General features: G+C 40.5%; 1 protein-coding gene across 1 annotated transcript; it reads left to right on the top strand.

The window, feature by feature from the left end:
- The first annotated feature begins 24,422 nt into the window (after positions 1-24,422).
- On the top strand, positions 24,423-116,475 carry gask1a (golgi associated kinase 1A). Its single transcript, XM_063488384.1, has 6 exons — positions 24,423-24,711; positions 67,810-68,919; positions 72,465-72,902; positions 100,342-100,464; positions 110,431-110,534; positions 114,561-116,475. The coding sequence occupies exons 1-6, from the start codon at positions 24,709-24,711 to the stop codon at positions 114,763-114,765; spliced, it is 1,983 nt and encodes a 660-aa protein (XP_063344454.1). The 5' UTR covers positions 24,423-24,708; the 3' UTR covers positions 114,766-116,475.
- The last annotated feature ends 27,704 nt before the right edge of the window (positions 116,476-144,179 follow it).

The following is a 144,179-nucleotide window of genomic DNA, read 5'->3' as shown; positions in this document are numbered from 1 at the left end:
CCAGGATTTTCCCCTAAACAATAACAAGAGCTGCAGTGAGAGCCAACACTATTGTTGGGTAAGAACTGGCTCATTTCAAAGGTGTTTAATAGGAGGTTAAAACCAGTGTTCTTTGCAACTGGCTTTCATTACAATTAGAGGAGTTTCAGACCATGATTATATTGTGGATATGTGGACATGTACAGTGTTATGAAGAAATATTTGCCCCCTTCCTGATTTGTGATTTTTGTTTTGCATATTTGTCACACTACACCTACAGCTACAGGATGACTGTAGGTTAGCAAGTGACCGCTTAATCAGAAATGTGGTGATTTGATCCTTTGGCAAGGTGCTGAACCACATGAATATGAATGTTGTCAATGTTAGACAGAAAGCACTCTCACTACACTACCGGTGTAGAAAAAAAGTGCTTGGGTGAATGAAGCGCTTTGAAACCTCAAGTAGCATACAAAAGCGCTATATAAGAACCAGTGGCTTTTCATGACTTATATATTATGGCATCAAGCACATTTCAGTATTATACAAAGCTGACCCGATGCAAAATGCAAAATGCAGAGACATTAGAGGGTTTTCAAGCATGAGCAGCCTTTTTAAGGTCATGCCAACATATCTCAATCTGATCTAAGTCTGGATTTTGAATAGGCTGCTCCAAAACTTTTTCATGATTCAGAAGCTCTGGCAGTAATCAGGTCTGTTTGTGGATACTGAAATTGAACTCAGCTTTTACTTGCCAAGCAGGTTTGGATAACCATGTTACCATGTTATATTTTGTATTTAATCTGGTTATTTTGATTAATATGAACATTTGTTTGATGATGTGAAACATTGTAAGTGTGAGAAATATGCAAAAAAGGAGCAAATACGCTGTTTGTGGACAGCTGTGGACATCACAGACAAATAGTTGTTTCTTTTTGACTTGGTGGTATGGCTCTGTCTTGGACCTCCTCTTCTTTTTACTTGCCTACATAGAATTGAAAAGCCAGGCAGCATAGCAGCATGACCAATGTACAGAAGAAAGCAGGCATCAGTGAAAACAGGTATAACAGGGAGCAAGTCAAACAGAACATGAAAGGAAGCTCTGAGGTGGAGCTGGATATAAAACAGCTTGTAGATGTGCAACAGTTTGGGGCAGGCTAAAGGAGCTTGAATAATATAGTTTATGTGATATTTGTCAATTGGATTTGAAGAAGGATATTAACTGAGTCATTAGATGATTTGAGCCGGAAATGAGATCATCTCTTCCAGGATTGTTGCTAAGTATATCTTCCTGGCCTGCCTGAATTGGCTCATTGTTTTTCAACTCCACTGGGAGTCAACCTGGAGGATGGTCTAAGGAGCTTGGAAAGAAAAGCATCTGGACTTCTTTAAGTTGCTTGAAGACGTTTCACCTCTCATCCGAGAAGCTTCTTCAGTTCTAGGGTCAAAATGGTGGAGAGTCCCAGATTTAAACCCCGTGGGTGTATCCCCCCAAAGAGGGACAAAAGGACCCCCTGATGATCCTCTGCATATTTAAAGAGACAAGCAGCTGATCGGTCAGCCTATGATGACAAAATTTATCACACAGACTCAACTGGTCCACCGTGATTATGGAACTCTATAACAGTGGTGTCACATTAAAACAGAGCAGGACAAGCACAGGTCCAAAGAAGCATCCTGAGAATAAAATCTGAGCAGATCTTCAAGTAAGGAACACGTTCAGTATCATGATGATCCAACAATCATTGATGAGCCACAGTCATGTAAAACAGAATGTTTTCTGCATTTTATACTTAAGTTTTTCGACTGTGGGGAGTATAATTCAATATGTGATACAGAATCTTATCAAAAAGGTCCATAAGAGGGCCTAAAGAATCTAAAGCTTTTCCTGATATTAAATAATTGAATCTCCCATTTGAAGATGATCCTGTGATGATAATCTGTTCAGCCAATAATGTGAGCTAAGCAGCCGTAGTGCAGCAGTAATCCTACTGTATAGTGACCAGAGAAAATCAAGTACCACCATGCATATACATGTCTGTCTTTGTCTTGTTCTTCTGTATCTTTACCTAAATATGTCATACTGTGCATATGGATTAGGAACATTAGAGGTTTAGATTCATATTGGAGAACTCAACCTGCCAAGGAGTAACCAAGGAGGCCAGGTACAGTTTAAAGGCAAATATAGATTAATTTTTTGTCTTTACTGCACTCTATTATAGAATAGAATAGAATAGAATATTCTTTATTGTCATTGTCATAAGTACAATGAAATTGAAAGATGTCTCTGATCAATGCAACATTCACGAAATAAATACTTAAAAACTATGTTGTAAATACTAAAAACTATGTTGTAAATACTGTAGAAAATAAAATAAAATACAATCTTCTCATACAGTAAATGCACCCAAGCAATCCATGCCTAATGCCACATACAGTCATTCGACATACTTCCTAGTTGATATATCACTCAACAATCAAACACTCAGTCAATTATGTTAGCGTATCCAACAAGACATATTTAAAACATTCCAACAGCAAGGCATAAATAACAGCAGGGGCAGTGAACGTCATCTACTTTTAGTAGCATTGAGACAGGATATTGGAATTGGGTAGAAACTGTGTTTGAGTCTGTTAGTCCTTGTGTATATTGTTCTATACCGTTTACCTGAAGGCAACAGTTCGAACATGGAGTGTCCAGGGTGTGAAATGTCTTTTATAATGTTATGGGCTCTTTTGAGGCAGCGAGAACTGTGTAGGTCTTCCAGTTTGAGGAGAGGGCAGCCGATTGTCCTTTGGGCAGCGTTGATTACTCCCTGTAGTGCTTTCTTCTGAGCCACTGTGCAGCTAGCGTACCAAATGCTTATGCAGTACGTTAGTATGCTTTCGATGGAGGCTCTGTAAAAAGACACCAACAGTCTCTGTGTGATGTTGTTCTTTCTGAGTACTCTCAGAAAGTACAGTCTCTGTTGTGTCTTTTTCAGTAGCTCAGAGGTGTTCACACTCCATGATAAGTTTCCCTCTATGCTGACTCCCAAGAAGCGGAAGTCTGCCACCCTCTCCACACAGTCGTCGTTGATGATTAGTGGTTGGATTTCTGTCTTATGTCTTCTGTAATCGATTATGAGTTCTTTAGTCTTTTTCGTGTTTAAGAGAAGGTTATTATCCTTACACCATGAAGACAGCCGCTCCACCTCATCTCTGTAGGCAGACTCATCTCCTCCAGATATAAGCCCCACCACAGTAGTGTCGTCTGCGAACTTTACGATGGTGTTATTCTGGTGGGCGGGGATACAGTCATGTGTGTAAAGCGAGTAAAGCAGTGGACTAAGCACGCAGCCCTGTGGCGACCCAGTGCTTAAATTTAGGGCTGGAGATGTGTCACATCCCACTCTCACTCTCTGTCTGTGGTCGGTGAGGAAGCTATTAATCCACTTACAGGTGCTGTGGGGAAGCCCCAAGTCTTTTAGCTTAGCATCCAGTTTGTATGGGAGAATGGTGTTAAATGCAGAGCTAAAATCCACAAAGAGCATACGCACATAGTTTCCTTGCTTCTCCAGATGTGTTAATGCTGCATTGAGTGCTGTTGCTATGGCGTCCTCTGTCGATCGGTTTGCTCTGTAGGCAAACTGGTGTGTGTCAAGGTTGCAAGGTAGGGCTGCTATGATGTGATAGCGCACAAGTTTCTCAAAACACTTCATCACCACCGGGGTTAGTGCCACTGGTCTATAGTCATTTAGGCTAGAGATATGAGGTTTCTTAGGCAAAGGTATTATGGTGGAGGTCTTGAGGCAAGGTGGGACATTTGACTGTTCAAGGGATTGGTTGAAGATCCTGGTGAGAATATAGGCAAGCTGATCTGCTTATTTGTTAATGGATAGAATAAGAATACTTATATTATAGACGTATTATACTTAGTTAGTCTTTGTATAGTGCTACAGCCAACCTGCAGCTCTAAATATCTTCAGTCTTACACAAACACAAGCAGCACAGTTACTATTCTAAAAACAACCCCCCCAAAAACAACAATTAACACTATTTTAATTTTTCTCTCTATATATGTAAATTAATCATGCCTATAAGCTCAGCTTAGGCATCACCTCAGGCTCATCTGACCCAGAGCCTCTATCCTATTTGGCAGTGAGCTGTGACAGTGGTCAAAGGATTAATGGAGATCAAACACTCGCTTTAACATGAAAAGACAAACCAAAGCTCAATTAGCCGCGTGTACATAACCATCAGCTGATTCCAATCATGGCACAGGGCAATCTGAGCAGAGGAAGAGAGGTGAGACTAAGTCTTCTCTTCTTGTTGTTGTAAATTGGGGATACTGTGAAATAGATCTGATTGATTGCCTGAAAGATTTTTTGTGTTATAAAAAGTTGGCAAACAGATCAGTACAATTTGTTTTGCTAACAAAACAAAGCCACGTGCTCCTGTCACTGCCCAGCTGTTTTAGGTAGACAGAGGTTTTAATTAGTTATAAATATTAAACAGTTAATACAGAGATACTCTTGAGAACTCTTCATATCCAGTTTCATACACGATGCTTGTAAAAACCACAATGACTGAGGCTTCATGGAGCCCACAAATGCACATTTCTTGAGGTAAGCAAAGAGGGTTGAGATAATATTGTTCAATTTTTTTATTCTTAAGGGCGTTGATTATAGGAAAATACTTTCCTGTTTATTTTATGGATTTTTTGCCGCAACAAGACTCTAAATTTCTAGCAGCAGTCTCCTCCAACCAGTGCAACCAGCTGCTTCTTCTACAGACATGGAAGCTTTTGTTGTGGTTTAACTTTCAACTTTAGTTATCATCTGGAAACAGATTCCATTGTTTTACAATGTATTACGTATCATCCAATTCAATTCAATTTTATTCAATTTTATTTATACAGCGCCAAATCACAACATCAGTCGCCTCAAGGTGTTTTATATTGTAAGGTAGACCCTACAATAATATATACAGAGAAAAACCCAACAATCCATTTTAATAGCAGAAGTCTGTATGCCAACTTCAACAATATAAAGGAATATCTAAATGAGTTGACAAATCCATTTGGAATCATTGCCATTTCTGAAACATGGATCAATGCTGAGAAAGGACTGGACTTTGGACTGGAGGGATATGATGTGAATTTTGTAAATAGAAAGAACAAGAGTGGAGGGGGAGTAGCTGTGTATGTGGATAAAAACCTAAATTACAAGGTGGTAGAAAGTATGACAACTGTAATTGATAATTTATTAGAATGTATAACAATTGAAATTTATAAGGAAAAAGAGAAAAATGTAATAATTAGCTGTATATATAGAACACCTGGCTCTAGTATTCAAGTATTTAATGATTTCATAGTGGAAATATTCTCTAAAACAAATCAAAAAGTTATGTTTATCTGTGGTGATTTTAATATTGACCTGTTGAATCCGAAAAAGCATAAAATGACCGACGAATTCCTAAACACTATGTACAGTTTGAGTTTACATCCTAAAATAACCAGGCCTAGCAGAATTACACCACATTGTGCCACCTTACTTGACAATATTTTCACTAACAATATGGAAAACAACATTGTGAGCGGAATATTAATTAATGACATCAGTGATCACCTGCCAGTTTTTGCAGTTTATGACACTAATTATAAGAAAAATCAGCATGAAGAACAACTGAGATACAGACGTGTAAGGACAGAAGAAACTATGAATGCACTTAAGAACGATCTATTAAATCAGGACTGGGACAATGTGTACAAAGAAACTGATATTGATATTGCATATGGCATATTTTTAAGAATATTCATGGAGTTGTACGATAAAAACTGTCCAACAATAAAATACAACAGAAAGCACAAATATTCAGATAGACCATGGATCACTAAGGGTTTACAAAATGCATGTAAAAAGAAAAATACACTCTATAGGGAATTCCTAAAACAAAGAACAAAAGATGCTGAAAATAAATATAAAAAATACAAAAATAAGTTGACCAATATTATACGTGTATGTAGAAAGGAGTATTATAGTAAAATATTGAACAATAATAAACATAATATGAAGGGAATATGGGATGTTTTAAATGGTATCATTAAAAATAATTCTGGACAACAAAGTTATCCTCAATACTTTATCGACAATGGCAATATTATGGAAAACACTGCTGATGTGGTCAACAGCTTTAATCATTATTTTGTAAATATTGGACCAAAACTGGCAGAACAAATTCCTGAGTCACTGCCATCAGTGGACTGTAGTGAAAGCCTGATTGATAGGAACCCTAACTCAATGTTCCTCACATCAGTGGAGGAAAAAGAAATAATTGACATTGTACACATGTGTAAATATAAAACATCTACTGATTGTAATGATATTGACATGAAAATCGTCAAGAAGGTCATTGAAGGAATTGTAGGACCTCTAACATATATTTGCAACTTATCATTTCAGACGGGAAAAGTGCCAAACAAAATGAAAATAGCTAAAGTTGTGCCGCTGTATAAAACTGGGGATAGACACCACTTCACAAATTACAGGCCTGTTTCTTTACTACCACAATTCTCCAAAATACTAGAAAACCTGTTTAATAAACGATTAGACAAATTCTTAGATAAACATAAATTACTCTCTGACAGTCAATATGGATTCAGATCAAAAAGATCAACATCTCTGGCATTAATCGAATCAATTGAGGAGATTACGAATGCTATAGATCAGAAACAGTATGCAGCTGGAGTATTTCTGGATCTCAAGAAAGCATTCGACACAATCAATCATGACATATTAGTTAATAAACTGGAACGGTACGGGATCAGGGGGGTTGTACTGCAGTGGGTGAAAAATTATTTAAGTGACAGGAAACAATTTGTGAAGCTGGGTGTCCATTCCTCATCATGCTTGGACATTGCTTGTGGTGTTCCACAAGGCTCTGTACTGGGTCCAAAATTATTTATTATTTATATAAATGATATTTGTAAGGCATCTGATATATTAAAATTAGTATTATTTGCAGATGACACAAATATTTTTTGTTCTGGGGGGAATCTAAAGGAGCTGCAGGATACAATTACTTCAGAAATGTGCAAAATTAAAAAATGGCTTAACAGGAACAAACTATCGCTAAATCTAAGTAAAACTAAAATAATCTTATTTGGGAATTCCCTTAGAAATGCACAAGTGCAGATTCAGTTAGATGGTGTGGAAATTGAAAGAGTACTTGAACATAAGTTTCTTGGTGTGATTGTAGATGATAAATTAAACTGGAAGTCTCATATAAATCATATACATAACAAAATTTCAAGAAGTATCTCAATCTTGAGTAAAGTAAAACACATTCTGGACCACAAATCACTCCACATTCTCTATTGTTCCCTGATTGCACCGTATTTGAATTACTGTGCAGAGGTTTGGGGCAATACTTACAAATGTTCGCTATCATCAATCTTTATATTACAAAAAAGGGCCATAAGGATAATCCATAAAACTGGTTACAGAGATCATACAAATCCACTATTCTTAAAATCAAAAATTCTAAAATTCACAGATCTGGTTCATTTTCTCACTGCACAAATTATATATAAAGCAATAAACAACCTGCTTCCTGACAATATTCTAAAAATGTTTTCTAAAAGGAAACGGGGATACAATTTGAGGGGGGAATTAAATTTAAAACATCCTCGTATCCGTACAACATCAAAAAGTTTTTGCATCTCTGTGTGTGGAGTGAAGCTGTGGAACAGACTAAGTAAAGATATGAAGCAATGTCCGAGCATGGCGCAGTTTAAAAAGCGGTTTAAGGATATGGTTTTTACAGGGTACAGGGAAGAGGTAGAGATTTGACAGGGTGTTCTTGTCTAATATTTTCATGTATGTGCGGGTGTATCCTTCAGGTGTTAATGGGGTTAGTGAAAATGTGTATATGTGCGTATGTGTATATACGTATGTATGGATAGATAGAAACATATATGTATATATAAAAAAAAAAAGAAAAAAAAAAAAGAAAAAAAGAAAAAATACACATGACATAATGTAATTGCAAGGAGGTATTTCTGTAGTCTATTGATACTAGATAGTGGAAAAGGGGTGGGATTAAATAAGCTTATGCTTCTTCCTGCTCCTTTTTGAACATGAAAGTTATTTGGAGTTGTGGTTGCTCGTTTTCCTTTTGTTTTGCTTTGTTCATTTGTCTCTTTTAATTCTATTTTGTTGTACTTTTTCAACATGTTCAAAATAAAGATTCAATCAATCAATCAATCAATCATATGACCCCCTATGAGCAAGCACTTTGGCGACAGTGAGAAGGAAAAACTCCCTTTTAACAGGAAGAAACCTCCGACAGAACCAGGCTCAGGGAGGGGCGGGGCCATCTGCTGCGACCGGTTGGGGTGAGAGAAGGAAAACAGGATAAAGATATGCTGTGGAAGAGAGCCAGAGATTAATAACAAGTAGCATTCAGTGCAGAGAGGTCTACTGACACACAGTGAGTGAGAAAGGTGACTGAAAAAGAAAAACTCAATGCATCATGGGAATCTCCCAGCAGCCTACCCCTATTGCAGGATAACTAAGGGAGGATTCAGGGTTACCTGATCCAGCCCTAACTGTATGTTTTAGCAAAAAGGAAAGTTTTAAGCCTAATCTTAAAAGCAGAGACAGTGTTTGTCTCCTGAAGCCAAACTGGAAGCTGGTTCCATAGAAGAGGTGCCTGAAAACTGAAGGCTCTGCCTCCCATTCTACTTTTAAATACTCTGCAGTGCGAGAGCGACGTGCTCTAATGGGGTGATATTAGAGCACTTCGCTCTCGCACTGCATCATAAGCCCTCAACTGACCGATCAGCATGCAGTAGCAGCATTGTTTAGATAGTATAACAAAAAAGGAAAAAGAAGGACATTAGTGTTTTATTTTAAAATGGACATATTATCAATACTGTATTTGTGAAAACTGTGTGTGAAATGAAATGAAAATGAAATGGGAATTTATTTATCTTTTTGCTTTGTTTTATTTTGTTTCGCCTGAAAGCTATTGGAAATGATTCCGACACCACTGAATCCTGTAGATTGAGGACTTTTTAGCACCTTCTGCTGTGCCCCTGGCTAAATTGCTGACAATTTCTCTATAATGGGAGTAAAGGGAAGATGAATGGCTCTCCTAAATTGGTTCTGTTCTTTGTGCTGATGTGTCTTCCCCCAGGGCATGAGATCCAGCACACTACAGTACAAAAAGAGGGTGAGAGTAATACTTAAAGGCAACACAATACACCTGTGTCAATCACATTCGCTCCCTGGCTCCATTCCCTAAACCACTTGTGCTATCTCTTGCTCCTGCAGCTTCTCTAACCAGAACCACTACAACAACATTGTCAAGTTACCCTAATGTTTGACTTAAAGCCAGCTGTTCATGAACCAAGCCTCTGAGGTATTTAGTCTGTGTTTGTAATATCCATCCATCCATTCGCTTCCGCTTATCCTTTTCAGGGTCGCGGGGGGCGCTGGAGCCTATCCCAGCTATCATAGGGCGAGAGGCGGGGTACGCCCTGGACAGGTCGCCAGTCTGTCGCAGGGCTAACACACAGGGACAGACAACCATTCACACTCACATTCACACCTAGTGGCAATTTGGATTGACCAATTAACCTATCCCCACAAGCTGCATGTCTTTGGACGGTGGGAGGAAGCCGGAGTACCCAGAGGGAACCCACGCAAACACGGGGAGAACATGCAAACTCCACACAGAAAGACCCCGGCCTGATGTTGGAATTGAACTCAGGACCTTCTTGCTGTGCGGCAACAGTGCTAACCACCGTGCCACCGTGCTGCCTGTGTTTGTAATAGAAAACTATAAAAAAAATGTATTTTATATATTATTTTTATATAAAAATATAAAAAACATTATTAAGGGATGTAATTAAATGGCAATTTTCACCAAGTCAAATTAAGTTATTCTACTGTTTTAATTATATTTTGGAAATGTAAAACTTCTTGCTAATGCCTTGTTCACATTTGGACTAATAAGTTGGCTTTTTTTTTGGTCTATGGAGCAGCCACTATTTTGTTATTACAGTAGAGGCTGCAGAGATCAGTGGGATATGTGGGATTGCTGGGGCTAATCAACCTGATCCCCTTGTGTTGGAAATGTGGGAGCAATTTCAGCTCCCAGCATAGACCATTCAAACTGTATTGTCCACCAGCTGAGACACTTTCGCTCCCTCCTATGTCACAATTCTAGAAATTCAAACTTGATACTGACAGCAAGAAAACACTCGATACCATTTTGAATACTACAGGGAAGATTTTGACGCCATCCTGCACCAACAGAAGTAACGGTAAAGAAAAATTTATCAACTAACTTTACCAATTATAATTTGGATTTCAGAGTATTTAAAATGAAGTTATCATAAAATATTTTTATTATTTTAGTAAACTTATTTTAGAGCCTACTAAAAAAACAAAGGGTGCAAGAAATACCACAATATTTAACGTAACCAAATCATTTAATTAATGTTGAAGCATAGAACAGTAAAAACAATTAACTTATTCTAAGATAAAGAAGAACAGAGCACTAACTGTGAAGGACTGAGCCAATCACCGCCTGCATATTAAAACTGACCTCACAGCTGGCTACAACAAAAGATGAAACAGATTTTAATAAATTAATGTAAAAGTAGAAAAGTTAAAATTTGATCATTTTTTTCTGTATCAGCTGAAGAGGGCAAAAAAGGCAGGATAATTATTGTAATTTTATATTATTTTTGTCATCATTTTATGTTGAGTTGTTGGTTAGTTGTGTTTACTTCCACTTCCTCTTCTTGATCATTTTTTGCTAACGGTTTAAAATAACCCGGATTTTTCACTGACTGTGAATGTTGTTAAGAATGTTGTTGTTTTTTTATCTTTTATTTTTACTTCAGTCATGAGCATGATACCATTAACATGGAGATTCCCAGTATTCATTTCCACAAATTTGGCAGCAGTTCCTCTGAGGACTGCTGTTGTACTGTCCTGAGTTTCTGTTGGCACTCACACTGGATGCTTTTTTTTTAAGACAAGGGTTCCTCTCCCTTTGAGATACAGTGCACTCTTACTGTACCGTAACTCTTGTGTAATGTAAATATACATTTTTTTTTTCATTTACACAGGACACATAGATATTTTATATTGTCTAAATACTCATAATCTGTTCCATGTTTGAGCTTTGTTTGCCACACACTAATGGATTCCAGTGTTCTTTGGATGGTAAAACTTAGTCACTGCAACAGAGACTCTGTGTTATGTTGAAAACCTCCCCAAACCAATGCATTTTTTTCTCAACACAGAATGCTAGGGAAAAATAGCAGGAAACAAAACAAGATGAAAATGTGTTTCCTGCTGTGCAGAACACTGTGAAATTGGCCCTTCATGTCATGATCACACCATGATTTATTAATTAGTGGCTGGGTGGTCAGCCATGAGGACCGTGTGATGTAACTGAACAATAATAGGCGGGATACTTCATTTAAATTTAAATTTTAATTGAATGAATGTTCAGCGAATTCATCATCATCACTCTGGGACTGGGCAGAGGCATCTGGACGCAGACATGGAGACAGACATTGGACGTCTTTCCATGGATCCAGTTGGGTGGGGTGGGTGGTACTGTATGCCATGGTTAAGAACTGGCAAAAAGGACAATGCACCAACCTACCCTGAGGAATGATGCATATTATTTATGCATCATTTGACAAAAAATAGTTGTGACTCACGATAAGCATAACACACTTCATATGTTGCTATGTGTTTTTGGTTTGTTGTCTTTTGTTTAGTACATATTATACTGGATTACAATTTCAGCATAACTTTTTCCAACAAGCATTTCTCTCAACATCTGAAATAGATGAGAGAAAGAGCTCTGCGTGTGTTACTGGGCACATAAACTGGTAGGTGGGAGATGTTTACCTTCTGGTATGTGTTTAGAGTTGTAAAAGGGTATATTTGAAACCAAATAACCCAAATCCCAAAATTTCAGGACTCAGCTTTGTTGCTTAAAAAATAACCACATATTTCCTAAAGACCTAGGCCTAACCTAAATAGTAACAAAAAGAGTAAAGTCACTCACACAAGTAAAATAAAATTGGAAAAAGAAAGTCACCCAGTTAGACCTAAATGCTTGTCTCATATTTAGATTCATACCAGCCAACAAGAACTTTTTCCCCCCAATGTTTTTAAATTGCACTAAAATGATGGTAAGGGGGAGACCCCTTTCATTACAAGATGATGAGAAAAGGTTCCTCATAAGTGTACCAACAAACTATTGCAAAATATAACTGAACTCCTAGTTTAATTACAGGTAGTGAACTACTCAACAACACCGCTCATTTTATTGTAGGAGACCTCTAACAGCTGTAATGAGTACATATTTTCTGCAATTTTGTCTTGAAGGTACAAATCTTGAACATTCACAAAATTAGAGGAGAGTCAGAGGACATATATAACTTCAGAGGCCTGTATTAAATAGGTTAACACATATTTGACCAGTTTTACTCAAATTCATTAATCAACTGATTGATTGATTCATATAATAAGCGCCGTACCCATCTTTTAGAAAGAATATATAAAGTAAGCAAGAATCAAATAGTCCACCTTATCAACTCTGACCTGACTGAGTGAATTCCATGCTTTTGATTTAAAACCCTCATTTCAGAGCATGTTTTTTTTTAGCTGTCTGAAGTGTTGAACTATGCCTATAAACATATTGCAGTACTGTAATGATGAAAGAGAAGAGTTCTTCAGAATTGCTCTGTCAGAGTTTTACAAAGTGCAATATACATCCACTGTGAGTCATGATTCATTGGATGGTAGGGACAAGCCTTGTTGTCTTGGCAAATTCAGCTCGGGAATCCAAACTCCCAAGCATGGGTGGATACAAAGCATTCCTCTAATCTGCAACCCACACAGCAGACCTCCAGTTAATATTACTACTGTTCATCCACCCATCCATCAATCCTTGTGGCCAACATAGATCAACTCGTAAGCTGCCTCCACAGTCAGCGCTCTCCAATACGATGTCTGTGCCACTTCTGTCATTGAGGAATACAAAAACAGAGACTCTCAAAGAGAGCAAGTGTGCTTGTGCAGATTAAATTATTACCAAATGTGCCTACGATTAATGATTACAATGCAAAAAGAAAAGCACATTCACACACACTGATTCCAGGAAAAAGAATTCCTGGAGGACCAATGCTTTATTCCCAGAGGTGATTTAAATTCTGAGGTTTTCTCAGAATACAGAGTCCCTGAGTGGGTGAAAGAGATCAGAGGTATTTATATAAGTATAAAAGTATTTTAATCCGTATAATATTGATAGACTTGGTAGTAATGAGCACTAAAGATGGGTGTTCTAATTAATCAGACTCATACGTCACACTTGTTGTTTTAACTTTTACAGGCTTGAGTCTGTGGGCGTCCTAGTTCAGATTAGTAACTAATGACCACAGTCAGCAAACCCACATGACAACATACGCCCACATGGCTTGGCTGCATTAGTCCTACGTGCCTCATTCTTTAAGCCAACACAGCTGTTGTATAGACTGTAGAATAAACTGTGGCTTTACTCACTGCCTTTGTCATCACGCTGTGCTTCAAGTGTATCTCCGACCAGAACCCTTTCAGTGCACGCACAACTCACAATTCAAGGCTTTGTACCGATGCATTACTTATTTCCAGCTTTGCTCATCGTTCAGGGAGTGGCACTAATATGATACACTTGTGTTACACTCCATATGCTGTATATGAAGATGGGCAGCCTGACAGCTACTTGCAGGGATTCCAAAATAAAGGGATCATTCTCTGATGGCTCGCTGCAATATAGGCTCTCAGTGTTAGAGGTAATGTACCTAAACTAAATTTATTTGATGCTATAAAATCATAATCAGTGACAGCTGAGATTGACAGCTTCTTTGAATGAAATAGTTGGAGCGACACTGCAGACTTCTGTTCAGGGGCTGTACTGATGAATGTGGAGAAATCAGTGTTTTGTTGCATTGTTTATGGTTCGTTGAAGGCATCACTATAATACAAAACATTGTAAACATGCTAATTTTGTACCCTGCAGACCCTTTAGATTGCTATTTCTACAGATTCGTTTTTTTTTCCTTGTTAAGAATAGAAAAGGCAGTTCAACATCAGCCTTTTTCATGCAATTAAACACGCTTCCCTTTTTTATTGGTTCTGTCTCTAACGATGTCATTGTTCTGACAAGTAGCCCACTGGACTAATCTATGTAGCTCTTTCATTCTGGGGCAGTTGATTTCAGAACACCCTCCCCCGACCCCCCAACCCTGTTGCCCCTCAGGCCTAACCATATGCCCTTTCACCTCTGCTATCCTCCAGTCCCCCGTGTACTTCGTCATTACCCTCCTCACACGTCTGTTTACTTCTGTTGTTAGGGCTGTTCACATGGTGACCAATCTGGACCCTCAAACCAACGTCTGGGCTTGTGAACAAGTCTGGGGAGAAAGAGTGGAAAGGAAGAGGAGTGAGAGAATGAGAGAGGAAGCCAAAGAGAGAAAAAGAGACTCGATCTAAAACACTCTCCAGACATGGCAGAGGAAAGTACATCTATCTGGGAAAGCAAGTCCAGCATTCCAGCTTTAATTATCTTTTAAGATGCACATGGGGCAGGGCAAACGATTCCAGAATGTAGCGACGAGTACAGAGGCCGGGCAGATTCATGCTGCAGATTCCTCTTTTTCCTCACAGCAGACAAACAAATGTAAATAGAAACCAAAAGTCGACAAGGAAGAAAACATTCACGGGGATGTAATGAGGGAGATAACTTATTATTTCAGCATTATTCTCTACTGGTTAAAGCTTATAGAGGCCTTAAATGAACCTGCTGTGCAGAGCAGCATCTGTTTGCCAGAGAGCAAGCGAGGCCTCCACCCCGGACCAGACCAACACTGAGATCATTGTTGTTCCACAGCCCTCGCCGGGCTCTAGCAGTGGGGCTCTACTGTGGTAGGTCTTCCATAGACATTTAAAGTGTTTTCCAAACTCATTTCTGCTCTATTAGATAATGCACCTAAGAGAATGGCAGTTAGGCAGCAGGAAGATGTAACTGATGTATAAGGAACTAGGAAATCCAGAGGTCACGAGACAAAATGATGCCTATGATGCTGCTCAATCACCTCACCATTTGCTCAAGGAGGAAAACCCTAACTGCAAACATTTTGTCTTTTTGTGGTGTTTTTTTTCCTTCTGGTTTAGTTTTTGCTGACCTTTTGTGGCTTATATATGTCCCATTTTAGCTGTTTCTGTTTCTTTCATATTTTATAGGCATATAGAGGTTTTCTCAGAATATATATATATATATATATATATGTATATATATATATATGTGTGTGTGTGTGTGTGTGTGTGTGTGTGTGTGTGTGTGTGTGTGTGTATCCATGGAGGGAAAAAAAAGCTTGTTAATGCCATAAAGTTGGGATTCTATGGGGATTCACTTTAACCTTCACTAAGCCCCCTTCCCACCTCTTGCACTGAAAGCGGAGGTGGGGGAGCTGATGTGCTCTCAGTTCAGATACACGCGATGCATGGTTAATTCCATTTTTACCTTCACTAGGGAGTCTCACGTATGTTTGCTGTCTTTAACTTCAAATTATTTTCCTTTATTTATTTATATTTCTCCAAGCACCTTTTAGGTGATTTCCTTAGCTGCTTTGCTGCTATATATGATATAACAGGCACCGATCACTGATAAGTCACAATACATCAACGCTGTTGCCAATCTTATTAATTGATCAACTGAAAATCCTTGTTTTGTCAGGCCACAAATGTTAGGCTCTGTGCCTTTACTGTATGTGTGAAAGCACTGATGATCACACAGTTCCTGAGTTTTAGTGTCCCACCTACTCCCTTTGTTTGGATAATGCTAAAAACAACTGCGGTAAATCCAATCCAAATACTGAAATCTGGCTTTCATTGCAGTGGAGGGAATCTCTCTTTAGCTCTCTCACTCTCTGTCTCACAGACACACACACACACACACACACGCACGCGCACACACACACACACACACACACACACACACACACACACACACACACACACACACGGCTCATCCTGTTTTTTGTCCTCAGTGAAAGAGAGTTTGTAGCTGACAATTGTTAAAACTAATGACATCACTCCTAGTGGACCAGAGGCCATGCTGAGTGTTGTCATTATTTCTTTGTAGCTATGATGTGATGCTCCTGTTTACAGTGGACATATTTTGGGTGTGGGGTTCCTATAATTTAGTGGTGATGTTACTGAATATTCAGTAACAGTGAGACAGTCGCGTGTTTCACATCACAGACACAAAATTAGAACCCAAATACCTAAATAATTTCAACAAAGTGCTGTATGTATGCACAGTGTTAATCAACTACCCTTACCCTTAACAGCATCAACATATACTACAAGGGCTAGCCTGGGCCAGTTAAAAACATAACTGTTCCCTAACATTATAAAGATCCACCCAAAATACTTGCATTTCATGCCCCTGAATCACCTTTTAAAAAACATGCAGCGGAGGCATCAGATGTTTTCACTTCAACCACAGACTGCATTAGTCAGTCTGTGGTTGGGATGAGATGGCAGAAAGACAAAAAAGGCTGGTTAAAATCATTGGATTAGCTGGGAACATAATGATCATGGATGTAAACAGATGACTACTATTGTAGCTGTACTGAAAATTTAAAAAAAAATTCTTTCCGGGCGCAATTCAAGGATCATTTGTGCCCATGTAAGTAAAAGTTGCTATCCTTTAACTTCATTTATTTGAAGTTTTTAAAGTATGTTTTTCATTACTTGTATTAAATAATGCTACTCCCTTTAAGAGTCGGAACAGCAGATCATATTGCCTCTACATTTACTACAGGTCTGCACATCACCCTTGTTCCACGCATGTCTCACTCTCCAGGATTGTTTTAAACAATCTAGGTAAAAAGTCCACTGCTCTTTTTTACACTCTTCATCCTCTTTATAGGTGTCCTCACTTCCTCCTTACTAATCCTCTGCACTTCCTGATTCACTAACTGTCCTCCATCCATCCTTCTCTCTCCCTCATTTACTTCATTCATTCCATGTCTCTCCTTTATCACCCTAACTTGCTGCACATCCTTTTTAAATGCTTATTAACAGCTTCTGGCACTCATCTATCATGGATCTAGCTTTTACCAAGCAAACGACAAAACTGAAGGCAAAACCTGGAACAGCTGCTGCGGCACTGAGATGCGTAGAGGCACAGAGATGCTTCAGCTGTACTTCCCCAATCATCAGGTAACTCTTCCTTACCACCAAGAGTCTATCACAGCTCTTTCCTGAACTCTGTTGAACGTTTATCCTTCTTCAACTTCCAGCATTTAATCCTTGCATTTGCTTTCACTAGCTTGCTCTTCTTGGTTTCTAAAGTCATCCTACAGAATACTATCCAATCCTTAATATCCAGAGTCGTTCCTGACAACACCTTGTAGTCTCCTATCTTTTTCACATTTCACCTTCTGCATAAGATGTAGTCCACCTGCGTGCACCTTCCTATGTTCCTGCCTCTTCTTAAAGTGCATTGTCACTGCAGCCATTTTTGATCTTTTTTGCAAAATCCACTATGATCATTTCTCTCGTCGACACCATACCTAGCCAACAACTCCTCGTCACCTCTGTTCCCCTCACTTATACGTCCGTTGAAGTCTGTACCAATCGCCAGTCTCTAGAGAGTGGAGACACACTCTACTACTTCATCCAGTGTATCCAAGAATTCTTCGTTCTCTTTTAACAGACCTACTGCAGTAAAATCTCAGTTTTCACCTCTATAATACTATTCCCATACTCTTCCTTCAGGATTACTACTTCATTTCACTTCCATACAGCTTGAATCCACCTCCAATGCCTTGATTTCTACTCTAATCCTATCAGTCAGATCTCTCTTTTACCATAGTCCCTGCATTTCAAGGCCTCTCCTTCTCTCTCACTGCCTCCTCATGCCTTCCTCCTCTCCTCCTCGTTTGTCTTTGGCCAACAATAGCGCAGTTTCACGTAGCCCTGTTGGCCAACGGCACCGGAGGTGGTCATTTTTAACCTGGGCCTCAACCAAGGTAAGAAAATCCCAGGCTTTATGATCCACAAGTTTCTTTTGGCAAAGTTTTATGCCCTGAATGCCCTACCTGACACAATTGCATTTATCTGAGCTTGGGACCAGACTAGAAGTGCACTGGCTTGTGCCCCCGTTCACGGCTTAATTATAACTACATTATGTCATATATTTATCGTCCTTTCATTTATTTATTTTTTTTTAGCTGTTTTAAGTATAAATTCATACATTTAAAACCACTTACTTGTTAGATGTAATTTAAACATCTGGTTATAAAAAACACTTTGGGCTGCTCCCTTGTTAAAACGGGTCCCCACAGCAGTAAGCTCTGCATGCTTAATTTGGCGAATGCCATTCGTGACGCAACCACAACAGAGGATTTTGACTCCTACAGTCTGAACTGTTTATTGATTATTTTGACCATATTTAAATAATTTATCTATCGCAGACATTCATGCAGAATATGTAAAGTTGGCAGCGTAGTGAGAAAAAACTTAACTTAAAGAGTGTGAAACAAACTTTGATGTGTATAAAATCTTTAGCTGGGTTTTCCCCATACCTATCAGATCTTTATCACTGCTGACTGAACATACAAGACAACTTATCTGATATGGTTTCAAATACACATTTGTGAAACAAGGCCCCGTTTGTTATCTCTGACTGTGAGTCATAATCTTGTAGGTTTATGGTGGCTGTCTCTGAGGGCGTGCTTTGGGAGTTTCTGCAGATTTTAATGAAACTGGCCCTGGCCAGCTGTGGATCCTGAAACGAGACAGTTATATAACCACTGCTGTGTTGACAAAGAGGTGTTTGATGTGTTTCTCATAGGTTTAAGACGTCTGGGTTTTTCACACAATCTGAAAGAACAGCCAGGAGCTGTGAGACTCTCTTAGACATCACATTTTTACCTCTAAGCTATAGATTTTACAAAAACCTATCAGGAAATATATCATCTTTCTTTAGCTGAAATAACAATTCTCCAAGTACAACGGGGGATACATCTCTGTAGCTTAAATGATGATATAGATTACTGCTAATAATGTTCAGTAATGTAAAGTTAAAGGAATCTCATCATGGAACAAAGCTCTCGCTGTGTGGCAGGGAAACATCTATGAGGCTCCCTGTGGTTTGGAAATAATCTAAATGCCACAGCAGCCTAAAAGAAAGGATTAATACAGTAGAAGATGGTTCACATATGCCCTGTAAATGCATACAGTTAACTGGGTGTGCACTCAGCTGCACAAAAAACCTGCCTTTGTTTTCTGTGCACACTGAGCTCCCTGTTTAACAGATCTTTTATTCAGCTCAAATGTCATGAAGCGTGAGCTGTAGGGGTCGTGTGGCCGGGAGGTTCAGAGCGAAGGGTCAGAGGTCAGTAGGGTCAGATGAAGCAGCTGATTGTATAATGGGACAGTAGTACTGAACACCAGTGCTGAGTGAGTGGGTTGCCAGGCAGCCAGAAAGGTCAGAGAGCAGATGAGAACCATCAGCCAAGCTTTCTGCTATCACACTGTCGCTCACACACACTCTCCATATCGCTCTTCTTTTCTTTTTGTGGATCATTGCACTCACGCTTGGATAGATTAAAAAAAAATAATAATAAACACATTACAAAAAAGTTTTAGTTTTTGAGTTTTTGAGGTGAGTTAAGGTGTTCTCTAGAGAAGGAAATTTGTACATGCAGTACAAGTAGAATTTCTATAAAAGAAGCTAAAAGTTACGCTTAATAAAACTGATAACATTTAAGTTATGATTTCTCTTTCTTTTTACTTTTTACTGTCCAAGCAGTTCTGCTCATAAATGTTAAATGTTTTCAGAGTACAAACAGTTCATTTATTTACTAAAATCTCAGGGAGCATTAACAATAAAACAATCACATCATTTTACCAGTTTAAGCTTAAGAGTTTCAAAACACAACAGTGTCACCATCTACAGGCTGTTGTATGTCAGCACATCTGAGAGCGGGATGAGGGTGACACCCATACAAGTACAGACTTTTGTTTTTCTAAGAGAATATAATTTTTTTGGATCTTTTGGACAACTTAAGTATCATTTTCCCACACACCTGCTTATTTAATTTCAAATGGAAACTAGAAGGGCCCACAGAGTAGGTCCTGCGCTAAGGCCAGTGTGTTATTGTGCATCAATGTATAAATACTTTTTCCTTTTCCCAGCTCTCCACCGTGTTTAAGTGTGCCTTGGTCATTTTTTGCACAACCTTCTGATAGTCAGACAAACAATCAGCCTATCTGATACCTATGCGTCCTTGTTTACCTTCTCTGAGGAATCAAACATTCAAAATTTTATTTTATTTTATTTTTTTTTTCTTCTTTTTTTTTTATTTTTTTCTTTTTTTTTCTCTCTTCTCTTTTCTCTTTCCCTTCTTTTCTCTTCTTTCTCTTTTTCTTTTCTTCTTTTTTTTTTCTAAACTCAATCTAGAGAGCCTGGCATCGACAGCGCCACACTGCAGAAAGACTCAGAGGCTGTAGCAGCCTTTCTAGAAACCACTGTGTCAGACCAAGGCGATCCCCCAAGTCAGTCCATTGAAGGATCCATGTCACCAGAGTCAGATGTTGACACGACAAGTACAGTAAGCCAAGCTGATGGAGCAAGGAAAGTAGTCCAGAAACGCCGAACTCTAGCAGGACAGCAGAAAGAAAAAACTGTAGTGTGCTCATCTAGCAAGGGTCCTGCTGGTGGCAGGGAGACCCAGGACAAGAGGGTCAAGAATAGAACTTCTGGTCCTTCACAGCCAAACCGTCCTTGGACGTCCCTGGATCTCACTGATGATGATGTCAACTCCAATTCTCTCTTATCAGACTCACAGCCCACCTCCACGAAAGACTCCAAAAGCTCACATGCTAGAGGTCAGACAGGGAGCACAACAGTTGGAGCCAGCACTAAGTCTAGCCGGGCTAAGATCAGTCAAGCTCCTGCCTCCGCTGCCGCCAGTAAAGCCACCAGTGTCCCCAAGCCCAGGCCTACCAGGGCATCCCTGTTGCGGCGAGCCCGGCTGGGGGATTCCTCAGACACTGAACCGGCTGACCTAGACCGGATGTCTGTGGCCTCTGAGGCCTCCACTGCTAGTTCCACATCCAAGACAGGGATGGCAAAAAGAGGCATGTCCAGAATAGAAGCTCTGGCACAGCCGAGGAGGCCAAGAGTGGGCTCCCCGTCTGCCCAGAGTGACTCAGAGGAGAAGAAAAAAAAAAAAAAAAAGGAAAAAAAAAAAAAAAAAAGAAAAAAAAAAGAAAAGAAAAAAAAAACAAAACAAAAAAAAAAAATTTTATTTTTGCAAGCCATCAGAACTGCAGTCGTAAATGATAACATGCACAAATAAGCTGCTCTATATGTCTAAAAACCAAGAATAATGTTCAACAGTCTGGCAATCCCTGTTCCTATACTGCCTTACAACTCATTACTAGTAAATAATGTTGTAACCATTAATAGGACCACTGATTAAAACTGTGTATTATTAGAACATGGTATCTATAAATGGTTGTTTCAAGTGATAAATTGCATAATGGAAATATCTTTTTAATATTGAAATGTTCAGTGTTGTTTAAAGAAAAAACTACAAAACTTCTTCTTCTTCTTCTTCTTCTTATTGATGAACTTTCATTTCCAGGCTTCTTCAACCCAACACAAGTAAGACAAAAACCCTCATTGAACACAAGATGTCATCCTCAACCTTCCTCAAGATTAACACAGTTCGTCAGCCACAGCCCTGACAGGGGTCATTTCTAACAGAAGCCGTAATTATCTGCTCCTGCTGACGGACTGGACCATCATCTTGGCCTGTCAGATCTCACAGCATCTAGATCTACTTAAATAAATGTTCATCAGATTACTGTAAATTTAAAAAGAGATACTCTTCTGAAAAGCTATGCATTAAGATGTAAAAACTAATCTAATTTTAACATTTATCTTATCATGACAAATTAATGCTTTCAAATTTTTTCATTTAAATCTGCTTGTGATTTAAAATTTGAATATAAGCGAAAAGTACACTGCCCATGGATGTTCATCAGATGAGTATAAATATAAGCAGTGTTTTGTATTTGTTTTTTTATTTGTAGCTGACTATTCTTATGATTGTGGCCTTGTTACTGAAGATTTTATAATGTTGTCTTGATAAATCATTAGTGCAGGACTTTTAAAATCTTGACTCTTTAAATTTGGTGCAGTCTGTGTTTGGTCCTACTCATAAACACACTAGATCTTGTCCTCTCATACAGTTTGGTATGCCCGTGTCAAACCTAGAGATTTGTGACACCATGTTCTCTGATCATATGTCTGTATCATATGAGGTTGGGTTGTCTTGTGCTATACTTAAAACTCACACCCGTGTTCGGCGCTGTCGGATGTTCAACCCTTTCACTGCTGATCAGTTCTCTGCTGTTTTTGATCTATTCTGTGTTGACTCTGTGAATCCAGAGGAGCTTAGTGCCTGGTTCACTTCCTCCTGCAAAACCATCTTAGACTCTGTGGTGCCACTAAAAATGAAACAGCCAAAAGCTAGATCTGATAAACCTGGTTCAATGACGGGAGTCCCAAAGAGCTGAACGAAGGTGGAAGAAGGACAAGCTGCAGGTGTCCTTTCAAATCTTAAAAGATTGTTGGTGTCTGTATTAAATACCTTTAAACAGGCTAAAAGATGAGACAAAGATGACTGCATCCAACTGTTATAACTCTCGCCTGCTGTTTAAAACTATCGACTACATTCTTAATGCCTTTATTTTGAAACCTCCCTTTTTTTTATTGATAAGGTTGTCACCACCAGGGCTCTCATTTCAACCCCTGTTTTTGACCTCTAAGCCTCGGTCCCTTGTTCTGCTGTTTTTAACCAGTTTGAGCCTGTGTCTCTGTGTTCTTAGAGGATGTGGTTCATCACATTAAGCCCCCAGGTCCTCTGCACGATGCTGTTCCTCCTTAATTTTTAAAGAGGTTTTTCCCAGTATAGGGCAGTCAGTTTTTGCCATCATTAAATAGTAGTCAGTCTTCTGGTGTAGTCCCTGAAAACTTAAAAACTGCAGTTGTGCAACGTTCAATTAAGAGATCTGATCTTGATCAAACTGTGTTAGCTAATTTTAGGCCTATCTCTAAGCTGTCGTTACTTTTCCAAAAGATTGTTCATTATATTCAGTTGAAGTCTTTTTTGGAAAAGCAAGATATCTTGGGTCATAACCCCCCTAACCCCCCTGGAAATTACACCCCTGCCCCCTGATAGAAACTCTTTCAAGGTTAAACTTTGTGCCCTCTCATTCCTCAGATCTGCAGTCACAAAGTTATTGATCATTTTTCAGTATCAGTACCTTCACAAACACCTATCCTTTACACCCCTCGTCAACATTTTGTAGTACCTTACTAATAGCTAAAAAAAAACTATAAACATTTTAAATATTAACAAAGAGTAACACATAGCACTTTGAAACATAAAACAACAAACCTACTCAGTCCATTACAGACATGATGGGAAGTAAGGGATCTTGCTATAGCCTATATTTACTGCGTTACTGCTGAGTACATGTGTATGTGATGTGTGCACCAGCATACATGAAGAAGGCAAACTGGTGGAAGGAGTATGATTATCTTGGCAATACACGTTTGGGAAACCCTGTATTCAGTATTCACATGGTCGATAATTTGCCACCTACTTAAAAGTGTTGCAGGCAAGGAACATCCATCCATTAATTCATCAATACCTACAATCATGCATCCTCTTAACCATGTATCCAATTCAAGGGACCTGAAGCCTATCAAAGGTGTTACTATAAGAGAGGCAGGGTACACCTTGAACAGTACCAGGAACATTCCTTTGTGGCCCTGATACTCTCTGCTACACAGGGATAGCAGTCTTGCTTTGTAATACAGACTTTAGATCTCACGAGCTGGCGTTGCGTTAGTGGCACACAAAGAGGATCACTAGCATGTAAGACTGTTCGTAATTTTCATGTCTAGAGATTAAAATATTAATAATTTTAAAGAAAAACTATAGAAATGGTAAATGGAGTGGTATTTATATAGCGTTTTTTACTCTTTTACTCAACCCTATTGAGCCATAGCCGCCTCGTTATCATGCTTGCTTTGTTTTGTAACAGTCAAGTTCCTGGTCACAGTTATTGTTGCAGTTACAGGGGATTGTAGTCTGCCTTCTTCCTTTCTTGTTCCTATATCTGCCTTAAGCTGTCTGCCGGTTCTGAGACGCGTTGTTATGTTTTCAGGGAGGAATCATCTCAAATTTCACACTGAGCAGGCAGTCCCTCCTTAAACACCAGGGCTTTTACTTTGAAAAGTCATTTCCCAGACGCTCGCGCAGCAGCTGCGCGTTCCCCTGGGAGAGAGAACGGCGCTCGCGACACCCCGTAGACTACTTTTTTGAACTTTGCAGATACAAAATTAAGGACATGGTTATGTAACTTATGGGAAATGACTTATTAGAAGCAAAAACAGTTTTTAGTTAGCAAAGCAAGTAGTTTTCAGACTAGAAATTTTGTTGTCCGACTGGCCCGTGGCGGTTGCAACTTCAGGACCACCGGCTGTCAAATGGTTGTGTGGAGATTCAGCAACCTCCAGTCAAAGGGGATGTCTGTGTGATAAATGAGATAAGGGTAATGCGCTCGACCAGCGACACGCACCATGGTGAGAGTCTTCTTTTGTCTTCCTGCAGTTTCCCCCTTCAGCCTTGCAGTCTGAGACACTTTGAAAGTTTTCAGCCAAGTGCTGAGTAGGCAGATCCACGAGTCTGTTTCAGAGCGTGCATAGTACAGCCGACCACATATTTCATATGTTAAATGAGTTTATAACTAGTAGTGGAAAAAATATAGTTGTAGGTCCTAAATGTGGACTGTTTGTACATTGCAGAGCACCAGTCTCACACCGGCATTGTAAAATGGTAGAGCTCCCCACTCTATAAATAATAAGGACACTGCCATGTAAAAGTAGTGTAATGGAAGTGTGCATATTTAAAGACCACATACACAACAGACAGCTAAGCAGGTCCTCATGCATGTGTGTGATTACTTCTGTCGGCTGCTCCCTTCCTTTCTCAGCCCCTGTTGCTGTAATTCTGCCTTAAACACACTCTGCTGTGTGTTGGTTTCAGCTGCAGATGTTTTTTCTTTCATTTAATTGCCAGTTTATATTTTGTGCATGGTCTTGGTTCAGTGTGAAACCATCTAAAACTGCAGTTTTGCGCTGATAAAAAGGAATTTGGAAATGAGTACACACCAGCATATAGATAAATTATATGCACAACTGAAATTGTTACACTGTGGTGTTTTAACTGAAATGCATCTGCGTTTTATTTATTTTTTTAAACAGAAAACACAGACATTGTTGGGTGACTCTTCAAGAGTGCTCTTTCTTCTGCTTTCTTTTGTGGTCTGTCTCTTCTGCTATGTTTTTCTCTCAGCACAAGCTGTTTTAAATTTCTGGGTGACTAATGGAGGAAACCTGGTGCAGATGGTGCTGTTGGCCTTGCACACGTGCATTTCTCATTGACCGTAAGTCATGACCACTGAGAAGTACAGTCTCTTTTGGGTGGAAGTGGAACAAATAACCTGACAGAGAGGTTGAGGGAAAGCAGCAGGATCTCCTATTTTCCCTCTCTTGATAAATTTCCCTCTCATAGATATACTCTGAATGTAATCTCAAAAACACTGAACAACAGTTTTTTTTTTTTAATATAACTTGTCCTTTAATTATCCAGTTCCATAGTAAATACTATTGGGGCAGCTCTGTTGGGAGATCTAGTTACTAGTCTCACAGTCCATTTAATGACATATAATCCATGAGGTGAGAATGCTCTTAACAAGGCAGCAGTATTTGTGCAGCTACTTAGATAATTAGAGAGAATTCGTGTATACAAATTAACTATTGAGGTAATAAACTGTGACTTTGCGTGACAGCTTACTTCTCGAACATAAAGTTTACAGTGTCATTAGCTCCTTATTGATCTTGTCCCCACACTGGGGTTAATTTATCATCACTTACTACTGATGTGCTACTTTTTGGATGGATTCTGCCTTTGTGACGCAGCAGGTTTTCAATAAATTAAGAGAAGACTTCTCAGAACAGCTGGAAGCAACAACCTAACTTTAATCTTTTGTCAAAACGTATGTTGTAGTCATTAGAAGTGAGCCTAGTTTTTACAAACTTTCACATTTCTTTAATCTCAAGTTGTATTTTATAAAATTTTATTCTGTAAAAGATACTGTAGAGCAAAGCAAAAGACAGAGAATTCGCCATACATAAAAATGTATTTTGCTAGTTAGGAGTTGTGCTCATGGATGATAATTATAATAATTATGCAGTCACTGGTATAATGGTCCTGCCAGCAAAAAAGATTCTCTTAAAATCTAGGCAAGTGTTGTAACAATGAATATTGCATTAATTGTAGACTAGACTGTAGGCCTTAATGACTGATGCGTTAGGCTTCAGGAAGTTTTGTTGATCAGGTTCAAACTTTTATGACATTTTACATGACAATGTAAAATTCATTTTTTTGGAAAACAAAATAAACTTGTGGTGAAGAAATGTTTTTCATTTGATATTTATTACCAAACATGTGAACAGATTTTACGTAACAGTAAAATGAATGCTACACATGTGCCATATACACATAAATAAAAAAATTATAAAAAATATGGGCAAAATTGTCAGGTATATTAAAATAGGTTTTAACAGAATAAAGCAACAAAAGCGTCACTTTGCACTTGTTTTCACTTCACGATAAACTTTTTAAAGTATATTTATATGAAAACAAAATGAATATATATATAAAATACAATACTATACCCTTAAAAGTAAATACTGCCCAGAGAGTGAGCTGCCTTAATGGTGGTTTGTGCTTCTTGTACTTATATTAGTTTGGTATGTCTGTTTTTGCCATATTTCACAGCGCGTAAGAATCCTTAGATTCTTAGATCCAGCTCCTGTGTCAGTTTGGCCCACCTCTGGTAGAATTTTGATGGAAATCTATCAATAACTTTTTGATTAAGCTTCTTAACAGACAGATAATCCAACCATATAACTGCCATTAATCTCTCCTGTAAGTTACAGTCACAGCAAATGTAACCTTTGAAAGGAAAAATGATGCACACAGCCTGAAACTCTTTGAGACGAGATATACAGGACCAGAAAACACAGTGTAACCTGATGTATTTTGATACAAAATTTGAAAATAGCTTGGTTGGCATTTAAATACTTGTTTTTCTATCATCTGATTGGCAGTCATCCTTCTTTCAAGGAGTCCCTATAGTTTCACATTTCAAATTGGTTCCATATGCAGAGCAGACGCCTGGGTTTAAATTGCCACATGGAAACCACGAGGAAAATCTCTCTTCTCTTCTCTTCTCTTCTCTTCTCTTCTCTTCTCTTCTCTTCTCTCCTTCCTGCACTGCATGCTGGGAGTGTGAGTGAATGGGTGTGTGAAGGTGTGTGGTGAGTGCGTGGAGCTGCTGAGTGAGTTTGGGACGTTTGGACTGTTTTTTCCGGAAAACTTTGGGCTTATGGGTGGTTAAAAGGTAAGGCAAGTTTATTTCATTGTGTTGTGTGAAGCGAAGAATTTTAGTTAATTGGCCAGTTTTGCCTTGAGTTATGGCGTCCCTCCCTAGTGAGGGTTCGCCTCCCCTGTCTATTAGACATGGGGCCAGGGTGGTGGCACCCCAGCAGTACACTGTGGAGCAGGTTCTGCTAGCTGTTGGTGAACAGGTGGGCCATGAGAATATAACTTATGGCTCTCGGATGAACAAGGCTGTGGTTGCTTTTCTCCGTGAGGAGCGCTTGGTTCACCTGTTAGTTGAAAGGGGGATCATTCTGGATGATTTGTTTGTGGCTGTTTCGCAACTGTTTGTGCCATCTACGCGGGTCACCGTGTCCGGTGTCCCGCCGTTCATCCCGAATGAACTACTTGAGAAGGATCTGACCCGCTTTGGAAAGTTTTCTAGCGGGTTCAGGGTTGTTCGTCTTGGCTGCAAAGACGCCAGACTGCAGCACGTTCAGTCACTGAGAAGGCAGGCCTTCATGTACCTGAACGATCCTTCGCAGACACTGGAAGTGTCGTTTAAAGTACGATATGATAACGGCTTATATACTGTTTACGCCAGTGCAGGTAGCATGAAGTACTTTGAGTGTGGTGATGTTGGCCATAAACGCTCATCCTGCCCTCACAAAGAGCAGGAAGTGCGCCGTGAACAAGAGGCTCATGCTAGTGGGGCAAGTGAGCAGGAGTGCGCTGTGGATGCCGGTACGGGAGAACAGCCGGGCCGTAGCGGTGTGGACGAGCAGCCGTCTACAAGCAGCGCTGTCATCGGCGAGCCGCTAGCGGCGCAGGGTGACAGAATGGAGGTCGCAGTCAGTGCTCCACAGGCTGCGCTAGAAGAACAGGGGATAGTACAGGGGACCAATGAGGTGGAGGATGGCTGTGATGACATACAGGACAGGGAAAGTGTGGAGGAAAATCAGGACAGTGGACAGACCAAAGCAACGGCAAGTGAGGTGGGTGTTGTGAATGTAATTTCAGGTTCTTTGAGCGCAGAAAATGAGGAAGATGACTTGTTGGAAGATGATTCCCTGTCACAATTCTCTGATATTGTTTCACAAGAAGACCATCAGCAGTCGTATTCCTTAGAAGATATAAACCGCTTTTTGGATGAGACATTTGGCATGCAGTCTGTGGAAGTCACTGAGTTTTTTCCAGATGTTGATCTTTTTATAAAATCAGTTCTGAAAATAAGAAGAGTTGTTGGTTATGAACAATTGAGCAAACAGAAAAGATTCCGTCTTAAAAAGATCCTGACTAGGTTGAGGAGGGAAAAACGAGGAAAAACTCCTTTAAAAGCACAGTAAAATGTTTGGAGCACTATGGGTGTCTTTCTGGAAGCGTCTCACTGTCTTTTCTGTTTTTCTCCTCCTCTTCTCTCTGTCTTATATGGCAAGCTTGAGAGTAGGTACACTTAACATTAATGGGGGTAGGGATAGGGAACGGTGTGCAGCCTTAGTGGAGCTTAGCAAGAACAAAAACATTGATGTGTTCTTTTTACAGGAAACACATAGTACTGTAGATAATGAGACTGAATGGGGAATGAGTTGGAGTGGGCGGTTATTATTAAGTCATGGTACTAACTTCAGTGTGGGTGTAGCGATTTTATTTTCTAGGCACCTTCAACTGTCACATGTTTCTGTCTGTGAGCTAGAGCAGGGAAGGGCACAGGTAGTAAAAGCAACCATCAAGGGAATACCTTTTGCTTTTATGAATGTATACGCCCATAACTCAGCTGCGGGTCGTGTGCGATTATTTCGTAAAATTAATGATGAGTTATCAAAATTAAATCGCGGTCCAATAATAGTGGTGGGAGGGGACTGGAATTGCACAACCCACCCTTCGGTTGACAGGAGAGCCTCACCCACCTTCGGGCTCACTTTTGTCTACAATCATTCTTCAGAATGATCTGACTGATGTGTGGAGAAAGCTCCATCCCACAACCAGACAGTATACATATGTAAAAGTTTCTGAGAACAATGTGAAGGCAGCTAGGCTTGATAGATTATATATCAACCAGATGTATAATAATAGACTGGTTAAAGCTGAGATTTCACCTGTTGGTTTTTCTGATCATCATTTAGTGACTGCAGATATATCTTTATTGATGCATTCTAACATCTGTTCGCACTGGCGCTTTGACGTGCAGCTGATTCATGACAAAGAGTTCTGTCGAGCTTTTTCTGACTTCTGGTGTCACTGGAAACAAAGGAAGACGGACTTTTGCAATTTGGCTCAATGGTGGGAGGTGGGGAAAACACAGATTAGGCTTTTTTGTCAACAATACACATCACATGCAACGGCCACTGTTAAGGACTGCTTTGAGGACTTAGAACGAGAGCTCAAGAGGCTAGAGACTGAGATTATAAGTGGGACAGATAATACAAATAGTACCTGGGACAGTAGGAGGACGGCTTTGGGCAAGTTTCTTCATGAAAGAGCAAAGGGTGCTCTTATAAGGACTCGGATTTCTACTATTAAAGAAATAGATGCCCCAACAAGGTTCTTTTTTAAGTTGGAGAAAAGGGTTCGAGAGTCACACCAAATGTTGCACCTAAGGCTTCCAAATGGGAAGGTGACATCTGACTCAGTAGAAATGAGGAAGCTCGCTATTGACTTTTATGCCAGCCTCTTTAGTGCTGACACGTGTGACCCTGAATGTGTGACGAGGATGCTGGTGGGGCTGCCACGGCTGGATGAGGCTGACTCGGCTGTGTTGGAGTCTGCTATTTCTTTTGAGGAGATGTCTTCAGCGGTTCAACAACTCAACGGTGGTCGGTCATCAGGAGTTGATGGTCTTCCTCCGGAATTTTACCAGAAATTCTGGTCGATGCTAGGAGAGGACATTCATGAGGTTTTCACATTCTGTATGACCACTGGGATCTTGCCAACAAGTTGCACAAGGGCAGTTTTGACTTTACTGCCAAAGAAAGGGGACCTGGGCCTGCTTAAAAATTGGAGACCAGTTTCTTTGCTTTGTACGGACTATAAGATTATTGCAAAATGTCTTTCCAATAGGTTGAAGACCTGTATCGACATGATTGTCGATGTGGATCAAGCATACTGTGTCCCTGAAAGGACTACAATGGACAACTTGTTTTTAATTTGAGACATTATTGGTCTGGCCAAGCTCAGAGACTTGGATGTGGGGTTTTTATCTCTGGATTAAGAAAAAGCTTTTGATAGAGTTGATCACCGCTATCTGTTTAAAACTTTAGAAGCTTTTGGGTTTGGAAACATTTTCATTTCATGGATCAAACTGTTGTACTCAAACGCTGCTGTCATGTTAAAGGTGGGGGGAGGGTTAAGTCGGCCTGTTCCAGTTCAGAGAGGCATCAGGCAGGGGTGCCCCCTTTCTGGTATGTTGTATACGCTGGCCATTGAACCCCTTTTGCACCATCTTAGACAGGGACTCTCAGGTTTGACCTTTGAAGAAGCAGGAAGCTCAGTAAAATTGTCAGCTTATGCTGATGACGTTACCGTTTTCATAACCAGTCAAAGTGATATTAAAACACTCCGACAGACACTGGACTTATATGAGCGAGCATCCTCCGCGAAGGTTAACTGGTCAAAGTGTGAAGGTTTCATTTTGGGAGGGTGGGTTGATAAAGAGGAGCCGGTGTTACCGGCAGAGTTACAGTGGAACAGGGAGGGACTGAAGTGTTTGGGAGTGTTTTTGGGAACTGATGCTTTTCAGGGGAAGAACTGGGAGGGTGTTGTTGGAAAAATTACTGCCTGGTTGTCTCGATGGACCTGGGTCCAGCCACAGTTGTCCTACAGGGGAAGGATCTGTTAACAACTTGGCCGCTTCTGTACTCTGGCACCGTGCCACTGTTGTTGAACCTCCGGCCTCTCTTCTCAAGCAGATACAAAAAAGACTTGTTGATTTCTTTTGGGGAGGGCTTCACTGGACCAGGTCTACTGTGCTGTCTCTACCTGTGTCGGGGGGGTCAGGGTTTGATTGACCTTCGCAGCTGCATCACAGCATTCCGTCTTCAGACAGCACAGCAGTATCTTTATAGAAAACAACAACCACTCTGGTTCAAGACTGCATCTATGCTGCTTCACAGAATAAAGGACCTTGCATATGACAAGCACCTGTTTCTTATAGACCTAACTGGCATAGACCTTTTGCAGACCTCTGTTTTTTACCAGTCTGTTTTGACTGCTTGGAAGACTGTTTTTAAAGTAGAGAGACTGTTCTCAATTTTATGGTGATGTTGGTGAGGAGCCTCTTTTTTACAATCCCCTGATGCCAAGTAGGATGATCAGCACTACTAGTGTGCAGAGGCTCCTCGCAAATGCTGGTCTAATTAAGCTGGTGGGCCTGAGGACGGCAGGGCAGTGGAAAACGGCTCCCAAGCTGGCTCAGGAGACTGGAATCAGATCTCTGCGCTTTCTGGACAAGCTGGTGGAAGAAGTCATGGGTGGTCTTCCTGGACTTGTAAGGGCTGCGCTGGGGACTCTGCAGGTGGTCAACCGAGTTCAGCTGACTTTCCTTCGTTGCCTGTTTGTGCCGCAGTTGGGGAGCAGGATGAGGAGGGAGGCTCTCTTCTTTCCTTTCGAACACCTGTTCTGGGTGACCTGTCAAAGATTTCACAGAAGGCTATATATGAGGTGGCTGTAAAGGTGCTGAACAGGGGATTGTTGGCTGGTGCTCTGGAGTCGAGCTGGTCAGGTGTGTTGGCTCTGGGGTCATCTCCAAGGGGCAGCTCGAGGTCCCTGTACAAACCTCCCATAGAGAAACGCAGTGCGGATCTCCAGTGGAGAATAGTGCATGGGGCCGTGGCTACGAACAGGCATGTGGCACATATGGATCCACGAACAGGGAACCACTGTCTTTTCTGTCTGACTGAGGAAACACTGCAGCACCTGTGGCTTGGCTGTCCCAGGCTAGCTGCCCATTTTTCATTGCTGCGGCAGTGGCTTGCTGGCCTTGGGAGTGTTTTAGAGGAGGGTCTCTTTATCCTGGGTCCGAGGTACTCTGCAGTGCAGCGTAGGAAGGTTTGCTTGATTAATTTTTTAATAGGTCAGGCTAAGATGAGTATATGGCTCACAAGGAGGAACAAAATGAAGGGAACAGGATCTGTTAATTTAGGAATTATGTTTAAAGGGTTAGTGGGTGCACGTTTGAAAGTAGAGTTTGTTTATTACAAGATGGTGTCCAACATTGAAGAGTTTGTCTCTATTTGGGGTATTAATGGAGTTTTGTGTAAAATAACTGATGATAATTTAGTTCTGAATTTTTGAAAAAAACAGAATGGAGTGTCTTCTGTTTTTGTTTTCATTTTTGTGTTTATTGTATTTGGGTGGGGTTGATGGTGGGAGGGGAGGGTTGTTCATATGTTGATTTGGCATTCATTTTCAGTTATGGTTGTAAGTTGAAGAATTGATATGATAAAAGTGTGTTAAAGGTCAAAGGTCTCTTCTCTTCTCTTCTCTTCTCGTAATGTAAATTATATAACTAGGTTTTTGCGGCAGATTGGATTCAGTGAAGGTGACAGACCTACCTAAATATAGACAGAACAACAACGCAGCCCTCTGCAGTGTTCTCAGCTGTGTGTTACTCCATGTCTGCATCTGTGTGAGAGACAGAAAGAAAAGCAGGTAGACACGCCTTTGGTGATTGCAGTGTATCAGTGGAGTGCATCCCTACTAAATATACTGTAACAGAAGTGTGGTTAAAGCACCAGTTATAATTTTGTCATGCACACTACAGCCATTTCAAAGTTAGACAGCACTGTAACTCAGATTTACAGTTGCACCAAATTACCCATTACTATTCAACAATTACTGCACTGTCATTGGACCTGGAACTTAATTTTATGGAGAACCATATTCCTAAATGGTTGCTACACCAAACACACATATACACTGATAAGGCATAACACCCTGACCAATGACAGGTGAAGTAAATAACACTGATTATCTCTTCGTTGGGGCACCTGTTAGTGGGTGGGATATATTAGGGAGGAAGTGAACATTTTGACCTCAAAGTTGATGTATTAGAAACTGGAGAAATGGGCAAGCAAGGGCCAAATTGTGATGACTAGATGACTGGGTCAGAGCGTCTTCAACACTGCAGCTCTTGTGGAGAGTTTGTGGAGAGAGGTCAGTGGTCCATAGAAGGAACAGTGGCTACTTCATTGGAGGCCAAGGATCGTTGATGCACAGCGGGAGTGAAGGCAGGTCCATGTATTCTGATCCAATACACAAGCCACTGTAGCTCAAATTGCCAAAAACGTTTTAGCTTTACCCAACAGTAAACATACCTGAATTAATTTTAGTAAATAAACAAAGTAATTAGCAGTGTAATGACAAACTCAGGTTTCTGACCATAATTAATGATTCTCCATGTGGGAGTATACTGACCCTAATTGCAAACATGAACTACCCTCACACTCGCTCACATTTATCATTCACATTGGTTTCTCTGTTGGAGTATATATGACCCAGAAAATCTCAGTGTATGTCCCCTGTAAATGTGCAAATGGCTAGAGGGCAACCAAACAAAAGGTTAATGAGGAGACTTGGATTCTTCTGTTGCACTAACCATCCTCCTACTGTGTTGCATGTCAGGTGGCACAAACAGATGGAACAATGGAGTTGCGTAGCACTGCCAGCACTTCCTGCCATTTCTGTGCAGATACACTGTTTGTGATGAAAGGAGAGGGACATGAGAACGTTTTTCCACTTCCAGCAGCTGGATATACTAGCATGGGAGCAGTAAATCATAGTTAACCTTGTTTGCCTACAGTGATGAATAATTTAGTCTAGCATAATTAGTAAGTATTGGATCAGTGGATGGACACCAGTTAATCAAATGCTGTTTAAAAGGTTTATTTCTTCTATACTTTATACTTTATAGTTCTAACTCTTTTGAGCTCCTTTAAGGTGCTAATAAGTACTGTTAGTATTAGACAACTGAATGATAGTAAGATGTCTAGAAAGCGCACATACATAAAAAAATAAATAAAATTCCCCGCTCGCCCCTGCGGGCGTCTATCCCTCAAGCTTGGGTCCTCTACAAGAGGCTTGGGAGCTTGAGGGTCCTGCGCAGTATCTTAGCTGTTCCTAGAACTGTGCTCTTCTGGACATAGATCTCTGATGTTGTTCCCGGGATCTCCTAGAGCCATTCGCCTAGCTTGGGAGTCACTGCACCTAGTGTTCCAATTACCACTGGGACCACTGGTACCTTCACCCAGTTACTGTTCATTGGAACTCTCTGTTTGAGGTCTAAAGAGATGTCAGTGCAAGTGAGGGAAGCCATTGTTGGACTGAAAAAACTAAATACGATATAAATAAAAAATAAGAGGGACAGGAAAACCTTTAGGAGTAGTAAATCAACAATATTGCACATTTTTAAAAAGCAGAAAAGCACTGGCCAGCCATTGGTATGAAAAACACATCAGACAGCTCATAGTGCAAAAGCAACCCTAGAGTTTCTCAAACTGGGATATTATTCAATGGCTAAATCACTCAAGTGATCTCAATCCACTACAGCATGCTTTTAGTTACTGATGACAAAACTAAAGGGAGAGACATACAAACAATCTGCAAATGAAGGTGGCTGCAGCAAAAGCCAAGCAGAGTATTCCAAGGGAGGAAACAGCATGTGGTCATATCCATGGTTTCTAGACTTCAGGCAGCACACTGACTGCAAACAAGTTTCCTTCAAATCTTTATATTTTAAATTATGTTAGTTTGTTAGAGCCTCTGAAAATGTGTCTCTGTAAAAACTGTAATTCCTAAATAGTTACAGTTAATACAGTACTTTGAATTAAAGATGAAAGTCTACACTTCAGTGACGGCTTAATTGTTTTATTTATATATATCCACTGTAATGGTGCACAGAGACAAAATAAGAAAAAATTGTGCCAATGTTCAAACAATTATGGACTTGACTGTATCTCTCCTCCACACTCCACCATGCCCTCTCCACAGTGTTTCACCAACAAACACACACTTACATTGAGTTTTAAAACTGAAAAAGCAGACAGAAATATCACCTTCAGTTTTTTCTTTGCAGTGGTGATGGATCAGTGTAGCAGTGTAGAGGGCAGGAGTGCAAGCTTTAACTTGTGTTTTGGGCACTGGTGTGTGCCCACACATCTGTGTTGCAAGTGTTGGTTATAAATCGGGATGCCTACATGAAACTAAGCCAGTAGGATTAAATCCAACATAAATTTAATCTTAATCATCATAATAATAATTTATTAAGTGATTATTAATTAGTAAAGAAGCTAAAATCATCTTGTTGCAAGCCATTACCTACCAGTGACACTGCCCTGGATCAGCACAACCCATGAATTAAAGATGTTACTACTACTGTGCAAAAAGAAAAATATCTGTGGTGCTGGTAGTGCTTTTATGCTAATTGATGCTAATTGTCGGTGAGCAGTGGTTCTGTTCAGAGTTTGGAAATCGTAATTTGTGGTAACTAAACAGTTCCTCTAGACAGGATTATCAGGTGCTCAGAATTAATAATGTCAGGTCTTTAACACTGACTTACTTTAAAGGAGTACAATTATATTTCAAGTTATTAATTATACCAGTGCTTTGTTTTTACACTGACACAAAGAAATCTTATCTTTAGTAATATGTTCCACGTCTGCAGAAACTCTTTACCCAACATTAGTGTCTTGGAATATGGTCATCATAGCAGAGGCCTGCCCATCGCTGCTGTTCTCTCTTTGTCTCATAGTTAGTATTAACCTCCTAAGACCTTCTCTTTGCTATTTGGGCTGATTGGGACATGGTGAATGTAAAAACAAAGAATTACCAGATTTTTTTTTTTTTTTTTTTAACCTGATTTTTGTTTCCACATATGAGGACATTCGCTTTAAATTTCGATAGAACAGTGGCAGTATAATGTCCTCATAAGTGGATATCAGGCACTTGTAGAGCACAATTTAGTATTTTGGTCTAGACAACCCAAAATGTAATGTCCACATATGTGGACGCCAGGTCCTAGGAGGTTAAAGCAGTGTTATAACCCTGCATCAGTTGAATCCAACATTAAATTGGCCCTCACCCTGTCTGTCAAGCAGCCTTTCTGGTAGAAAATCCTGATTATGGCTGTAGACTAGTTTGACTTATTTGCACCATGTTGAAGAAAGTGAACAGCAGTGATGATGATGTAATCTCATGCAGTGTTACTAACTCTTGCATTTGGGTGCTTGCATTGATGATATGTGTTTCTGCAGTACATTGGTTTTGGTTGCTTTGGCTTTGCAGCGTAATGAAACTGGACAGGAAACAGAAGAGATTTCAGTGCAGTGAAAGTGACTTCAGAGACGCTTTGCCTCCCACTCAATCTGTCGCGAGTACAACTCCAAGAGGGACGCTGTCCACACAGCCATCTGCTCCTCGTGTTTGTGTGGAGGTGGCTGGTGTATCGCTCAAAACTCATAATGATATGCATTGCGACTTGTTGGGTAAACCAAGTAGTGGGTGGTGAATGGGAAAGACAGGCTGATGTAAGGAGATGGTAGAGAGTGGGGTGTTAGGAAGTAGTGACAGATGAAAAGCTGTAATAGTTGTAGAAATCGATAGAGTTTATAGCCTCTGTTTATGGTGGATGTGTTATATTAGGCCAATGCTAATAACCATTTGGTCTATGATACCTGATGGATTTGCATCAGCTGTGCTTCTGTCTCCTCACAGAACAAGGAGAGAGAATGCCACTCATTTTCTTTCTTGCTCTATTTTTCTACAGTTTATTGTAAAAATGAAACACTTGGCTGGGATGTCTAGCCATTAAAACGGACACCTGTGAGGGTCTTTGTTAAATATCTTTAAAGTCTTTAAAGACTTAAAGATTAACACGAAGAAATTACCAGAAATTGCAAATAACAGAAAGAGATACAAAGGAGAAAATATCTATATGTAGTCATTATCTTAAGTAACTTGGCAAATGTGGCTTGCACGTAGTCTGGCCTGTGGTTGCCAATGTTTGTTCGTCCGTCCGTCAGCCAGTACGTTTGTGACGCCCACGTCTTCCATCTGGGCATCTATCTATCAAACAGAGCAGTTTTTCCTGACACAATTTGCCACATTGCAGACTTTCCACCAGAAAATTGCCCAGCGGAGGTGGTGATTGGTGAGCAGCTGGACTCTATGGTGTCAGTGTCAGGTCACATATATATTTGTAAATAAGAAGTATGTAATGCTGCTGGCCAGACAGCTATTAAAATCTTTCAGCCACACATACACTTCTCCAAGGACAAACTCACAAGGTTTCAGAGATTTATGCAACATAATGGTTTATATAATGAACTGCTGCCAGTGGTTTAGCAAATTAAAAGCACAAGGCTGTAAAGTTAAAGACAATTCTATACTTTCTAAAGCCTGTGAAAATCTCCTCTTTACAGAACTGTGGATGGATCCTAAACAGGCAGGGATGACTATTACAGCTGCATTTCTAGTGAAATGAGTACACACACACACACACACACACAAACAAACTGGCCTTTTAATGCCTTTTAGCTTGGCTGTTTTACCAAAGCTGTCGATGAGGATTACTAGAGATTGGATTAATTTTTGAATCCAGTCTCAAGTGGCAAACCCAAGAACTGCACTTCCACATCCACTTTTCTTATCAGCCGTGGGGATTGCTGCTTGGTATTAGGACTGTGCCATCATTGGTATGAATTTTTGTGTCATATAAAAGTGTTTTATTACAGTATCATTGCTATAGCAAGGCAGTTTATGTTCCCTAGTGCAAATAACAAGACGAGCTCAGGCATCTCTGAGACCAAGAGCGGCATTTCAGTTTCCAATAGGGCCTAAAAAAGGATCTACTTCAACAAATTACAACATGTGCAAGAAAAATGTTTCTGTTAAAGGTGCAGAGAACAACATGTTTCATCTCTACTTGGTTTTAACACACATGGCAATTCAGGGAAATATGCATGTAGAACCCATTGGGATTGAAATGCAATCAGAGCACATTTAGGTATCTTCACATGTGATCTGGGACAGGTACGTTTTTGTAAATCCTGTCTAACTAATCTAAAACCTGACATCAAATGTAATTGCATTTGATGTGTCCGTTAAAAAAAGCAAAGACCCGAGGATTCTTGATACTGGAGTATCAAGATAATGTATTCAGCCTTAGTAGTGACATTACTTTTTTTATAATTTGTGTTTAATATAAGTATATATGACCTTTGAATAATTCAATTATGAATACTCCTTATTTATCTTATAGTGGTACTTTTTGCAGCCCACAGGGGATGCATTATCTGAATCAAAGCGGTTTTCACAGCCAGACCTGTGTATTTGAGACAACCCATTTAGGGATCGACAACACACAGAGCCAGGAGTAGAAAAAACCCTCTGAAGCAAAGTTTTTAAGCTCTTGAGATACTGGGTGCATCTACGCATATTTGGAACCTTTGGTCATGTTTAATATTAGAATCTCCTGTACTGCCTCTGCTATGGTTGGGCAGTCAGCTAAACTCCTTCCCCACATCAAGACTCTGACGACACGATTCCCGGTTCACAGGTTTACTGACACAGGGAATGGTGAAACTGTAACAAACAGTACAAGGCATAATCACTGTACTTATTCACCATGTACATATATAACGATGAAAATATATTAACCCAGTTTTTTAATATGTCAACATGCAATGTTCATATGAATTACTTCCCTTTTTTAACTCAAATACAAACATCAAATTACGATTTTAACAAGTCTTGCTACAATGAATGCCTCCAATTCGTTTATCGTTCCCCTTTAACTAGCTCCATAAGCGATTGCTAGCGTAAACTGCATAAGATTGCATCATCATTAAACTTACAGAAAAATGAACTTACTTGAAAGAAAGCGGTCTATACATGCACATAAAATACAAAATAAGTTTGTACATACCCACAATGCTACCAAAGGCAAAGGATGTATGTGGATGCCACTGGATTTATCTGGCTAAGGCCACCATGCTGCACATGCCTTCTCCTTAATTCACAGACTTACTTCCTGTTTACTGACGACATCATGTCCTACTACTGACTACAGGTTTTAAGGTGGCACCAGGGAGTTACAATTGCATATTTAAACATTTGCCAAATCCAAGAAAACAGTCTACCTTAAAATAACTTTAGATATCAGAATATCTCCCTTTATGACAGCATACAGTGCTGTGAAAAAGTATTTTCCCCCCTCCTGATTTCTAACTTTATTTTTGTCAAGCTTGGAAATCATAAAACCGATTTTAATATTAAACAAAGGTAATTTGAGTAAATACAGTACCGTATTTTTCAGACTATAAGGCGCACTTAAAATCCTTTAATTTTCTCAACAATCGACAGTGCGCCTTATAATCCAGTGTGCCTTATGTATGAATTCTGGTTGTGCTTACTGACCTTGAACTGTGGTACACGGCGCTCAAAAATCTGTCAAAAAATGTTTTAGTATGACTTTGATAAGCTACAAAGCCGCACTGCTTGATGGATTGTCGGAGCATTAAGGCTACCGTAGGCGGGAGCCACGTGGAGTAATCTGGGTCCAAAATTCCGTCCCCTTCAGGTCCCAAAGTCAAACAAACACTGCGGCATTACTGAGAGTTGAAAACTGTCTACATTCTTTTATCTTTAATAAAATGATCAGCGTTGCTGCTTTACCAGGTGTAACAATTAAGTTTAACATCCATGAAAACAGAATTTATTAAATTTAACAGAGTTAAAAGTTAGCAGGAAGTTAGCTCGCTAGTTTCCACCTAAACATGATATACCACGTTCTGACTGAGAGATTTCTGAAAAAATTAAAACGTACAGCTCTGCTATCACTTCCAACATAAATGAAGACTGAAAACTAAACAGCAGTGACTTTTTTAGGGTTACTGAAGTTGGACCGGATATATATCGATGTGCTACGTGATTGCTAGCGACACAGCTATGTTAGCATAACATAAACACAGTGAAGGTGGAGGATGAATGCTAACTTTTTTACACTCGATAAAAGTTAGATTCATCCTCCACCTTCAACGCAAGAGTTCCCGATGGTTAGGGACAAATGCAATCGCATGGCAGGATGCTGTAAACAGACTAAACTTCAGTCAGGAGAACAACTGAGATAATTCATCCACAATACAAGGTTAGTCATTAATATACTGCAACAACACGGGAATAGAGCAGCTGCGAGAGAATTCAACATTAATGAATCAATGGTACGTAAGTGGAGAAACCAAGAATGAGTTGAGTAAAGTTTGACTTATCTGACTGCTTTGTTTCACTGAATGAGCCTTATAATCCAGTGCACCTTATGTATGAAAACAGACCTTTTCATCGACAGTGCGCATTATAATCTGGTGCGCCTCATGGTCCAAAAAATACGGTATACATTTTTTAAATAATGAGTTCATTTATTAAGGGAATAAAGCTTTCTAGACAAACCTGATTCTTCACTAGTCACATCCAGGTCTAGGTGTGGCTAATGAAAGTAAAGGGCTTTATAATGACTCAAATACCTCAAAACTGTACAGGGCTTAGGTTAATGTACTTACATTTTACAAGTACAAATAAGCAGCCAGGGATGGTTTCCATTTGTAACCAGTTGGTCTACTGAAGCATTAGATTCAATACATGGTGAGACTAAGAAATATAGAGGAAGTCATCTACCATCACTCAAGCTATGTAAACATACAGGGTTGCTGTGTTCAGTTAATTGAGACAACATTTTTGTCCTTTAAACAAGAATCACTATTTCTGCTTTAGTTTAATTTTGGCTTAAGTTGATGTAATTTGGCTGCAGCCCAAATGTAGTCTATTTCTTGCGAGCCAGTAAATGATCCTGAAAAGTCAGCCTTCATTTTCTTCTTGCTACCACTTCTTTCTGCAAACATTTGCTCTTATGCAGCCCCTTCCTCTTAGGAGAATGGAATGTGCGTTGTGGAACAGACTCGACCACGTATGCACTCAGATCTCTTTGCAGCCATATGGAGGAAGGATTTTTGTGCCATAGAGTAATTACTTTCAGAGCTGTGATCTGATGTTTGGGCTTCATTCTACACACGGAGATGAAGAATATGAAGAAATGCATTCTTTATTCCTTTGCCAAAAGGGAGAAAAATCAGGTCTGTGCACTCACATAAAGCTTTTTAACAAAGCTTTCTAATTTAAAAGTGAGATTGGTTTGGGATTCTGAACAAAAAGAGATGTTTTCTCAGTGCCTGTAGTACATATGTTATTAGGAGGTAGCTTTTAGAAAATGAGCAACTTTCAAAGGCAGATGGGGTTTTCTTGAAGCTAAAAAGAAACTTAAATTAATCAGCACATAAATCCCTGAAAGGCAGCACTCATTAAGTGTTTACTTTTAACATGTCAGAAAAACTTGTGGTTTTAAGGAGTTGACTTGTCCTTATTGATTGTTATAATCAGTGCACAGTTGCTTCACTCTTTTGAAACTTGCACCTGTTCAACTTACTCATTTTATTAAACTGGACATGACAGGAGTTCCCCTCCTCATAATCAAGGCTTTCATTAAAATGAGAATAAATTGAAGTGATTGTTTCCTTTCTAACGCTAGCTCTGTTTCAACAAATGCCCAGATGATAACTTCTCAGAGCAGTGAAAGCAGAGCCAGCAGCAGCTTGTCTAGCATGCTGGTCTCCCATCAGTCTTCCGACAAAGACCAGAGGTTTAATGCAGATGTGTAGACAACCAGAAAAAAGTTACTGGTTTCTCAGCTTTACAAGCTCCAGCCATTGTTAATGAGACATAGACACAGCCATGAGAACACCTACCCCATGCACATTTCAGCTAATTTAGCAGCGCTAATTCTGCTTCCAGAGACAATAGCCAACTGTGGCCACAAGATGGCAATAATACAAGGGATATAAGTAACATACCAGGGGCCTATTTGATTTCTCTGTTGTTACTGAGCTGTTTGTCATTGTCATTGTCATGTTATGTCATTGTCATGTCATTGTCTTGAATCTGGTTTCAGAGACCCTTTAAAGTAAAGTTCTTTTGCACTTTCTTTTATTTTTATTTTTCACTTGATGATTTTTTTCTTTTCAGTTGGTAGTGAGGGAGTGACAGATGCATCTAATGTCATAGCCCAGGGGATTCAGTGCACAGGCACCAAAAGATATGTTGTCAGCAGTTTTGAGAAATGGGCTGAGAACAGACTAAAATACTAGGACCCAGGGTTTCCTAGAAGACAGTTGCACTGTAACTAGGGCTGCTCAATTAATCGAATTTTAATCTAAATTACGATCTGGGCTGTCAACGATCATTAAAAACGACTGAGTCGTTTTTAGCACCTCCCTCGTGCTTTACTCTCGCGCTGCTCCGTGTGGTAAAACGAGCGCACCTCTCTGCGATTCGAACACGCATCACAACAATTAAGAGGACCCGAGGGAAGCTCGGAAAGCTAAGCAGAAGTTATTTGGAGAGGATAATGGCTGCTGAAGAAAGAATGCTGTTGGTTGAAGTAGACATAGTGTGTAAACTTTGCTACGGTGTCGTAGCTGCACCACAGAGCAACACTACAAATTTATTCAATCATTTGAAGACCGCTCACAAAGTGACATACGATCAAACAATGAAGGAGCAGCAACTTTAGTTGACATACCTCAATGTCAGTTTGATGCAATTGTGCATTGTGTGGCTACACAGCTTGCCTTGATGTTTGGTTATTTGTATGCATAAATATGCAGTATTCTGAAGTTCACTAAACATAGATGTTTACATTTTTCATTTATTTTTTATATTGCAAACATTTGCACTGTTATCAGTATTTGCACACTATTTTATATTATTTTTTGACAATCTTTAAAGCCATTATTCAATACATTGTTATTGTTAAATAAATATCGTCAAATAATCGAGATCTCAATTTCAGTGAAAATAATCGTGATTATCATTTTTGCCATAATCGAGCAGCCCTAACTGTAACGAGGGGATCAACTTTATTCACCTAATCAGAATCAGAATACTTTATTAATCCCTAAGGAAATTATGTGGGTTACAGTTGCTCCAGTACAGTAACATTAACAGAAACAGACTGTACTATTTAACAATAAAATGTGTTACAGATTTACAGATTTAAGAAAGAGCACAATATATACAAATCACTAAATAATAAATATCAAGGATTGACAGAGGTGATTATAAATAAGTATCTAGAATATTGACAGCAACATTACTGAGTAGAAAAGAGTGTGTGCAAAAAGGGTGTAACTATTGCAGTGTGTTGTGGAAGTTTTTCCCACTTAAATAAAGCCTGCAGACGAGCGGTGAGCGGTAGCTAACATTCTTTAATCCGGACACACAAAGACAACGGACAACCAAGCTTGATGAAGAGCCTGCATGACGCGGGGCAGGGTCAGCAGAGTCTCACTGAGAGTAGCATGGCTCTCAGTTTAAATACCTTCTCCAGAAACAAAAGGCAGTACACAGCTGTTTCACACCTTAAGGTTCACACTCCCTTGCTGCCTCCCAGAGTCCTTGAAGAGACAAAAGACTCTTCCTGTGGAGTGGTCTGCTCCCCCCCAACTTCCTCTTACAGTATGGGTGTCAGACATGTTAAAATCCAGTGGCACCAAGGCATTATACAATAAAATAATGTGATTAGTACATAAGTGAAAGAAATTCCTTTACAATCCCACCCTTTGATTCTTAAATCAAGAATCACATTAAAACCAGAATTTCTTTCCTGACTTTCTGTATATCACATCAACATTATTTTACATTTAAAGGAGTTTCACGCTGTGTATCCTCACTTCACTGTTCTCTCACCACCCTTTGTTCATCTTTAATCCTCCCCACAATCTAAGCTCTCACATGCAAATGGCTACAACAATGATACAGAGGAAAGGTCTTCTCCAGAGTGTCAAAGTGCTTTGCATGGCAAAGTGAAACAGTATTAGGTGGTCATTCGGTCATGGCTCCTGGTGTCTGTGCCATTTACAGAGTCATAATTCCAACGCTGGTCTCCCTTTGCGCTGTCACTTTTGGAGCTTGGCACGCTCTCTTCATCCCTCGATTTCTGTTCCAACGCGGCTGTAGATTAGGAGCAGAGCAAGTCGTACACTCCTGTAGTCTTCCTCAACGTCAATGCAGAAATCTCTTTCATTTTATTTAAGATTTTGCTGTTCAAAATCTTCTCGTGACAATCCTTTGGAAGCCCAGTGGTGCAACCCACTGTTGTTTGTCAGTTGTCCTGGAGATGGTTCCTGCTTCTCACTGGTGCTCTTGAAGCATTCTCTCCTGGTCATGGTCTGTATCTGCACTTCAGTCTCTTCTTCCATATCCCTCATGTCACGGTCTCTGCAATTTAAAAATGAAAGCTTCCACGGAAAACCCTCTTTTGCCCTATGTCAGCTTAGCACAATTAGACATGCACAATGAAGTTGTGCATTGTCTCTTAAAAATTCCCAGGGATTCTCCCCTGGAGTAGCTTCACTCCAGGCCCTGTCTTAAGAAAAGGTAAAACATTAGCCAGCGGTGTGTCCTGCTGTAAATCATGTGATTGGATCATATGATTAGCCCTCTGCTGTGGAAAAATAGATGTTAGCGCAGCGCATCTGTATGCACACTTTCTCACAGTGACCTCTGCACTGTAAACAATACAAGGTCATGGAAAACACACCACTGGTAAATTCAAAGACACAGAAAGTGGCAGTTAAAAGGTTAAGTCAGCACGGCCCAAAGCTCATGCAACCTGTTGCTGTCACCTTTCTGCTGCTGTAAAAAGAAACATACATACATACATCCACCCTTTTGTCAGGTCAAGGTGGAGGTGCAATCTTGCATACTGGTGTCAAGTCAGTCAAGCTTTTGTCAGTCCAGTCAGTCCCCATTTTATTTGCTGACAGTAGAACCTCTCGTGACGCAATAAGTTTCTACTGCCAGCAATGACGTCATTTCAAAAAAAGAAAAATAATTTAGACTGGATTACCTCGCTGAATCCTTTTTGGCAGGGACTTGTTTTCTGATTGTCCCAAATACGTGGCTTTCTCCCGAGCCCATTTTAATTTTTGGAGAAACTCACTTGCGATTGTTCAACATGTTGTGTAGTGCTTTCGATTCCGATCTTGCAGGCCTGCTTGAAAAGAGAAAATTGCCAAACAAAAATCTCAGTGCACTGTTAAAAATCAAAAAATATGAAGGCCCCTTTTAGAAGTTGTCTAAGCATACTCTCTTAGAATGATAGATCAAAACAAAACTAATTGGCAGTTTCAAAGTGGTACCAAAAGAAAATGCATCAGCCAAGTAAATCCCCAAAACTTTCATCCACCAGTCACACACCTCACACAACAATATTCTATTAGATAATGAGTTTTGTTTTCCCCCATGTACCCAGATGTGTGTTATGATAAGACCTCCCCCACACATCAGAAACAAGAAACTCAATAATCTATTAGTCTCCACTCATCTGACCCCCCTGCAGCATTCTGTTCACCCCTGCAATGATTCAATCATCCTTTCCCAAATAACACTAGTTCACTAGTCTATGTATCACTTCTTAACCCACTAAGTGAACCGGACAAGATGATGGTAACAGAAACAACGCATGCTTAAAATGTTATTTGGTCTTCATGAGCTTCATTGCATGTGTGTTTGTGTTAGTAGGATTAATGCATTTTTCTGTTTGTGTAATTTTTGTGTACCTCTCCTCTTTGCGGTGCTCCAGACACTTTTCAATTCTCCACGCAAGGCAGTCGTTTTTCTTCCCAGTTTCCTAAACCCAAATTTCATTTCCCACACTAAAACAGCCATGTTCTCCCCTGCTCCTTCCGCTGTGGTCTCATCTCATCTCCCCCCTTGCAGCAGTCCAGTGAGAGTCAGTTGTCTTTCAGCTTTGTCCTGTGTTTTCCACTGTCTCATCTTGCCATTTTGCTCCAAAAGTGACAAATGTCCAACTCAGACAGTCTTTTCAAAGGTCCATTCACACACAGTGAAGTTGCAGCTCGTTGGAAATGCACATCCATCCATCCAGTCATGATGATGCCATTTTTCTCCTTGCTGTCGCTGTCTTGCACAGCTGCTGCTGCTGGACCTTTTCTTCACTGCTCAGGATGCTGCTGTGAGCTCTTGAGATCCATCTCGTTGTTCTGGAACTGCATTTCTTGTCTTCAGGGAGAGATTCTTGGAGCTTGTGTTCTCAGGGTGACAAAGACATGGAAGTTAAGCTGTAAAACAATTCAGCCAGAACTTGGCTTGAGTGTTTCTAATGGTGTTGACCTATAATTTTTCCCGACTGCTGAACGTGGAAAATTGATCCGGGTCTGCTCTTCACCTGCAAGTGACGCACTGAGACATTTTGATCATTCTTCTCATTGCTTAAAACAACACGTCTCCCCCTTCTGGTTCTGAAAACTCCCCTTTCTTAAAAACCCAGAGAGATTGTAGTTGTTCTACATTGTTGTTCTACATTGAAAACCACCAAACCCTCTTCCTATTTTATTACTTATTTTCATCAACAATTCTGCTAATTTTTGTGTGTCCACCCTAGGGGAGCTGGTGGCCTGCAGTACCACCCTCTCCCGCTAGTTGGAAACAACTTTTACACACATTTCTACACTTCTCTCTTTTTTTTTTTTCTTGTTTTTGTTCCCCATTTTCAACATTTTGAACCCCATTTTTCACTGTTTTTCACACACACATCAACTTTTCCCACACAACCATTCTCTTTCATCTCACAACATACTTTTACCCACAGTTCTTAACATACAGTCACACATTGAGTTTTGTCCCTGGCCGCCCGGTGGAGCGCTTGCCGCAGTCGCCTCTCGAGCCGCTAATCCGGCTCCGCTGACTGCCCCTGGAATCTAGATTCTCTATTACTGCACGAGGCATCCCCCGTGAGGTTCCTTGCCTTCTACGGACCAAGAAACGAACACCGCCACCCCCAGTCTCCTTTGAAGAAGTTAGGATCTTTTAGAAGACGCTAGAGATGTCACTCCGTGATTCTACACGAAGACTCTCCGTGATTCTACACGAAGACTCCCTCGGAGCTCTTGCCCTGGAAGGTCGTAACACTTTCACCTTCTTGAGCTCCCCGAAGGCTGCAAAACACTCGCCTCCTCGGCCATACACAAAACTCTCGTGACTTGTTACAAGTTAGCTATCACTCACCCATCTGCAGGAGTCCCCTTAAAGTCGATGGTCTCGGTGGTTGCTGAAACACACGGCTCCGTGACTCCTCCATTTCCTTTGCTTCAACAGCCGGTAGGACAAAGGTACCTTTTCCCTCAGGGGTGATCAGCCCATCCACGGAACCGTTGTTCAGCGACCACACGGACCACCCTGCTCACAGCGCCATTCTGTTGTGGAAGTTTTTCCCACTTAAATAAAGCCTGCAGACGAGCGGTGAGCGGTAGCTAACATTCTTTAATCCGGACACACAAAGACAACGGACAACCAAGCTTGATGAAGAGCCTTCATGACGCGGGGCAGGGTCAGCAGAGTCTCACTGAGAGTAGCATGGCTCTCAGTTTAAATACCTTCTCCAGAAACAAAAGGCAGTACACAGCTGTTTCACACCTTAAGGTTCACACTCCCTTGCTGCCTCCCAGAGTCCTTGAAGAGACAAAAGACTCTTCCTGTGGAGTGGTCTGCTCCCCCCCAACTTCCTCTTACAGTATGGGTGTCAGACATGTTAAAATCCAGTGGCACCAAGGCATTATACAATAAAATAATGTGATTAGTACATAAGTGAAAGAAATTCCTTTACAAGTGTTTATAGTGTATTAGATGGAGGAGTTGTACAGGGAGGAATGATTTCCTGTGTCGTTGACTGGTGCTTTTTGGTAATCTCAGTCTCTCACTGAACGTGCTCCTGTGGCTAGCCAGAAAGTCATGGAGTGGGGGGGAGGTATTATCCAACATTGTCTTTATTTTGGACAACATCCGCCTCTCCGACACCACCTTAAGGGAGTCCAGCTCCATCCCCACAACATTGCTGGCCTTGCAGATCAGTTTGAGTCTGTTGGTGTCTAGGGGCCTCAACCTACTCCCCCAGCATGCAACAGCATAGAGAATAGCACGTGCCACAACAGACTCATAGAAAATCCTGAGCATTGTCTGACAGATGTTGATAGAATAGAGACCACTCTGGCCCTTCCGTTAAAGTGCAGTGGTGTTTTTAACCCAGTCCAGTTTATTGTCTATGTGTACTCCAAGGTTTTTATAGTCCTCCACAATGCCCACGTTGACCCCCTAGATTAAAACACGGGTCAAGGTTTTCCTGGTCTTCCTAAAGTCCACAATCAGTTCCTTAGTCTTTGCCACGTTGAGCTGCAGATGATTCTGCTTGCACCACGTGACAAAGGAGTCAACCACAGCCCTGACTCATCACCCCTGCTGATGCATCTAACCACCACAGAGTCATCAGAAAACTTCTGAGGATGGCAGATCTCTGTGCGATGGCTGAAGTCTGTGGTGTAGAGGGTGAAGAGGAAGGGGTAGAGGACGGTCTCTTGTGGTGCCCATGTATTGCTGATTACCTTGTCAGACACACAATGTGGAAGACGTACATATTGTGGTCTTCCTGTCAGGTAATCAACAATCCAGGACACCAGAGAAGCATCCACCTGCATCGCTGTTAGCTTATCACCCAGGGGGGTCGGCCTGATGGTGTTGTATCCACTGGAAAAGTAAAAAAACATGACCCTCACAGTGCTCGCCGGCTGGTCCAGATGGGTGTAGATATGATTGAGCAGCAAACTGAAGGGGATTCTGATGTGGGCTGACTATGAGTCGGAACTGGTCCAGGACGAGTCTTTCCAGGGTCTTCATGATGTGGGAGGTCAGTGCCACAGGCCTGTAATCCTGGGGGCACTGGGGGCCAATGTAGAAGTGTTTTTCATGTAATTTTTTTGATGAAAAAAATTCTATGAAATTAACTTGGCACCCATCCTAAATTTGTGACCATGAGCGATTTTTTGTTTTGCCTAGTTGGTAACTGTGTAACATAAAATGCATTTTCCAACTGATTTGGCCATTACTTTTATTTTATCTGATTAACTTTAGCATGAAATATAGGCAATGAATTCTTAAGTCTCTCAAGAATGACATTATATGAAATTGAGGGATGTACCCTTATGCTAAAATCAACTTTTACCTTTCCAGGGCAGATGGATGGCATGAGAAGACCTGCCACAATACTGAAGATTTACAGTAAACTGATTAAAAGGGAATCTTTAATTTTAAAAGCTTCTACAAATAGTTTCTCTTGTGTGTGGCATAGTAAGTAAAAGCCACTTTTTCGATTGAAGTATTAATATAATAATTTAATTGATCAAATAGTCTTGAGATGAGCTTCGTTTGTCGTTTAGAGAAAATTAATATGTAAATAAAGAAAAGGCAGTGCAACTCTCTTCTATATTTAACAGAAGTGATCCCCATTTCACATCTTGAGGTGTACATGTTAAAGAAAACTATTGCTTTCTCTAACATCAAATTAAAAACATCACTGTTGTTTAATCCCAGTAATGACGACAGGGCTGTTTCCAGGACAACCAGTAAGTGGTCTGGCAGTGTACAGCTCAAAAAAATGACTGAATCGCTGTTCCTCACACACAAAAACACAGCCTATGTGCACTTTAGAGGTATGCAAATTAAAGGATATGCAAAAACATGCATGAGGCCACACACAGTCACACAGCACTTGGCCAGCTGAAGGTCTTGTCAGCGGGAAGATTGCCAGATTGCCCGCTGTCACACTCCACCTACTCAGCTGACACATAGTACGATGGCAGACAGGTCACCATGCAAAGAGACCACACAGTCACATCACAATGGATGACAGCAGGTTCCACACAAAGCAAACAGAACACAGAAAGACATTTCTGGGTTTTTCCTGCTCACCGTCTGTGAGGTATCTTACGGGATATACACAACTATAAAACTGCATCAGCTGAGTCTACATTTCCTTTTATAGGGCAGCAAACACAGTACATCAGGTACAGATTGCAGTTATCTGTGTACATGTAGTAATACTATTTCATTACAGAAATATTGCTCTAGATTTAAAAATACTGGTGTTGGAACAAAAAGCTGCTCAGGAAATGACAGTACTTACTTTTTAATCATCTAGCAAACATAGTACTCTTAATGTTTAAAAAGGATGTGCAGCAGGCTAGGGTGCAAGGACAGACATGGAAATGTGTTAATGACAGAGTGTGTTGAGAAGATGGAAGGAGTAGGCCTACTTTGAGGAGCTGACTAATGTGGAAAATGAGAGGAGGCTGGATGGAGGACAGTTAGCAAATCAGGAAGTGCCGAGGATTCGTAATGAGAAAGGCAGGGCACCTATGAAGAGGATGAAGAGGGGAAAGGTGGTTGGTCCAGATGACATACATGTAGAGGTATGGAGAGGTCTAGGAGAGAAAGCAGTGGACTTTTTAACCACATTGATTTAACACTGTCTCTGAGAGTGAGAGGATGTCTGAGGAATGAAGAAGAAGAAGTGTACTTGAACCAATTTTCATGAACAAGGGTGATGTGCAGAGCTGTAGTAACTACAGAGGGATAAAGATGATGAGTCATACCATGAAAATATGGGAAGGAGTTGTTGAAGTGAGGCCAAGACTAGAGGTGTGAGCAGCTTCATGCCATGAAAGAGAACTCCAGATGAAATGTTTGCTTTGAGAGTGTTGATGGAGAAGTGTAGAAAATACAGAAAGAGTTTTGGATCCAGATACAGTCTAATCCAGACGGGCTCTAAAGAGGAAATTAGTATATCGCAGGAGCAACTCAGAGTGAGTGGTTTGGAGAGGCAAGGCTGAGATGTTTTGGACATCTGCAGAGGAGGGAGCGTTGATACATGGATACATGTATGTGTGAAGGATAAAGGATATTGAAGATGGAGCTGCCAGGCAGGAGGAAAAGAGGAAGACAGTAGAGAAGATTCATGCATGTAGTGAAGGAAGATATTGGTGTGATGGGTCAGGGTGAGGTGGAGGCAGATGATCTGCTGTGGCAGGCCTCAAAGGGAGCTACTGGAAGAACACTAAGTGTTTGAAACAGGTTTTTAATGTTGTATTACTTATTTTTCAGTTTGTAAATTAGAAGTCCTGTAATATAATGTGCTTTACTGTTATGTTGAGAAATTAAAGCCATCTCCAGCTACAACATTTAAATGTTTTATGCATTAATTAATCAACAATTATGATTATTATATATTATAATATGTAAAACTAGAAGTGGGAATCACCAGAGACCCAGTGATACCATATTATCATGATAATTAACTCACAATATAGACATTAGTGTGATTTCAAACATTTAGTGATATGGTATTTGTGTTTTATTATAATAATATTGTGACTTATCACCTTTTTTTCAACTGTGAATAATGCCACCAAACGTAAGCTTTGTCTGTTTTAGGCATTTAATTTGATTTGAGAAATTATTGGTCGCTTGCTCTCACCTAGCCATCACCACAGACCATAAATGTTATCTAAACTTTACAAACTGAACTCTTTGTGTTACGATCTAGTTCAAATTAACTGAATGCAGACATGTGTGAACTGTAGTATTACACTCCTCTTTAAGATAATGAGCTGTTTTAGTCACATAGGAATCTATAGCCCATGATGTCCATACGTTGTACGGTTAATTCCTCATAACCCCTCATCATACTTCATTTTCCTCAGCATGTAACAAAAGTCCTGGTTCTCCACAGCACTGCATCAGTGGAGGTCTTTGCACATGAAGTGGGTGATGGTTTGTGATTTTTTTTTTTCTTAGCTCACTTTGAATTGGAACAGTTTGTTTTAAGCTAGCTTTGCCATCATTGGCTGACTACATTTAAGGACACTCCTTGCAAATCACATATGTCACATTCATCTTTTTCGTCTCATCCTTATTAACAAATCCAAAATAATTCCATACATTTGATTTTAACACAGATGGGTCTTTTATGATTTCATTCTCTGATGCCTCTGTCTTTGTTTTACTTAGTTCCTCCTGCATGGTGATCGTCACTTTTGCTAACACAACATTTCATTTGTTAATGTGAAATAATAACATGGAAAAAATGACCACCTGACCAAAGGTCTCCACCTTTTACTCTGTATTTGTCTGATCTATTTACAAATAACTATGAATGTCGCTCCCAGGCCACAATCACTTGACCTGCATGCATTATATCTAAGCTGTGAGCAAATAGCCAAGTTTGCAATTTCGTGGAAATGTTTGAATGAAGCTTTATGCTATATGGCTTATGTCTGACAGACGTTTGACAGAATATGGTGACTTTAAGAAAACTGAGGCCAGTAGTTTTAAGTATTTCATGTCTGAAAAGAGGAAAACGGATTTTCAGTAGATTGATATGTTGTTTCATCAGCCATCCCATTAACTTTGAAAAGTGTAGAGTGGAGATTTGGGGGTTTATTACTTCACAGATGGAAAATATCGAAGCAGTTTTATGGAGTCAACCTTACATAAATATCCACTATAGAAACATTTATTTTTAGTGTCTATGTGTGTTTCTGTGTGTGTAAATCTTTTCTAAAACCATATTTGAAAATAGACACTCTCTTTAAGACCAATTAATGGGGGTGGATACCCATCATAGGTGATGTTATACTTCATAAAAATGATATGGAGTGGACCTGGCACCTGATTTTAAAGTGCTGTTCCTGGGCTCTTGCCTGTTTTGCTTGGCTGATAGTCTAACCTTGGTAATTACTTTATAAAAATAAACTTCTTTTTGAAAATGTAACCCTGTCCTCCAGAAGTTGCTCTTCATTAGAAACAGCTAACCATCCTTTAAAAAGGCAAAAGGATTTTCCAGGATGATTAAATACACTTCAGATTTCACCATTTGTCAATTGGATCCAACGCCTGCTTTCCGGAAGAAAAAGTTGCTGACAGGAGAGCAGGATAGCAGAGTACTCATATTTCAAACTCCAGGAAAAGCAGGGGTTAGCTTTCTTCTCGAAAGAGGATCTCTGTGGGAATATTTAGATTTACGCTTATTCAAAGGCCTGAACTGAAGTGCATTATTCACTGTGCTCTAGCTTCGGAAAGATATGGGAGCACATGCAGGGTGGAGTTCATACTTTATGAACGCACAAATGCATTTTCTTGTGCACGTGTGTAGCTGCCTTCATGGATTAGTTCCTGCTGTGTGAACATTCATCCCTCTGACTGTGCGCGCTCATATCAAGATACCATAACCATCGGTTTGCATTACATCATTCCATAGCCCACTGATGTATCCAATGCCTCAGGCTTGTGTGCCCTTGAGCTGAGGTGTTACATATACCAATATTATTGCTTACTTCCATTTCTGTGCACTGTATGTCATATTGATACCATTTCTTTCTTTGCTATATACTACCATTTCTAAAGTATAATTTTGAGCCCTACTGTTGTGGGCGAACTGTGGAATTCGTTATGCTGTATTGTGCATCACTGGATAGGATGGTGCAACAAAATCCCAGCTCTACGCCAAAGACTCAGCACAAGGCAAGCTGATGACTTGAGCTGACTAAAACTGTGTCTCTGGCCCAATGACCAGTCTAGTTGGAGATGCAGTGTTACAGACTGGAGTAGCTGTTTCTGACTGACTGGTAGTTGCCATTATGCATCAAGTAGAGCTTTTTCACCTTACTGTGCGTTGCTTGGCTTCACACTACTCTTTGTTCAGCTTTGATGCTACAGGGATGGACCTATCAAACTATTTCCAGCTCTAAGATGATATTGATACCTTTGTGTGGGGAAAAAATAATTATTAATATTAATAATATTATTGCAATATTTTGCATTGTATTGATACAGGGACACCAAGTAGCAATATTCTAATAAAATACTCAGGGAATTCTATGAAAAAGCAGGCTCATGCCCCAGCATTCTGAGATAAAGTTAACCGAGCAAACTTACATTAAATCGGCTTAACTGAAAAACCAACCAACGCTGGGCACACTGAACTTGGCAAAGCTACCTCTGAATTCAGAGCAAGCTAATGGCTCTGTAAAAGGAGTAAAAATAGGACAGCAACCATCTAGCATCTACCAGAAAAAAAAAATCAATGGCGATTGCATTTAATTTTTTCCACCCTCTGTGACCAATTGCAACTTTCAGTGCGTTTCAGTGTCCATAGTTGAGGTTGCACACTCACAGCCACTTTTGACTGTGAGGCAATTGCACAGATTGTCCAATAAGACAGCTACATTCTGACTTGGACTGACTACAATCACTCTTGAAGAGATTGTTCTCTAATTTATGAACATGTTGCCATCATTTTAATTGCTGTACCATCAGAAATGATTGCATGAAATTTCCAACTTGACCCCAGTCAAGCAGACTGACTCCATCATTTTGAAACATTTATGGCAGGGTTTAGTATTGTATGCTTGATAATTGAATTGGCAAATTTTAGCTCTGATGACATTATTTGCGACTGAAAAATTGTGATAAACACACATGTTAAATGTTATTGAAATTCTCTGTGTAGCGCTAAGTGCAGCCACAGTAGAAAAAATGTTTTTATCCTCTGTTTCAAAAATGAAATTGAAAATAACCAATATTTAAAAGAAAATAATCTGAACTCTTTCTCCCTCATCTCCTCTTTCTATAGTTGCTTTGTTCCCATTATTGTCTGGGTAGAAAAATACACTGATATCAGGCTGTAATCTCAAAAGTCATTTATTTTTCATCTTTCATGTGTTGTCATCATCCTCAGACTCAGATGCATCAGAAAGTGAAGCGAGCAGTTGCTGAATGCATTCTGTGCCTTGGTACATCACTTTGCTTTTGTTGCATTGCTTTTGCATTTCTTTCATCTTCCTGCCATCCTTTCTCACACGCTCTTCCTTATTCATGTGCATGTCAGAGAAAAAGAGGATCTGACCACTTTCATTAAGGTCTGCTGTCGACAGCTGAGACACACACACACACACACACACACACACACACACACACACACACACACACACACACTTCATCTCTTCTATAGAATTCCTCAGATGCGCTTTTGTCCTCCTTTTCTTCTCTTTGCTTTTTTTCACCTTTCCTTTTCGGTTGTTCGGCTGTCATTTTTCGGTTGTTTTCGACTCAGTAAATGACTCTGGGGTTTTCCTCTAAACAAAAACAGCAGACTGGACATGCTAAAAACATTTAAAGTCTCAGCTGGTTTTAAACTACATATAGTCTGTCACGGCATGCTGTTCTTCATCACCACTTGGGCAGGGTTTTTATTTGAGATGTCCCGAGTCAGTCATAAGTTGAAATCAACACTTATCCAGCCATATTTTAATGGATCATTATGGGATAAAGTAAAGCTGAGCCAAATCCAATTCTTTTCTCTGTAAGATCTACAATCTGAACTGCTTTTTATCATTAGAGTCTAAGGTCATACAGTAGTACAGTAGCACAGCAGTACAGGAGCACAGGTAGAGGCCAGCAGCCTTCTCTGTGGTATTGCATGTTGTAGGCTAATTTAACCCTACCTACCTACCTTACCAATGACGCAATAAGACATTCCTGGTTAAATAAAGGTTAATTATTCAAATTATAACATTTGTTTTCATTTATTTATTGTCATTCATTTTATTCATTAATTCGTTATCATTTATCTCATCCATTAAAAAAAAACTAGTACTCGTAGCTGCAATTCTCCCAACCTGCACAGAATTGAAAACTGGGTTTCTACTAAAAAAATCTAATGTTAAATCTAATGGTCTCAGGGAGTTCTTGGAGCACTGTCCACTCAACTTGTTTGGCGAAGTCAGAGTAGCTATGTAGGTAGGTGAGAGCTTGGTTAATGATTTGGGCTTCCGTGATTAGTGATCATCAGTTGAACAAGGTAAACTGTGTCCCAACGTTGGTTATGATACTGAACTTTTAAATCCTGTTTTAGTTCTTCTGACTCGTTCAGGCTGTTTGTATTTTTGCAGAGGTAATCAACACTAACTTTGAGGTAACATTTGTGTTTTGTGAGCCAAAATGCAAAATTCTTTGATGCTTCGTCCAAGTCAAGTGTGAGTTTAGTCATGGATTTATTCAGGCAACCATTTGGAAAGGATGACACAAAGTTCAAAACCAGCTACAGATAGAATGAGAATTGTTAAACAATGTTTGGCAACACCTTAGACTTTTGTCAGCAGACAGCAAAGCTGAAGAACCCTGACTGCTGTGGCTGAACGCATACTGAATTAAACTTTGAAATGGCTAGTGATAAATGCTTCATGCCACGCAGGTCTCTGTTTTTGATTGTTGGTGAATTGAGGCTGTTTCATGTCTTTCATAGCAGAGCTCCCTCAGGGTTTCTAATAGCCTATCTGTGCAACTAAACTTAGGTATTTTATAAATTAATTTTATCCTCTCTGTTTATCCTGCAGCAGCAACCTGTACAGACAATCGTGTTCTTGTTGGGAATCAGCCAGTGATGTGTATTTGCTTGTAAAGTTGAACTCTTTGTAAGAGCATTGCACAAATTTAATTGGCCTCTGAACACACATCCAATTAATTTAACAATGTCACTGATATTAAAGGATACCAGTCCAAACCGGGTGTTATGAAGTGGCATATCTTGGATTCTGTCTCACACAAGCTGTATCTTTCATGTTGAAGCTTGGCTGTTAGTTAATTGATGTTGCACATAAACACGTGCGGTATATCTGTGTCTCTGAAGATTTGATGTCTCTCTGATTGAATTAATCCAGATTGAATTAACTGGTTATTTATTGAGTCTCTCCATCCACTTTGATCCAGACGGAGGGTTATTCTTTGCTTGTGTGTGTGCGTGTGTGTGTGCCTGTGTGTTTATGAGGGGATGATGTGTGTATTTGTGTGTGTGTGTTTTTTTTTCTTTCTTATAATTGAAGCTGGCACAGACAGAGACCTTCTGACCTCATAAATTTCAAACATAATTCCAGCTTTGATAGCTCTATTAAACCAATCTCAGCTGCTGGCTCATTCAAACTCTCTAAAGCCCTGATGCCAGCTTCTTATCATTCATACGCTGTTAAACCTTCTTTTCCCGTTAGTATCTGTTCATTATACAACAACATCATAGAGTTGCTTCTTTCTGTACTTCTCTGTATAAATGTTTAATTGCTAGACTATAACACTAATGAATAATGAAGACTTCAGCTCTGTTGTACATTTAAATGAAAGTGCACTCAGCTTTACTTAATTCCACGCTCCGTTTGACCTTGAAGCGCCACATTTGGAATAAAACAGCTCAACAGAATGGAATGAAGATAGTAGCAGTAAAAAAGTTCAAGTACTCATGCAGCTTAAACAGCTGGGATAGCAATTATCAAATAACTTGGATGTATATTGGTAGATATGTTTTATAGATGTTGACTTTTATTCTTTTTTTGGTTTTTTAGATATATATATAAAAACTGTGCTTTGCATCTGTCCCGACCTTTGATCCCATCTTACTCTGCAAGGACTGAAATGCCATTTGTTCAAGACATGAAATCTTTGAGGATGAATCCTTATACCTTCTTATACCTCTTTTTCGCCATGGTGTTGCCGTTTGTAGTTCAAAGTCAAGAGCTTAATAACTAATAATAAAGTCCCCAATGAGGATATCAGAGCCTTAGTTAATTAAGGCCTCGAGCCACATTTACTTTCCCTAATTTGTAGCATTTGTAATTTTTGATCTTGATTTTCGTCAGTTATTTTATACTAGTGCTAGCCAAATGCTCAATCAAACAGGACTAGCATTGGTTGCTTTGCTTTGTTTACCACAGAGGGCTGCAGTCACCTGTAGTTTGCACAGTTATATGCTTTTGTGTGCAAACACTTGCTAAATAACCACCGATTCACTTTTGGATCCGTTTGCAGCAACCCTCACGGGTTCCTTAACAGTCAACTCCAAACCGTTTTTTGTTTTTCATTTTTCACTAAATTTTTCAGGTTCAGGTTCAGCAGTGATTCTAATTCTAATTTAACAGAGTTTTAAGTTAATTCTAAATCTGTCCCTTTTTACTGTGAAGCACTCATTTTATCTGTTTCATAAATAAGCACATCCCTTGCCTTCACAGCATTGCTGTGTATCCCATTCTTAAAAGCTGAAGCTAGGAGCAGTTTGGTGCAGTCTGAGTAAAAATGAATGAAAGAGAGCCTAGCCCAGACTCACAAGGTGAGCCTGTGAAAGGATTATGAACAGTTTGTGCTTTTGACTCTTGACTTTGAGACTTTGTTGCTTGCCCCAAGGTACTGTGCTAGTCTGCTGTGGCTGGGGGGGCTCTCTTTGTCCCTGTCTGCAGAAATCTTGCAGTGAAGGCAGGCTTGTGCATGATTGACTTAACAGTCAACTCCAAACTGTTTTTTATGTGTTTTTCATTTGAATAATATTTTAAGTTTAAGAAAATCCTCTGTGAAGAATAAATAAACTAGTAACTGAATGATGTAACTGAAAGAGTTCCATTAAAACTGTGATACTGATCAAACATGTGGATGGTAACACAAGAGGACCTTCCTGCTTTATGTATGATTTGACTGGTATATGTCCAGTAAGGTGGTCATTTCTGGCTAATTTTTCCCTTTTATAGCACTAAGTCCAAATATACCCCTCCTCACCCTCATTAGGCGTAACAGAAGTGTACTGAGTCTACCCTTCTGTTAGTAAATCACAAAGTGTATTTGTTTGAGCCATGTCATACTAACTACAGCACAGATGGTTAGCTAATGCTCTTCCAACCTGATGGCCAGTTTCCGTTTGTTAATGTGAGGACATCCATCTGGTATGTTAGAGTTTCCCTGTAATTACACTGTTCTGCTGACTTTGTCTCACAGTTAAACACACTTTTGGAAACAGCACATCCACTTGTTCCAGCACACTGCTCTGTCAAGACTTTTATTCTGTTGTGTCTTGCCCTGTCTCTTTAAACACACTGATAAAAGGTGCCATAGAGAAGACGGTGAAATGAGACAGCTTTCTGGGTCCAGACATTCTCACCTCCTTTCTTCTCCATTCTCTCCTGAGGCTGGCTGGCTGCAGCACCTGTTGCGTGTCTCGACCTAATGCTGCATACCTCGCCGTCAGCTTTGAGCAGGAAGAGAAGAAAAGAAGTGATATTAAAAAGAAAAGAAAGGGGAAAAGAGCCAGGAGCTGTCAGATAGTGGCACACCTGGCCTGTCGGAGCAGGTAGGAGGTATACATACATGTGGAGGGTTAGATATGAAGCTGCCAGATATTAAATAAACAACATATCATCTTTTAGTCACCAATCTACTTAGAGGGGACTAATTATTCATCATCATCATCATCATCATCATCATCATCATCATCATCATCATCATCATCATCATCAACAACAACTTTGCCACAGTCTTTATTCCTGGACTTTACTAGACCAGCTTTTCATGATTCAGACTTCAAAATGATTCATCTTCTTAGTTCATCCTTTGTAATAAGATTTTTTGAGTTTCCTTTCCCGTCCCCAGTTATAATCTGATTGGCTGCCTCTCACAAACACAAAGTTTGAATGTCAGGTTTTGTAGGTTTTTTGTGCTCAGTGCCTGAGATGACCATAACAGCGGCGTCCTCTCTGTATTACATCACATAGAGCCAAGAACAGAAATAGCTGTCTGAAACAGTTTTAGGAGCAGTCCAAATCCTGAGCTTTTGGCTCACAGGGATTACTTGGACTTTATTTGAAACTCTGGCCATGTTTCATATGAACATCCACCAGTGTTGCAGGATATAACAGAAAAATCAAAAGCATAATATGTCCGCTAAACCATGATATCATTCTACATCTGCAAACACACATGCAGAACACTTTGTAGTGCTTTAATAGAGATGACTCCAGTTAACATTAGCGATGAACTCTTAGCAGATAAGAGAGATGAACCATGATGAATTCGCTGTTCTCCAAATTCCCCCCTTCGTGCGTTGTGCTAAAAGTTGACTCACTTTGTATTGCTGTCCTCTAGTAGGTGAAAACCACAAAATTATTTAGTTTCATTTGGATATATTGCAGACAGGTTGATAGGATTGGGCAGTAGGGGTGGGCCATATTATACCTTTCACCGTAATACTGGTACAATGTTAGGCAATGATAAGAAAATGAAATATCGCGACAGAATATGGGTAAAATGCGCATGCACAGTGCCTTTGTTTTCATACACACATCTCAGAAAAAGCATGGCAGCGACGGAGAATGAGAAGGGCGAAAGCGGATCGTTGAATGAAATAGATGAACCAGAACTGGTTGTAAAAATGGTGCAACTTCAGTGATGTGAAGTGGTTTGGTTTTCGTCCGTCAGATACCCATCAAAGCACAATTTTTTGTAGAACAAGCAAGCGGGCCGTCGTAGTGAAGGGAGGAAACACCACAAGCCTATTTCATCATTTGAAGCAGAAGCACTTGTTGGAGTACAGCAAAGCTGCTAAAGTATGTGAAAAGGCGTCCGCTTCAACTAGCGTGGTGGTGAGACCAAAGAAGCGGACTCAACAAACAATCGGCGTACTTTAAATAGCTGCACGCCTTATGACAAAAGTAGCAAATGCTGGGGGGAACTAACTAATGAACTAAACTAATATAAATAGCTGCTTGTTTTGTTTGGTTTTTTTTTTGCACTAATAAAGTTGTGGAGTTGTAAAGCATTTTGTCTTGCATCAATTATAGCGTCAGTCATATCGTTTTGCAAATCTTCAAATATATATCGTGATAAATATTTTTGGCCATATTGACCTGCCCTATTGGGCAGCATATCTTCAATATATCTTCAGTATATCTTCTGAACATTTTATTAATGCTTGCAGGCAACAGCATTTATAAGTATAAATAAATAAAGGGCCCGTCTTTTCCAATGACCGACTTTCAGTGATGACACAATGATATGAAATGATAATCTATTGACACAAGGTGCCACAGCAGTATTGCAGTGCAATAGTAATGACACAGCATAAGTCAACTATAAGGACAAAAGCAGTGCAGGCAGTTTTTTGCATACAAGTATAAAAATATCTGCTTAACACTTCATTTGAACTAAAGTAAACTAAACTTGTATCTCATTTCAGGAGCTTCACAAATATTGTCACACAATAACACTCAAAAATATTTTAATTGGATGGAAATCAGTCATTTTCATCCACTGTTTACTTTTCCTGTTCTAAGAAGTGCATTTACAAGAATAGCTAGCAATGCTTGTTAGAGTCATTTCTTTACATCTGTGCTGCACATCACCAGATGCTAGCATCTCCTCCTTCATAGCCTGGTTTGACTTGACAGGGTGATCCTGCCTTAAGTTGTCGAACATGTTTGTTGTTTCCATATTTTGAAAGGTGCTATTCTTTATCAGATGTTGTTGAAGTTTTGACAAACAAAAGCCTGAGCCGATAGCAGCATACCTAAGGAATGGTTCAGGGTCATTTAAAACGTCATCACAAAGGAAAATTTGAAGTTTAGCCTTAAATTAATATTTTAGGCTAAGTTTCCTCAGGAGACTGAAATATCTCTAAACTGCTGTCACTGCTTCCCACCATGCTTTAATGCATCAAATCCACATTGCACGCTGCTTTGTGCCTGCACCTGGTGACCTGTTTTGAATCTACCGGAGCTATGCGTACCTGAACTCTGGTAACCGTGGACACCGGTTTCATTTCATTCGTAGTGGAGAGAGAAACTGCTGGCCCTAGGGCTGCTGTCAGAGCAGCGGAGGAATAAGAGTGGAGCCAGACAAAGAGGCAGGACTGCAGACACAAATAACCTGTCAGAGAAAAAAAGAAAACTGGGAAGATAACAAGTGTAAAATATCTTTAGCTTGGCAGTAATAGTGTCATTTTTCTTTTTGAAAGCACAAACAAAACGCTACATTGAGTTAGACTCTATAACCTCAGGTCTTTAGGGGTTTGTGATTCTTATCGCAGCAGAAAAGGCTTACATACGCATGTGAGTGTGAGTGTGTGTGTGTGTGTGCGCGCGGGTTCTCACCACTCTGTATATTTATTCATTGTGGTTTTCCAGTTCTTTCTTTCAAAGTATTTATTCTGTGGGTCAAAGTGCATGACAGCACAGTCAAAAGTACAGGCAACCACATCACGTGACTCATGGAGTGAGTTTTCCCTCTCCTCTCATTCTAAACATTTAAAAAGTCTGGTTCTGTGCATCTTTGTATGCTATAGAGAGGTGCTGAAGGCAACAACACACTCCACTGTTGACATATTCACATCAAGCTATGCTAAGCTGCACATGAATGGATACTAATTAGCAAATCTCAGCCAAAACAACTGCTAACGCAGAGGTGTGTGTGTGTGTGTGTGTGTGTGTGTGTGTGTGTGTGTGTTGTGTGGGGCTGTAGTATTGCATATGGAATGTTATCACCTTGTGTCTTCAATGCAAGGTCATAATTTGAGCTATAATTTGAAACACAGTTTAAAGTCACTGCAGATCCAGGGTGATTGTATTAAATAAGCATCTTGTAAACTGTATGCTGTTAGCAGTTAAAAATTACTAGTTGTGCTTTCCAGTTTGTCTTGATGGTGGCAGTGTCGTGTGAGTCTTACAGTGGTTAAAATGAAACACAATGATAAAGACATTTTTCAGCTTGACCTACTGCCTGCCGCAATAACAGGATGGCACTTGTGACTACTATACTGATTGTCTTTGGTGGAGGAGTTGTCACTGATGAGTTAATGCAGGCTGTTGGTGGGATTTTTCATTGGACTACATTGAAAACACATTAGAAATTATTATTATTATAAAACACTATGTGCATAAGAAGAAAGTACAATTTTAAACTGACCAAAATGTATTGTGTTTGTATTATGTGTGAAGTGCATTAAAAGATTAGTAATGGCTTACTTGACTAGAAACAGTAAGAGTATTTTCACTTAGTGGCACACTCACTGCAAATGATTATCTCTCTCAGTTCCCGGTTTTGTTTTTTATAGTCTGAAGTCTACTGTCGGTATCACACTGAGCACTTTTCACAAACTTAATTTCTCAAAGCAGCAGGCAACTTTTTTCTGTGAAAAAGCTTCAAACGGCCACTGTACAGTACACTACCTGCTCAGCACAGCAGACAGTGGCTCTCAGACATTAGGTCGTGAGCATACTGAAGAATTAGGAAGGAAAAAGAGCCACATACTTTCTTCAGTAGCAGAAGAAGACCAAGGTGGAACTAAATTAAGAATCAATGTTGAACTTGAATAAAGTTAATTTATATAGTACTATAAAGGTATCATATTAGATTTAATAGTTAAGTATTATAATCAAATTCAGTCATTAGCTGAAAAACTGACTTTGTGCAGTTTAGCTTCATAAATTGTATACAGGAGTGGGGTTTTCAACTGGGAATGTCACTTTTCAATTTGATTCTCACTGGATTGTCACTGGCTCCACTTTGAGAGTCACCACCATCACTAAGCAGCACATCAAAGACATTACATTCATGCAGATTTATTACATGCCATGTCATCAAATGTTGGAAGTATTTCACCTTTTTGTTGTGGTCAGTGTTGGGGTTGTTACTCAAAAAATGAATGTATTACACAGAACACTTTCCTAAAAGAAATAATGTCGTACTTTACTGAAACCTGAAACACACTGTCTCATAATTACCATTTGACGATATAAACCTATAGGCTACAGTTACACACACCATTACAAATACTTATCCTAATGAGGACACATGTGATCTTTCTCTTTAGTATTTAGGGTAAGAACACAAAGCCGACAGCACAAATCAAAGATGAAAACGAGCACAAAGAGACTTTAAAGTAAAGTGATTTTACTTAAGAAAAATGTACAGTTAGAAACGGTGGCTGCTTTGGTTACCTGTTTAAGTTCAGGGTCTGGCTGCTGCTGGGGTCAGCAGACACTCAGTTTTATCATCACTCTGTGTAGGTGCTTGCAAAGAGCTGAAGTTGTTGTAGCAGCAGAATGCAGTTGTCTCCTGGATGCACTCTCATCTTTTGACCAAAACAAAGTTTTGTTTGTTAGCAGGTTAACGGGCACAGTTGTGAAGGTATGTTCAAATTTTGTGTGATGGTAGATACCAGTGATAGGTTGAACTAAGGTGAAAATCCGGCCAAGGTCCCACCAAATTTGAAAATCAATAAAAACTTTATCCATCCATCCATTCGCTTCTGCTTATCCTTTTTCAGGGTCGTGGGGGGTTGGAGTCTATCCCAGCTGTCTTAGGGCAAGTGGCAGGGTACACCCTGGACAGGTCACCAGTCTGTCGCAGGGCAGACACAGACAACCATTTGCACTCACAACCATTTAGAGTTTCCAATTAACATATCCCCACCAACTCCATGTCTTTGGACTGTGGGGATAGGTTAAAAACTATATATTACCCGTAATATTTTATTGATTGTCTTCAAACTTAAAAATAGACTAGGCCTCGAGGGACATACCTAGGTACCTAGGTTGGCTAAACATTTGACCTTGACCTTCATTGGTGTGCCCTAAGGCCAAAGTTGACCTTGAAAAGAATTTCAAGAAACCACATTGAGTAACGTATTAAAGTGCTGTGCAATCTGTCACCCGATAACATCACAATGATGCCATTAAGTTTCACAAAATCACAGACTACATGAATATATCTTAAAATCTCAAGTTTTTACAGCTTATAGATGCCAAAGATTTCAGCCAGTTCTGTGTAAGGTAAAAATAATAAAATGCACCATCTTGGTATGTAATGTTTCAAGGTCATACATCTGTGTGGTCCCATATGGAAAAGATACAAACTTTATAAGATTTATATATATCTGTCTTGTGTGAAACTTGTATGAAAAACATACAAGAGTGAAAACAGATATAAGATCCCTTGAAAAATTATATAAATGAAACTTGTATGTTTTGGATACTTCATAAAACAATATATGAAAGTAATGAGAAAGTGGCCGCTTTCATGAGTAAATCATATAAGCCTTATATGATTCACTATATGAAGCAAGCCAAATCTGATGCAAGTCTTTTATAAGTTTTTTCTATTTCTTTTCCATATGGGGTGTATTAAAAACATCATAGAACATCGGAGTTTTCATTTTTACATTTTGACATCTGTCTACGGGGCCTCAAATGGCCATTCGATGAACTGCAGTCTTTGGCTTTGTCCAGATGTGGTCGTTTGTCAAGCTTGTGTTAAATGCGCTTTTGTGGTTTAATGTTTTGCTGTCTTCTTACTGCTGCAGTCTTTTGGCCTTAGCGATGTCACTCAGAAGCTTTTGAAGCTGTGGGGATTGAAATTTTCAAGTTTAATTCTTTTAATTTGTTTCAAATTCGTTCAGTTTGTTAAATTTGTACCAGAAGACAATATTTTCCTTCCTGTATATAGGCTCTGTTTTGTATATATGTACGCGTACGCTCAAAATAAATGATCAATCAATCAGTATGACTAAAAACCTGAATTTGAACATTTCAGATAAGCTATTTTTCAGTATTACTTGAGAATTTGTATTAATAGTTAAAATATTATGATTGTGAATTTCTTAATGTTTTTGATATTTTTAAGCTATCTAATAATTGACCAACCAGTTAAAGATTAAACATAAGTCTTTGTGGGACTGCAAATAGCAGTAGCATCTAATTGGTTAGATAAACAGTTCAGATAATAAATGGATGGATAAAGGATTAATATGATGTGTGGCTAATGACCAAATACAATATAGCTTTAAGGAGTTTATCTGCATTATTGATTTGGAGTAACTATTTAAACGTCTTTACAATGAAGGTTAAGGTGAATTTTCAGTCATCCTGCTCGAAAGTGTCTGAGGCAGGCGAACTGCAGATTTGCTGTGAAATCCAATCCATTAGCGTGAAATATAAAAAGGCATTAAGAGGTCAGTAAACGCTGCCAGTCTGCTCAGTAATGATCTCATTTATTTAAAGTAATTCAGCAGAGTCTCACACTAATGATTCAGTGACATTCAATTTCTCCATGTAGCACATTTGATCAATTCTGGACTGAATGTGTGGCTACTATAAAATACTGTAGTCTCTTTAACACTGTTAACTACAGCATTAAAAATCGTCTTTGAGCGGTAGATGAATATATCTATATAAGTCTGACACTCCAAGTCTCACACTGGTACCGTTGGGTAGTTTGTACAGGCTCTGTCAGCACAAGCAGCCTGATTCAGGCCGTCCAGTCCAGGAGAAGAATAATGGAATCCTTTCACAGGTGGAGGAATCTGGGCATGTTGTTAAGAGGCCTTGAGATGAGGAAGATATCTCAAGGGTGTGAAACATTCCTTCACCTGAATGCAGAAAAAGGTGATGCAAAGGGAGGGAGAGAGTGAGAGAGCAGACAGGGGCAGAGCAGTTATCTGGGTCAACCTGGCAGCATTCACATATGGCTTTACTTACAGGTGGGGGGGAAGTGTGGTATTCAGATGGAGCTGTGTGGTTCATCCAGCAGCTGCAGGAAGTTTTGCTGATGGGAAAAGTGCTGTATGCGTCCTCTGCCACTTAGCTTCTTAATATTTCCACTGGTAGGCCACCCTGTCTCAAACAGTTTTATTTCGAGTTTCAGCTCAAATCTGTCAAATAAAACAAATGCTGCTACAGAGACTTCTTGCAACACAACCCCTTGAAAAATCGGACGATAAATCATTGGAAGGGCCAATTCCAGTTCTATTATTTGAATGTCAGCGTCATGGAGTTATAGTTTTGCTGTTTAAAAGCAAATGGAAGGAGTGCAGTCTACAGTAAATAAAGGGCTAGCGCCTCTGCGACAAAATCACTTTGACAGAGCCTTCAGCAAGAACACCACAAGTCGTACTGGAGCAGTGAGAGCACATTGTGAGGAATATGGCTTTTCCATCCTTGCTGGGCACAGGCAATGGGCATGCCACAGCTGTATTGGTCTCAGCTGAATAGGTCCAATGCAATTGTAAGCTACTGGAAAAATGCAGCCACCTGACACGAGCTTTATATTCCTTATATTCTGCTCCTCACAGATTCATGTTTGTGCAGCATGCACAGGACGCTTCAGTGCTGATGGCTCTGTGCTACAAAATTCCAGATTATTCCTCTCACGTAAACTGTTGACTCAGAGGTCACTATTCTGATCTCATGCAACCGACCCGAGCTGTGTGCCAACATCAGATTGTTTTTCAGCTTTCCCTTGTAGAGTTTGTTTTCCACATGCCAGGAGAAAGACTCCGCAGGAGCACTGAGCACTCCAGTCTGTTTATTGCAGATGCTATCTTTGATTTTTATGTTCCCTCTCCATTATAATCATTGGTCTCTCAGTCTCCCTCTAACTTCTGTTTCTTTTTATCTGTTTTTGTGTTTGGTTTTGTTTTTTAACCACAGGCCTGGCGAGTGTGGTCCAAACTCTGGTGTGGTCACAAATGGATCCTACTTCTTACCCCTCTTTTCCTTCTCTTCCTCATGATCTTTGTGATGACAGTCACCCTGCCGCTCCCTTCACCACCCACTGACATCGCCTGGAGGTCGTCCCGGGCCCTGAGTTCTACGGGGGAGTTCAGATCCAGGAACAGGATTGTGGAGCCCCTTCCAGCTGCTGGCTTCCAGCGGCCACTCACTCACTTGTACAGCAGGAGCTTGAGAAGCAGCAGTAGAAGAGAGACATCTAAACATTCTGTGCCACTTAAACCTTTCGGGGACGCTGCTGGCAATGACAAAAACAGCATCAAAGAGAGACGTCACGCTGACATACAAAGAAATAAACACAAAAGCAAAGGCACTGCCTCCAAGAGAAAAGAGCTGGCAGGCGCCAGCCAGCCAGCCAGTCATCACCGTCCCCATCCAGAGTTTATAGACAACAACATGCTGCCAAAGCACAGAATTAAACCAAGCAACCACAGTGCTGTGGCAAAGCAAGCTACACAAACATACATTTATCTTGAAAAGAGTGCTTCAGCAGATCCCATAGAAAGTGAGACAGGAGCTGCAGATAGACAGGCAGCCAAATTGAGGTTTAGACACACAAACAGGAATGCAGACAAACAGATACATGGCAGCCATACAAGTGCAAAGATAGCACAACAACACCTGGGTTTACAAAAACACAAACAACCAACAAAACACAATCTGAAATCAGACAATGTACAGGCTGTTAAAAAGCCCCCTGGATATTTCATAAAACACCGTAACCTCTCTGAGGATCCCTCAGATGCGAAAAAGATCCCGGGATCACTGGCCAACAGAAAGGCTTTGTCCAAACCAGAAGTCGCTGTGATGGAAGATGACATCGACTGGTGTCAAAGCTTTACAGAGCAGGACTTCCCAGACAGCGACCGCAGAAGGATCAGGGCCGACTTGCACCGCCTTCCCTGGTTCAGCGGGGAAGACATCCAGAAGATGGAGTTCCTCGCTAAGGGCAAGGTGGTTAGCAAGACCAGGATGCCGGGACACGGACAGGTGCTCCAAGTGGCACTGGATGCTCCAGCAGACCAGCAGGTATGCTGTATTGCTGACTGTAATTTGAAGTTGAAAACACTTCTCAATGTTAAAAAGCTGTTTCCTACTTTTTCAATCACATAATGCAGACGCCTCACAGACTGACACAGATGAGGTGAAAGCAGGTGAAAGAGCACTGCTCTGATATGACCATAACAAGTCAAAGATGTAATTTGGCGATGTAAGCTGAATACTGCTTGAGATTGTCAGCCCGTATTGTGTTGACCTTGAATATTGTGCTATCCTTGTCACACTTCCTGAGACACACAGGGTCAGTGGTGACTGTATGCCTGGGTGACAGGATGAGATGCTGAATTCTGCAAAAACCAACAGTGAATGCATCTTAGCACTGTGCATGTGTAATCGAAGCCGGATACTGTGTGAGGCATGTTATTCTGTACCAAAGAGCATCTATTATTCTCTAGAACTATTTAAAACAGCACTCCTGCTGCTGTACTTCATTCTCTGAACATACACACTGTGGTATATTTTGACTCAGTCTCACAGTCGCCGTCATCTCACTGAAAAAACTCATTATTGCACCAAATGTGGATGAATTGGTAAGACTTAATAATCCTATTACTGTTTGTAATATAGTTACGCACTATGAAGCATTAGTAATCAGTTAGTAAATATTTATTTGGAGAGCATTCTTTCTTATTTTGTACTTTATAAACATGGTTTATTTTGAATTAATAAGCTCATATATAATGGAAATAATGCCAGCACTGTTATACTTATAAATGATGGATTAACTGTAAAATATTACAGTAAGTACTACAAGTTATTTATTTATTTATTTGTTTATTTAATGGTCTGTGCTGTCATTTAGAAAGTCCATGTAAGTGATACAAAAAGTAGTTTGCTCATTCATGCAAAAAAATATGATAAAGACATGAATTTATTGCTTGTGTGGTGAAAGCGGTTTTATAAATACTTATTTCATATTTTAATTCAGTTTATTACTAGCTGTTAGTTTAGTATTTTGTGTGAATGCCTCAGCCTTACAAAGCGGAAATTATAAATAAAACTGAAAGGTCAGCAGGACGCTGCCTTCACAACAGAAAAGAAACAGAAGCATAACGTGACAGAGAACACATGCAAACAGAATACTGAAATATGTGCCAGACCACAGTCTGAGTTTGTTGAGGATTTAAGAGAGGAGACGCGCTGAGCAATCAAACATAATAACATTATCACAAAACAATAGAGAATATTTCACAGAGCTTCACAAACAAGTGTAAACACCATTAATTGCCCACCATATTAAACAGTTATATTCAAGTCTAGCGTGTTAATAAAGCCTTCACAAATTTATGTTGAGTATTACTCAAAGCTGTTTTGGTGAACTACTGCCCATCTTTACTTGGGGGAAACTGCCTGTCTCAGGGTTGCTTGTTTTATACAAAGTCGTGTTATTGACTTGTCAGTTTTGTCAGTTAAATTCCAGAATGAAAGTGTTGGAATAACACATTGTTGTTTCAGTCTTTTCATGGGATTTGTGGCCAAAACCAAAAATCTAGAGTAACAGCAGTTTCATCCATTAAGCTAGATTGTCATGCAGTGACAGTGTGACACAAATAAGAACTGATGGTTGTGCTCACAAGTCAAGCAGGTTTTTTTGAGTCTGATAATGGATTCCTGCTGCTTATGGAAAAGGAGAAAAAAATATATTACATTTGAAAGAATTCAACAATATTATTATGTATACTCTAGCTCCACCTTTGGCACATTTATATATGAAAGATGTTAAAAGGTCCCATCCTTTAATTACTGGATAAAAAGTCATAATTTGCTAGTTGAATAAATATTCACTTTGTCATAAATAAAGTCCTTACAATTAAATATACAGGGTGGGCCATTTATATGGATACACCGTAATAACATGGGAATGGTTGGTGATATTAAAGTCCTGTTTGTGGCACATTAGTATATGTGAGGGGGCAAACTCCTCAAGATGGCTGGTGACCATGGTGGCCATTTAGAAGTCGGCCATCTTGGATACAACTTTTGTTTTTTCAATAGGAAGAGGGCCATGTGACACATCAAACTTATTGGTAATGTCACAAGAAAAACAATGGTGTGCTTGGTTTCAACGTAACTTTATTCTTTCATGAGTTATTTACAAGTTTCTCTTTGTTCACAGCCATTGACATGTCGAAGAGGTTAACACGTGAGGAGCGGATCGAAATCGTGTTGATATCTGGTGAACGCAGTAACCGGGTCATTGCAGCAGATTTCAATGCAAGACACCCTACGAGACCACCCATCTCCCATGCTACAGTTAGCAAACTGCTTGCTAAGTTTCGTGAAACTGATTCGGTGTTGAATTTGCCAAAATGTGGACGCAAGAAAACTGTCACTAATGAAGAAACATCAGTGGCTGTCCTAGCTTCATTCAGCAAGAGCCCACAGCGTAGCACTCGCCGCATGTCACTGGAGAGTGGCATTAGTCGAACATCCCTTCGGCGGATATTAGCTACTCACAAATGGCACCCTTACAAACTCCAGCTACTGCAGCATCTCAACAAGGATGACCCAGATCGGTGCACAGAATTTGCAGAATGGGCAAAACAAAAATTGGAACAGGACCCTCAGTTCACGCAGAAGATTTTGTTCAGTGATGAGGCAAACTTTTATGTGAATGGTGAAGTTAACAAACAAAACCACCGCTATTGGTCTGACACTAACCCACATTGGATGGATCCCTCCAAGACTGTTGGAACAACAAAAGTGATGGTTTGGTGTGGTATATGGGGTACAACGATAGTGGGTCCATTCTTCATCAATGGAAACCTCAAGGCCACTGGATATTTGTAAGGGTGCCATTTGTGAGTAGCTAATATCCGCCGAAGGGATGTTCGACTAATGCCACTCTCCAGTGACATGCGGCGAGTGCTGTGGGCTCTTGCTGAATGAAGCTAGGACAGCCACTGATGTTTCTTCATTAGTGACAGTTTTCTTGCATCCACATTTTGGCAAATTCAACACCGAATCAGTTTCACGAAACTTAGCAAGCAGTTTGCTAACTGTAGCATGGGAGATGGGTGGTCTCGTAGGGTGTCTTGCATTGAAATCTGCTGCAATGACCCGGTTACTGCGTTCACCAGATATCAACACGATTTCGATCCGCTCCTCACGTGTTAACCTCTTCAACATGTCAATGGCTGTGAACAAAGAGAAACTTGTACATAACTCATGAAAGAATAAAGTTACGTTGAAACCAAGCACACCATTGTTTTTCTTGTGACATTACCAATAAGTTTGATGTGTCACATGGCCCTCTTCCTATTGAAAAAACAAAAGTTGTATCCAAGATGGCCGACTTCTAAATGGCCACCATGGTCACCAGCCATCTTGAGGAGTTTGCCCCCTCACATATACTAATGTGCCACAAACAGGACTTTAATATCACCAACCATTCCCATGTTATTACGGTGTATCCATATAAATGGCCCACCCTGTACATGGCTATAGGATCATAATGGGTGCACGGTCTTAGAGTAAAGTGAACGGCATTATCTAACTGTATTCATCCATCACAGAAGCCATCCGTGATGAAAGACTCACATCAGCACGGAGAAGGACGTGGACATTCAACTTCCCACAGTGAGCGCTGCCAGCAGGGCTGCTGCTCCCTGGTCAAGCGCACTGATGACTGGATTGAAGTGTTCGCATTCCACCTGGACAGAGTGCTGGGACTCAACAGAAGTCTCCCCGCAGTTCTGAGGACCTTTCATAGCCACGTGCTGCCCAACAGGTACATTACTGGCACCCCCAGACCTGCAGTGTGGTGGGACCCAGATATTCACCACCTTTCTGATGAAGACAATGACCAGAACTCAATACAGCTCAGCTGGGTTCACTACCAGAATCTGCTAAAAGCTCGCTGTGGGAGTGAAACAGACCTGAGGTCAGCCCCCTGCGTGGGAGTGCAGCACTCAGAGTGGGGAAGGCTAGCTCTTTTTGACTTCCTGCTGCAGGTAAGAGAAGTGATTTTGTCCATTTTCCTGTGGCTTCCTACTGTAGTAATATTAAACTGTGTATATACAGTTTAGCAGGGCAATTTCTTTAGATCGAAAAAGCTGACATGCATCATAAAAGTTATCCAGAAGACACAGGACAATGAATGGAGTTTGCTACTACTACTGATAATACTACTACTAATAATAATAATAATAATAATGATAATAATAATAATAATGACAGTGAGTGAAAGGCACATTTTTTAAAAGCATCAACCTACCCAGAAACCCAGAAAAAAACAGCTAGCTAAAAAACTTTTTTTTTCAGGTCATGTGACCCTCAACTTGTGGGTTGTAGTGTAGTAACTTCCCAAGCTAGTTAACGTTGATACTACCTAAATTTCATTATGTGCTAGCTAGCTAAATTGCTAACTAGACAATAAGTTAAAAGAGTTCATCACAGACACTCAGATCTTGACTTTTCTGTTTATCAGTTTGTTAAAAGTTTATTTTTTTTTAAACAAGCAAAATGCTCCAGTGTCAATGTTCTTTGGTTTGTCCGCTCTCTCGAAGGTTTCCAGTGTCAGGCTGGTCAGCTGCTTTATTTAGGCATGCATTTCAGACCTGAATACAGTTGAATCCAAGTTTTAAATTACTTGCATGCACGAGTCAAATGTTATTTTATGAGATCAGTCATGAGCCATTTTACATTGTATAGAGGAGGCTAGGTGATGCCTTTCAGCTCTAACTTAGTTTTAAAAGTTGGAACATCTTGCTATAAGACTATGCTACGCATTGTGTATGTGGACAAACATGGGCTTTTTGATCGGCCTTAACATCGAAACATTAAATCCGGCTAATATTCATACATTAATCTAGCATGAAATGTCTTATTGCTTGTACAGCATTGAAACAGCCAAAATTTGTTTCAACCATGTTCCAACACTGAGGGTCAGTCATGTGCAGCCTGGGTTTCCTCCCCTTTTTAAAGCTCTCCCAGTCATGGTTCTGACATTGATTTCTGCTTTCCTGGATAAAAGCAATGAAAAGACCTGTTGTTGTTATTACTCTGACATTTGCTTCACAAGTTACACAAAGCACATAGTTGTATAAGCATGTGCTTTCATTGGCTCGTGGAATGGGAGAAAAAGACACTTACGGAGTGAGAATGATGAATGTCTGCTCTCAGACACAAAAACCCACGCTGGCCAAACTGTTACATTTAGGAGGTAATTAAAGATGCAGCGTTATGTGTAAGAAGCCATCTGGTCACACCTTGTAACTAACGCAAAGCTGTTTGTAGTAATGATCCCACCCAGAAGAAAGTCGCCTAAACATTTTTCCTAAGAGGATTACAAGCCACAGATCACTTGTAAAGTATAAAGCTGAAGTGGTGATGTACTAGAATAATATAATGTCATGTTATGGGTAACTTTAATCTGAAACACCTGGTTCATGCTGAGCGACAGTTGGATTTAATGAGCTTTCATAATAAATGTTGTACATAATGTACAAAACTAATCTGTGCACACTTTATGCCTGTGGAAAAAAAAGGTTTCCACTGGACAGAAAATTATACCGTGTGAAGACTATTATATATTCAACAAGTATAATTTGTAGCATTTTTTGTATTAAAAGCTTATTTTTGCCAATATGAATTCTTACCCGACTTCTACATGACATAGTAGATACAACAGAGGAGCATAGCAGTACAGGGCAGTCTGCTGTATGTCTGATTGCACTTAAGTTGATAGCTGTGCGTGCCATTTCTAATGTTTTTCTTAACCAGACAACCTTCAAGGAGATAAATAATCTGGAAAAACTTATCATTGTGACTGCACTGAATATGAATTTTATTCTTTCTAACTTCATTCATTTAGTCAAAGTGACACCAAAGCATATTATGGGCTATTATGAAGTCCACTGCAGGGCTCGCAAAATTTCAAAATCCCTGGTAGCCCTTCGGGCAGGGACTCTTCAGTTTTTGGTAGCCCAAAATAAATTTAAGTAGCCCGAATAAAAAAGGGAGCAATTTTTTTTATGTTTTGTTTCCTGTTTTGTTTCCGTTACAATATTATACTTTAATGTATAATATTGTAACGGAAACAAAACATTAATCAAAAAATTGTTGAAACACAAATTACAATATTGTATAAAAATTACAATCATCAACTCAAATACTTGGTTGTAATTGAACAGAAATTTCTATGAACTTGTAAGAACTGTACAACAGGAATCAGTCTGTGTCAGATCCTGAATTTGAAATTTCCACTGAAATCACAGGTAAGAGGCAAGTGGAACCAAGATCTAGGCCATTTGCTTTTTGAAGTTTGCAAAGACTGCTAGATTTTGCCAGTGGTAGTTCACTCTTTGCAACATAGTAGGCTGTCCTAAACAGATTTTTCAGGTTGATTTTTAGTATGTTATTTGCAGACTGAGCAATAATCCATTTCTTGCATTTCTCATGGGTTCTAATGGGGGCCTTTCTTAAAATTACTGGTCCCAGTAACAAAGACACTTGTCGACTCAGAAATCGAGGGAAAACCAACAACACACCCGGCAGAACATTATGTTATTTACACGGGTGCACATAAGTGGTCCGCATGTGCGCATTCACTGTCAAAATAAAAGACGCGCACCAGATAAGAAGTTGCAACGCGCGTTTGCGTCCATATAAAAGGCAGTGTTTTTGTCCGCTAGAGTGGGATTTTCATGGCACATTCTGCACCACATCTCTGTGCATTCATCATTTGTTTAAAGCCAGCTCACCTCCTGCAACCACTTTTCCTAGAATACGCGCTTCTTTTGTGGTTCGGACTCCATCTGACATTTCTTTGGAGGTGGAGGAACACCGAAGTAATTGCTTAAAGGAGCTTCTTCGACATCTTTAAGAGTTCTAAACAAATGTCTGTCCTCCTCCAGAAAATCTTATGGACGCAAACACGCGTTGCAACTTCTTATCTTGTGCGCGTATTTTATTTTGACAGCGAATGCGCACCTGCGGACCACTTATGTGCACCCCTGGTTATTTAGCTTGTCATATTCCAGCCACAGAAATTCTTTTGTCCATGAAACCATAAAGCTGCACTTTCTTTTTGCCTTATAGTCTGATTTGTCATAACTTTTCCGTTTTGTGGTAAGCTTTTCTTTGGCTGTCACTTCTTCACCCTGACCGGTCTTATTTGGCTCAGCAGAACTAAAATATATATCCTGCTGCCTTTACACACGCACTCACATAACGCTCAGCGATTCTCTGCGCGATCAGCCTCTCACATGTTTAAGCTTGCTGCGGGAGATTTCACTTGTAATGTTTGCATAGTAAACTAACGATTGATAAGACGATGTCAGAGGAATTGGTGCGCAAATTATCGTCACTCACCAATCAGTACTGTCGCTCTCTATACACAGTTTGCGCGATTGCAAAGTGAAAGCAAAAAACAAGCGCAAATTCAAATGCGATTTCAATATGTCACATATAGGGCTGCTCGATTATGGCAAAAATGATAATCACGATTATTTTCACTGAAATTGAGATCTCGATTATTTGATGATATTTATTTAACAATAAAAATGTATTGAATAATGGCTTTAAAGATTGTCAAAAATAGTATAAAATAGTGTGCAAATACTGATAACAGTGCAAATGTTTGCAATATAAAAAATAAAATGTAAACATCTATGTTTAGTGAACTTTGCCATGTCGCTCTGTGGTGCAGCTACAACACCAAAGTTTACACGCTATGTCTACTTGATCCACGTCTGACTCCGCGAACCCATAATGTTTCCACACCACTGAAGGGTTTTTTTACCTCTCTTTTCAGCCAACGGCAGTCACTCTCCTCTCCAAATAACTTCTGCTTAGCTTTCCGAGCTTCCCTCTGTTAGCTCCTCTTAATTGTTGTGCCGCGTATTCGAAACCCAGAGAGGTGCGCTCGATTTGCCACACGGAGCAGCGCGAGAGTAAAGCACGAGGGAGGTGCTAATAATCGGCTCAGTCATTTTTAATGATCGTTGAAAGCCCAGATCGTAATTTAGATTAAAATTCGATTAATTGAGCAGCCCTAGTCACATATTGGCAGTGGTTCACCGATGCCAATGACATATTTACCCAGCTACATTTCCGAAAGAATGCAAAAGCATTGACATATATTTTTCTTTCCTATGATAGCCCGACGGGCAGGGCAGGGATAGATTCTGGTAGCCCGACTGGAAAAATCGCTAGCCCCGGGACGTCGGGCTAGCGATTTTGCGAGCCCTGCACTGATGTAGTCATTTCGTGTTTATTGTATTTCTGGCTGTTCATCAAATTCCCAGTTTTATGCAGTTTTCCTGGTAATCACATTCATCCTGCATAGAGATTTTCTCATCAGTACAATCGCAGCCCAGGAGTCCAGTGTAGTGGGTGGGGCTGTCAACTTTAGCTATAATATGTACTGCCATCACTATAAATATTGGTTTGTGTATTCCAGTGATACTGCGAGCTAATATGTACTTTCACTGTAAGTGATGTCCAGCCATCTGTGATCAGGATGATCTTTCCCTACACATATTTTTTCTCATTTTGTCTGTAGTGGTATATTAAATAATTCTGTGTGTGGCTAGAAATGTAATATGTGGGTTAACGTTCATAAATGAAATCTTTTAACCTGTTGTTACTAGCTCTCAAATCTTTTCAGTGTCAGTTTGGCTGCAGTAGCAACTGCTGAAGCTGGTAAGCTCCTTGGATGAGAAGAGGGAGGCAAAAAGAGGTAATTGTAGTTGGCCTGAGCTGCAGTTCCTGTCAGACTTTAGCTTGCCTAATGAGCCAAGTGCACTGTCATGTTGCTTTTTGTCAGCCACACTTAGGAGAATTAATGCAGTTTACATTAAGATTACATTGCAGATTACAGTGTGAAATTTTAAACCAGTGGTAATTTTTTCTGTTTGTTCACATTTTAAAGATAGATGAACAAAAAGTGCTACAGACATGCTGCTAGACCGATTTATTTGTTTCGAGGGGTTGTGACATCAGTAATGTACAGGGTGGGCCATTTATATGGATACACCGTAATAACATGGGAATGGTTGGTGATACTAAAGTCCTGTTTGTGGCACATTAGTATATGTGAGGGGGCAAACTCCTCAAGATGGCTGGTGACCATGGTGGCCATTTAGAAGTCGGCCATCTTGGATACAACTTTTGTTTTTTCAATAGGAAGAGGGCCATGTGACACATCAAACTTATTGGTAATGTCACAAGAAAAACAATGGTGTGCTTGGTTTCAACGTAACTTTATTCTTTCATGAGTTATTTACAAGTTTCTGACCACTTATAAAATGTGTTCAATGTGCTGCCCATTGTGTTGGATTGTCAATGCAACCCTCTTCTCCCACTCTTCACACACTGATAGCAACACCGCAGGAGAAATGCCAGCACAGGCATCCACTATCCGTAGTTTCAGGTGCTGCACATCTCGTATCTTCACACCATAGACAATTGCCTTCAGATGACCCCAAAGATAAAAGTCTAAGGGGGTCAGATTGGGAGACCTTGGGGGCCATTCAACTGGCCCACGACGACCAATCCACTTTCCAGGAAACTGTTCATCTAGGAATGCTCGGACCTGGCACCCATAATGTGGTGGTGCACCATCTTGCTGGAAAAACTCAGGGAACGTGCCAGCTTCAGTGCATAAAGAGGGAAACACATCATCATGTAGCAATTTCAAATATCCAGTGGCCTTGAGGTTTCCATTGATGAAGAATGGACCCACTATCGTTGTACCCCATATACCACACCAAACCATCACTTTTGTTGTTCCAACAGTCTTGGAGGGATCCATCCAATGTGGGTTAGTGTCAGACCAATAGCGGTGGTTTTGTTTGTTAACTTCACCATTCACATAAAGGTTTGCCTCATCACTGAACAAAATCTTCTGCATGAACTGAGGGTCCTGTTCCAATTTTTGTTTTGCCCATTCTGCAAATTCTGTGCGCCGATCTGGGTCATCCTTGTTGAGATGCTGCAGTAGCTGGAGTTTGTAAGGGTGCCATTTGTGAGTAGCTAATATCCGCCGAAGGGATGTTCGACTAATGCCACTCTCCAGTGACATGCGGCGAGTGCTACGCTGTGGGCTCTTGCTGAATGAAGCTAGGACAGCCACTGATGTTTCTTCATTAGTGACAGTTTTCTTGCGTCCACATTTTGGCAAATCCAACACTGAACCTGTCAGAGTTTTACCCCTGATACTGCTGGATAAACAGAAACTCACTCAGGAACGAGGTCACACAGAGCTCAAGTTTTCACTCGCGAGAGGGAAGCAGTTGTCTCCAACCCACTTCAACTTGCTTTCCCCCTGCAGGTTGTTTTTATTGGTTACACACATGAATGTTCATAAAGCTTGTTGCTGTATTACCTATGAGAAATTACTATATCTGTTTACAAAGTGTAATTGTGCAAGCATGGTTATACAATGTGTGTGGTTATATGATGGGAGTGCAGCTCTCCCAGGATGTTGTCGGTATCTCGTCCCAGCCGGGTGGCTCCCTTCATTGAATAGAATCTGTTCTTCTCAAGGCTGCCTGTTCCCCTTATCGAGGTCGTGCACGCACTCATATGCATGGGTTACATAGAGAGCAAACAGAAACATTCTAGCTTTTTAAATGGCAACCTACAACACACACATTAAACCTAACAGAACCAGTTTCACGAAACTTAGCAAGCAGTTTGCTAACTGTAGCATGGGAGATGGGTGGTCTCGTAGGGTGTCTTGCATTGAAATCTGCTGCAATGACCCGGTTACTGCGTTCACCAGATATCAACACGATTTCGATCCGCTCCTCACGTGTTAACCTCTTCGACATGTCAATGGCTGTGAACAAAGAGAAACTTGTAAATAACTCATGAAAGAATAAAGTTACGTTGAAACCAAGCACACCATTGTTTTTCTTGTGACATTACCAATAAGTTTGATGTGTCACATGGCCCTCTTCCTATTGAAAAAACAAAAGTTGTATCCAAGATGGCCGACTTCTAAATGGCCACCATGGTCACCAGCCATCTTGAGGAGTTTGCCCCCTCACATATACTAATGTGCCACAAACAGGACTTTAATATCACCAACCATTCCCATGTTATTACGGTGTATCCATATAAATGGCCCACCCTGTAGTTAGAAAATAGATTGCACTTGCACAGTAGTTCATTTTGTATGGTGAAATACAATTATGAATATATCCATTTTAATCCAGCTTATAAGTAACCCCCCAAATGTTCCAGGCCTCCACCATTTCTGCTGAAAAGGATGTGTGCTTCCATTAATGTAATATCCAGGTTTTTCCACCTGGACGGGAATTTACATTTACATTTGGGACAGCTGAGGTTATTCTTTATACCTGTTGCAAATTGTAATTTTGGATGGCAATTGCAAAACCTTGTCCCACACATCACTGTCTATTACAACATTTGAGCAAAATATACCAGAATGTTCTTAGCCGTGCAGGGAATTGAGGGTCGGGGGAAGCAATCAAACACACATCACAGGTTCTGCAAACGTGTGTTCTGGTTGTTCAACAGGTGTTTGATAAATTGCTTGTATTGTCCCCCTTACTGTTGGATCATGTTGCACCTATGATTACAAGAACTGGAGTCACTTACTTGAGAAAAACACAATCTGAAGTCTGTTATATTTTCTCCACAGTGGCCTCTGTTCTGGTGTGTGTGTGTGTGTGTGTGTGTGTGTGTGTGTGTGTGTGTGTGTGTGTGTGTGTGTGTGTGTGTGTGTGTGTGTGTGTGTGTGTGTCAGGGGTAGAGTTTCATCCTCAGCCAGACAGTAACCAACACAGAGTATGAGAGATTTCCTGAAATAGTGACTAGGGGGTTCATTTATCTCAGTTGCCTTTATTTCTTATTCCCTTTTTATTCTAAGTGTGATGCCTAATTCTGCTCTCCCTTCCTCCATTCAAGTCACTGAGTTATGCTGTGCACTGTGGTGACTCACACCTGAGAGGAATTGCTAGGCTAGTTCCAGCTTTTGTCAGCAGTCCTTTATGCAGACAATAAGAAGAGCATCACTCTGATTAGGATTTATCCATTACGACGCTGGGATAGCGCTCAGCTCTATGACCCACTGCGTGCACCTTCGCTAATCTAATATAAATTGCTAATTTCTCAGCAAGTACTCTTTGTGCGTGGGTTTTTTTCATGTGTAGATGACCTCAAAGGCCATTGTCAGAGACCCTGGTTTTAACTGACCAAGGTTTTTATTTGATCACTTAAGCAAAGTTTTGGGTTTCTTGTGCGACTAACAGGGACACAAACCTCATGTTATGCTGGGGGTTGGTATTATTTTCTCCTTTATTTGCCATCCTGGAGGAGCTGGACTAGTTACAGGATGTTATCAAAAACCAAAACTAGAGAAAAATCCGTTTAGCAGAGGATTTAGGAGAGGATAACTTAGTTGGTCTATGGAAACCCCCGGTTTGGGGATTTCTCTTCCAGTGCTCCACTGGTCATGTTCATCTGCACCAACGCAGGTTAAATTGATTCTCAATGGTTTAAGCTTCCTCACTGGACAGAGTGGTCTCCCTGTAGTTTAATGTGTTGTTACACTTTGCTGATCAAGTCTTCCGTTCAAGCAGTGCATTTAATGTCTGTTCGTCTCATTTTTTTTCAGTAATCTGTGATCTACTGTGACAAATTGTGACAAAGTTCATGTCACCCACTGCATTTCATTTATCTTCTGGAAGGCATCACCACTACAGAGTTGAGATTGCTTGAAATCCATACAGCTACTCACTGAGTTTATTAGATTTTGAAAGAAATAATCAGTACTTTAAAAAGTATGTTTCTGACTGTTTTCTTTAAGAAGTTGGAGAGCAGAGAAATTAGCTTCTATCTGGACAGTGTGTGGAAAGCAGATGTTTATCTCCACAGCAGATGTTTATCTCCACAGCAGATGTTTATCTGGGTAATGTAGATTTTGACAGAGAAGAAAAACATGTGGATTAATGCATTGGATTTAACAGACGGTGAGCTTTTTTTAGTGGAGTAAGATGATCTAATAAGACTACAGTCTTTCAAATGTGGGAGGAAACCTGAGCATTAGTATTAAACTCATACAAGCATTTAATCACCACACATGCATGTCTTTGCCAGCAAGGTCATCAGAGGCAGATGCATTTAAGCTTTTTTATGATCCAAGCACTGCATCCATGTTCCCGCAAACACAATAGCCTCCTTCTCTTCCTAATGCAGCAGATGTTTAACCATGTTTTCCTTTTATATCTATTCCAGTTTTTTTTTTCTTAACAGCAAATAACACAGTCAGGTTGGCAAGTTTTTCCCCAGAGAAAACTCACAAATGTCTGGTGTTTATATTATGCTAGAAAGAATCTGTTGTGTAATGTCACTGCTTATTTTACATACAATGTACCATATGTAATTTTTGAAAGTACATTTTGTGTTAGTGACTCACTGTAATTTGTAGCAGTGCAGTAATTGCCAAGTTAAGAATCACCAGACTGTTGGCATGTTGTATGAAGCACCTCGAGTTACTTTTAATACTTTGATGAAGGAGCTGAAATAAAATTGAGTGTTTCTGGTTAAAAAAAAAAAAGCAGTGCATCTCTTTTAGCGACAGGCTGAACATCGTATAAGTAACGAGTAGCAAACTGTACAGATGGAATTTATGTGCATGCCGCTGCCAGTACGCTTAAGCTCTGGACTGCAGTTTTCCTGGATTTATCACTGGAGACATTTCCAGCACCCGTCATTGCTTCCCCTGTGAGAAAACAATGACGGACATCTTTGCAAATGGAAACATGAACTGCACAAAATGAAACAAATACAACAGCAGTGATAACACATTATGACACGTTATTTAAAATTCTAGATTCAACTGATTTTTGGTGTGACTTTGAATCCAGCCCTCACAGGGTGGGTGGTTTTGGTTTCCACTGAGCATTAATACGCCATTTCATTCTCAACAAAGTATGCCAGTAAAGATGTTATAATTTAATATTTCTTTCAAGATCTGATGTGTGAGTTAAATCATCCCTTAATTAATAATTGTGAGTATATGATGTGATTAATTGCTCAGTCCTTATTCATTCTATCTTTTAACTCTTTTGTTAGTTTGAGTGTGTTCTGCAGTATGCCAGAACTGACATTTACATCATGGATTAACTTAATGAGCAATACCTACACACCAGAAGTGTTTCTGTGGATTTTTGCTCGTGTGTGCAAAAAGTGTGCGCCTGTGTCTGTGAGTATAGATCCAGTGCCATCGGTTCAATTAAAAATCCAATATAGTTCTCGGTGTGTATATTAGTATGTGCACTTTTGGTTCTCAGAGTCTGTGTCTTTGGGTTTGCAATTTTAGTGGAGCTCGTTTAAAAAGTGTCAGCTGCTAATGATCCTGTCAGAGCTGCTGTTTTTGTGCTAAACGACAGCCTGCGAGTAGAGAGCGGAAACTTGACAATGATAGGTAGTTACTTTGTAGTATATGGGAATACTACACTAATGATTGGGAGTCATTCAGTGTGGATGTTTACAACATTTATTAGTACACTGATGAGAAACCAAATCAAACGGAAGCACTAAAGGATTCAGAGGTACAAATGCAATAAGTAAAAGCAGTAAGCTGCAATGAATCCCCCCAGGAACATCCCTGAGCTGTGAGGGTAGTCCGGGGGCCACGATCGATTAGGATCTTTTCATGTAATTTGGCCACAAGTCTCCAGCATCCTGAAATTACTCACTTTGAACAGAGACAGTATGAAGGAAACACGGCAGTCTGAGAGTCCTGGATAGAGCGTCTATGGTCTGAGCTCAGTGTTCCCTACATCCTCCTCACTGACTCACAGAACTGTGTATCATGAAGAGTGATGAGTAAATGTCCTTCAGAACTGAGTGAAAATGCTGGAGCCATGCGTAACTTATCTGATTACCTGTGGTGTGTGGGAGGGGCTTTCCTCACAGCCCTATTCTCTCTATTCCACTATTACCCTGTGGGATGGTTGCCCCCTCTCTTTATCTGATGCTTAATTTCTTTAATTAATGAAGAAAAAACATACATTTGAAATGTGTAATTTTGTAATTCATGTTATATTTTTAGCTTGTAATTTGAGTTTTCCATAAAAAGGCGATGACAAGGCTTTAGATTTGAAAATCATATAGGAGAAACAGAAATACAATGTTAATAAGAATGAATAAGAAAACAGCAACAATGTTCATAATTGTACTGTTTCAGCTACAAAAATAAAAGGATCTTTTACTGCTTTTACATTTCCAGTTAGAAATAGGCATTTATTGGAGATTATGTATCGGAATTTCAGGAGCGGGACCACGCCTCCAAACACGCTCCTTCCGGTTGTCATCTATATAGGTTCCCCCAGTTCTGCAAGCTGTTCATTCTCGTTTACGTGCCCCACCCTCTCTCCCTCCTTGTTCTCAATTCTTTAACTTCTTCACTCCTATTTAGTACATGGGGATCTGCCAGGCCTGGGAGCCGTCGCCAGTCCCCTTTGAGCCCTTTCCCAAACCGCAGCTCAATTCATGTCCAAGCATTCGCCTTTAACTACTAAAACGCTGTCTAACCTGAAATGAGAACGTGAATTTAAATTTACTGTGCTGTTGCTGAGGCAACCAGCACCATATAAGTTTAAGGTGAATTTTTTCTTACATTTTACCATAAAGCATAAGTATACAGTTACCATTAGCTTAAATTAAGCAGAATGTGAATCTGCCATTTCCTCATTTGCAGAAATAAAGTGGTGAAACATTTTTATGTTGCGCTCCAGCAGCACTGCACATGTGGCTCTATGCATTAGAGGCATTAGTTGTGTTTCATGCCAAGGTTTTTCTCTTTATGTTTTTAGGGGAGTTTAGAGTAGCAAGAAAATCCAAATTCAAAACCCAGAGACTAATTCCTGTGCCAGTTTGCAAATGTGCCTATATCTGGATATTTATGCAGTTAGAAAAGCTGAGATATTTTTTTGCTTGATTTGGTCAAATGCCTTTCGTGGTAAGTTGGTAATGCAGCCCGTGATCAGCACACCGTCCATCACTGTGAATGATAACAAACATTAGAGGTAGGAATCATGACATTATCACTTCACTCACAATACTTTTTTCAACTGTAAATCATGTCTGCGCCCCAGTATTTGTGTTTCAGGTCCTGGATTAATATTCTTTGATTTAGTGTTATTCATGTTTTCCCTATTTGTCTCTGTGTGTTATATGCATAGTTTCTAGTCTCTAGTTTTCTGCCTTCCCTGTGTTCCACGGTTAGTTCCTCTTGTCTCCATGTTTCATGTTCCCTCTGTTCCCCTAGTCATCGTGTCTCCATGTCACATGTCTCATGTTTCCTTTTTTATTTTGATAGTTCCTTGTCCTCTGTTCGGTGTATTCAGTTTTGCTTCCTCCTCGTCTCGTTATGTCTGATTAGTCCTGTGCCCTGTGTTTTCCTCTGTGCGTTGTTGCGTCGTACTCCCTCATCGCTGTCGTTTTTCTCTGTGTTGCCTGAGATCTTCTAGTGCTGTGTTTTTCTAGTTTCCTAGTTTATGTTCCTAAGTTCCTAGTTTCCAGTGTCGGTTTTGTTTTTCTCTGTTGTAATATTCCGAGTTTTTGTCACAGCAAATAAAGCTGTCTTTTTCAGTTCGACCTTTTGTTTGGGTCCTAATCCTGCCTGCCACAGCTGTAATATGACAGGGAGACCTTCCTGCATCCTTCCTGTCTCTACCGCTGCTTGGTCTTCGCAGTTGGTTGTGGTCACTTCAGGTTCCTGTGGTCACGTGGACTCTGTGTTGTGATGTTTGTACTCTGGTGATTTGGGTGATTTTGGTGACAGTGGAAGTGTCCTCACTGCTGTTTGTTTCTGCTTGTTTCTTTATCCTTTTTTCGGTGTTTAGTTTCTGGCTTTCGTTGTGATACATTTTGCTGCAGATTGGATAGTGAGGAATATCACAATGATGTCTTCACAAATTTGCAACAAAACCAAAAAACAATGTTGTATCAGAGGTATACTAGGTTATCTTACTTCGGTTTTTCTTAGTAACCAACACTGTTACTAAAGCCTGCCATAATTTGGAGATAGTGTGTTATCAGTTTGCGACTGAATGGGGTCTGGTTAGTAATTACATGCAGTCTGTTTCTGATAATACAGCAATTAACTGTGATGAACTGTCAAAATCTCCATAGACAGAAATTCACAATTAATTATTACATTTGCACTCAGTGACCTTCCTGTTCTTTAGGAGTATAACCAGAATACAACCAGCTGGCACCCAGTTGCATCCAGTCCCCTCGTGCTAAATGGGACTTTGTCAAGCTAAGTGTGTCGGGTGGTTTTTTGGTTGAGCTGATTTATAGTAAGTTTGCTCGCCTAACATTATCTCGATATTTAGTGTCCCTGTATCGGTACATGCAAAACATACTAAAATACTAAAAATTAAATACTATGCTGTATCGATTATTTCTCACAACCCTACTGAACAAGGTGACAGTGTACTCGGTCTGTCCAGCATTTGTTGAGGTCACATGACACTGTGGCCCTATCACCCTGCTGAAAGACTTTCAGCTCTCATTTCTAACTCTGTCTCAGGAGTGAGACTTGGAAAAAAATCTCTCAAGTAAAAATTGACATTTTTACTTCTACCAAGTCAAAACTATAAACTAGAGAAGAAATAACAGCTCATAACAATAGGTCAGTCACACTGATGTTATTGAACCTGTTCCATAAAAATTACTAGCGAACACCGAGCACGAGTTTGAAAAAGAAGAGTTTACCTTCAAACATCCTCTTATGTTTGAACTTGGAACCAAAATGAACACGGTAAATCGACTGACTCAAACACACTGTCGTTTATTCTGTGCCTTTAAGCATTTTCTACCTACCATGCACAGAGACACTATGACAGCTGCGTCTGGAGCATTTTGGGTTTCAGTGCCTTGCCCAAGGACACTTTGAATGTGCCAGGGATTGAATACACATTTCAATTGAGTTCAGAGGAGCCTTTTATCAGTGGCTGTCTTGGAACTCAACAGGCCTTTTTTTAATGAGGCTGCAACACTGACAGTAAAGATAAATGTAACATTTATCCCCTCATTAGTCTCAACTGCCATCTGGCTCTTAAAACAAACAGTTTGATGAGCCAGTAAGTTGGCCCGCTGGTGACATTAGACATTAAATAAAGGTTCAGTGTATTGTACCTGTTGTTTCAATTGAAAATGTTTTGTTCATTGAGTCAAGGGCATGCTAGTCAGCTAAATGTTTAAGTGCTGCAGGCGCATGTGGACCTGTGAACCTGCAAGGAACGAGAGCTATTGCTGTTTGCTAATCTTAGCCATACTGGCTTACAGAATGTGAGTAATGGTTCGTAACGGCTAACAATAAATGTTTATATAGATAATGTGTGACATTTTCAGCTCTCTTCACAACACAGAACCAAATGAGAATTTTTACTTTAAGAGCTTAAGAAAATGTCTCGTGACTACAGATACAGTACTGGTGCATTGGTGACTTGCAGTAAACATTTACAAGGTACTGGCTACATTTCTGTTTTTGTTTACTGTTTGATTAAGAAGGTGGGATTCAGTTGGCCATATCTTGGTATGTTTACACACACACTTCAAAGCAACGACTGCAAATAAAGCCTGGCTCCTTAGATTAGAGCTGCCCACAGTAATCCTGTTTACACCACTGGAAATACGCTTGAGATTATCCAGAGAAAATCATGTTTCTACTAAATTAAAGAAAAAAAAGCATGCTTTTGACAGCTTTGATGGTGCTCAGGGTGACAATAAATGTGAAATCTGGGTAATTGTTCTAGGCTGGAGTTGGATTCGCAGTTTGTGTGCCAAGTTTTTTAGACTGTGATGGTGGAGTTAAGGATCATACATTCAAACACACTTACACATACTGACACTGACCTTACTTATGTTCACTTAATGAAGACATCTGCTTTATTAGCAATACAGTTGTCCAGACTCACTAGCCAGTTAAGGTGTGCATCTTGCTTGTGCTCGGTTGGACCCAGTTTTGCATTGAGAACCGTCTTAATTCTTCATAGCACAGATTCGACAAAGTGCTGGAAACACTCGTCAGAGATTTTGGTCCTTACAGACATGAACAGCATCACATACTTGCTGCAGATTTGGAAAATCTCTTTTTCAGTCTATTCTCTGTAAATCATAGAGACGATTATATTGGAAAATCTGGGTGGACCAGCAGTTCCTGATATACTCAGAACACCCATGCCACATTCAAAGTCACTAAATCACTTTTCTTCCTCATTCTGATACTTAGTCTTGACCATACTTGCATGCCTAAATGGATTGATTTCCTGCCATGTGAGTGGCTTTTTAGATATTTGCATTAACGACACAAGTAACAAATTGCCTGGTTAGTGTATTTAAAGGTATTTTTCCCAAAGGGAGGTGGGATCTATGGTTGTTACTAGAATTTTAAATTTGTATTTTAAATACCGTTACAAATACAAAAAAATACAAACAATGGCGCTTAAAAAATACGTTTAGAAAAATACAAACAATGAAACAAATTGAAACCACTATTATTAAACTGACTGATATACTGGAAAGAAAAAAATATTTACCTGATTTTTATATATGAAAAATAATATATTAATAATTTTTAGGTTGACTAATGTGGTGCTGTGCTTCTGGTGACTTGGCTCCATACTTTGCTGATCAAACAGAGTTGGTGAGATAGGCAGCCACTGGTTCTCTCTAGTTGATGTTAGACTTTTCTCAGCTTCAGACTCGAGCCCTAATTTCGCTTTACGATAAGTTATACTATTTTAACTCAAACACACAGCTTGATGCTGCTCCAGGTCAATCGGATCCGTGACAGAGCTAGTCCCAACCCTGTCAACAAGAGCTCAAACTGCCGGCTGACATCCTGAAATATGTACACAAGCGGTTGTGACACAGCTTCAACTCCTGGATCAAACCATGAAACTCTCCCTGCTGCTGGTTGCTCGTGAGAACTGGATGAACCCAGAATCTCCATTTCTTTCTTTTCTTGTTTAGAAACATCAGGAATAGCTCATCATCATTTGATGCTGACTTAATTTTTTCACAGTGTGTTTTTTGAGGAGAGATTTTCTGCAGAAGCGCTTTCAGTATACATACACGACAAGTTCATATCCAAGAAATTCTGAATTGTCTGTTGCTTTTTCACAGCGTTTTAGTTGCAGGACTGATAAGATTTGCTGCCTCATGCCAACCATAATGTTATTGTTTTATTATGAGCCATAGCCTTTAGCTAATGATAAGACACAGCAAATGTTGCTATTTGATAAAGTTATTTTCAACTACTCATCCTTTGCAGGATGAGCTAGCTGACACCACTCTTCATTACCTTGTGACTGTTGTGTAAATGCTAATAGTTGGGTGGCTAACACTAACGTGCACAGTGAGGCTAACATTCATAATAAGTGTTCAATACTTGAGGGGAGGGGCTGTGTGTCAACCGGAGTAGGCAAAGATGATTCTGTTGGCATCAGTACTGTTGCAAATGAGTATCTAATCCCACAGTAATTTTTAATATTGATTAGTGTCAATATTATAAGTTTTGTCTTATGTTATGTCCTCCAAGCAGAAGCAACACAAGAACGCAACACTAATGGCTAGAAAAGAAACTAAACTGTTTGCCTAATACAGACCAAGGGACAAAATATTCCCTGTGGTTTCATGTATGATAGGAAATAATAAACATGCGCATTACGCAGAAGAAACAAAACAGCATACATCTGCAAACCACAGCTGCCGGATTTGCCTAAGAATCCTTATATTTTTTACTTCTTTTCTAGCGTCATCATTAGCTGACAGTTGTCTGTGCATAAACGGGTATAAACAGGAACTTCTTAGAATTAAACCTGCACAATTTTATTTGCAGCAATTTTACAAATCTGCCTGTATGTTAGTGCTAGAATGCAGGAGAGAGAAATATATCAAATATAACGTTCTGTGGACAGGATTAACTGAACATGACATCTGTTGAAAAACAGGTGGTGATTTTAAGTTGTAATTATTCCTCTAGCGGTTCTGAAAACCAGCTCACAGATGTACTACACAGTAAATTATTAAATCCCGAGTTAGGTGAGGTAATATTAGATACCTCTGTTTTTTCATACTTTGACATTTTTCACTGAGGTGTATCGCAGCGTTTGTAAAAAAGAAAAAAAAAAAACGAAAAGAAAAAGAACAGAAAGGTGCAGAGCAGCTGGTGATGGAAGGTGGAAGATGGACTCATGCAATGAATGTGAACAAACAAGTTAATGTCTGATTTAACTTTGCTTCCCTCACTACAAACTAGAAACACTAATTTGGATGCCTGTAGTCCGAGTTGTTTTGACAGCTGCCCTCCCTTCTGGGCTAATAAAAGCATTAGGATGCTAGCTACAGTGGTTTCTTTGTACTAGACCAGTTGATTAGTCTAACTTATTAGTCGTGTCCAAATTCATGGGCTGCATCCTCCTGAGGACCGGGCCTTCGCAATCTAAGTGGGCCGGGTCCTCAGACGGTCGGGTAGGCCGGAAGTAAACGGCAGTGAAATTGGACGGTCTAGCCTTCTGATTAACGTCACCGCTGTCTCGGTGGAGTTTAATAAACTCGGCCGTCTGCTCCTTGCTATGTAAAATATAACAGTACACTGGCGTAAATTCTCGACCATCTCACACTTCTGTTTAATCAGTTTTCTGTTTGACGTTTAGTCAGCTGTATAAAAACCAAGGAGGAACCCACTCGGGGGATTAATAAAGTTTTATTTTATCTAATCTAATCTAATAACTTTAATCTCAGACAAACCGATTTACTCACGAACAAACAAAACACTGAAAAAGCCCAACAATAACATTTTTAGGTTGTCTCAGGTACTTATATACTACGTTTAACCCGAGTAGCGAAAGTCCGCAGTGATCTGATGTGCCGGGAGTTGTGCCGTTCTCGGCGGCTTCAGTGACCGTCGAGCTCCCGGCTAGCTATCGAGCTGGTGGGTAACAGACGTCTCCGAAAACGTCGAAGCACTTTTCCAAATATGCGATATCTTGATAAACCGAGCAGATATTTGATGTTTACACAGCTACTTTCTCGCCTGAAAATATGTTAAAAGTTTATTTTGTGACCCAGAAAAATTAATAAGAGTAATTTTAAAACGTAGTACCGGCCGCCATTACCGGAAACTAGAGTTTGGCTGGGCCGCGCTATGAATTCTGGGATATGGTGGGCAAAGAAGGATACACCAGACCCATCCTCAAATTCGGAGAAAATGAGGACCCATTTGTCGGCTGCATTCGGAGCAGCCTATGAATTTGGACAGCCTTCGTCGCGTCGCTGTGACGTAATCGGTCTACAAATGCGGCCTCAGGAGGAGGCAGCCCATGAATTTGGACACGACCACCGTTTAAGTAAGTATTATGTAGGGAACCCTAACCTTATTCCACAGATTCCTGCAGGAGGACTTGATGACATTACTGAGTCCACTGCAGCAACAAAGGGTTACTCTCTTTAACTAGAGGCGATGCTCATGTTATCAGTTATCAGTGGGACTAAACCCACAACATTTGCAAACAGTTCTCTAGTTCGACATTGTTTTCTACTTCTTGTCTCCATCTTTTAAAGCTCACTGAAATTAACTGGCTGTTTACTACATATCGCATATGGTATCTTTATGCAGTGCATAGGGTCACACGACTGAATTCAGAGACATTATAGAAGATGGACATGGCACTCAAATACAAATGAATAAAAATATATATGCAAATGACATAATGGGAAAGATGGTGTGCACCTGTTCATCTATTCATAACAAATGGAGGGTGCTACGTTACTGTAGTAAAATGTTGAGCATTTACTTTTATTTGGGTCATTTATATCATCCATCCATCCATTCGCTTCTGCTTATCCTTTTCAGGGTCGCGGGGGGCGCTGGAGCCTATCCCAGCTGTCATAGGGCAAGAGGCAGGGTACACCCTGGACAGGTCGCCAGTCTGTCATAGGGCTGAAACACACAGAGACAGACAACCATTCGCGCTCACATTCACTCCCGCATTCACACCTATGGGCAATTTGGATTAATCAATTAACCTATCCCCACAAACCCCCACATTTATATCTGCAGAAATTTAAAAAAAATTAGAAAAAAACAGAAAACAACCAAAAGGGTGTAAGTTGAAGCTACAGCTTATATAACACCAACCTGATGCAAGAAACTCAACATATAAGGAAAATTAGAACAGTGACAGTTTTAATCTCCCACTTAAAAAAGGAATCACGACAAAGAAGAAAAAGAAAGAAAAAGTAGAGCGTTCACGTCAAACCCAGCTATAGATGAACTCTTTGTATACAGAGCGTCTTCACACTGAATATTTAACACAGTACTGAATAATTACGTTCAGTTCTTTTCATCTCACCTTCTCGGTGTCAGGCTTGTCGCGACATGCGCTGCTTGCACTGTGGTGACTGCACCCTGCCGCTAATTTTACAACGTCCAATAGTCATTTGGACCTGCTTTGTTCTGTCCACACTCTCAGATGGAATGTGTATCTAACACCCATCTACAGCGTGTGTGTGGGATGGAATATGAATAACCCATGAGGCTGCTCTCTCCCCCTCTAGAAGTCAATCCCTGTAATAGGGCCAAGCTCTAATAGCCTCCTATTGATTTGCTGAGAGCCGATGAGGGCGCCTCTGAACACTTGTTTCTACCTGCTCCCTTAACACCTCCCTTGACTCTGATAGCAGGGAACCAAACACCAAAGGCGCAGGAAGAATAGTGTGAAGGACACATATTCTCACACACATACAATGGCAGTGGAGAACACCCTGGGGAGGATAAGGGAACTGAGGCTAAGGTAACAATTTGAGTGTAGGTTTAAAAAATGAAAGGTACACTGTTCCAGACTGCTACCTAGCTGTTTGTGCTATAGCTGCAAGGAAAGAAATCGACCAAAGCTCAGCATGCTCAGCATGTTTCTGATGGGCTCAGATTATATTCTGAAATCGTTTCGCAGTGTGATCAAACCAGCCTGAAGCCAATCACTCAAGTCTGATACCCAGAGAGCAGAGCCAAATAGTCCTTGCTGAAGATAAACAGCTTGGTGATTTTCTTACTTTCTGAGATTTATTAAAATGTGAACATAGATTTTAAGGACATGAGGTTAAAAAAAAGTGTCTATTCAGTTTGTGGAAATGTTGAGTTCTCCTCAAGCTGGCACTAAAGAAAATTGTGTGAAGCTTCAGGACCAGTGTAAGCTTTCACCACTTCCAAAAAAGGGGTTGTCCCCTCTCCACCACCTTTAAAGGGCTTTGATTCCGTAAATGCACCTCAAGGAGAGAGGTGGCTTATGGAAGACCTTAAGCGTGAAGTAACACCAGTGTGTTCTAGCCTTTTTGATTAATTATTGTGAGGTGCAAATTTGTCTCAGTACAGCAATCTAACCTGTTTATCCGGCACTGAACTGCAGAGTATTTTCCTCCAACAGAAGAAGACATTTTGCAATATGAAAAAAACTTCACATCATATAGAGATCCAGTATCTGATTTAACAATTGACGACTTAGATCTAAACTTTAAATTTTCAGTTTATCAAATGCCTCTAAGCAGTCCTTACCTTTAATCTAACCTCTCTTCTTCCTCTCCTGTCTTTGTTATCTTTCTCCATCTCTGAGTGAACTTAGCTCTCTTTCTTTTCTCTCCCTGTGAAATACAGCAGCTGGAAGGATTTGAAGTTACCTTCTACCTAAAAAAACATTACTGCCTTTATGCTCGCTCCTTTTCTGTAGTGCTAGTTAGATGCTAACTTACCTTACTTACCATAACTTACGAACATTTGCACTTATTCCAGTGTCGTGCCAATTTAAAAAAATTATATGGTTTTGCGTCTTTCATCTTATTCATCTCTGAAATAATAACTCTCCCTAAATATGCTGAACTGAAAGTAACAAGTCTGTTTTGAAAATGTTAAGAGTAGAAAGTATAAAGATAGTGTAGAAATCTAGGGAGTAACAGTAAAAAGTCAAAAAAATAAATATTCAAGTAAATTACACATAAATAACACAAGGTATGTGTACTTACTTCCCACCTCTGGTGATGTATAAACTTCACAGTGTTTACATTGTAGTGTTATTGGTATGGCTCAGATAATGTTATATTATTTGTATATCGTTCGTATGGTATTTTGGTACCTGTAGTTCATTTACTCTTGTCCGAATCAGTTGATGAGTTTGTAAATTTGTGGTAACTTGTAACTTGTTTTCACACAGACTTTATGTTTTCACATAAACTCCAAGCGAACCAAAATATGTTCAGTCCGCTCAATGGCCAGATGTGTCTGGTAGTTGGTTCAAATTGAGGTTGGATAATGTTCACAACAGAAACGAACTGATCTGGAGTTTGTTTGGAGCTGACAGCACCTCCTCCCAGGGGTCTTGGTGCGTTTGTTTTGGTCTGCACCCAAGTGTAATTACTTTGTTCACACCTGCACATATTAATCACAGCAAGGGGGGAAAACCAGAATTCGATTTAAATGGGCTAAACGGGGGTGTGACAACACCCTCAAAAATCTAATAGACAGTATTTAATAAGTGTAAAGGAAGAAATCATAATAATCCCGTGTAAGAGATAATGAACACATTTAAGAATAATGGTCTCTTTTAGTTTTTAGGCCATAACAGCAATAGTTCTTTAACAGGTGGGTACAAATGCCTTCCAGGTGAAGTTTTTCAGGTCGACCAACCCTGTGACAGACCCAGGACATGTTGGAGAGGCTATGCGTCTACTGGGGGCTACCAGGAGAGGGATGTAGCTCTGCTTATACTCCTACCCCATGATGAGTAATGCAGAAAAAAGTAATACCCACCTTGAGACATTTTTTTTTTTCCAATCCAAACCTTCAGACTGCTCATTCCCCAGTCTGGAAATCTTCATGCAGCTTTTATCACACTAGGTTCCCCTTTGATTCTTAAGCTACAACTAGTTATTCAAAATGCATTTCCTGGCCTTCACTCTATCACATTTGAATTTGTTATTTACAATCCAATATAACTTTTATGGTGTCTAATCTGTTCTCTGCTCTGAGTGACTGATGATGCATGTAACAGCATTATGCATAGCCTTTTTTTCAATTAGCAATTATAAACCTGTGCAGTCATTTTAAGAACAAATGATATGGTAATTCATGCGCATAGATTTCCTCATCCATTTTTTACTACAATGACCCCAATGCACTGCGCAAATGTGCTCGATAAGTTTCATGGCAGTTGAGCATGTAATAGGCAGAAAGCTGGCTTTAAAATAATCTTAGTGCTAATTTTCCTCCTCTGCATATACTTTATTTGCAAAGTACTTTGTTACAAATACATTACTGAGCAATATAATCAAGATTTCTCTCTAGTAAGTCTCAGCCTGTGGATGAAGTCCACCATCTGGAGCAGCAGTTGGCTGTAGTCCCTTTTGACTGCAGCACTTGTGATCTTCGCATAATGGTGCATGAAACAGTTCTCCACCTGTTGCAGGTTCCAGTTAGAGTGGCCCTCCAGCTGTCAACAGCTGCAGTACAAGAACTGTAGAGCTGGAGTTTATCTCACATCTGGTTAGCTGGTTAGACTCCAGCTAGCACAAAGTGAGAGACTATTAACACTGAACAGAGCTTAAGAGCAGAAGCCACTAATCAGGGAAGCCTGATGACCACCGCAGGGGTGAAGATGATCTGGTGAAAATCCAAACACCGCCCCAAGGCGGACCCACCGTTGTCAACTCCAAAAGAAAACATAGCACCAAAAAAATAGAAAATACCCTTGCCATGACACAACCACAATGGCTGCACCCTGCAAACGGACCACTAATTAACCGCTGTGATTCCTGGACAGACCTCTTTTCATTATATATGAGGCGAACCTAGACAATCTTAGGAAGGTGGTTTTAATGTTATGCTCGTACACTGTATCTCCACAGGGTGCCAAATAATAAATAGCATAGAAGAAATACATATATTGAAATTATTTTAAAAAAGCAGTCTGCTCCCTGGGATTCTGCTTTGAAACATTTTGATTGTGTGCAAAAAATGCTAAGTGCTCTCCTGATAATTTAGCATTCATATGTTTGCCATCCAGCCTATCTGAAAAACTATTAGATGGACTTCTATGAGATTTGGTTTCTTAGTGTTTCGACCATATTCAATTCAATTCAATTTTATTTATACAGCGCCAAATCACAACAACAGTCACCTCAAGGTGCTTTATATTGCAAGGTAGACCCTGCAATAATACATACAGAGAAAAACCCAACAGTCATATGACCCCCTATGAGCAAGCACTTTTGCAACAGTGGGAAGGAAAAACTCCCTTTTAACAGGAAGAAACCTCCGGCAGAACCAGGCTCAGGGAGGGGCGGGGCGGGGCCATCTTCTGCGACCGGTTGAGGTGAGAGAAGGAAGACAGGATAGAATATGCACAGAATTATGAAGTCTGCTTAGTATTAATATGTAGTAGGAGTTGTGAAACCATAATAAGTGGATTGAAAGCAGAGGAAAGAGCAACACCTACACAAAGTCAAATTTCATTAGAGTGAAAAAAGTAAGGAGCAGTACATGCTGCCCACACTGAGACTGAACGCTGAAAAGTTGAAAGAAGAAAGCACCAATAGACATAGCACCAGAGGAAAGTGTTAATGGGGATAAATGAAAAATAAGGTCTGATTGCCATGTTAAATAGGTTGCTGAACACGTGATAATGCAGTGTATCACTCTGTTCCAAATGGACACATGCAGTGGAAAAATAGATTTGAGTAAATCATACTCCCCAGATGCACTTTACAATTTGTTCCACTTTAATTTTGTGTTGACTCTGACCGCAGAAAGCTGTCTCACTCTGAGGCTTGCTGGTGTTCAGTGGCAGTGTAAGTCAATATTGGCTTAGTCTCCACAAAGCTGCTGGACTGTGCTCAAAATCACTATATTCCAGTGTGGGAGTGAAATGTGGCAACGGGGTGAGAAGTCTCCTCAAAGAAGCACACAAGTGAGAAGAAACAGCAGAGGTGCATCTTTAGTACACAACAAAACACACAATCACCTCTCACACATTCTCACCTACTGTTGACTTGAGGGCATTAGGGTCATGTGAGTCATACAACCTTGAACACGCACACAAACCTTCCTTACTACATATACACACAAACCCTTGCAGTTGACCTGAAGGCAGATCTCATCAAGGTTGTATCTGTTTGTTTCTCACTCTGTCAGTCTCTGCCTTCAACACCAGGGAGTAAATTACACTCTTACACTGAGCTTTCTCTCATATTGTTAATCATTTTACCAGCTGCAGAATGGGAGAGTTGACTACAGGTTCTCATTTTTGAAACCTGAAAAATGAGGCTTGAAAAATGTAGATTTATATTGCATGGATACTGTTTGTAACCTCGCAAATTTCGAGTTTACTGTAAATTGATCTTGTACTCACGAACCTTCAAACTTCTGGTAACGTGACTGACAGTGATCATCTCAATGTAATGTTGGGAAACCAACATTACATGTGGCAGCCATCTACACCAGCATCGCACTGCACCCTGCCATACCATCTACCAACTATTTCTATAGCACTGCTCCAGGTCATTGGAGCCTAAACCGGTCATTGGAGCAAGTGGTTGCTACCAGTTGGCAAGTGGTTGCTTGTTATTGCAGCGCCTTTTGAAAGAAGTTGGTTTCAGCACTAACGCATAACTTTCACACTGAAGGCAAGTAATGTCTGTTTCAGGTTTTTTCATCACACTTTTTGCCCTTTAGTTAGCTAGTGATTGTCTTCCATACTAATTGCAACCACAGCAATCTGCTAGCAATTGAAGCAAACACAAGGAGATGTGGCACCCTGTTTATGACTGATTTCACCTGTGTACAGCCAGCAGCTACTTGCCAACACACTGGGGAAAATACATTTTTCCCTACCAACAAGAGGTTGCCAGGAGGTCTCTGACTTATCTCTGGGCCCGTGGGATTGAGACCTTAGGCACATATGTCTCTTAACTGGTACTTTATATCACATTAATGCCATGAAACAGATTTAAAACTAACTTTTGACCCTCTGTGGATTAGAGAATAATATATTCAAACTTATCCGCCCAATTCAGTCAATAAAAATATATACTGTACAATCACTCCATCCTGGAAAAAGAGAAGTTCAAAGAAAGCAATAAAAGCCCAAAATTGCAATAACATTCATGCCCATGATGAGTGGATGTAAACTACTGACCACAACTATGTAGTGGGGTTGGAGGTTCAGTTCTTAATCTCTCTGCATGCTCAGATGTTCTTAGTAAAAACACTGAATCCCCCAAGGTTGCGACTGATAGCACCCACTGTGAAAGGGAGCTCCACAGCCACTGGTGTGTTTGAATGTGTAAATGAGAAACACACTCTAAAGCACTTATCTGGCCAAGATTAAAAGGCGTTAAAGTGCACATTATTTAAAATTTCATGAAGGGTGTCATCCCTAATCTTGCTAGGCTTAGATTACAGGAAGTAAAAGAGACTAGGCAGCAGGTAAAAAATAGCCAAGAGAACCTTTTGTTCCATGGAAAGTTCCATGATCACTTGAGTAAATTGCCCAGTTACCTCAGCTATTTGAGTTAAATATAGTACTTAGAATATCAGGTCACAGGCAGTTCTCACAGTAGTTGCACCGTTTTTTCACACTGAAATTTAAAAGCTGTGTTCAAATACTTTGCTGCATAGAAATAGAATGAACTTCAAAATATATGAAACCAAATTCTCTCGTTTCACTAGAACATTAAAAGGTTCTAATAATTCATCTGCAGTCGCACTTGTACATGCTTTCTTAATTTTTCAATATGTATGGTTTCAATGACTATATCTTATATACAACTGTGCACAGACGTGCTTGTGTGGAGTGCAGTCCTGTCCTGTATACATGTAACATGACATTATCTGCAACTATTCTTTTTCAGTTGTGTTAAATCCATTGTCTGAAGTCAACACAACAGAAGTATAATTCCAAACTCTGATTTCAGGCACTGGCCTGGTATGTCAGTAGAATTTAAATTCACTTAAACAGATGTCACATTAGGTTGGACATTTCCCAAATATCAGGCATAGTCTGAGTTGTTCATAACACCAAATGCGTTTGCATATTTTTTGGCAGCGATCACTGAGTATGCGGTGTAGAATATTCATGTCTCATAACCAAAGCTATGAATTTCACTTTTAGCCCTAATCAGTGCTTCTCTTGTTTTGAACACAGATACTAAATGTGAGTCTATTTTTTAACTCCATGAGATTATCTGTCAGGGCAGCAGCCAGAAGCAGATAAGTGGCTGGGGTGATGAGCAAGCAGGACTAACCCAAAGCTCCATGTCTTTTCCTTTGTAAGCATTGATCTTTATTCCAAATCATTTGGCCAAAAACAGTAAGATGTAAAATAACAGACTATAAGGAGGGCAGAATGAAGTCAGAGATTCTTCTTTTATATGCGTTATTTGAACAATTTTTTGAACAATTTTTTTTGCTCTCATACTGTTTAGAGATCTACTCCATAGTACTCATAGTACCAAATGCTTTGGGCTTTTAATAAAGATTTTAGTACTGGTTTGGTTTTATTACTGGTTACTTCCTCCCTACCATTGCTAGATGTTGCTCATAGGGTCTATATCTTACAGTATAAAGTGACCTGAGAAAGCTGTTGTTCGATACCGGTGCTGTAACTAAATTGAACTGAAAAAGAATTCTTAACAAATTAGTAAACATTATAATTTCAATTGTTTGTAACCAGTAAATAACTGTTAGCAGAGTTGTATTCACTATCAATTAATAATCATTCAATTGTGTTACTTTAAATCTGATATTGATAATTCTACAGCTAAAGCCTCCACTCAGTATTAATTTACTGTGTCATAAAAAAAATATGTATTTGTTTAAATCATATTTTATTTGATAAATTACAATTAAAAGATCAAAGTGGAAATTTGCATGTATTACACAGTGCCCTTGTATTAATTCCTGAACTACAAATCACTTGTCTTGAATCATTGCAATATTTAATATGTTTAAATATTAATATTATTCTATATAGTTTTTATCCTAAAAAACTATATTAGTGCGACTGTTTGTATTTCTGTCTTAGCCAAGCTTCATTATTGCAGCACTAAGTCTGAGGGGCACTCTTGGAGCAACTATTTTAGAGACATGCTTCCTTTGCATACACTCGACCTTTCTACTGAGTATCACAAAGTGCAGCCTGATAGCTTTTGCACAAACATGTTGACAGACAAACAGAAAGGCAAACAAATGCCCCTGAAAACTTAGTTCTGCTGATGCATGTCCACATGACAGCAGTTTGAGAATTCTTGCATTGATAACTTTCTGCTAATTTGCAGATCAAAGCTCTGCAGCAGAGGTCAGTTAGTAACCTCTAGGTCAATTATTATCATTGCATGTTCTTTGTTTTGCAGGTAAACGACCGCCTGGACAGGTACTGCTGTGGATTCATACCTGATCCCGCAGAACTCTGCGTGGAGAACCTGCTTTATGCAAAGTGTGCCAACACCAAAGACCTGCTGCTGGTTCACATCCTGGTATGTATCACAGCCTGCCCTAATGCTTTTTCATCCTGTCTAATCGCTGCAGACAGTAGACCCTTACGTTTCCTCTTTGTTCCATTATCAAAGTAATTTATGTCCTGAGACACTACAAGGCAAACATTAATCAGTTATCTTCAGTCAGCAGACCACTTTCTGATCACTGTTTGATGGATGTGATAGCAAACAATGCTTTTCTCTTGCCATTCTAAATTGTTATTTAATCAAAAAAATATTTAAGTGTCAGTTTTCTGTTGTTGCCAGATCATTATTCATTATATCAGTGGGAATGTACTGAATAAAAACCACCTTGGCTCCCCAGTTTTCGTTACACAACAATTTGTTGCTGTCATTCTTCCGTGGAAAGACAATGGTTCAATATTTAAATGATACAGCAGGAGTGGATATTAAACTCTCCGAGTGTTGATGTATGTGTATTCACAGACAGAAAATGAGTTCAGAGCCTGGCAGATGTTACCGAGCTGGAGCTGATTATGCCGCATGTGCTTCATATTGTTTATAAGAATAGATAAAAGCTCACAGCATTTCCTGCAGGAAACAAGCTCTGCAGAGAGAGTCTCGACACATCTTAGCAGCTCAAAAGAAGCAACATTAGGTACATTGGAACTTCACAGAAATTTAGACTCTTGAACAATATAAAGACAATAAAAACACCACGACGGCCCGTCAGCCCAAGTTAGTGCAGGTGTGTGTGGTTTTTGTACAAGCAGTTGGGTGTGTGCATTTGTGCTTTCTCTAGGTTAGCTGAACATCTTTGTACGCTCTGAGTGACACACAGCAGTCTGTTTCTGACATCTGTTTGTTTGTACGTCTGATGCAGTGGAGGGGTTTCTGGGCTGCATGTTCTCAAGGGTGCCGAATATCTTTAGTGATGAGGAAAAAATCAGTTTGCCATATTAAATGTTGCTGCACATTTTAAATATTAATATAAAAATGAATGGTGTCCCTAAATCAACCGGATATTGTCCAATATTCCTTCAATAGGAAACAATAGCAGTTACAGGGGGCAGTTTTAAGGATGGAACTTGAGAAAAAAGACTTCAGAAAACACAATTTCTGCTTATGCTTTATATCTCCACTATATAATGTAGATAAGGTAAATCTATTTTAATGTCATGCTCTCCTCGTTCTTATTTTCTCAATTGTCTGTGTTTTATGTTGTTTTTATACAAGTTGCAGTCAGACAGTTCTGTGACATAAAAAAGTGAAACATACCACGTTTGTATTTGGCCAGTCTCCCTTTTTTATGAACCCTTGGGCAGCACTGTTGATATTTTAAGATTGTATCAATGATTACAGGTGCACATCTGCACTTTCACCTCAAACACCAATTTCTATGTCAAGCCAACTTGACCTTCATTATCAGGGATAATCGCTGGTGATGAAATCTACATCTGCAGGTATGACCTAACAAGGGAATCGTCATTTAAAGGGGCCAAGACTGAAGGTAGCACAAATGCACCAGGAGCATGCATGTCATTTTCTTTACAGGTCACAGGATTGTGCACTGTTCACTTGTTCTTCCTGTGGAGTCTGAGGGAGAATGGTCAGGCTACCTGTGTATGATCAATACTAAAAAAATCAACATGAGCACAAAAGCTGAAATGGTAAATGGACTGATTCTTATATAGCGCTTTTCTACTCTCCCGGAGTACTCAAAGCGCTCTATACAACATGCCACATTCATCCAATCACACCGAATCTCACAAGCACTTTCTCTAATCCGAGTGCTTTCTAATGACATTTACACACAGTCATACTCCCATGGATGCATCGGAGAGCAACTTGGGGTTAGTATCTTGCCCAAGGATACTTGACATGCAGGCTGGAGAAGCCAGGGATCAAACCACCAACCTTCTGATCAGTTGGTGACCTGCTCTGCCTCCTGAGCTACAGCCACCCCAACCCCATCATTTTGGAATTAAGTGGATTCGTAATTCAAAAATGATGTTCCATGTGTAAACGTGCACCAATGATCAACCATAAAGACTCTGATTAAGAATGGAGATATGTACAGTAGTTTAATGACTGTGTGAGAGCATCACTGGCTTTATTTCCAGACTGCAGAGTGTACACAATGCATATGTCCAGGTGGGGATGATGTGTATGTGTGTGACTGGAGAAGGCAGATTGTGTTTCAGCTTTCCCGGGCGTGCGCTGTGCTCCTGACAGCAATCATGTTCACTGCAGAGATTTCACACACATACGCTAAATGAGAGCTATCACCACGATCAATCACTTTGACGCTCTGTTCTGAAATTCTTTAATTCCCGGTGATGCTATCTTGGATATTAACCACTGATGATCTTCCTTAATGTGATGAGGAAGACTCACTACATTCATATTTGGGAAAGGCGCCCCAGACTTTTTCCTCATCCTGCCACATGCTGTCATTATCCTGTTAGCTGCTGTGAGCTACTCACCGTGAGTGTCAGTGTCAACAGTCCGACCCTCTGCTACGTTCTTCAGGAGTGTGGAAGTTGATTGTGAAACACTGAGCGGATGTTGAAATTTAATTTGGCTCACTGATACTGAAGTAACACTGCTGACATGAATGTTTATCATAAAATTAATGTTTTTCACGAAGTCTGCAAACCCAGTGCCAAAAGAGTTGGCACACTGTATAAAATGTCAGTAAAGAAAGAATGCAATGATAGAACATACAAAATATATCAGATGTTTGAAATATTTTCTCATTGTGAATTTAATGAAAGGAACACATCAGCCGGAGGAACATTTTGCACATAAGTCAGTTAGATAGGCAGCTGGTCAGTAATGTGATGGGTATAAAAAAGACTTTGGATATTTCATCATCAAAAAATCCTGGGAGGCTGGAGCAAAGGACAATACCAAATATCAATATAGGATGCCTGAGATCTTAGGGCTCTGAGGGCTCTGCATGAAAAACAGACATGAATCTGACATGGAAATCAGAGCAGGGCTCAGAAACATTTCAGAAATAACTGGCTGTGAACACGTTTTGCTGTGCCATCCACAAATGGAGGTTAAAAAAGAAGCTATATGTGAGCATGATCCAGAACCGTGGCTGTCTCCTCTGGACCAAAGCTCATCTAAAATGGACCGAGGCAAAGTGAAAAACTGTTCTGTGACTAGACAAATTGAAATTTGAATTTCTTTTTGGAAAATATCCCCTGAACTAATAAGGAGAGTTACCATTCAGGTTGTAATCAGCACTCATTTCCAAAGCTGATATGGGGGTGCATTAGTGTCTTCAGCCTGGTCATCTGGAAAGGCACAGCCAGTGCATCTATAACAAGAACATGGCTGGATCCTGGTCTGCCTGTACTGTAGACCTTCTGGCACATCATGAACTGAAAAATAAAGTAAGTTAAGACCCAAGATTGCTGAGGAGCTAGAGTCCTATATCAGACAAAAATAACAACATTCTTCTCCAAAAAGTCTAGCAGCTGCTCTCTTTCAGTTTCCAGATGTTTATGGATGAAGAGGGAAGCTACACAGTGGTGAATGTGGCCCTGTCCTGGCTTTTTTCAGATGTTGTTGTCATCAAATTCAAGCACTATTTCTATGCTCTAAATATACCATAATATTACCTAGTAAAAGATGCTAGACTACAGTTAAATCCATATTATGATCATTCTGCACCACTGCAAAACCTTCTTTTGCCATTGAAAAGCAAACGTTCAACTTTGCAACTGAAATGCATGGACACTGTTATTCTGTGGCTAGCTTTATTGCGTGTGCATTTTATGGAGCAAAGTTTTGTGAGGAGAGTATTTAAATTGACGGTCAAACTTAATCATCTTACTCTGCAGCTCTTGTGGCTGATACAGATGCTGTGTATCAGCCACAGCATCTGTATCATTTATTTGAAAGTGAGGACAAGCAATGGCTTTGGATGGCTCAAAGCTATGATGTTTTGGCTCTGTCCCGTAACTCCTTAATGAGTTCCCCTGTCCCACATATTTCTGGTCCTTAATGATAGAGGTATTTTGATAAACAAAGCAGACTTAATTTACTTTGAAGCATCAGGGGGAAGAGGAGACTCCCAAAACAGCACAGTGAGGCAGACGAGTTTTTACAGTGAGTGATGCGCTAAAAAAAGAAGAAAAAAATGACAAACCTAAAAATATGTCAATCAACATCATTCAGTAGCTTTTTGGGTTTTCTCAACTTTTGCCTGTTGTTGTGGTGAGCTTTACTAAGATTTACATGTTTAGATAACAGCTTTGGCAACTTTAATTTTCTTAGTCACTAAATTATGTGCATGTGAGGTTAACAGTAAAATACTAGCTTCAGTTACATGTTCAGAAAATTTTGCTTGTAACCAAAAAGTTGAGTTGGAAGTTGATATATTTGGTTTGGCTTAGATTTTTATGCCAGGCCTGGAACCAGCCGGGGTTTTACATCAGCTTGTGATTTGTCTTTCCTCCCACTTGTGAAAGAGAGACCTTTCATTTATTAGGCAAATGTGCTTACCCCGTCACTATTAAACTTTCAAGGATATTTTTGTTGCAATAATTGCATCTGAAAGTTAGTTACAACATTATGTGCTCCCATAATGCAGGGGTTCGCACATTTCCCTAACAAGCAAAGGTGTCTGGTTAGCAACTGTAAGGATGCTTCAGGATTGCCAAACCATAAGTTGTATTGCTAAGCTCACAGGAATACTGTAATTAGGTAAAAAAAAAAAAAAAAAAGAAATTCCAAGTTGCCATAACTAATGCTTAATAAAGATGGCAACATGAGTCATAAGTTGAGAAATCACAAAAAACTATTGAATAAAGTTTCCTTGATATTTGGAGTTTTCACGGATGTTTTCTTTTTTACAGTGTGGGTTTGCATTGATTCAAGTTTAGTCACATTTTTACACAGGCCATGTTTATAAAGGAAACTGCAGGTCACACAAATTAATAAGCTTTGCGTACAAGCAGAGCTCTGAAAAATCACAAATCGACTTTCCTGTCATTTACTTTGTTTTCTTTACTTCTGTCTAATATCAGATCTGTTACATACCACATGAAATACAGTGGGATGCAAAAGTTTGGGCAACCTTATTAATAGTCATTATTTTCCTGTATAAATCGTTGGTTGTTACCATAAAAAATGTCAATTAAATATATCATATAGGAGACACACACAGTGATATTTGAGAAGTGAAATGAAGTTTATTGGATTTACAGAAAGTGTGCAATAATTGTTTAGACAAAATCAGGCAGGTGCATAAATTTGGGCACCACAAAAAAAGAAATGAAATCAATATTTAGTAGATCCGCCTTTTGCAGAAATTACAGCCTCTAAACGCTTCCTGTAGGTTCCAATGAGAGTCTGAATTGTGGTTGAAGGTATTTTGGACCATTTCTCTTTACAAAACATCTCTAGTTCATTCAGGTTTGATGGCTTCCGAGCATGGACAGCTCTCTTTAACTCACACCACAGATTTTCAATAATATTCAGGTCTGGGGACTGAGATGGCCATTCCAGAACGTTGTACTTGTTCCTCTGCATGAATGCCTTAGTGGATTTTGAGCAGTGTTTCGGGTCGTTGTCTTGTTGAAAGATCCAGCCCCGGCGCAGCTTCAGCTTTGTCACTGATTCCTGGTCATTGGTCTCCAGAATCTGCTGATACTGAGTGGAATCCATGTGTCCCTCGACTTTGACAAGATTCCCAGTCCCTGCACTGGCCACACATTCCCACAGCATGATGGAACCACCACCATATTTTACTGTAGGTAGCAGGTGTTTTTCTTGGAATGCTGTGTTCTTTTTCCTCCATGCATAACGGCTCTTGTTATGCCCAAATAACTCAACTTTAGTTTCATCAGTCCACAGCACCTTATTCCAGAATGAAGCTGGCTTGTCCAAATGTGCTTTAGCATACCTCAAGTGGCTCTGTTTGTGCTGTGGCCGGAGAAAAGGCTTCCTCTGCATCACTCTCGCATACAGCATCTCCTGACTGTTCTCACCGTTCGTCGCTTCTGTCCATCCGAGATTTTTCTTGGTCTGCCACTTCGAGCCTTAACTTGAACTGAGCCTGTGGTCTTCCATTTTCTCAATATGTTCCTACCTGTGGAAACAGACAGCTTAAATCTCTGAGACAGCTTTCTGTATCCTTCCCCTAAACCATGATGGTGAACAATCTTTGTCTCCAGGTCATTTGAGAGTTGTTTTGAGACCCCCATGTTGCTACTCTCCAGAGAAAATTAAAAGAGGAGGGAAACTTACAGTTGACCCCCTTAAATACTTAAATTTCTCATTATTAGATTCACCTGTGTATATAGGTCAGGGGTCACTGAGCTTACCAAGCCAATTTGAGTTCCAATAATTAGTTCTAAAGGTTTTGGAATCAATAAAATGAAAACAGTGCCCAAATTAATGCACCTGCCTGATTTTGTCTAAACAATTATTGCACACTTTCTGTAAATCCAATAAACTTCATTTCACTTCTCAAATATCACTGTGTGTGTCTCCTATATGATATATTTAACTGACATTTTTTATTGTAACAACCAACAATTTATACAGGAAAATAATGACTATTAACAAGGTTGCCCAAACTTTTGCATCCCACTGTATCTGCCAAAATACAGCTACTAATGGGACTCACACAAATCTAAAGTGTATTTTATTATCTGAATGTTACAATGTGTAATATTGGCTTTGATAAATGCTGGCAAGTTTATATTGCATGTAGCAAATCACAAGCAACCCACACAGGTGGCACAGTAGCTAATTTCATTATCATGTGGACGGATCAGGATGGGATAATAAACAATGTAATGTCTTTTCCACACCCAACAGGTAATCATTGAGTCGCACATTTATTTGATGGAATACTTTATAATAATGAAAACCTTTTCTGGGTAAATCATGTTCTCTAATGCTGGGCATACACTGTGTGATTTTTGGCTCATTTTGAGCCGATTTTTCAGTCGTGCGACCGTTGTGTCATGCATCGTGTAGTATACGTGGGGTAACGAGAAGCGATTAACACCTCACGACCAGCTCCCAATCATCAATCGCTTGGTCGTAAGAAAGTCAAACCTGTTTGAAATCCTGTCGGCCGTCGTGAGGGTGTCACCGCAGCCTCTCACACTGCGCACACGCAAACACAGAAATGAAAGTGAAAAGACAGAGCAGCATGGCAGTGCAGTGTGTGATCTGGACACAAGCGATGGAGGCACAACTTGTAGAACTTTGGCAAGCTCATCTGAGCCTTTTCGATGTGGCCTCACAAAATTATCATGACCACAACAACCATGAAAATAATTGGATGGACATTGCTGCTCAATCACAGCTGCCTGATCAATGTTTTTCATTAGCAATTTGGCAAAGTTGATGGTGGCGGTGTGTGTGTTTGTGTGAGTGAAAGACAGAGAGGGAGAGAAAGGGAGAGCGAGCGACAGATTTTCTGTTATAACCTTCATGTTATGGATGCACAGTGTGAGCACTCAGGTCGCATCAGAGCATCGGGCCGTATAGTGTGAGACCCTGCATCGTGACCTACAAAATTCTAACCCCTGCGAGTCAATCGTACAGTTCGAGCAGGGGCTGAATAACGCGACTGAAAAAAAATCGCATAGTGTATGCCCAGCTTAACTGAACTGATTTATCCAGATTGCTGATACAACATCCAAGACCCCACACAGTTTCTAGTATTTTCTAACAGTAGAGTCTGTCTTAATAGAAAATTTCAGTTCTCATTGTTTGGCTGTTTCACTGCCATAGGTCTCATGCTAATTTGCTAAGGGTACAGGGGAGGTTGTTAAATGTTTTGTTTATGAAGCAAAGAGTTCATGTCTGAAAAAGCCACTTGGGTTAATGTAAGAATGAAATACTGAAATGCTTAGAATGCAGTTTGACACGGTCCAAGTGGACTGTCATGTGTCTTTCAATCTGTGTAATGGTGACACACTATTTAAAGAAACTGTTAAAGGTGAACTGTGGTTTCACTTATCTTTTTTATTTAGGGACACACATAATTTATTTTATCTCCTTTGTAAAGAAACTGCACAAAATTATATAAATCTGTTGTCACAATCTGGGTGAAGCAGACTGTGTGGAGTGAGGACCCAAGTGCTGACACACGAAGGAACAAAACTTGAGCTTAATAAAAAATAAGACATTAAAGGCTGGTGAAACAGTACAAAACAAAAGGGTAAGGGTGAAACTAAACTACAACCTAAACTGTGTGATCTAACGCTAACACAAAAACCCTGGAACATGAACATTAAAACCTGGCATGAAATACCTGGACCATGAAGACTTGACATGAATACATGAAATCCCCCCAGACTGGACAAGGAATGAATGAAAACTCAGAGACTAAATACACACAGGAGGTGATATGGTGAAGTGGAAACACATGGGGAAGCAGCTGGTTTGACTTAACATAATGACGACACAGGGGAAGTGAAACTAAACACACTGAGCACAGAACACCAGAGCATTTCAAAATAAAACAGGAAACATAACGGGAGGCAGACATGACACACGTGATAGACTAAGGTCGTGTCCAAATTCATGGGCTGCATCCTCCTGAGGACCCGTCCTTCGCGGTCTACGTGGGCTGGGTCCTCAAAAGGTCGGGTACGCCAGAAGTAAACGGCTGTGAAATTGGATGGTCTAGCCTTCAGATTTGCGTCACCGCTGTCTCGGTGGAGTTTAATAAACTCAGCTGTCTGCTCCTTGCTATCTAAAATATAACAGGACACTGGTGTAAATTCTCGACCGTCTCACACTTCTGTTTAATCAGTTTTCTGTTTGACTTTTATTCAGCTGTGTGAAAACCACCCGCGGGATTAATAGTTTTATTTTATGTAATCTAATCTAATAACTTTAATCTCAGCCAAACCGATTTACTCACGAACAAATAAAACACTGAAAAAGCCAAACAATAACATTTTTAGGTTATCTAAGTGACTTTTATATCACGTTTAACCTGAGTAGCAAAAGACCGCAGTGATCTGAAAATGATGTGCCGAGAGTTTGCCGTTCTCGCCGGCTCTAGTGACCCTCGGGCTCCCGGCTAGCTATCGAGCTGGTGGATAACAGACGTTTCCGAAAACGTCGGAGCACTTTTGCAAATATGTGATATCTTGATAAACCGAGCAGATATTTGAAGTTTACACAGCTACATTCTCGCCTGAAAATATGTTTATTTTGTGACCCAGAAAGAGTAATAAGAGTAATATTAAAAACTTAGTAGCGGCCACCATTGTTGGAAACTGGAACGGGCTGGGCCGCGCTATGAATTCTGGGATATGGTGGGCCACGAAGGACACACCCGACCCATCCTTCAAATTCGGGGAAAAAGAGGACACATTTGTCGGCTGCATTCGGAGGAGTCTACAAATTTGGACAGCCTTCGTCGCGTTGCTGTGACGTAAACGGCCTTCAAATGCGTCCTCAGGAGAATGCAGCCCATTAATTTGGACACGACCTAAGACACACGGACTTAACACAATGGATTAGCGAGAAACATGCACACTATAAATACAGAGAAAGAAGGGAACTGGAGATGAGACATGGACATAACTAAGCATAAACAGACCATGATGGCTGGGAGGAAAAGGAATGGTTCACAAGGGGAAAACGTGTAAACAAGGGGGAGACGGGAGACAAAAACATTACTGAAATGCATTAAGGCTGAGGGAGACTTAAACACAAGGGGGTGAAGACACAAGGGGGACTCTAATAAACAGAACCTAGGCAAAATAAAAATGAGCTTAAGATAACTAAATGAGACTTAAATATAAACCGTAAACATCAAAATATAAGAAAACAAAAAAACACTGTGTCAAACGACCCAGGATCGTGACGTCTGTAGTTTATGAGCTTTATTCATTCTTGTTAATATTGTATTACGTTTAATGTTACTCACTTCCAATCGGTGCACACTTCCTTCTTGGTGAGCAAACAGTAGGCTCTATGTTAACCGTGTATGTTTTTGTGTATTCTCAGGTGAGGAAGACGGATCCCTCCACACTGGTGTTTATAGATAACGCAGGGAGACCACAACAGTCTACAGACAACCTCAACTTCAAGCTGGTTGAGGGCATTGATGAGTGAGTATAAAACATTATGTCAGGGAAGAAGCAGGCAAATCAGATTTTTTTGTGTGCGTGTCCTTCAGTCTAGCAGTGAGGTTCAACAAATTACACCATGTCGATTGAGAAACTCATTTTAGCTCACAGCGGGTAGAAACAATGATGTAAGGAAATGTTCCAGGAAAAAATAAAACACATCCAACAACATATTTCCCTGGTGACGTTTCTGATTTGAACAGCTTTCAAATCAGCAGCACAGAAACGTCCACTGGAAGCTTGTTAGATTTTTGTTACAATGTCTGTCTGATTAGATTAGCGTGCTTTCAATTAGCCTGCTATTCAGTATGCCGAATGAATCAGCTCTGATAGAAATTCCCCTTTGTCTGTCACTTAGGATTACTAAGCTCTTCCATAAAATTCTCTTAAATATCTTAAGCCTGGACTTGGAGCTGAATGAAAATAGAATGTTAAAGTCACATATTATTTCTCATGACTGAAGATTAAAGAGCTAAATAAAAGAGAAACTTGGTAGTTTTCAGAGGTGTTACAGGACTAATTTTATTTTCTCAAAGTCTTACAAACTTGCTGTATTTAATTAATATACATTCATTTTCACATGATAGTTATTCTTCCTTTTTTGTACACTTTACTGGGTTGAAGGTTTAATTTGAATTTATAAAATAAATGTTTTTTGTCAATAAATATGTCATGACTATACTGTTAAATTGTTCATGCTCAGTGTTAGGGAGTAACGGAATACATGTACCGCCGTTACGTATTTAAAATACAAAATATGAGTAACTGTATTCCGTTACAGTTACCGTTAAAAAAGGTGGTATTTACAATACAGTTACTTTGTTGAAATAAATGGATTACACGGCGGTACTTTCCTGTTTCATATTGTGGCGGGTCAGGACTGTTTGGGTTTTGTTTGACAGCTATGTTCTGTTGTTCCAGGCGGCAGCGTTACGGTTGCCATGGTTACAGGGCGATACGCTCTCTCTACGACTGTGTGTTTCCTGGGTGAGAGAGCGCCTTTTTGTTGTTGTTGTTGTGCTAAGCTATGCCGAGCAGTTGGGTTAGCGGCGGTGTGTTTCTGTTGGAAAATAAACGGCTGTGCTCCCTGGCAACTCGGGGAAGCAAGACCAAACGACACATCTGTCTCCTCCTTATCTGAGCTCGCCACAATATGTTTGGCTATACCCTCTATTTTTGGTAATTCCACGCATTAAGAGGCCCTAATGCCCGTGTCTCAATCTCGTGTCTCATAATGACGTGAAGAAATATTTTTAAAAATGATTTAATATGAAGGCAATAAGAGAGTGTTACAGGCATAGCACTAAAGAATGTAGCCTGATGGGCAGTGTAGTCCGTGCTGCAGGGAGAATGGACTGCCATACCCGTGATGTGTCTGTGAGCGCGAGGAGGGAGAAAAAGGAGAAAAGTACGAGTTGTCATCGAGCAGAAATGGGAGCAGGAAGCATGTAAATACAATAATAATCACTGCAGCCAAAAGCCCAGTTGTAAGTACGCTATTAAGACTCGACTGTATGCTGTGTTCGTGTTTTCCTCCGAAACAATAAGTTCAGTTGGAGCAGCCTTTCAACGCCTCTCTCTGTCTCTCGCAAGCAAAGTTGACCCAGACAACAAAGTAAAGCTATTTTTCGGCTACGAGCCCGACACGGAACCGGACGTATTAGCCAGAGGTCCCTTTACTACGGTTCGGAGCCGCGGACCTTCAGTAATAGTAATAAATCACACAGCAATAGTACATTCACGTAGTTGTAAAAAGAATGATAATGTATTAAGTAATCCAAAGTATTCAGAATACGTTACTCTCATTGAGTAACGTAACACAATACGTTACAAAATACATTTTGGGCATGTATTCTGTAATCTGTAGTGGAATACATTTTAAAAGTAACCTTCCCAACACTGTTCATGCTCATAATTAACATAGTGTGAAATATTGAAGTTAAATTAAGCCAAAAGCTCAGGTAGATTTGCTCATAAAGGGCTGGATTTGAGCTGACCTCTAGGTCAGTTATCAAACAAAGCTCAAAAATTACATCTTCTTTTATACACATATCATCTTTTTTTGTCCACAACAGCTGCAGCAGTGTCGCTCTACTGGAATTTGATTCATGAATTTCTTGATTGATGAATAAAAAACATTAAACTACACTACTAGAAAGATGTAGTCACCTTAACATCTTTAAAATTAACTGAGTATGTAAACATACGTGCCAACATTTAGGTTCCAAAAGTTGTTGTTGTGTTTTTCTTTCTCTTTTTTCTTTTTAGTGTGGTGATTTGTTGGCCTTTGCTGCTCTTGTAGCACTAGAGAATGGCTAACATTGATGTCTCTAAAGCTTTTTGCTTATGACTTATTGATTCAGGAAGCTTGAATCACCAAATGGCTTTCCAACCTGACAGAAGTCTGCACTGCACTATCACAAAAATCTAGTATGGCACAGCATTGTAAAATAAAAAAGTAATAATAATAATGTATGGCCTCCCTTTTCCTTGTTTGTGAAAATCTTCATTAAAAATCTCCCTGTATGATTATTGATCTGTTTGTGAAAAATCACGCAGAGACTCAGAGGCAGAGAACTATGGACAAAACAAAATTAACTTCAGATAAATTGCAAACAGAACAAAAGGCACAAATATTTAAAGGCAACAACAGGAAATCTGGCTTTGTTTAACCCGAAGAGCCAACAAAACTGAATTAAAGAGCAGATTACAAACAGTAAGTTAAACGCCATCCTTCCAGCAGAAAGAAGCAAACATGTAGTATGAACACTCACATGCACGACATCTCCTATACAGGAGTATAGTACTCTGTGTGAAAGCATAAACACAACAAATCAGAAAAGTCCAGAACACCATTATGTCAATTCAGTTCAAAGGATACAACAGCAAGCAGTGCTTTTTGTGAGTCTGCCAGTGTCAGAGTTTTTATTGAAAAAATGACGACAAGAAAACCTGCGTTAAAGTTTCATATATATATATATGTATGAAACCAAGCCATCTGAAAGCTGGTTGAAAATTCAGTGAGTCCTGTTGATTTTATTTGTGAACCCATGTCCATAAACATGGCTTGCCCATAAAAATATAACAGCACATCCGAGGATAAGAGTCAACCTTGAGGTGACTTTTAAAAATGCAGTTTTTAAAAGATTGTGTTGTATAGAATGCATCTTGTGTAATAATTAAACAACAGTCTCTTACACATCCTTAAGTTGAATTTCACCTTTGCAGAGTAAAGGGTATGGTATGCAGTGGGACGCATACAGTATGAAGGGTGGTAGAGTTTTCAAAACTTTATTTATATTTACAAAGACTCAAAGAGAAGGACAACACGTTTTTTAATTGCTGTGTAGTTGTTGCTTTTTGATTTTTTAGAAGAAGCTGAAATGGGGCTGTTAAGCCACGCCCCTGAGAGGTAATGAAGAAAAGTGTCAGCTTCCTTTTAATGAATCAGCCGGGTTCAAAAACTAATGATGGCTGAGGGACTATCTGCTGTGTAATAATCACTATCAACATGAATTTTTCTTGTGGCACAGAGTGACTCCACCTCTAGCACCGTCACCAAGTGTACTTGTATACTAAAAATTTACAGTTTGTGGGTAACCTCAACATTGAAGTAGAAGAGCATCCCAGCAGAATGAACCTTTTTTTGATAATCCACAAGTTTTCTTCTTGTGCCACCCTCAGGCTAAGATGTCAGTCTTCAGTAGCCTTGTAGCCTTTATTCTAGCAGCATGCTCAGGGCAATTTTTTGAACTTTTCATGGTAAAGCATTTTCTTCTTTTAAAGTGTTCTGTACAAATCAGGCTTCGCACCATCGTTTCATCCCTGGCACTGCTAAGACTGTGAGAAAACCTAAATCATGAGCAGGTTCTTTGTTTTTTCCTATATTGTGACGAATAAAGAACATGACGATCTTTAGAGTCTGCACACAAATATTCTAGTTTTCTAGTCTGTGAAACAGCCATTAAAGCTACAACATATCAAAACCAATGTTATGTCTCTTGTCAGATTTCCACAGAAAGCTGTGTCTGTGCTGCGCTCAGGCTGTCTGGAAAGTCTTCTGCTACGTTCCCTTTACACAGACAGGGAATTCTGGGACAGCCACGGCGGGTCCAGCGGTCTCAGGCCTCTCATCAACATGGTGGAGCAGAGAGGGAAAATTCTCCTGCAGCACATCAGGGACAAAAAGCTTCAGCTCAAGAGGGATCTGTGACTGACCTGATCAGGCCAACCTGGATTATAAAGTAGATGCAAACTGCAGATCAATGAGCTCGAAATCCTATTAGCTGTCGTCAAAGAGAGCAAGAGTCTCTGGAAGAAAAGAAGCCTGCAGAAATGAAATGCATTGTATAATTTAAAGCACAAAAGTCATTAAGATGAAAACAGATTTAGAATGTTTTTTGCAGTGCAGAGTCATCCAGGGCTTGCATGGTGGAATAAAATATTTAAATGTGTGCAAACAGATCAACAAAGCAACAAAGTGGACTGAAACACTGGGAGCTAAGTGCACTGTCTGGCAGCCCGAGCCCAGCAATTCATGAACATGTTTGAGTTTCTCACTTCATAATACACCTTTCATTCTTCGTTGGTTAGTCTTAGTCTTCTGTAGTATTGGCTGTACAGCAGATACAGTATTTTTAAAAGGTGCAACTGCTTTTAGGTCAGCTGGCCAGATGGACTACTGTGCTCTTGCATTCTGGTCTGCACTTTGTAAAGATGCTAAAGGGCCCTCGAGACTGACCAAATGTCAGCATGTGGTGCTTTTAGAGTAAGATTGAGTTGATACAAAGCACTCTGAAAATTTCTAAAGGTATATTGCAACTTGCGTTATATCACCAAGTCCTACCACAAAAGACAGTTCTGTTTTCACTTAAAGTTTGATGTCTAGGCTTCAAGCTCATCACTCCCACCAAATATGATTCACACATAAACTAGGGAGTGATGACTAAACATCCTCCCTGGAGCCTACAGGTTGATGGAGGTAGAGACCCAGGACAGCAGAGCCATTAATATGTCAGAGGAAGAAATGGTAAATTTGGGAATGAAGGAAGACCGCTAAGGTTTTGGCAGGTGTATGACATAAGGAGAGATAGCAGGTGTATGACATAAGGAGAGATAGTGTGTATGACTTACCAGCCTGAGCTCACAAGCTTCACTCCATTTAATTCATTACAAAATAAAGTCTGTTGTCATGTCTCTGCTTTAGCCTTTTTTATTGTTATTATTCAGGAAACAGATTCAAAACTAAACCTGAAGGTGTGTCATTGTGTGTACCCCATTAAAAAAAGAGCCAGCAGTCCTAAATTTGATTGACTCAAATGGTTTGATCATCTGCAGAATATGTAATACCCCTGTAGCTCCGTCTGTTCTTCAGGGCGCCTGTCACTGCTTTTCATTGAAGCCTCCCATCTGCACTCAGTAGCTTCTCCCCAAATGTCGCCTCACTGAAGGGAAATGTGAGACAAATTATCCCCCCGTTTCCTCCCTCTGTTTTAATATTACAGAGAGCTAGCAGCAGATCGAGTGATTGATTTGGAAATCTGCTTTTGTGAGATAAGCTTTTAATCGAGGGATTAAAACTGGCTGTCAGCAAATAGCTTCTGGAGCAGATCCTGGAAGCTTTTTCATTTATAAAAAATTGCTAAATATATTTAGATTTTTTTTTTTTATTGCAAACTGGCTGACCTTGTACATTGTATAATACAAACAGTGAAACTAAAGTTGAAAGAAAATTGGATAAAAATCAAATACCATTAGTGAAGGAACCGAGCTGTGGTCTTTCTGTTTGAGCAGCACGTATTTTAAGCTGAACTGTCAGAAAAAATCCCTTTTGGTATGTTGATATTGTGAGATGCACGGATGATATCAGTTGAAGCTGTTTTATGTTTGACCCGTTCTGAATTAAAATTCCAGGCATATTCAATTCACAGATTAATGACATTTTCTATGGCTCCCTCTTTCATCACTGAATAAATGGCTGTAATGAGAAATGATTCAGATGTGTGATCCTCTCTTCATCACCACTCGGTCTCTTTTACATTAAATATTTTTCCTTTTTTTTCTCAGTTTTTTTCTTTTTTCAGTCTGCTAACTGTGCTGGCTGCTGTTGGATTTTGCTATTTTTACATCGGTTTGGTCCAGCTCATTAAGCCCCATCTGGATTATACCATACTTAATGCTTTCAGACATAAATAGTAAATCCTTCATACTGTACTGCTGAAGGACGGCAGTTCAAATACCAGAACACTGGGACTAAAGAAAGGCAACAAAATGAAGAAAGTGGTCACAGTCAGATAGATGAGTGTTTACAATACCAGGATTAAAGCTGCAAGCAGCGTTATGAGGGCCATCGCACCCCGTTGCGTCAAGCCACGCCCAACACCTACACCCAGTATGTTCGATCTGATGTCACATTGATGGAATTCATGTGTAGAACCACCAGGTAAAATTTCATCTCAATCAATGATGATTATAGTCGTCCCACTAGGTGGCGCTCTAACCATTACTGACAAATCGGTTATCAAACATTTCTGAGCTTGACTCTTGACTCATGCCTGCGTCGTTTGGGTGAGATTGGACATTGTGTTTTTGAGTGACAGCAGATTACTGCTTTTTGGCGAATGATTGAAACTCCACATGCCGCCCTGACCATCCCGTTTCCCTAAACATAAAAAGCTTCGCAATTTAACATCACAAAGGTCTTTAGATTCCATGCATTGGAGATCATGTCGTTCTAATGAAATCCCTCTGAGGAGTTCGTCAAAGTATGAGGCCTGAAAAGAGGGAAAAATTAAGCCAAAATTACATGTTCAATTCAAAATGGATGACTTCCTGTTGGTTTTGGAATATTGCTCCACGAGACTTTTTTGTACATTTTGATATCTTACATAAGCTTACCAGGTTTCAGACTCATAGATGAAACACAGAGCAGGGGCTGATGTTTTGAAATTTTGTTGGGGGCGCTGTGGAGCCATTTTACAATATTCCATGAAAATGATCACATAACAAGAAAACCTTCATCACATTGGAGGTGTGAGCCAAATTTCAAGAGTTTTTAAACTTTCCAAGCCCCTCAAAAGCCACTTCATCTTTCATGGTGAACCGCCTTGCCACCAGGGTGCACCGTTCAGTTTAAACTCACAATTTTCTCACTGAAGCATCATGAGGGACTGATGTTAATATTCACCGCTTTTGAGGTGGACCTGATGAACCTGTGAAAATCAGTATATCAAAGTGAAAGACATGACATTTCCTGATGGAAATTAGCCCTTGGCTATAATCTGGCATGTTTACATTCATGTAATTTATTTTACATTTATGTTCATTAACATGCACTGTCCTAAATAAATAAATAAATAAATAAAGGAAAAAGAGGAGCTATTCCCACTAGGTGGCACTGTCACTGGTGTCAAATATGGCAGTTGAAATATGTTCAGAGGTGGAGCCTTATCATATGTGTGCACTTCGGTCCAGATCAGACAATGTATGACGGAATGAGAGGCAATAAGATTTTCATGGCGAATCATTGAAATTCGCCGTGGCGCCACGGCCATACCGTATCCCTAAAACTCAAAAGCTCCGCAGTTTAATATGGCCCAGGTGTGTAGTTGACACTAACCAAATATGAAGCTTATCCAATCAAATCCCAAGGAGGAGTTCGCAAAAGTACAAGGCCTGGAAATGGCAAAAACTGAGCCGAAATGTCAGCTTCAATCGAAAATGACGGACTCACTGACTTTTTTGTTCGTCTCAGCATGATACACGTGTGGGCCGAACATATATATCTATATATCTATATATATTAGGGGTGCAACAATACTCGTATCGATATTGAACCGTTCGATACAGTGCTTTCGGTTCGGTATGCATATGTATCGAACAATACAAAATTTTTAATTTATTTTATCAACTTTTCTTCTGACGATGCTGTCTGTGTTGACCGCTCAGTGAATCTGCATTCGACTTATCCGCCTAGGCTGCACTGTCGAGCACAGATCCACTGAGTGCAGCGCAAGCTAGCGTGACAGAAGTTAAGGTCGTTGCAACATGGCAAACTGAACCTCCCCCTCCCTCATTCAGATCTGGCGTTTGGAACTATTTTGGTCTTCATGTGACGTATGACCCTGAAGGTAAGCGCGTCATGGACAAAAATAAAACAGTATGTCGGATGTGCCAGGCAATGCTCAATTACATTGGTGGGAACTAGTGCGTTAGCGCAGTTAGCTCGTTAACGTGTTGACGCCGTCCAGCCCCACGCACGGGGCGATCCGCGGTAGCTCGTTAACGGAGATTTGCCGTGTTGTGGTGTTAACGTCATTTCAACGAGATTAACACTGACAGCACTAGTGGGAACACAACGAATATGACTGCACATTTACGCCGACATCATCCTAGTGCAAAGACAAGTGGAAGCAGACAAAAACAACAAGCACGCATGCTACAAACTTTACCCGAGTCATTTAGACAGCCGTTAGCACATGATTCTCCTTATGGGGACCTGATCTGTTTAATATGCTGCTGAGAATATACCCCAGAAGAAGCGTATAGTATAGCTTTTATTTTGGAAAGAGCCATTTCTCTGTAATAAACTCTCTTTTCCAAAGATGAGTGATTTCTCGATCAGATAGATTTATTTTTTTATTACTTTGTTGTTTCAGCAACATTAAATTTAAAAACTGTACTTTTGAGTTAAAATATATATTTATAATTTTAATAAATGACAAATTAAAAAAGCATGAACATTTTTTTGTATCGAAAAAATAGCGAACCGTGACACCGAAGTATCGAACCGAACCGTGAATTTTGTGTATCGTTGCACCCCTAATATATATATATGTATATATATATATATATATATATATATATATAAAACCATTAAAATACGAAATTTTTCACCAGACCTTACACGTGCAAAATTTCATGAGTTTTTGAGCATATTAAAGCCCTCAAAAAGGCACTTGTTTTGCCTGAATAATAATAATAAGAAGAAACGGAGCAGATACAATAGGGCCTTCGCACTCTCAGTGCTCAGACCCTAATTAGGGTTTAAAACTTTAAAAAGATGTAACTTAGGCTACGATCGGATCGCTCACGGAGTTCGCCGAGGGAGACGGCGACTGGATTGAATATGTCGAGAGGCTGGAACACTTTTTCTTGGCAAACGACATTTCGGATGAAGGAAAGAAAAGGTCAGTTCTTCTCAGTGCGTGTGGAGCGAGGACCTACAAGTTGATACGTAACCTGACGACGCCTCGGAAACCCGGGGACTTCAGTTTCAAAGAACTGGTGACGTTGGTGCAAAATCATCACTGCCCGAAACCCTCCGTGATTGTTCAGCGGTTCAAATTCCACACTCATTCACGCAAGCTAGGAGTTTCGGTGGCTGCGTATGTGACGGAGCTGAGACAGCTGTCGGAGCACTGTGAGTTTGGAGGCGTGCTGGATGACATGCTACGTGACAGGTTGGTGTGTGGTATAAATGATGATGGCATGCAGCGTCGGTTGTTAGGGGAGCCCACACTGGACTTTAAGAAAGCTTTGGAAATTGCTCAGGCAATAGAAACGGCAGCTAATAACACTAAAGACATTCGGAAAGCTAACAACAATATGCACTCAACCGAGGTGCATCATGTATCTCAGAGTGTGAGGGGCAAACCGAGGGAGCTTTTGGAGTGTTACCGGTGTGGGGGAGCACACTTTGCAAAGGACTGTGTTTTCAAAGACAGTACCTGCCATAACTGCAAGAAAAAGGGGCACTTAGCCAAAAAATGCAGGGGTACTAAGGAGAAATCAAAGAAGGAATGGAAGACAAAACACAAACTAAACACACATCACCTGCAGAGCATGGTGCCTGAGGAGGATGAGTGTGTTTTCAACATGTTTAATCTGGTTGGCTTTAATAAGTGCCGTGCGGAGCCCATCTATGCCACTATCCAGGTAAATGGGAAGGAGCTACAAATGGAGGTGGATACAGGGGCCTCAGCTTCCGTGATCAGCCAAGCCACCTACCACAGCTTGTGGCACTCGGGCGGGGCACCAGCTCTCCAAGCGACTGAGATAAGCCTGAGACAGTACACGGGTGAATGCATTCCCCTGCTTGGTGCCATAGAGGTGCATGCAGCAGGGTCAAGAAGCTGCAGCAACACTATTGGTGGTGAAAGGGGAGGGGCCTAGTCTGCTGGGTCGTGACCTTCTGCAGAAAATCCGCCTGAACTGGAGGGAAATCAGGTATGTAACTGTAATAGCAGAATTACTGGGACAGTATGCAGATGTGTTCAAGAATGAATTGGGCACTCTCCGGGGCACCACTGTGAAGCTGTGTGTGGACCCTTTTGCCCGGCCACGCTTTTTCAAACCACGCACTGTACCATACGCCATGAAGGCCAAGGTGGAAGCAGAGTTGGAGAGACTACAACAGATAGGGGTCATTGAGCCAATAGAGTTCTTGGACTGGGCAGCCCCGATTGTACCAGTGTTGAAGGAGGACGGAGGGGTGCGTATATGCGGTGATTACAAACTGACAGTAAACCAAGCCTCTCAGCTCGACGCCTACTCTCTGCCTCGAGTGGATGACCTGTTTGCCACACTGGCAGGTGGTCAGACATTCACAAAGTTGGATATGAGTCATGCTTACCAGCAGTTGCTGCTGGATGAGGAATCAAAAAAATATGTGACAATAAACACACACAAGGGGCTGTTCAAGTACAACCGCCTGGTGTTTGGCGTTGCATCCAGTCCGGCTATCTTTCAGCGCACCATGGACAATCTTCTGCAAAACATTCCTGGTGTTGCTGTTTACTTGGATGACATTTTAGTTACGGGTAAAACAGAAGAGGAGCATCTGCGTAACCTTGAGCAGGTGTTGAAGAAGCTCTCAGAAGCAGGGTTGCGTTTGAAGCGCAGTAAGTGTGTTTTCCAAGCCCCTAGCGTGACATACCTGGGTCATCGCATCTCTGCTCAGGGCCTGTCCCCGCTTTAAGAGAAAGTGAGGGCAGTAAAGGAAGCCCCGAGTCCAAAGAATGTAACTGAACTAAGATCATTCTTGGGCTTAGTGAACTATTATGGGAAGTTTTTGCCTGACCTCTCCAGCATGCTTGCTCCCCTGTATGGGCTACTGCACAAAAACGGTCAATGGAGGTGGTCCCAAGCACAGGAGAAGGCCTTCAGACAGGTAAAAGAACTGTTACAATCGGCACCCCTCCTGGTGCATTTTGATCCGGAGAAGGAGGTGGTCCTGTCCTGTGATGCCTCCCCGTATGGCATAGGAGCGGTTCTTTCACATCGCATGGAAGAGGGGGAAGAGAAACCGGTCGGATATGCGTCACGCACGCTCACAGCAGCAGAAAAGGGCTATTCACAGCTTGAGAAGGAAGGCTTAGCAATAGTTTTTGCTGTGAAACGATTTCATCAGTACCTGTATGGCCGCCCATTTACTGTTGTTACAGACCATAAGCCCCTCCTGAGTCTCTTTAGTGAAACAAAAGGCATCCCACCCATGGCTTCAGCCCGGGTTCAGCGCTGGGCATTAACACCGTTGGCATACCAGTATTGCATTGTTTATAAGGCGGGACCTGAAAATGCGAATGCAGATGCTTTCAGCCGCCTCCCCCTCCCGGAGGTCCCCGACCAGTCGAATATGCCCCCAGAAACTGTGTTTTTGCTGGACAGGCTGGCGAACTCTCCGGTCTGTGCTAAAAACATCAAAGCATGGACTGAACGGGATCCAGAGTTATCTCAGGTTAAACAGTGGCTGTTGCAGGGCTGGCCAGCAACAGTGGAGCAGGATCAGCTCAAACCGTATGCCAAGCGTCAGCAGGAGCTCAGTGTTCAGGATGGCTGCATCCTGTGGGGTTCCCGAGTCATTGTTCCGCCTCCAGGTCGGTCACAGATCATTGAAGTGTTGCATGAGGCTTATCCAGGGATTTCTCGAATGAAAAGTCTGGCAAGGTCATTCGTGTGGTGGCCAGGAATGGACAGTGCCTTGGAAGACAAGGTAAAAGCCTGTTCTCAATGTCAGTCAAACCAAAAAATGCCACCACCTGCCCCACTCCACCCATGGGAGTGGCCTGGCCGTCCATGGTCCAGGCTTCATCTAGATTTTGCCGGCCCCTTTTTGGGCCACATGTTCCTGGTGTTGGTGGATGCGCATTCAAAATGGCTGGATGCCCACATAACGCCAACCATCACAGCCCCAGGCGTCACAGACACACTCCGGAGAATCTTTGCAACACATGGATTACCTGAGGCAGTGGTCACGGACAATGGGCCCATGTTCACAAGTGGGGTTTTCCAAGAATTTATGGAGAGAAATGGGATCCGACATATCCGCACCGCACCCTACTACCCTGCCTCCAATGGCTTAGCGGAGCGCGCCGTGGAGACACTCAAAGATGGTCTGAAAAAAATGCCAGGTCTTTCAATAGAAAAGAGGCTCTGCCGTTTCCTGTTTCAGTATCGCATCACGCCTCATACAACTACAGGCTTGTCCCCAGCGGAGTTGCTGATGGGGAGGAAGCCCAGATCTCATCTGGATCTTCTTCGCCCAGATGTGGGAGCCAGAGTCACCCAGTCACAAAGTGGGCAGAAGGTGAGACATGATCTACATGCAAGAGGCTGTGTTTTCAAGCAGGGAGACTGCGTGTATATCAAAAACTTTACGGGGGGCTCACAGTGGCTGCCTGGCGTCATTCACCACAGTTCGGGACCAGTATCTTTTGTGGTGGAGTTATTGGATGGCAGACGAGTTCGCAGGCACAAGGATCATGTGAGAGCCCGCACGGACGGAGCTGAGAAGAGGGCTCAGAGTGGTTCGCACGCACATGGTGGAAACAGGGCTGTGGACATTGTGGGGCCTCAGAGTGGTTCAGCCGGAGGGGAAGTCGTGTCAGCAGCCCCTGAGATCGGGAATGGTTCTTCAGTATCACCAGAAGGGCTGGTGGAGCAATCTAAGTCACCTGAGCCGAATCCAGCCACAGGAGCTCAGCAGGCTCCTAGCCTGGAGAACCCAGCAGCAGGACTGAGAAGGTCAAAGAGGCAGCACAAGCCCCCTGATAGACTGAATTGTTAAAATAATGTGGTGTTGAATTCTCCCTCTCTTTTCGTACTTATGCATAATTGCTATGTTGTGGGGTTTTGCTTAAGGGGAGGGAAGTGTTATAGACAGTGTTGTTGTTAATGTATGTTTGGGGGCGTTGCACCCCGGAACCTTCAGAGGTTTTTCAGGGTTCTCCCTGCCGGAATGTTATGTGTGGGACAGTTTCCTGTATGTGTTGAGACTAGCTGTGATTGTTACAGAAAGTGGTCAGTAAACGACCTGAAATTGGCACTTGAGTTTCCGAGCATTTTTATCCTGAGGTTATAACACTTACATATACACACGCAGTTACTGTCCCTCCATTTACAAAGGCAGAGGCGTCACGGTGTGATTATTTTACGTGTAGTTTTTTTCCTGTGTAATAATATTCAACATTGCTATCAATACATTTTTCAAAAAATGTCTCTCTGTGCAAAATGGGTTCAAAAACATAAACAACTGTGGGATGCTGTTTGTCCGGTATTTGAACCGGGGGAGCAAATCGTGGCAGGATCAGCCTGATATTATTTGTATCCCACTGTAACTTTACTGTATAAAGAGCTAACATCTCCAAAATGTCAGGAGTAGTTAGTCATTACAACAAGTGTTTGTGAACTAAAAATCAAGATTGTGGGATACTGTTTGTCCGTGATTTGAAGAGCCCAGCGCGTGCTCCCGATGCAGGGAAAAGCAATTATGTAGGGGAGACCTACCTCGGCACTTGTGCAGGTAAAACCAAAGGGCAGACATGCTTCACCATATTTTCTAGTCTTTGGCTTAGAATGAAGTTGGTTTGGAAACATATTCAGCTATGCTTCATCCCCTGCTTTGCGTTTGTGTGGGCGCCCCGTGCTAGCAGTGTCCAAGCGTTTTTTTTTTTCCCCCTTTTCACACCGCGCCCCCCCTGCAATGGCTCTGCGGGCCCCACACTTTGGGAAGCTCTGAATTATGGTAAGTAAAAAAATGCTTACATTCTAGAAAAATAAACTTTGCGCCAAAAAACCAAACATAAACAGGACTTCAGTGGGTGGGTTCTTGGCCCATCTCTGAATTCTTGACAACGATGGGATTGACTGGCTCAATATTTGATAAAAGTTGGGCTTCATCACTTAAAATTTCAGTGCGGTGCTAAACCCAAAATATAATAAATGCATTTAGAAAGATAGCAAATCACATCATTCTGAGTGAAGAATGAAAAATGCTCACATGCGCTCCACATCAGTATAGGTGCTCTCTTTTAATTCATTGATTTAGCAGTATCCACAGACCCCTTCCCAGTGTAATGTTCCATTTCTGATCATCTTGTGAATAAAACTATTTACCAACTTTACTGAATGAAATTAGTTTGCTTCCCTCCATCCTAGCAGAGCGTGGTTTTAACATGTAACGTCCTTTCTGTTAGCCTCAGCTGTCTCCTCTCGACTGCACAGTTCTATTTATGATCACCAAAAACTGCTACGGTAGCATAGCTACTGTAAATTATTAACATTTAAACTTTTCAATTGGTAAAAACTGCACTGCAAAAATCTACACCTACCTGTGTCCTGCCACATCTTGAGACTGAACCCACTGCACCAGCCAGGGGATCCAAATCCTTGGCTTCCATTCAAAATATGCAACATATTCTTTAGAAATACAAATTCATGTTCTTTTTTTCAACTTGCTCTTTCCAAATCCTGAACAGGTGTCGAGTCAAACTGGTAAACCTGTAAACTGTAATTTTTCCTCTAGAAACCAGTTTGTTTATTCAGTGACTGGACATTAGATTTAAGCCCCCATTTAGCCATTGTGATGTAAATGTTACCTCACATAAAAGATTTAAATAGTAAGCATAGGAAGCTGTATTTTATTATGTATATTATCCACTGACTACTTCTCTGAACTCCAGAGTGCAAGTGAGTGCTACTGTCATTATCATTTAAAGTAATGCACCTCAGATGTAAATTATATCTGGTGTAAGGCACACAGTGTACCGCAGAATCATATTAGCCTTGTTCCTGTTTGCAGTGATTACCATTAAATAAATGTATGCCTCCCATACATGCTCAAAAAACCCCCAAATGTGTTAATGCGTTTTTTAAGACAGAGACAGAGAAAGCAGAGGAGACAGAAAGATATAGACGGCAAACATAAACGACCAGTCAACCATGACTCATCCATAAAAAGCTATCATCATGGAGCAGTATGGTGAAGGTCATTATCTGGTGCAGTGCAAAAAGAATGGGCTATTATGAGATGCAGAGGCGAGCTGCAGGCCTGATGTTGGTGCCTTGAAGCTGTGATGTGAATCAGACTACTGCACTTTGGAAAAAGGAGGCCGTGCAGGTAATGAGGATATTTCTTCTCCCTCATTAGCATGATATCAAATTTTACATTAGCTTCATTTTCAATGCTATTACAGTGAGCCCATTTATCCAGAGTTTATAAATGGACACAGCTACTGCATTTATCAAATTGCCGCTGTGCATTCTTGACACAGAACCAGAAATGTATTTTCACCCAGTAAACAGTCCAGGTCAAATTCAATTAAAAAATCCAAATGTTTTAACTATGAAAGTCACAGGTTGTCATGCATAGTTTTGACCAGTTCTGAACAACTGGTTTACAGCCAGGGTCTGCATCGTGTTCAGGCTCCACTGACAATAGCTAGAAACAGTAAAAAAAATAAATAAATAAAAAAGATGGATGCAGCTGCTGTGACAAATGGCAGGTGTATCTGACTGCAAAAGTGCACAGTCACTGGCTAATGACTTGACAATCACAGGTGAGCAAGCAATGAGCATACACTGGATAATCTATCTTTCCCAAAGTTAAATTGAACATCGGAACAGAACCACGGCAGACACGACCACATTTGCATGCTTTTCATATTTTATTACCACTCGGTTGCTGATACAATACGAGGCCGCGGCTTTCCAGTCGCCCGCGAACATACACACCAACATACAACGACAGGACCCAGTTCCCATTTTATGCGGCGAGGCGTGATTGCGGATGCCGCTCAGGTGCGTCCGCCTACCTTGCAACGGCACCGCAAATGACACCCCACCACAAACATAGATATATGTACACATATATATATACACAAATTATACATATGCATAACCAAGACACAAGAAATGCTCTGGGCTCAATATGCACATTAGTCACTGCTTCAACACTCATCTCAGGTCTGTTAACAAGCGCAATAGATAGAAGGAGAGAAGTGGTTCTGACAAGAGCTGCTGAAAGAGCAGAAGAAGAATGGAGCTTGTAAGGGAGACAGACAGAGAGAGTGGACCGTGTTAGTTTTTTTTGTGTGTGTGTGTGTGTGTGTGTAGACGCATTAAACATAGTGTTATTTTTATTTTAAAAAAAAGACTTGGGTAGGCTCTGGCTTTATTTTCCATTTAATATCAGATTCTTCAAAGCTTGTTTTAGTTTTTGTGATGATCATTATTTCAGTAAGGTACAGTGCTCACCTTTTATAACTGCTCAACACATTCCTGTATGTTATGTCTAATTACTGAAAAAATTGAAAATGGAATGGAAAAAAAGACGGATTTAGCAACTAGCTTTGATGATCAAAGCTAGCTGCCACGATCCATCAAATATTTGTGCCCAGGTTTCTGTAACTCGATGATCTGGGCATATTAAATGCAGGTTTATTAAATGTAAGGTTTCTGACCTGGAAAATAAATCCATCTTAAGCTTACACCTCAGTCCTACATTCTTTTGTCATTTTAATCCATTTGCTATTCCTTAAATGAGGTATCGTTATGTATAATATTTTCATGATATGTGCAGACTGAGAACTCCAGTGTGTGTCTCAAGTTAATTTGATCATTTGATGAGCATCCATGAAAGAGCTCTCAGGTGGAATCAATATCTATCCTTAAAGAGATCAAATTTTAACATTGAAATTGTGTGTTGGTCCTCTCATAGTTGGAGAACAAATTCAAAACCAAACAGTAATCAAAATGTTCCTTCACTTTTAATATAAATGCAGTATGCATGTCTGTCAAAAGTGCAGAATCTAAAACTGGTCCACAGCCAGCATGTTCATGGTTATGTCAGCCTGTCCCCCCTCTCTGATTACTGCTCCATTCATGCCTCTCAGTTGAAACTGTAATGATGACTGCTGCTACTGCTAGTGATTAAAAGAATATTTACACACTTTCTGCTCTTGCCTATTAGCTAATAATGATGTTTTTACAGCAAGCGACAGCAAGCCATAAATAAGAGAGCTCAGCTGCTCAGCATCTTCTAACTATAGAGGAGATGATGTGGATCAGAGATAGGTCAGCGCCTCAAGCTTCCACTGTTCTCTTTTACACCCAGATTTCTGTTCCCTTTCTCCTCTTATCTGCACTCTTTTTAGCCATTCTACGTCCTGCTTTTGGAGCCTGAATTTAGGTACAAATCCAAGTCAGCAAACTGCTAACAAGTTTTAGACATTTAGACTTCAACATCTAAGTATTAGTTAAAGAATAAATGCTAAAAATAACTACTTTTATTTATGATGTGTTATATTATATGACTAATATTATTGTGGGTTGTAAAAAAGTAAAGCACAAAGACAAGAAGCCGTCCATCTTCTGTGCCTGCAAAATCTGGGTTTGGCGGTTGCCAGGAGAACTGTACTTGCACTGTGACAAGTGTACACTTTGGTGGAGGGGGGATTATGGTGTGGGGTTATTTTTCAGCAGTTGGGCTCGGCTCGGCTCCTTAGCTCCAGTGAAAGGATCTCTTAATTCTTCAGGATACCAAGACATTTTGAGCAATTTTATGTTCCTAACTTTGTGGGAGCAGTTTGGGGATGGCCCCCCTTCCTCTTCCAACATGACTGCGTACCAGTGCACAAGACATAAAAACATGCATGTGTGAAGTGGAAGAATGTGAGTAGCCTGCACACAGTCCTAACGTCAACCCAATATAACAACTTTGGGATTAATTAGAGCAGAGGATGCAAGCCATGCCTTCTTGTCCGACATCAGGGTCTGACCTCACAAATGTGCTTCTGGAAGAATGGTCAAAAATTACCATGGTCACTCCTAAACCTTGTGGAAAGCCTTCCCAGAAAAGTTGAAGCTGTTATATCCACAAAGAGTGGGCCAAAATGCTTTCTTCCATTATTACAATTCCTCTCCATGTTGATTTGAATTCATGGAGGGTGGGCTTTATAATGTCCACTTGACATTCAGGTGCATATATAGTAGCTCAGTTTGGTGTTTAAAAAAGCTATTCGTTTCTCATGTTAGGTAAAAAAAAAAAAAAAAAGGTATACGAAAAACAAGTGTTTCAAAAGTATATTGCAGTATATTCTTATAGAGGTAGAGCACAGTGCTCTTACGTCAGTTTACCAATAGAAACCAGGGGTTGATCTACAATGCATATGTGCAAACCAGAAAAAAGCTGCTGACTCTCAGCTTGCCCAGCTCAGCAATATTTGTTAACGGGAGATGAAAACACCCATAAAACAGAGACAGCTACAGTTTCTTATGAGCACAAAATAAGCAGAGCTGACTGATGCCCCAAGAGGGCAGTATTGAAAAGGATTGATGCAAACTGGCGAGGAACTTTATGACAGTGCTGTCTGAGATGGTAAAGGAACTGGTTCTTATATTAAATTATATACATAGCATTTTTTTCTCAATTATCCTTGGAATAGAAACAGTCAAGCGCTTTCTATCCTAAGGATACTCTGGGATGCAGATTGGACAATCCAGTGATCAAACCACCAACCATCCAATTTGTAGATAACCTGGTCTACTTCCTGAGCTACAGCCAGCTTAGATAAACGAAAGTTAACATTGCTTGTTGTGATGAAAGGGAGGAAGTTTCTACAAACCACTGTATCCAGGCCCAGCTTGGCTGTGATGGGCTCCCTCAGTCTTTTTGCTCCAGGGTGAATGTAACTGTTAATGATGTGGATTTCGGATCCTGTTAAATGAAAATAACAAATTTATATGAAACCTTCTGCTGGTCTGCCAGTAACCTAAATCAATACTGTGCAGACTTTGACTCCAAAAACAGGAACAAGGATCTTTATTTTGATATGCAGCTAATATTCTCAGGTCAAATCAGAAGCACTTTGGGTCCTTAAATAAAGTAGGATTTCTTTTTTCCCAGATTTGGGAAATTCTTTTAATACAGCATTTGCAAAATTAAAATAAATGTAAAAACACAACAAATATGCAAAATAACAAATAGCTTACATGAGTAAAATGGTATATATGAAACAATTCAAAAAAGGGCAGAGTTGAAGTAAACTGTTAACAGATGACTTTTTGCTGGGACGATGTATTGCAGTGTAGAGAGTTACTGCAGTTACTGAGAGAAGGATGGGAGGGATGAGAAAGATTTGCTGTATCTGTCCTTGTGGCAGCAGAGCAGTCATGATTTGAATGCCGATTGTTGCTGATCATGTGCATCGTACCATTTTAGTAGCTGCTTCTAGACAGATAATGATCCTTGTCACACTGGTATCATGTACACAACAATGAGTTCATTGGTCTAATTTGGCCGCCCCAGTTACCACATCCAAATCCTTTTCATATAGTATAATTGGACGTATACAGTCCCAAAATGTCCAAGAACAAAAATATAGATCTAGAAAGGAATGCAACAAATCCATTGTAACTACTTATATTTCATCAGAGCAAAATCACAAAGGAGAAACATCCTTGAAACTGCTGCACTGAGCTGCTCATCCTGTTACCAGTGGTCTTGAATCACTGTTCATTCTATTTTTTTTAAATGTATTTATTTTTACACAAGTGCCATACAAATTGAAACAATGTTACTTTTGACTAACTGCTCAATCTCCTGGTGACAGCAACAATATTAATATAAGCATTAGTGGCTGAGAACCATTGATGCACTGAGCAGAATAAAAACAACATTAAACATTCAACAAAGGACAAGAAGACACAGTGGGATACAAAATGTTTTTTCTTCCTCTCAGCCCACACTCCTTTCACTACTCACTCATTATCTCTGGCTGCTGAAATTATTAAGTAAGTGTAACAGAGCTGCAGCCAGGTTGACAGACACATTGTAGGTTGAGATAAACCACTTGTAGATGTTGGCTTTTCCTGTCCCCAAATTAACAAAGCCTCGAGAGCTCTTGCCTTGAATAAACTGTGCACAACATTGTCATATCTGCAGCTTAAGCTAGAAGAAGAATAGAGGTTTAAAAGGCTGGTAATGGCAAAGGGTTTTTTAGTCTATATATTTAAACACTCTATATATTTAAATAGTCTATATTACATGCTCATATAAGCATATATTTTATCCTATAATGCAGCTTACCTTGGCACAGTGGTAACTCCTCACTCTAACAGTGCAGGGACGATTATGTGCTATAACATTCATGTGAGCACACAGTGTGGTCCTTTGATATGCCAAAGCTACTGTGAAGATCCATACAGAGGTGACTGCTGCTCTCTCCCTGCAGGGCCCCATCAGTTCTTTACAGGTGACATGATAAGACAGGAGCTGACACATTAGCCCCCTACCTGCCACATATTAACCACATGGCAGCCTGCAGGGCAGACGTCAGGCTTTGACCGACAGAAACCGTTTAATGGACTGTGTATTATACTGTAATTATGTATCCCTCTTTTATTGTTCAGTCTCACATTTTTATAGACTGATCTGATCTCTATATATTACATTCTTTAGCTTCAGAGTTGATTTAATGCAGTTCATGCATGAAGTGTAGTTCAAAAATAGGAAGCGTATAATAGCGAAAATCCTCATGCGATTTAAATTTCCTCTTCAAGAAAATTTTCAGTGCAGCTGCTATTGATATCACCAATTTTGTGGAGCTGGATTTAAGAAATAAGTGCTTAAAGTTAAAAGGTTTTAGGAAATGTTTAGCGCCGTCTTGTGCCAGTACGGAATGTTACGTCACAGGGTTGGTTGGTTGGGATCAGAACAATTTTATACAACAAAATAGTCTTTTATTTTATAAAATCCAAACATTTTACTATGTAACAGGTTACGCCATGCATCAGACCACAAACATAACTATATTTCCTACTGAAGAAAAATCGGGAATCCTGACATCCATCAGCATGTCGTTGAGGAAAAAAAATGTACGGTTACTGTGTAACCTTGGTTCTCTGAGTGAGAGACTATCTCTCCACCTTCAGGCCACTCAGAGACGCATTCCGATCAAGCTATCACCGGTGACACGTTTGCACAGCTGTTTATACGTAAGCTCTCGGGTGTGGCCGGGCTAGCCAGAGTGTCTTTAAGAAATATCTGTACGCCATGACCGGGGGGGGGTTTACACCCCGTACATATGGAATATGTTTTTTTTTTTTTGTTTGTTTTTTTTTTTTTTTTTTTAACCTGTCCCGTTTGGTTCTTTTGCCATCAGAATTATTGTCTAAAGGCGAAGAAAGATGCCCAACGGATTTACTTTACCAAATGGACCATCCCAGCCTTGCCGTAATGGTCCATTTGATTCAACTTTTTATTGTTTATTTTATTTTCACTTGCTGAATACGGGACAGACTTGACTGGAGGAGAGAATGTGGAGAAAGAAAGAGGGAAAGAAAAAAACCTGAGAAGAGGGACGGGGAAAAAGGGCAAAAAACAAAAACCAACAGAATAAGCAGACAAAAAATACATATATCGATCACCTGGATCACCTGTTGAGAAAGAAAAAAGAAAGCAAGCAGAAGAAAACGAGAGTAATAAACAAGATCACAATGATATATGAGAATATGACAGTAAATACTAAATATTAAACATTATTGTGCAGCACGTGAGATCGACAGCGCACAGTGTGCTTTGAGGTAGGAGCCAAAAAGGGTGTAATTTGTGTGTGTGATCACCCGTGTGTACACCTGTGAGCATGAACGCGCTTGTTTTTAAAAGGTTCCTTCATGTAATGATCTGCTAGAGGGTGTGGGGGGCCACTGCCCCGACCTCCAGGGCATGAAGCAGGTATGGAGGAGATCAAGACTCCAGACATCCAGAGGCCCCCAGAACACAAGAGACCAAGGAAGACCAACAGAGGGGCAGCCGCGCCACTATCCCAGAAAGAGCTGAGGAGAGTCCCAGATGAGGGGTCACTCAGCAGCCGCGGAGCAGAAGCCAGGGGGGGTTGCAGTGACGTGCCCGTGAGCTCCGCCGGCAGCCAGCTGTGCCTGAGTGGCCGAGCCCCGGGCCGTGAGGCCGAGGGCACCCCATCCCCAAAGTGGCCCGAGCGAGCCCCAGGCTCCAGGCCCCAATAAGCAGCCGCCAAGGAGTGAGCCGGTGGGTACCTGGGCGCCCACCCCCGGAGACAGAGAACCACCAACGCACCGATGTCTGAGGGCGTCCGCCACCGGCAGGGGAAGTGGTGGGGGGAGATGGGCCTCCAAACCTTGGAGGGCCTGAGATGTCCTCAGAGAGGTGGCGTCTGATACCCAACCTGACATATAGACACAGACAAACAGGCACACACAGATACAAACATCTATTCCCACCCTCATGCTCTCATATACAATTGCTCAACACTCACCCAACGTGGAGACAGACATAGAGAGACGCTGTACACACAATCACACTCCCCAAGCGTACTCTAAGCCCCGAGTCTAGGTACCCTTGCCCCTGGAGGGGGAAACTGCACCCAGACTCAGGTGGTGTAACCCTTTTCCCTGCGGTGGGGAGAAGCAGACCGCCCCGACTCCGCAGCAGCAGGGAGGCCCCATACACCAGACCCCAGTCGGACGGCCAACTCCTCCTCCTAGCCCCCCTGCTCCAGCAGGCCGCAGAGAACGGGGGTGTAGGAAGACTCCAAACCTCCCTCCACCCGCTCATATGTACTGTTGATGTATGTGTGTTCTAAGGTGCATTTAAAACCCAGGAGGGCATGGAGCCACCTGCCAGAGCAGCAGGTAAGCATATAGCCCCTCCTGCTAGCCCTCAATGTCTACATGTATTTAAAATTGAGAGGTGGGCAACGACGCCAGGGGTGAGGTGTACACCCTGATGGTAGTTTGGAATCCGTGTAGCGTGCCCACCTCCAAGATCCTATATGTATGTGTAATGAGAGTGTGAGTAATGTGAATGTCTAAGTTGTGGGATAAAATTGAGGCAGAGGCAGCCAGAAGGGGACAGAGGGGGGGGATGTCTCCTCTGCACCCTGGTGACACACCCCTACCCCAAGGCCCTGCATGTGTGGGTGATTGTGGTGGAGCGGGAAGAGGGAGGCCGCTGGAGATGGGGAGGGAAGGAAGGGAGGGGCAAGTGACCCCTCCCTGGGGCCAGCTCCCCCGCTGACCCCAGTAGGCACCCCCATGCTGTGCAACCCGCCAGGGAAAGGGGGCCCAGGCCCATCCGGACCGGGGCCCAGTGCAGCAGCGCCCCCCGGCCCCACAGAGCCCGGGACAATTCACCCGACCCCACCACAGAGAAAACTGCACCCACCCCATCATCCACTCATCTTCCAGACTACACAAGACAATAGACGCCCAGGCTGAGATCTTCCTCCACCACTCCTGTATCTCCCCCTCCTGCAGAGAGAGTTCCTGAAGAGAGGAAAGCTCCTGCAAGATGTGACAACCTCCCCCACCAGTTGAAGAGCCCCCCAGGTGGCTCGATGCACCGGCGGCACCCCGCGCCAGGGCCGGGCCCCCATACACCCACCCGCCCACAACCCCGGCAACACACCAACCAGGACCCAAGCCCCTGAGGCCCGGCCAGGGCCCCAGCCCAGAGACGGAGCGCCCCCAGAACCTTGACCGGGGGGGGGTTTACACCCCGTACATATGGAATATGTAACGGAGTGGTCTCGATATGGTAGAGAACTCCATGTCTCCTTCACTTACATTTGAGCTTTAGTTTTCCTCACTTCTAAAACAATCCCAATCGAAAGCTTAAGACCACTTGAAAAATGGTCGCCTCTCTGGCGTGTCTCTGGCGTGTCTCATGGATGCAACCCAACAGTTAGTCTAAGGAGCTTGAAAAGGTAAGCATCTGGACTTCTTTAAGTTTCTTGAAGATGTTTCACCTCTCATCTGAGAAGCTTCTTCAGTTCTGAACTGAAGATTACTATGGCATGGATGACTAAGAACTTACACAGACACCCCAGCAGTTACCATTTACAGTGAGGTCTATAAGTTTATGGACAATAACACAGTTTTGTCTTTATACAATATCTTAGTGCGTTTTAAATCAAATTATCAAGATGTGAATGAAGTGTAGACCTTCGGCTTTAATCGATTTAACAAAAGTGATAGAGAATTATCACTTTTGTAGCCCCCCAACCTTCAGAGGCTCAAAATTAATTGAACAATTGTCTTATACACAGTTTCATGGCCAAGTGAGGGTGTTCCCAATTCCAAAGAAATGTTGATGGAAGTGAGGGAGGCTGTCATTAGTCTGAAGGTCGACAGAATAGAAATATGTGGATGGGGAGGTGCATCATTGCCAAAGACACCTTCATGAATGGAAATACAGAGTTTACAACAAGGTGCAAACCACTGGTTACACTCAAGAACAAAAAGGCAGAAAACATCTAAAAGAGTTGCTAAGTTCTGAAAAACGTATTTGGACAGATGAAACTAACTTTAACTTTTACCAGAATGATGGGAAGAGCAACATATGGAGAAGGAGAGAAACATCTCATGGTCCAAAGCATACCACATCGCCTGTCAAATATAGTGGAGGCAATGTACTGTTTACTGATAATGTGACTGCTGATGTAAGTAGCACGATGGATTCTGAAGTGTACAGGACTACATTCTGCTCAGATTCAGCCAAATGATGCAAAACTGATCGGACAGCATGTCACAGCAGATAATGACCCAGAGCGTACTACAAAAGCAACCCAAGAGTTTCTCATATGCGCTGATGCCCACATCTCTTTGGCCTTCACATTTAATTTGCCAGTTTGAATTAGCTCCAGATAGTATGTGTGCCTCCTTTGTCAAGTCTTGCATTTAGCTCTGTCCACTACATGACACACTTTAGTGTTAATTTTTTATAGCTGTGTTAAGCTCTGCTGTACATGGTGGATGGATTCTAGAAGTCTTTTGGCAAATCAACAAAAGTCTGGAATATTCTGGCTGCCAGTTTAGCCCAAAGGGCGAGCAGGCAACCATATGCCACAAGGCTTAATGCTCCAGCGTGGGCTCACCTCAGACCCAACGCCTTTGTTGTGTGTCTTCCCCTGCTTTTCTATCCTAAAAAAGGCCCAAAAACCTATGAGCAGAGTTGAGAATAGATTATCTGTCATAGTATTTTTGAAAAGTTTGTGTTGTTGTTTTTTTTGTTTTTTGTTTTTTACAAAATCCAGTTGGAGTCCACTGTAAATGCTGTGACTTCACTACAGTTGAAAAGCACCTTTCATGTCTACAGGTGGTGAAAATGTGATGGTAAAACTCTACACTCTCAGAGGATGATTCCTTCAAGTTAGTCTATTTGGTTGTGGAATCTCTTCGACTGGCTGACAGTTTGCTCTCCATTTTTCATGGAAGTTTCATTTTACTGGCCTGTCACATCTCCCACAAAATATTTTAAAATTTTATTAATGGCATTATATAATTTATAGCTATAACAGAGTTGTAAAATGGAGTGTAGAGATTAATACGGATCTTAATCAAAAATTCATTGATGGAAGTGTCAGTCCATCTGGCCATTTCACACTTATCCTTTGTTGGGTCTTACTGGAAGCAGGCTAAGCCAGAAGTTTGTCTCCAAAGCAACATTTTTAAGCTCCACCTGATTTCAAAGATTTCAAGACTGGATGACATATATTCTCTATGGCGTATTTTAGGTCTACCCTAAGGTAACCTCCTAGTGGGACGTGATGGGAAAACCTGCACAGATAGCAGCCCAGGATGCATCCTAATCAGATGCCTGAACCACCTCACCTGACTCCTTATGATGCAAAGGAGCAATCACTCTACTCCAAGCTCCCACCAGACTGAACTCCTTACTCTATAAGGCACATACAAATCCAGCCTCCAGCTTGAGTTAATATGGTCTGCTGCCGACCCTGTCCAAATTATACAGTGATACCAGGTGCAGTGCGAAGTGGACAGGAGTCAAACCCAGGATCAATGTGTTGAATCTCAACCAAGCAACCAGTATCTGCGTCTGAAAAATTAAGACAGTGCAGAAAAGGGCAAAAACTGCAGTTCCTCTAGTGGCCACTTGAGGCTGGCTCCATGTTAAAATGTCCAACTAACAATAGCTGATAGCTTAGTACTCTGGCCTCCGGTCTAAATATGGTCACATGTGGCTCAAATATCGGCGGGTGATGTCACAGTGATTGCATTCATCTTTTATGTACAGTCTGCAGCCTGATCTGAACACTTGCAAACAAAAATAGAACAATGTAAATAATAGAAATTAGGTTGACCTGGTGTCCTTTTTCCATATAACACTAGAAATGACTTTGTTCCTTGTAAAAATCAGTCAAAGTACGACCAGTATGGAACCTGTCCCTCCACATGTTGCTACAGTGTTTTGATCACATAAATCACAGCAGGTACATTTTAATCCAAATCAGTGAGAAATAAATTTTTGAGGGAAATTGATTCCTGGTTTTAAAACGGACTTTCTGCTGTCAGTAAAATGTCTGATCTTTAGAAAAAACAAACTGCCATCTTATATTTAGGTATCATTTAAAGAGATACAGTGCATCTGTCAAAATCTCCACAGATAATAAAGGAACCGGTTAATGGATCGTTAACCATGAGGTACTTTAAGGAAGAGCGATCACACTCTTTTGTGTAGCCTGAGCAATGAAAATAAGACCTTCTGTCTGTGCAAATGAAGCTACTGAGTGACATGGCATCACCCTTGGCTTGTCTGCCTTGGGCTCAGATTCCTGGCTATTGTTGCTTGACAAGCTGCCAACAAGGCTGGCACCACTGATGCTCCTGACTCCTGCACTGATCCTGTATCTCAAGCATGGCAGCCTGTTAGCCGATGCTTTCAGTTTCTCAACAAACACTGCCAATGCACTAGTTATTACTCCAGTCTTACTTTTGGAACTGCTAAAGGCATCATGTTCCTCTAGCACTGTATCTGTTCATTTGTTCCTATCGCAGTGGCTACTTTATTAGATGTACATGTTTTATTGCTTTTTAATGCTAATATCGCATCACATTTAGGCATGTAGACATAGTAAAAATAACTTGCTGAACTTCAAACAATCAGAATGGGGAAAAAAGATGGTTTCATTGACTTTGAACATGGCACGGCATGGTTGTTGGGGCCAGACGTGCTGGTTTGGGGACTGATTAGGAAGACAACACTAACTCAGATTGCAACGCCATTACAGCAAAGATAGACATTAGTCCTTACAGCTGGTGGACAAAATCAGCAGAAGACCACAGGTTGCTATTCCTGTCAACTATGAACAGGAAACTGACATTAAAGAAGAACATTGCCTTATCTGCTGTGACATTAAGATGGTAGGGTCAACATGAAAGCATTGATCCAATTTGGCTTTAATCAGTGATCAGCGGCTGATGATGGTGATGTAATGTTGTGAGAATATTTTCTGGGCACACTTTGGGCCCCTTAGTACCAACTGAGGATTGTTGTTGCCTCAGCCTCAAATAGTATTGCTGGTGACCATGTCCAGAGGTGGCAAAAGTACAGACATTCTGTACTTAAGTAGAAATACAGATAGTAGTGTTAAAAAATACTCCAGTAAAAGTCAAGGTACTGATTTAGCTTCTTTACTCAAGTAAAAGTTAAAAAGTACCAGCTCAGAAATGTACTCAAAGTAACAAAGTAAAAGGTTGCTCTTTGGAGGACGTTTCTACCACCTATTTTTGTGAAAAGCTAACTGAGCCTTGTGTTATAATAATGTAATAATAAAATAACATCAGTACATAGGAATACAATAGGATGCAAGACAGAGGGCTCCCTTACTATTTATATTATAATTTGTACAGCATTTTATGAGCACCTTTCACTTTATTAAAAGGAGGTTATCTAGCACTTTATTTAGCAACGTACTTTAAGCATAGATTTGCACATCAATAACATTTGCATACAATAAGTTTAATTATTTATTGAATATTTATTGAGTATTTTAATAATTAACATGTAGCCTTTGTTCCAGGTCCTGCACAGCTCTTCCTCATCAGGATATGTGGTGGTTGTCTGTGAGGAGAAAAGAATTGTTACTGGGAGCAGAAGGTAGTAAGGAGAACTAACGCAAATGTGTGTGAAAAGTCTAGAAATAAAGGTGGTGCAAATAAGTGACCGAGATGTCATTACTCACCTTTCTTTCCTGTGTCCTCTCCAGGGTGTTTGGGCAAATGTTTCCGGGGGTCCAGACACCATTTAAAGGTTCCGGGAGAGGCTATGGGTTAAGGGAGTGTGGGGAATCTTTTGTGCTTGGGTTTTTGGTGTTTTTATAATAATGGGTATGGTGTCAGGATAAAGTGTGAAATGTTTATGAATATGACAAAGGAAAATTTATGCATATATTTATTTATTGAAATTGATGTATTGTATAATGTGGTGGAAGGTTGGGATTTGAGAACTCACCTGTTAGTGGAATAATGGTTTAGCCTGTGACAGTATTTAAGGCTGCCAGTTGTCATTAGACAGTGATTGTTTTGTAAGGAGAGCTATATGGTGAGTAAATGCCTCTTGTTCCACTATACTTGTCTTGGTCTGCCTCACTGTAAATCCAGCCACAAAAGGTTGCCCTGTTACAAGAAACTTAGCTGTAAATTGTTAAGTAAAACATGAGCAGAGAAGAAGGAGTTTTAAAAAATAGCTCTATTTTCTGTTTCCTCCGTTGTAGAGGGTGACTTTGCCTCTAAACAGGAAAATTAGTAGGGAAGAGGCTAAAATGGAATTCAGCAGGTGGGAGAACCTTTAAATCCATCACAGTATAGGTAACTAACCTGTTTATCCTGCAGTTAACTGCAGAGTATTTTCATTCAACCCATAAATAACACAGTTAGTCTGCCTCAGTTTGTTTTGCAGCACATTTCACAATCTGAAAAAAACACAATGTCACATCTACAGATCCAATATCTGATTTAAAAACATGAGGACTTACATGAAAGCTTTACATTTCCAGTTTATTAAATCCCACTGAGCAGTCCTTCCCTTTAAACCTAACCTCTCCTCTTCCTCTCCTGTCCTGCCTTTCTTATCTTTCTCCATCTTTGAGTAAAGTTAGCTCTCTTTCTTTTCTCTCCCTGTGAAATACAGCAGCTGTTTAGCTAGCAACACACTGTGAGCCAAACTGCACACAAACAGTTGAATTTGAAATTACCTGCCACTCTCTTATGACTCTCTTTACGCTCCTCCCTCCTCTTTTGGAGCTCTAGCTAGATGCTGAAGTACCACAACCGCAAATATCGACAAAAATAAAGCCCACCATGGGCTTTCATGTGTTACTGTTTAGACTCAAATCGGTTTGACATTTAAAGGCTCGCATCAAAGTGAAATACTAAAGAAACGAGCCTGTTTTGAAAATGTAAGGTGTAGAAAGTACAGATAATTGTTCAAAACTGTAGGGAGTAAAAGTAAAAAGTAGTCAGAAAGAAAACTACTCAAGTAAAGTAAGACACCTGAAAATTCTACGTATGTCTAAGTACAGTAACAAAGTATTTGCATTTCATTACTTCCATGTCCATCCCTGTGTAACCACATCTTCTGATGGCTGGCTTAAACTGGCTTCTCAAACACAACAATGACTTCACTGTACTCTGTACACTGTATGTGATGGAATGACAGATTTGCATAATGCATGTGCATCCAACAAATCTGCAGAAACTGTGTGATGCTGTGTGATACATCACTTTTCGGGCATAATTGCCATAAATATATTTTATACGCAATGAAGGTTTATACCCAGCACTATAACAGAAAGTTGTTAATGCATTTTATTCTAAACCCTAAATGTAAATTAGACAGTGCAACATCTTAAAAAAAAAAAGAATTCAAACAACCCAGCACGGCAGCCCGATGTGAGAGATTTGGCACTATTTGCCTGCAACCAGCACCTTATGAGTAGTGTGACAGCCAGATAAGCAAAGTAGAATCAGGTACGGTATAAACCCCAGTGCTACACTGGTTCAGCACTACCCTGGTTCAGTGCTACACTGGTTCAGCGCTACACTGGTTCAGTGCTACACTGTTAGAGAATAGATACATACAGTGTGTCTTTGTGAACTCTGAGAACATAATTTGCTGCCGGCAACGTTATCATGGCAGTGCCATCACACTTCCTGAGTGCAAATTGAGTTGAGTTGGTTGCTGCTTTGTGGTCAACCTCATTATGCACTGAATGCTTTGTGGTAATCAGAATCTAGGCATTCAGTGGTGTAATTATCTGAAACTATCTGTTTAAAAAGCAACAATTTTATAATTAACACCCAGTGTGTTGTCTTCTATAGTATAAAATATTGAAACAGAAGAGGAAACGCTCACCCAGAGGTACTTACAGTAAAGGGAAATAATTATGGCACCCTTATGAAAGATGTTTAAAAGTCCATTACTTATATTGGTTTGAGCTTTTCAGCTCTCAGTGGGACTCATTTTTGTATAATTATTTCACAGGTAAAATTTGTAGCCCGATTTTGAAGATGAATTATGAGCCAAGAGTATGCTCTATTTAAAGAGTCTTTGTAGCTCACCTAACACCTCCTGCCAGGCTGAATTCACTTCCAACCCTCTGAACTGGCTTTTTGGGCTTCTTTGCAGGTGCATTCTCATTTCAGTGATAACATGAACACTGTACCCTGCACACCCTCCTTCTCATGGAAGAGTCCGGGGATGTCAGTGGTGTGTGTGTGTGCGTGTTTGTCTGTGTGGTAATGGTACACCACCTCATACCTTATTAATGCTGATTTCTCTGTACTGGTTCCTTTGGCTCAGAGGGTAAAATGAAGAGAGGATGGAGATTGCTGCAAATTAATGGATAGAGGAGAAGAGCAGAGAGAGGGGAAGAGAAGAGAATGACATGATGGAAAAGTGGTGACTTAATGATGTCTTGAAGAACTGTAAAAAAAAAAAATCAGCAAAAAGAAGGGCAGAACAGCAGGGAGGGGAACAAAAAACAAAACGTAGGTATACTGTATGTGGATAGAGGGGAGCCATCCATCCCCATGAAGAGGTCACTGGAAACTGCCTCATTAACCAGACAGAACACATAGATCCTCCCTTGGGTGAATTACTATAACAATGATGAGCCGTGTATCGCAAAAATAACACACACTCACACACACACACACACACACGCTGCCATAGTAATAATGAGCAGAAGTGCAACGGTGCTTGTACGCAGGTGAAAACCCCTTCCTGTGCTAATGTATGTGAAAACAGCCGATCAGGTTTCCAGACATTAAAGATGCTATATTCTTTAAGTTACCACTTCCTCCCAGAATACACTCGGACACAAGATCACTTGGTGCTTGGAGATGTGCTGCTCCAAGGACAAACTCAGGGAACAAATGCACCTTTGCTCGTCGTTCGATAACCTGCCAAAGTGCTACGGAAAATACAAATGCATCATTGTACTTTCAAACCTAAACAAACCACTGCCAGTGTTTACAGGGATGAATGCTGTAAAGTAGATTGAAACCCATCATTGTCACCAGTTGTTGCTGTGTGTGGAGCACCTTCTATTAGTCTAATGCATTACTGTTATCAGTTATCACTCCAGGTTTAATGTGGACTGCATGTAAAAGATGAGTGTATTGACTTGTTAGTTTTGGACACTGTGTTCTGAGGCGTACTGCTCACTGTCATACTGATTTCTTTGGAGCCAGAAGTGACCATATTTAGATATGAAGGTGAAGTGCTAAGTGCTAAAAATGGCCAGTCGGTTAGCAGAATCTATAAATTGTATGGGTGCAAAGCACAAACACACATTTACGCAGATGGATTAAAAACTAGAATTTCACTCAGGAAACTGACACAGTGGATTATAATATTTGACCAGATCAGTGACTTGAATTAGCAGAGGTGGACACCTATCAGCTACAGTTGACGGTATGTGTTGGCACAGCAGCAATGTGCCTAAACTGAAGCCTTATCAGTATTTGAGGGTAGGATTTTTTTTTTTTTTTTAAATCACCCACCTTACAGCTGTTATGAAGGTGGAAACTAAACAGAACATGTACTATGCTCCAAGAATGATTTTTACACAGTAACAATGTCCTGGGATTTACAGCTTCATTTTTACACATGAATCTCAGCCAGTGTTAGGAGAATGGAGTCTGGGATTCGTCAAAGTTGCTCTTTTTTTTTTTTTTTTTTACATTCAATACAAACAGCAGATTCACAGCCTCAGCTACGTTCTCACTTGTGGAAATACTGAGTTTCATTTGGGTATGGTGCTGTCTGGACAGAGCATGCAGGGGGAGGCCACATGAGTAGTGATGTGTCGGTCGCGAACGAAAAAGCTCTTAGAGCCGGATCTTTGACGTGAACGACGCGAGCCGGCTCCTTATTGCTAGCCGTGGGGTTTTTTTTCTTTCTCTCACCCTCTCTCTCGCACTTTTATGTGGAGTGAATAAATAAAATTATATTTACGGTGGCCCCTAGAGACAAAGCACGTAAAAACTTCAAAACACGTAAAAACTCCAAAACACGTACAAACTCCATAGCACGTACAAACCCTGAAGCACGTACAAAACACAACAGAAGTGCTCCAGGATGCTAGGCGCAGTGTTGAGCTTTTGTTACCTAGTGGCTACACAAGCCAGGAAGTACCAACGACCGGATTTGGTGTGTGGTAGTAACAGGTAAATTAAATTTTTTTTAAATTATTCGAATATATATGAGTGCTTGTGTATAAATACACAAACAATACACATATGCTTTCAATTGTGTAATTTAAGTGATCTAGGTAGCTCTGTTTTGGAAGTCTAGTTAAAGCTAGAAATGTGTTTTGGAGTTTGTACGTGCTTTGTCTCTAGGGGCCACCGCATATATTTATATATAAACATATATAAATAAAACCACTTTTTTTTTTACATTAGTAATTCCTTTTGTGCATAATTTTATATTATTGTTAATAATAAATTAATTAAAGCAACAAAACAACCTGAAGAGCCGGTTGTGGAAAGCCAAAAGGCAAGGATATCAACAACAGCAACCCCCTGACACAACAGAACAGGCATAAGTAAATGCCATGAGAAGCACAAACCGGAGGAGTGTGGATGGAGGTGGGTTGCAAATTGGCTTGCAAAGGCAGCAACATGGGGCTGAAACTTTAAATAGCACACCAAATGGACAATTTGCAATAAAATGTGCCAAAGAATATCAGCTGAGCAAACAGTTCATGTAAAATAGCATTAAATCAACGGATGTACCAAGATTGCTGACTGTGCTTGACACTGTCACCTGCTAAAAGTAACTATGATCAGTTTAGGGATGGGCAGTCCTGGGAATGTGCACCACTGTTCCAAATTCTTTCCATTTACTGGATTCCATAAACCTTAAAAATGACTTTGTAATCTTTTCTAGACTGATGGACAACAATGACTTTGTTTCACAGCTGTTTTTCTAGACTGAGGCATGATGTATTACATTTTTAGTCTACTTCACTTTTTTAGACATTTTCTCTTTAAGTGATTTCTTGA

The sequence above is a fragment of the Pelmatolapia mariae genome, linkage group LG10_11 (genome assembly GCF_036321145.2).
Source record: "Pelmatolapia mariae isolate MD_Pm_ZW linkage group LG10_11, Pm_UMD_F_2, whole genome shotgun sequence".
In the NCBI taxonomy this organism is placed as follows: Eukaryota; Metazoa; Chordata; class Actinopteri; order Cichliformes; family Cichlidae; genus Pelmatolapia; species Pelmatolapia mariae.
This window is presented reverse-complemented; position numbering and strand designations above follow the sequence as displayed.

Bases quoted from the DNA above. Each gene is read 5' to 3' on its own strand.
- gask1a (XM_063488384.1), top strand. The intron at 68,920-72,464 runs GTATGCTGTATT...CATCCATCACAG, and splicing joins ATGCTCCAGCAGACCAGCAG to AAGCCATCCGTGATGAAAGA. The intron at 72,903-100,341 runs GTAAGAGAAGTG...TTTGTTTTGCAG, and splicing joins TTTTTGACTTCCTGCTGCAG to GTAAACGACCGCCTGGACAG.